We start from the raw sequence: 144,179 nt of genomic DNA, 5'->3' as shown, positions 1-144,179 counted from the left end.
AAGCAGTTTTGGAAGGTTTATAGGACCCAAACCAGCAACCATTAACTGCTTTAACTGCCACACCACCGAAGATCTACACCACGTATTCAATATATGCCCAAAATATCAACCCGCTCGGAAAATATTTATCAAAAACCAAAAGAGATTGGATCACCACACACATACTCAGAGTTACTTATGGACTCTAATAAAAATAAACAATCAGCATATAAAAATATAAATCAATTCATAGACTCAGCAGGACTTAGGAACAAAATATAATTACTATCCCCACAAAACCAATAGACCCAGTAACTAGCTAAATAAATTTAGAAGCCACCACATAAAAAACCATAACATATCATTCAATTTTATAAAAGTATTAATAAATAATTCACTTACGAAGCACCTATAAAAAACTAAGGAAACCGCAAAATCTGATGTCCTAGATGTCCTTAACGAACCGAGTAATCAGCTAGGATTCCTGTCCTAGATGTCCTTAACGAACCGTGTAATCGGCTAGGACTCCGGTCTCTTGCTAAATAAAGTACAAATAACATTCAATCTCTAAAAACATCAATTAATAAATAACTTAAAGAGGTAATATCTAAAAACTTATAAATAACATAACGTAGGTAACACACCTTAAACACCTTGACTAGTAATACCATAATAACCTTGAAAATCTCTCTTCATACATGATATCTACTAAGAACCTCTATAAACGGCATAGAACATCCCCCCTACTTTTAGAACATTTTGAAGAAGAAAAAAAAATCTCGAAAAAAAAACAAACAAAAAAAAAAACAAACAAACAGGCAAATGCAACAAGAAACCAGCGATGTAAAGCAAGCAGGACCGTTCCCGAGCTCTCCTTCCCACTAATGACAGCCAACCATTCAACTGTAGGGACCTTTATGGACCCACAGATTGAGGCCAAACTATCAGGGTTCCTTGAATCCATAAAAAGCCTGGGGGAGGTGGCACCATCCCCTTCCCCAGGAACAATTAGCAGGCTGCGGTGCAGTCAGAAAAAAGTGGCACATGCACAATTGTGCGAACGCTACTATAATTAAACTCAACAACAACAAAAAATGTCTATCGCGATATGATATCTCAAACGCAAGAATCGTTTATCTTCTGGAGTGTAGCCAGGCCAACCAAACACTGACCTTATAGATGACCTTGCAGTGTCCACAGTGACATATCTGAGTCTGGGCTCATGAGCGCGAATGGAAATTTTGAATTTTGAAGTCTTTGCCAGTGACCGGCAGAATTCTTCGTCGAATTTCTTCACAGATCGATTCTATGTCGTAGGCGCCCGAGGAAAGTTAGATCGTATGCCAGTTCGCGCCACCTTCTGCGTAACAAATGTGTTATTCGTGGGCAGAGCACCAAACGGTTGGGATCAGATATTGGGTCAATTAAAATACAATAGTAACGAGGCTAGGGTGATTTCAAGTGTGCGTGAGTCCGCAACTGTCACAGGTGCAGAAAAGTCACACTGAATTCCGGCTTTGAGGATGAGATGGTGATTATCGAGTTCATGCTCTGAACTGTATTGGCAACCACGTGCTGCATGGATTCATAGATTTCACGTAGCACACGAGCCGTCTCAATCGTTTCAGAAGTCATTATCGGTGTTACGTATTTCGTGGATATCTTCAACAAGTTCATGCATCATCGCACGGTACGTGTCTCTTTCCAGGTGATGATTAGCATGCACCTGCTGACATATCGATGTGGCTTCATTAATAACTTCGGTGGCATTGTTGCCTACACTATCTGATCCCACGAGAATTTTCAATCAATCCGCAAGGTCGTGAAGGTCGGAGAGTCCACCAAGACCCTCTCCTTTCTTTTCTTGATTTGCCGCTTTCAATTTGTGTACGTCTTGCTGGAGTGTGCGATACAGCTCTTTTTCTTTCGGTGTGAGTGCAGAAAATCTTTCATCAGGATGTTCTAGTACAGCTCTTATTTTTTCAGCTTTTCATTTTGTAGATTGGGTTAGGCTTGGAAGTTTAGATTGTTCGAACTTCCACGTAGTTTCTTCTTCCTTAGAGTGGAATTGAGGGACAGATTCAGATGCTTGTACCTGTTAAAGTTCTTTTTTTTTTTTGATGTTCAGGAATTGGTCGAGATATTCGCGACATACGACTTTGTCCTACCGCGTGTGGTGGTGGTACAAGAATTTGTAAAATGTATCTCCATAATGCTTCGCCTTCTTCAGTTTTTCCTTCTGTAAATGCAGTATGCGCTTGTTTAAAATAATCCCACTGAGCACCAGTAATTTGTTACTGTCCCCAAAACATTTTTTGCCACTCAACTTTTATGTCTTGAAGGCACGCTGATCATGTAGTACATTTGTGTTGGTCTCGTGAAAAGATGTGTGCGAGATTGACTTTATTCTCGAGCATCACATCGTTGCACACTAACAGATTGTTTTTGTTGGCATCCAAATCAACGATGATAGGGGCGTCGTAGATGGTGAAACATAAATCGATGGAAGTATTGTTGCCGCTTCTTAACGCTGTTTGAACATATTTGAGCACATTCTAACACGGCTGATCATCGGCCGATGGTGGTTTTGGGACGATATTCATGCATTCGGTGTACTTGCGGTCGGACTTGTTCACGATTGAGCACTGATACAGGGACAGCCACGACCCAAGCACAGACACAGTATCTGAGACCAACGGATAATGGCTGTGGGCCTTTTGAAAGTGCTATGGATATTCTAGGTTGACTGTGATCGTGCACATCCTTACGCAGATCAATTTGCGCAGGATTGATCAACTGAAATCCATCCACGGGTTCCATCCATACAGATTATAGCCATCGAGATACATATTGTTGCTGTGGGGGTAGACTCTATTGTTGTGTCATAGCTTTTTATATCAATGATGTTTATTTTAAAAATTACTAATTCCGACCTTAACATCTGAAGTGGAATCAGTCGTATTGCTGTGTTCTGTTTTCAAATTGGGTTGATTTATTTATTTAAATTATTATTCACTGGAATTACAAAATGCCCATGCATACGTCTTGGGCTTTGGAATTATAGTGATTAAATCATGGATAATTTGGATTATATTATTGCGATACATCAAAAGATTTGAAACATCGCCTCATTCCGGGCCATTGGCACATTAGCACATATGAGACTGCAGGCACAACAGCACATTCAAAAATATAATTTACTTGGAATACCACTTGAATTCAATTGGAATTGTACTCATCTGGGCTTGTGAGAGAACTTTTAGGACTATTTGGCATTTAATTCACAAGACTGTAAGTTCTTTTTAAATTTTCACAGTGTTTTCTAGTAAAATACATTTTTTGTTGAGATTTGCAAATCTTTTGGTTTTCTCTCTTTTCTGTTACTACGTTTAAGACCATAGAGTCGTAATAACATTGCAGTACCAAATGCAGCCAATGCAATAGGCATGACTCTGTCAACTGTTGCTCTTTCTATACCAAACTGCATAGAAACGGTTAATAGTTTCTTGAGTAGCGCTCCGTTCGGTGGCAAAAATGATTCGTTCCTTGAGAAAATTAAAATTGGCTTAATATAAATAAGCAGCATTGCGTTGCGTGGAATTATTGGTGTGTAATAAGCTGGATGCCGAAGAGTGCCGGAAAGATTACTTATTTTCTTCTTGAACATGCTGTTATGCTAGTTTTGGCGTAAACAGAAACCCCCAGCATAATTCGCGATGGTCATAACAAATGTGAATCTTGGGAAGGAAGATCGTCAACGTAGTTGAGGTCCTTCTTCGAAAGAACATCGATTTGTCTGAATTATAGGCTTTAGATATATTCCGCTACTTGAAACGTTAACTGTTTTAACTTTTTCCACTATTAGTACTTGCTTAATTAATGCTGAAGATTGGTTTTACTTTTTAAACCGCAATGTGTCATCTTAACATTCAAGCTCTGCATTGCATTAGCAGATCCTATAGTAGGACCGTCCACATGATACTCCTTGTTCTCGACATAAGTTTCTCTTTCCTTTTTTATTTTCTTTGCCTTGTCCTCTACAACTACAAATAGCATGTCAGCGTTGTGGAACACCAACAATAAATAATGTATCTTCATTAGTTGCAGGGTTTAACCCGTATTGTTCCCACGAGTCTTTGAATTTCTTTAAATTCCCATGTTATCCAACAAAACTATACTGTCACCTCCTACACCATTGTCCAATTTCACTTCAGAAGTCCTGAAATTAAGACTGTGTTTTCTTTGCTGGCATAACCTTTTCGTTCTGAAGTTAATTGCTCCATTAATTTTCAGCCTATCTTTAACAATAGAAACAGACCGTGTAACAGATGGGTATTTTATTTCAACGTGTGAACCTAAGATAGAAATTATTTTGATTATTGATGGAATCTATACTTGGACTACCGCCGTCTGTCTGACTATTCTATCCTTACGTAAGTGAACAAGTCCAGCCGGTCGGTTAATCTTTGTCACCAAATTCATTTCATTAGCTGATAACGATCTTTAGTATTGATCCGTGCCTTCTCACTGTAACACAACAACAGGACATTTTGTGTTCTTCTGGTCTTTAACAATAACCAGCATCATCTCACTGTAACACAACAACAGGACACTTTTGTGTTCTTCTGGTCTTTAACAACAACCAGCATCATTTCACTGTAACACAACAACAGGACAGTTTTGTGTTCTTCTGGTCTTTAACAATAACCAGCATCATCTCACTGTAACACAACAACAGGACACTTTTGTGTTCTTCTGGTCTTTAACAATAACCAGCATCATCTCACTGTAACACAACAACAGGACAGTTTTTGTGTTCTTCTGGTCTTTGGTATTAATCAGTACCATCTCCCTGTAACGCAACATAGTTTTGTGTTCTTCTTGTCCAGCATCGATCAATGATTTGTTTTCTTCTTTCCATTGAGTAAAATCCATACATGTAATTGTTCTCTTCTCACGAATCTGTCTTTGTCGATATGAGGTTTTGTTAACACTGTCAGTGCGACACTGTTCAATATTGATTAATTTTTTGTCAATTTGTTCACTCCATGTTTTAATAGCTATCAAACTATTATCGTCCACTATTTTACGTATTTAATTACAAACTCTGATTTGCTCAAACGTGTTCTAGCAGCTGCATACAATTTTTATACGGATATTATTGAGGTCTAAGCTGTTCTTATTATCACATCAATGTTATCTGTTTTTTTCTGTAACGATATTAAACGTACAAAACAATCACTTGCTTGTGTTTGTAATATCTTGTCGCCGTATATCTTTTATGTGTTATCTAATATTGAAAAGCGCTTAGAGCGTCTAAAGATTAGGCACTGTATTAAGTCCGCATTATCATTATTATTATTATTATTATTATTATTATTATTATTATTTTTATTATTATTATTATTATTATTATTATTAACCCTGGCCAAGTCATACCAAAGCCTTATAAAATATGGTACCAACAGCTGCCTCACTTGCCACTCAGCATTAAGAAGATAGTTTTAGGGCTGGTCGGCCTGGTGTCAGAATAATGTTACTGGGTGGGACATAATGCTACATGTCTGCAGCATGATGCCCGAGTGCTAGACATCACTATAAACTACAGCACACCAGACAGATAAATTGCACAACTAATTTTGGATTTAATGTATGCTTCTTCATAAACAAAATATTTTGAAAGAAGCGTAATATAAATAATTACCTATTGTTTGACAAACACTTCAAGTTTCTAAGTGAATGGATAATAATCACTTTCATCCAAATATTGTTTGGCTCAGAAGTTGTCTTTTAATATTTTAATACATTTGTCTTTACAAATAATGACTCATTACGTGATTTTTCTTCAGTGTTGTAAATGGAGACATAAACAGACTGATTAAACAAAGTTACTGGATTCATCGATTATAGTTTTTGTATCCGAATGTCTTTACAAATAAATCATTATATTAAATTGAATAACATTTTGATTATAGAATTGATATGTTGTATATGGAGATACTAGTTATAAAGATAAAATTGTATGTATGACTGATATATATATATATATATATATATATATATATATATATATATATATATATATATATATATATATATATATAGCGAGCCAAGCAATTGATCGATATAATCTACGTTCAAATTACTCTCGCGGAAACGGATAGTTTTCTTTATTGATTGAGGTGACGTTGGTAACAGTTTGAATTACACACGAAAATGAAAGTCAGATATGACCTTTACTGTTGTGTCGGTTACACTACCTTGCAAGTAAACATCAAAGGAAAATTAACCAGCAAAGGAGAGAAAAACTCTCACAGCATGTTTGGCGTTGAAAGGTTTTGATAGACCTAAGCTGCAAAAATGGATCGCACTTGTTTATCTAAGATCTAGAGGCATATTGGACAGAATGATAACATTAAAATAGGGTATGATCAAGAAGTCTCGTATGTACGGTATCATTATCATTGTTTGCCCGAGAAAAAAAATCAGTTTGAATGATTCCCCGTCTTTCCAAATGGGTACCTAACTGTCTTTCGGGTTTATATTTAACATCTGTCATTACATATACGTGATTGATTCTGAACAGCCACACGACGATGGTGTTGCGGAATGTAATGGTGGCGAGGTACTGAATCAGCTGGAAGGGCGTCGCAACATCGATGATGATTTTGTACCGCTTACTGATGAACATGTGCGTAACAACAGCGTTAACAGACTTTTATATGCGCTAAAATACAATCTACGCGAGTCCAAGATATAAATGACCTTTCTCTGATTTACCAATACCAACACGAGGTCAGCTAAGATTCGTCGCATTAGTACGCTATACATCCCGTCACTGACTACGCCGTCGGAATTCACCGACAAATCCACCGCTTTCAAATTATCAATCAGTGACATCAAATAAACATTGACTTGACTAGCCAAACCCCAACTCCAGCTTTATACTTACCAAAGATGCTATTGTCTGCATAAAACTTCTTAGACAAAAACAAGAACGATTGTTGGCGACACCAACCAGGAGCATACTTACTGAAATTCCAGGTAAATCTAATAGCGTACAAATAATCGACGAAAAAGATAAATACTCTCAAGAAAAAAATTCTACAATTGCATAAAAATTGTACCATCGAACGGAAGTACTTTGTTGGAAGTGTGTGTGCTTGTTGCCTGTCTAGCAATTGTACTTCGCGGTGACATTATTAGTAGGATAATTGCCATAGACCCACATGCAACCGACACATAAAGTAATCTAAACGGAAGAAGAGCTGTGAGATGAAATCAGCGAAAAGATCTTTGTGCCCGCGAAGGGTAAACACGCGTGTTTTGTTGTAGATGCAATATATGGCCTCGCCGTCTCAACCACGTTGGTCTTGGAGTTGCTGTAATTGCTACTACGGCAATTATCATAGCTACACGAATAGCAATAACTATATCGGTAGCAACTGTGCTTGGGCAGCATTGGTCAAATGAATTCGTTACGATTGCAACTTGTCTATTCGGAAATTCTCTTACCCTCTCCAAGCGGCCTCAGCACATTTACCAAACTAAACTCGGTATCTATCGAAGACATGCAACATCACCACAAGTGAGTTCCAGATCGTGTTGGTGGAAACTGAAACGTCCGAAGACCTTGTGCTCAAATACGTTAGAGGAGACAGAACCTGCGTCGGTAGTTTGGGAATCATAACTTCCCGCCGCATTATGTTGTATAACCTTTAAGACGGTGTAAAACTAATCTTTCCAGTATCTTCAACCAGTTTATATATATATATATATATATATATATATATATATATATATATATATATATATATATATATATATATATATATATATATATATATATATATATATAAACTGGTTAAAGATTCTGGAAAGATTAGTTTTACACCGTCTTAACGATGGTGAACGAATTGTAAATATCAATAATTTGTTTCAAAAATATATGCAAGGAACAGTATGCGTATAATTTAATATTGCAAGATACATTGACTGGTGATGAGGTTTTATTCAGACAAGTGCTTGTACTCAAAATCTCTGCTATTTATGAGCCATAAATATGTTACAGCATTTTCGTAAAATATATTTGATTGTTCCTTTATCAACAATTGCTTTAGTTTGATTTTACTTATGTCTCTATAGTGAAAACAGTTTGTCCGTTAAATGCTTCTGCACTATTAGTTGGTCGCCAGTGAATTGTCAAAAGCTGAAAATGGAATGACTAGTTTTCCAATTTTTCAATACTCATTTTTGATCGTGGACCCAGTATGATGTATCCAACTGTGAGAACATGTTTAACTACTTCATGGTAGACGGAGTTGATAATACTTTGTGTGTCACTCGCCTTTTCCTGTTGATATTTACTATTCTTTACCTGAAAAGACAAAACACTTTTGGGAGCGGATTATATGCAATGTCTTTAACACGTTCTTCTTTAGTTTTGTTGATTTGCATAGTTACTAAGGACTTGCTGTGCTCAGACTTTGCTCTGTCTTTTTTTTCTTCTCCAAATGAACAAGGTATCAATGACAGTTTCACCACCTAAAAAATTATTGCTTGTGCCGTTTGAACTGTATATGGAGTGGACAAAGTCAAATATCTATAATTGCTTTCATTTGGTGATGTTGTGGTTTGCATAGTTCTCAACGTTGTAGATACTTGTTGATCATTCATATTCGTTCAGTTTTGGCTTTTTAAATATGTTACCTTTTATTAAGCTGAATTCTACGTCCGAGTTTTGTTTGACTTTGCAAAGTACCCTTTTCAGTTTCGAAGCAATTCAAAGATTCAACTTCAACCGTAGCAATCAATTTATATTGGAATATAAAATTCGCAGGATATTTCCATCAGCAAGAGGCGGAATCTTGCAGGCAAAATACGAAACATTTGGTCAGACACGCAGCTGAAAATAATTTGCATCTTCAAGTGACTTTTTTTGAAGGCGGTTAACGTCGCTAAACCTGAATGTGTCAGTGAAAATGACCTTCATACAGACCATTTTATTCCATGTTGACTATTTTGACTATTCAGATAGTTAACAAAGTAAATGTTTTGTTCCGATGAAACACTAGATTCAGAGCTGTGTTCATTCTGGTTTGTACTATGAAACTTCTACTGTCAATACTTTAATTCTCTTGTAAGTCTTTTTTGGTACCACGACAAGGTCTGACCTGCATCCAACCTGCCCACTCCCACATTATGCCCTACGAACTCTATCGAAAGCGATAACTAATGGGGACAACATTTTCTCACTTGGAATGCGTCTTCTATTTACGGTCTTAGACGTTTTGAACGAGCCAGGTTCAAATACAAGTATTTTACCTTGTGTTTTTATGATTTTAACCTTTTTACCTGTAACTTGTATTATTTTGCTAAGTTGAACAATCTTACTTAGGACTATATAGCCGGCTTGTACTGAATTACTGTTAAACTGCATGCATTCATACATACATACATACATACATACCTATCTTCCTACCTTCCTACCTACCTACATACATACACTGACCCCACTTTAATCAAACTGAACGCAAATATGAGATTCGGCAGGAGTAAAATGAATAAAATCTAGCCCTAGCATAGTTCCTCGCCTAGCCTATTACCATACTAGCAGATACAACTCCATATAAAGTAATAACAAACAACATAACCAAGAACGTATGGTTTCAAGTATCCATCTTTCCTTTTGTTTTCTATTATCTGAGTCTCTGCCTCTCTCTCCTCTCTGTCTATCTGTCTCTTTACCTGTCTCGTTTTGTACACAATTGATCTATAGGACCGTCAGAAAAATCTATTTATTTTATCAATGGATTCAAAGTAATCTCTTCGTAATATTACTAATATAATTCAAAAATGATTCTTAAGATTATGCAATATTTTTTGTATGAAATCAGGCCCCGTTGGAAGCCACCGAAACATTTCCCAAATTGGTGAAGTACTTAACAACTGGATTGGTCAATGATGTTGAAAAAGTGCGAGCCTTGTTTATTTGGATGGGATCTCACCAACATCTCGCAACGGTATATTGGGAAGCTTCCGAAGATAGTCCAATAGGCTGCTGGCAGCTTCAAAGAATGGGACTTTTGTCATACAATGACTTTTTCATTCGTCTCTGCAGGTACGAAATCGATGTGAAGAAGTTTGAGCTCACCTGGCTGTAAGAGAGTCTACAGTATAGCCCTGCGTCTTTCACATTTCATCCGTGGTGCTTCCTTCAACAACAAATATATTGAACTTCTTCTTAAACACTAATGAACCATTTACAACCAAACTTGCTAGTCAGCATTTTGGAATAAAGGCCTTTCATCTTTGCACAAGCAAATGCCAAATTGCTATCAAATATGGCCACCGTTCATAAAACTATAATAACCATTAAACAAACTCTCAAAACCCGCTTCGAAGAAGTTAACAAAATCTGAGAGAAAGCAACTTGGCATAGAGGGCTTTCAAAGTTGTATAAATGATGCTGATCTACCATCAATATGGCCGCCTTACCTAAAAATTTAAAAACTTTAAACAACTTCTTAAAGTCGCTTCAACTGAATCAATTTGATATCAAGAATCCTAACCAAGAAGGGAAGAAATAATACCGATCCACCATCAAATATGGCTACTATTCCTAAAACAAAATGTAAAAATGTATCGGCTATATCACTCAGCAGAATTTGACCAAATTTGGCAAAAGTATTCTAGTACATAGGGCATTTATTCGTGCAAATGATGCTGAACCGCAATCAATAATGGTGGCTTAATTTGACTAAATTTCACAGAACGAATTTGGTATCAACGCCTTACACGGTGATGCAAATAATGCTGCTTCTTCCTTAAGTATGTCAGCCTTTACTTGAAAGAGAAAAATCTTTAACTGATTTCTTGTTCAAAAATATTTAACATTTGACATTGAATCCTTTCAACAATAGGCAAATAAAACTGATAAGGATACCAAAAATAGAAACAACTTAAATAATTTGCTCAGAGAGCATATACAGTCTAATGCGTTATAAGAAATTTCTCCAAAAAAATATCTTATTGATCCAGACTGTATGGCCAAATTCTCTTGCATTATGAGTATTAAACACATGTCAGAAAGATGAGGATTTTAGGTCTACTTGGGGATATTGTGTTTGTTGCCATGGATACTCATATTGCAGATTTTGATAAAAGTTTTTCTTTTGAATATTTATAAAGGTAACAACGGAGATAATGGCTAGTCGGCTAAAGACATACATCGTAATAGAGTCTGAATGACAACTTGCAGTATTGAAGCATTATATGTTAAATTAATAAATCACACTTTGTTTAAAAACAATCCTGATAAACTATTTTTTTACACTTTTAAGGAGTCATCAAAAATATACAAAAAATAAGCTAAGAGCGACTAACTTGGCCACATTTATTATCAATTCATCAGTGTCGCACTGCTTTTTCCCCCTTTCTGATGTAAATTGATCTTGCCTCTATTTTCAGGGAAGCTAGTCTGCCTTGTGTTGCAATAAGTGGTGTAGTGAAAGCAATGCATTATCAAGTAGGTATGCCGGATGACGAAATCAAACGTTTCCAGGGAGAGTGGGTGGCCGTTTATGTTGCCAAAGGATGGCGCTTGATAGTTCCAAGGTGGGCGTTTTCAGCGGTGGCAGGGTTTACCCAAGGAAATTGGATGGAAGTGGAACGCGACGGTAAAAAACACATTTCCCAGAGCTCTCAGAAGTTAACCATTGTCTACATGTTAATATATCATAGTAGATTTGAGAAAAAGATATAATGCATGCTTATAGGTATATACAGTAACTTATAAAAGAAAGAAACGCTCACAACATAGCCTAATAAAACAGCTGCGAACAATGACAGTCTCCCACTATTGCCACAACAAATTAAAAATATATTAATTCAGAAATATCTATTCAGATTGAAGGTTTGACAGAAATTTAAATTGAAAAAATGTAACTTTTCTCCAATATAATTGGAGAAACAAATAGCACGAATATAATTTTTTACTTGCTTTAAACATAATGCAGAACGGTTTCAACAAGGGTTTACGAAATATGCTCAAAATATTATTCTACCGCTCCGGTGTCCTAAGTGGTTAGAGCGACCGCCTGGGATGCGGGAGGTTGCTAGTTCGAACCCTGGCCGAGTCATACCATAAAAATGATACCAACAGCTGTCTCGCTTGCCACTCAGTAATGTGGGGTTAGTGTTAAGACTGGTCGGCCATTTATCAGGATGATGTGACTAGGTGGGACATATGGTACATGTCTACGGCATGATGCCCCAGTGCTAGACATCACTATAAACTGTCACACTGCAGACATCGTAGTGATATGACTAAAGTTGTTATACCTACGTTAAAAACCAGCATTATCATTCTCTATAATAACCAATCACCTAATGTTATAAGCCGTCAAAACACATAAAAATTGCATCTACTACTTCAAATCATTTTAAGTTACTACATCATATAATTTTATAATGTATTTTGCAGGAGAAGCAGTTTTTCAACTGGAAAAAAGCTTTGCAGGAGTACATGTCACTCATTTGAACGATGACTATTTTCTGACAGACCCAGATAGGCTAATTTTTGAGTGCTTTACCGAGGAACAAGAGTGGCAACTTATTAAGGAACCATGGTCCTTTGAGAAATTCGCTGATGTTCCGCTATGCCATGGTCAATATTTTGAACAAGGCATGAACATACTAGGAAACTTCTGCGGAAGACTGAAGAGCGTGAATGGAAAATGTGAGATAAAGTTGGAAGAAAAACCAGGGATTCTCTTCGGGTACAGGCTTTTCTATAATGTAAGAGAATCTGGAAAAGAATTGTCAAATGATCCAAAGCTTGACCGATATGTACTCTATAAGACAGAATCCGGAACCTTTTGGTTTGAGGTTCGTTTTCCTGCAGCTGGGGTATATAAGCTGCAGGTTTGCGGAGGCATATCACGAGAAACCCTCGATATGATTTGCGAATTCAGAATGACATGCAACGAACCAATGAAAAATTGCCGACCACTTCCAATTAATCCTTTGATTGGATTTGGACCAAACTCTACCACGAAGGAGGGGGGACTCAAAGCTGAATCACACACGCAAGCTGTGGTGAATTTCAGAAAAAAAGAAAGTACAACTATTACATTTAAAATTCTGAAGCCTGTCAATGTGCAGACCAGGCTCTTCCACAATGAAATCTCGAGCGAAGAGCTACAAAAATGCATCGACCAAAAACCTTGGGCAAATGGGAAGCAGATAAAGATAAAAGTATTGGTACCCAAAGTGGTGAATATGCCTTACAAATCAACACCAGTGACGAAGATCATCTTGCCTCTGATGCCTACGACAATGTTTGCAACTATCTACTACCCAACGAAAAAGAGGACACTGCACAACAGGTACCAGATGTTAATTTTGAAGCAACAATCTTATAATAATCTACACCTCATAAGAAATATGAAAAACGATAATCAAGATTGTTCAATCACTAGGCACAGCCGTGTCTATATGTGCTTCGTGGTTAACATTTTCGCAATACTGATCATTTGCCTTACAAGTTAACTAATAAATATAAAATTTTAATTATTAATAGGTTTTGACGGTCTGTATGTCCACAATAGTTTTTTTTTAAAAATTTGGACGATTATCTAAGTTTGTTTCGAAAAAGTAAAGACAATAGGTTTGCATCTATCCTGATCAGATACAGATGTAGTATATCATAGGCTTGCACTAAAAGATTAAAGTGAAGAATTTTTTTTAGACTAAACACCTTTATTCTTTCATACAGTTTGTAGGGAAAAGTTTATTTTTCTTTTAAATAAACAACCACACAATAGAAACCTATGATACCAATACTTTTCACCATGTCACTCTGCCTCCCTTTTCTGAATAGGTTAATCAAAGAATTCCATATTTCTACACGCAAAGTCTTGTTCTACTACTGTTTAAATTTCTTCCAACCTTGTCAAAGTATACCTTTTAAATCTCGTTTTTATATAAAAAATATTTGCATGTTTGTATCTTTGCTTCCAATATAATTTGGTCAGCAAAATCATTTATTATCATTGTCTGTAAAGATATATTGGACAAATATTAATACTGTTAGGTTAAAAATAAATACTGAACTTGCATTCTCAACAAATTTTAATATGCTACGATTTGTCGTACGTTCTTTACAGAAAGTGAAAGAGACGATGAGAGCAATGCGTGACGCAAAACAAAGAGTCGTGCAAATGGATCCAAAGAAAATTCAAGACATAGCAAAAGTCAAAGTTCCATCCAAAAAGCTCCATGGCATCATGATGGCTACCTTACTTATGATAGGAAAATGGGAAGGTTTCATCAAGGCAAGCACTATTTTCAAACTATATTTCCATTGGTGTTGATAGAAATATTACCATTGATTTTCTCACTCACCTCCAGTAAAAAATCGGCACAAATGAACTAACCCAATGTCTAATTTGATTACCATCATCGTGAAATTTTATTGTTATTTATTTGTTAACAACAGGAGTATAAAATGTGGAATGAATATAATTGTGTAATTTTAAATTTAGCACATTAATGACTTGTAATACACTTTCTCACGACTTTATTAATCACCTGCAAAACATTGTGTTGCTTGAATTAGCCAATTGTAACTCCTTAAGTTTACAGATATATCCAAGGAATAGTAGTATATATACTTTTTTCCTCATTTTCACGTTGTGTTATTTCTTTATCGGTAGCATATTCAATTTCGGGGTCTGGGCCTCTAAGTTGTTGTTGTTTTGGCAATTCTTGTTGAAGTGCGTGCAGTTCCATAAATTCTTCCAATCAAGTTTCACCTTCTTCAGTTCTTCACTTATAAATTCATTAAACGTTTCAACAAAATACGCCCATTAATCACCGGTACATTATTTCTTTCCAGTAAACTCCCTGAATACCATTTGAGGCCATTACCTTATCCATGTTTTTACCTTGTGCCTTTGATGGCATTGTTACCATGTATTCTTTCCAGCTGCTGGATCTGTGAAGAGCAACACGTATATCATTTGCGAAAACCGCCTGGTGAGCTGTTTCGTTAAAGTACCGAGGCTGTGTTGGCAACTGTGGCTTGCATTCGGGTGGCACATCTAGTATTCTAGCAACTGGCTCTCTCACATCTTTATTAAGCACACGGGTGCCTTTTGCAAGTACACCAATGTCGTCTCCAATTTCATCAATGTCTTCTTTGACTTCAGACGCCGCCGCTGGCAAGCGTGTAATAGTCTCGTGCAGTTGTTCTTGTTGTTTTGATATCCTTGGTACGTTTAGCTTATTTACGAACTGGACCCGGTTCTTCTTTTTTTTTCCCTTCAGCATTTCCACTTGTGCGATTGCACTTAGTGCCTTTCTAATATCATCAACTCGTTAGGCATTTTCCTTTGTTGGTTAATCAGCGGTGCAAATGTTTGTTGTTCAAAGTCCGCTGTGGAACGTGAAACCGGTATTTTTCAGGATGGATTTGACAACAGGATGTGGCACTCGTTGGGCTGCATGCGTGGTGACACCTCGACATTGGTTGATATTTTGAGTCGATGGACTTGCACCACCAGTTGAAGTTGTTAATTATTTAACGAAGTGATAACTCCCTACGGGGACTATAACCCCTGTTTTCTTCCACTATGCTGTTGCAGGCTCAGTTGACTGGCCCCATATGTGGTCATCTTATTATTTGACGTGTTTCCTCACACCAACCTTGCAAGCGCATATTGATTTCACATTAAAATACGTTTAATATTATATAAATGTATATTTATATTTACGGATGTTACACCGCCCGGCGTGAAGCTTATGTGGATTTGAGCAGGTTCGCCACCATACCGGATATGACTGAGTTTGCTAGTCATGTTGTTGCTGCAGTCGACCCAAGTGAGCTTGTTTTTTTCCAAGATCAAACTGGTCCTTGTCAAACTTTTAATGTTTACATTCAAGATATTATTGTCAAATTGAAAGGCGTTGTCGCAAACAACCTGGCTGAAATCATTGAAAATGGAGGAGTTAGAGACAGCGGCGTGTCAGTTATTTATATTTAAGAGTATATTGATGCAACAACAGAACAATACCCGGATGAACAGATCAAAAATGTGTCACCACACCACGTGTAATATGTTCAATTACAGCACAAACTGCTGACCAGCAAAGAAGAAGAAAAAACTGGTACTATGATACCAAACGTTCGAATTATTTTTGATAGCGTATAAGGTTTTGATAAACCTGAATCATATTTATTTATTAAATATGGTTATTATATTGCTGTCAAGTAACAACATTGATTAATAATAAGCCAGGTGAGCGAGTATTAGTAATACGTGACAAACCCGACACCGGTACTCCGAAATCTGTCATATGTATGGCATCAATATCGTTGATATCTAAAAATTAAATTAAGTTTCAGGCGTTTCCGTTTAAGATTAGATTGATCATTACGTGATGGATCCTGACTGCGATGATAAGTAATTTACCGACGGGGTGTTCGACCACTTGGCAGCAGAAGCTAAGATTGATGATAATTTTGTTCCACTTGTCCACAAATATCAGCGTCAGAGTGGAGGTACCAGACTGTCGTATACAGTGAAATATAACCTTGTCAAACACCAGATAGAAATTGACCGTGGAGAGCATCATGGCGTACGAATGCCAAATCAAGGTCAGCTTTGAATCATCGCAAATGCAAATGCCCAAACGTTTACTGTACCACCAGGTGTCAAACACTCAGAAATATTTCCGGAGCATATATGTATAGCGATTATGTTGAAATTGATGTAAGAAATATAGGTCTGAAACATTTCTTCATATTGGCAAACTCTTGAATTGCCTAAAATTAAAATTAATTTATTGATAAAAGCCAAACGTTGGTAATATATTATCAGTGATATGTTGTTCAACTGTTATTAACAAAGTCAAGTTTATATCGAATAAAACACTAAACTTTGATTTTTAAAAATAATAAATTTATATAATGAAATTTTGTCAGCCCCGCAAATATTTAATTGTTTATATCGTACAAATCCTTCATCTTCTTTGATTATATTAAAGGAATTTCTTGAAAAAATATAATTTTTAGACCCTGAGCCCTTAAAATAAGATACATAAAGATAACTTGTTTGTTAAATGTATTTTGTAGGACTGGCAGAAAGTCTGCAAAGTGCTGGAAATCAAAGGCAAGCAGTCTGTGCAAAGCCGTGACCAAAGATTTCGGGTTAAAACAGCTGACACAGAAGTGTGTACGAAAGCTAGATCTATCTGTGAGGATTACTTTGACCATGAAAATGCCAGTGATGATGCGGATGCACAAGATACATTTCGTGATTGGGTTAGTGTAGAGAATTTGCAATACCGCTTAAATCTAAATAAAGAAGGTCAGTAAAATTGCAAATTTAAGACAATACAATTACTTTCAAAGAACTTTAAGGGTTCGAAATAAAAATATATTTATTGATCCTGAATTAAGTGAGTACTAGATGTACTGCACGAAAAGCTTTAAACTCGAAGTATATATTCACTACATAGATCACTATCTGAAAACATGCAGACATATAAATGCAGAAATAAGTTGGTGAAATATACATACATGAATAAACACACACACACACAGACACACACACACACACACACATATATATATATATATATATATATATATATATATATATATATATATATATATATATATATATATATATATATATATATATATATATATATATATAATCACATTTAGTGAATCACTTTCAAAATGATTGTTAAAAATATTTCTGCTGATCCAAGATGATAAAAATGTCATATTTGCAAAACGCAAAAGCCATTAAGTTAATGTTGTCATACGATTTTGATTTGGAACAGGTTCAGAAGGCTGTGGTGGCAAAGGAGACAGTTTCAGAACTTCAGGACTACCTGCCACGGGAACAGATTATGACGACGATGTTTTCATTAGCTCAGATGAGGCCTGAGCATATTATACGACTTCTGTAACTTGTGTGATGCAATCATATTAAGACACAAATACACCAAATATATATATATATATATATATATATATATATATATATATATATATATATATATATATATATATATATATATATATATATATATATATATATATAAGTTTTACGATAAGGACTTTTAGCAGTACTTACATGTTCTTAGTAGGTTTATGAAATGTCAAAAGTGAAGGTTAGATGGAATATGACAATATTTTAACTTCCACGCTCTAACACCTCTCTGAAAGCATTGAATCGCACTGAAATTGACAAAAATGTCGATTTTGGATAGAAATGGATCATTGTATTTGCTATTGGATGTGGTGATCAATGGACCAGATCACAGTAAGTCGTCAAACTCTAACAATTATTACCAATTAAAAGATTTCAAACCGATTTTCACACTAAGATAAATGTTGAAGGTGAAGGGCGGGTACTCGAGACTAGGAAATGAGACACTGAAACTGAATCATGACTATTTTGCAAAGAAATAATATCAATGCCCACAAGTAATTGTTTTATGCTTTAATTTGAAATATTATATTATGCACCTGACTCTCTCTAGTATTCTATTATATTTTTTAGTTATTTTTTTATTTATTTTGTAGCGGTACTGTTTTTCTTACAAACGTTTTTAATTATGTGTCATGGTTAAACCTTCCATCCTGTTAAGACTAAGAAACATTCTGAATGGTTGATTTTTTTCACTTTTCGTATGAGTATAAAGCTTTGGAATTCGTAGAGGATACCAGTTCTTCTTCTTCTTCTTCTTCTTCAATCTCTATTTTACTGCCAACCCTTTTCTCGCTGACATTGCCTCGTGAATAAAACATTAATATTTGATTTTTGTGTAGGGACTTCTGTTCACCTTTCTCAGGATGAGACGTTCCTTTTAATAGACGTTGTGGTTATTCTGGAAGCCAATATCATTTCTCTTAACATATATGAAAGGTATCTTCAATTATTCTCTAGAGGATTTGTGGTGTAATATATGGATCAGCAAGGTCATTTCCTGTCTCGATCAACACATTTTTTAAGCCTTCGGTAACGCATGTTTGAGGCTCTGTTTGTTGACAAGCCAATTTTGGACGATCTCTTTTCCTAACAGTGTTTTTAAGAACATTCAGTATTTGGGAGAAAATATGTTTCAAGGTGGTGTCCACAGGACGGAAGACCGAGCTGATCATTGTCTTCGCTGTTGAGATCCATTTCCTTTAAAGTGGTTCTGCAATTAGTGCTAACGATGAAGGAGGGAAACCTATCACGTTCACATATAATCTGCTCATCCCAGTATCCTCTGTTCACTAGATAGTATTTTGTCGGTGCGAATATCAGTATAAAAGGAGATATCGGACAAAATATTCTATTCACCAAATGAAAAGTCACAGAGGAACTAAATTTTCGAAAACTATTTCCAGACTGAGTAACAATTAATGGAACGGAGGAGCAGATCGACATCGATGACAGAGTTCGGGGTAAATGTTTAAATCAGAACATTTTCCCCCATATTTGTTTTAATCTACGCTAAAGTCTGTGACGTTTTCGGAAGTTTAATATGAGGTAGTGTAATCCACACTATTTTACATTTTGTGTCTCCGCCAAAGTCCACATAGTTTCCGAATTTGGACACTAGTTTAGCATAAGCCGTAATTGTAACATCTTTCCTGATTTGTTGCAGTGTCTGCTAAAGTCGAAGACAAATACGTTTGGTAGAACTCTAGGGACTAGAATATGGAAGTAGTAAACTTACCAAAAAAGAGGAAATTGCGTGGACGTTTAACCAGAGCTAATTTATAGATATAGTCAAACCCATCAGTCGTCAATAAACACGACTCCGGATGAGGCAAACTGTTCAGACATTAGAGTACAAGTATGGATTGGTACATTCAGTTATTTGACAAAAATAGGTAATTTAATTGGAATTTCGAAATATAACAACATTTAGAGATATCAGCTTTCTAACTTTACCGCTTGACTTTAAACTAACCAAATATCTGTATTTTCTGAACTATCAGAGTGAGTGACCATATTATTTCCTCTTTTTGATTGGTTTAAATCATAACAATAACAAGCATGCTTTGTTTGGTTTAGTTTTTCACTGTCCGTCTACCTTACCGTCTAACTGTCTTTCCCAAATTAAATAATTATTTCAATGCAGTTAATTATTCTACAACTTGTAAGTTGTTAACTATTTAATAAACTTATTTGTTGAATTATCTGGGCTCCATTTTATAAATAATTTCAGATTTAGCTTTCTTTCTTTAGACTTTCATTGCATAACCCAATTTACATTACATTCACACTTAGTTATATTGACTCTACAGTCCACAAACATTTCCACATTATCACAGATAGTTTTCTGATATTCTTTTTTTTGTCTTCTGCTAAATCTTGTTTATATTCATATTAGTATACAAACATCAACATTTAAATCAGATTTCACAATATCAACTAGGATGTGGAGTTCTTGTTTCCACACACGGATCAGCTTGGTCAGTCTTTCCATAAAGTAACTAAACTAAAACAATTCCACCACGACAACGTTAAAGTGTATACTTATAAAATAAAAAGGGAATTAATAATCGTTAAAACGGTTGGAAGCCAGCAGAAAACATTATTCCATTGAAATAATGTCTCAATTATGCAATTCTCCCGCGGAGACGATTGAAACACAATCATAAAGTTGAGTTTGGAAAGATATTGATTGTCGAGGATGAAACCGATATGGGGAAACAGCGCAACAGATGATGAAGAAGTTGACAGATAAACGTAATGAGAATTTGTCTTGATCATGAACTCAGATGGAAAAAGAGAATACATTATAATACTTCACAAGATACAAAATGATACATATGAAAACACCATAAGACAACTACAATATTAGTTCAAAATAATGATTGAAATTCAAGTACAGATTTTAAAAAGTCAGAACACAGATCTTAATTCGAACAGTACCTTAAAAAAAGCTGAGAAACAAGTGCAATGCATAAACAATGTAAAATACTATGAACTGCTCTATGAGACTTTTTAAAAGTAAAACAAACGGTGATACAGATCACATAAATGTTGATAAAATCGTAAGAACGTTTAAACGATTTCAAATTTCACTAACTGGAGGTAAACTGCCATTCACACAAATACTTGATTTCTACAAAACACAAGTTTTACTATGAATAATTTTAACTCATCCAGAAAACCTTCAATCTGATAGATTTATCGCAACATTAAGAATAATTTTTGCACAATGTGCGCGAAATGAAACCCAGTGCACATTTCACTCTCTGTGTATATATACATTTTGAATATTGAGTATTCACTGATTTTTATTTTATAGGACTTGAATTAAATAACTAAACTAAATGGTGCAGTCATATTTAGTGGAGACTGAAGATAAGAAAGTAGAGTGGTACAAATAATAATAATAATAATAATAATGAGACTTTGTATAGCGCCTAACCTTTAGAAGCTCTAAGCGCATTACAACATTAGACAACACCTATAACAAAAAACATATATAATGATATGATTACAAAAAACAAACACCATGAAATTAGAAAACATAAAAACCATGCTGAAAATATTTAAGGTAGGAAACATCATTATTTCTTTAAGTTTGTTCTTGCAGTCGAAATAGGTGAGTTTTAAGAGCACTCTTGAATGGGATCACTGTGTCTTTGTGTCTAAGTTCAGTGGGCAATTCATTCCACGTTGCTGGGCCCTGGTATGCAAAAGAACGTTGTCCATATGACTTCGTTTTCATAGTGGGAATAATGAGTATACAATTGTCAGAAGAGGAGTATCTTGATTGTGTGTACACATGGGTGAGGTCGGATAGGTATGTTAGACTGGAGTCTGTCAGTGAAACGTAGCACAGAGAACAAATTTTGTGTTTGATTCTGGATCGAATGGATAACCAGTGTAGGGCACAGAGCAGCGGGAGGTGTGCTCTGATCGTAGTACTCTAAGGATGATCCGAGCAGCTGTGTTTTTAACTTTTTGAAGTTTCTGGAGTAGATATTGAGATGAACCAGACAGAACTGAGTTACAGTAGTTCAATCTTGAAAGTACTAACGAACACACAAGTGTTTTAGTGGCGTCAACTGAAAGATATTTACGAATGAAGCTGATGCGTCTCACCTCAAGATATGCAGCCTTGCATATTTTCATGACATGTTGGTGCAATGTAAGAGTACTGTCCAGAGTAACACCTAGGTTTCGTATTGACTGTGTGAATTTAATGCTGTTGATGCTGATATTTATTGCTTGAAGTAAAGAATGTGAATGAGAGAGTCTTTGTGTTGTGATCAGAATGACCTCAATTTTATCATCATTCATCTGCAGCTTATTACATATCATCCATGATTTCACATTAGAAATGCACTTCTCTACACCTTGGATAATAGCATCAACTTCAGTTGGGTGGCTAGATTTGTATATTTGGGTGTCGTCAGCGTACAATTGTTGAGACACTGGATGATGATCTATGACACTTGAGAGCGGCTAAGTGTATATAATGAAGAGAACAGGTCCACGAACAGACTCCTGTGGAACACCACAATATAGATCAACTTGGCTGGAGTGTATTCCATTTGTGCCCTGTTGACCAAGTAGAACTTGAACCACAGTAAGGCTGTATCATGAATGTCAAATACATGCTGGAGACGGTGAAGTAATATATCATGGACTATTGTGTCAAATGCTGACGACAAATCAAGGAGAGTGAGGACTGTAATCTTTACGCTATCCAAAGCAGAGAGAATGTCATTAACTACTTTTAGAAGAGTAGTTTCAGTACTGTGGCAAGGGCTATATGCAGATTGTACATTGCTAAAAAGACTTTTTGAATTCATATGAGATACAAGCTGGGATAGAACAACTTTTTCAAAGATTTTTTATATGAATGGGATATTAGAAGCTGGGCGGTAGTTCTTTAAATCGTTATGTCTAGTGTTGGTTTCTTCAGCAGAGGCTTTACAATGGCAGTTTTGAAAAATGATGGGAATTCCCTGGATGAGAGAGAGGTATTAATAACATCAATTAGTGAAGGCAATACTGGATCTAAGCACTCAAGCAGCAGTAATGTTGAAATTGGATCAAGTTCTCTTGACTTTGGTGCACTCTTCATCACGATTGTACGTACTAAATCCATAGAGACAGGTTCAAATGCTGCTAATGGTTGCCGCTGAAATTCTGTACCCCAACTGTATGGTGATAATGAGTCAATTGAAATTGTGTTGTCAAGCTTATCTCTAATGGTTTGTGCTTTGCCACGGAAGAAATTCGCAAACAGGTCCGGAAGGTCGACTGGAGAGAAGGTAGTTGGAAGTGGTGTACATTTGTTCCTTGACATTAGCTTGTTTGCATCTGCAGAGAAAAATATTAATAGAGGAAACGGAAAAAAGAAATACAAAATAGCAGATGTATAGAAACGTGATTGCACTGGTATTAAAATAGATGAAAATGAAAGGAATTACATGTGAATTGGAACTAGAAAAAGAACATAGAGGCTGAATGTGCTAGCACAAGTAAAACAGAAGTATATGTAAACACCAGCCAAGCTAAAACTTAACCATACATAGATGGATTTCAGATTTTAGAAGAAAAAGAAAATAATAAGTGCGGTACCTAACTCTTCTTCTGCAACTCAGTTCAGTGTTTTTTTAATGGTTAACGAACCACAACCAATTTAACGTATCAAATAAATGTATGTAAATATGGGCAATACTGGAATTATGCCAGTCAACAATACTCTCGACGCAACGCGTATGCAACTATATTTCTAACCTAGAAATGATAGTATTGAAAAATTGTGCATTACCATTGTATCCTGCTTTAAATGAAGTTGACATCGATGGCAGATTAGATTACAAAATACGGTTGAACTAAAAAACCAAATATTTTCAATTGGGCTATAGTCGTAACAATGTGCAAGCCACCTTAATTGGAAATAATACTTCTCCCCCAATATTGAACTGTCTTTCCCACCTTAAAACAAGACAATATTTGATGGTATCAGAATGATATCCCCGGTAATAATAAAGCAAAACCATCAGTTTGCAATACTATATTTGTATCGTGTTACCCTTTCCGCTTCCTATGCATGCTTAGTGGGCAGGACATTTGTGATCGTGGAAACGTAGAAAGCAGCGGTTTTAAAGCAAGAAGCATGCTCTAAAAGAAAACCTAAATAATTTACTTAAAATTATAACACTGCTCCATGGACAGCCTTGTTACCATGTCTGCGCAAATACACGAGACACTTTACTAGTTGGCTCAAAACAGATTTGTGCAAATTTCATTAGTTTTAGTGCCTAAAATTGGCAGTTCAAAGAGCACAGCTCTAAAAGCTTCATACCTTTTACTTTGCATTTGTTTCCGTTTTATTCACAATCTCCAAAACTAGTGAAATTAAGGTGGCATTCATTGTAAAAAGTCTTCAAATTGCTTTTAAAGAAGTCCAGACAAGGACTCTGTTTCTTAAAATAATATTATTTTTTAAGGATGCAATTTAATTGCCGTGATAATAACATACATTTTACTAATGTCGTCGATGGGATGCAAACCTTTCAATACACAATAATGTAATCTCTCTCTCTCTCTCTCTCTCTCGCTCGCTCGCTCGCTAGCTTGCGCGCGCACACACTGTTGCTGATATAGATTACTGTAGGAAAGTAAGCCAGACACTTTTGGCCGGTTTTAGCTCAGTTTCTCAGTAGACGCTGTTGCGATATCATATGTGCATTCAATTTTGTCAATTATTTTAACATCCACAAATTACAGTTTTGCAAAGAGACCATTTAATTATTATTTCGCGGTGAAAAATAAAGTAAACTTTGAAGGAAAATCCAGACCCCATCCGCAGTCATTTAAGTGTTTGGTGCTCTAACTTGATATGGAAAGATTTTGGATCATGTCCTGTGCATGTGAGAAATCAAAAGAATTTCCTGTTAGCACAAATCTTCAAATATGTATCCAGTCATAAGCATGAAGAAACAGAACTATTTCATCAGGACCAATTTCATAAATTGAAAAATAAACGCCATAAAAACTGTTCAGTGCAATATTTCACTCGTGTCCTCTTTGGTAAAGTACAAAATTTACTCTTGTATTCATCTTTTCAGGATAGCATTCAGAACATTTTATGGTCGGCCATCTTGAAAATTGAAATAATTATGGCACTTGATTGTTTACTAAAATATAGAAGGGTATGATTCCCTTATCCTTGCAATTAGACGATATTCTTCCACTCCTCTAGCTGAAGTAGATCACGTTGTCTATGATGTCATTTGCGAATCTTATATGCACATAGAAGATTCGCAAATGACTTTATCATAGACAACTTTTGATAACATTTTTTAGTATTGCCTTTTGAGAGGATCCGATCTCTTGAAAGCAATTTATCTCTCACGTGAAAGCATTTGTTTGCTCAATTAATGCTGGGGCGAAATAAATTTCCCCACCAGCACTCCCGTCCTCGAACACATTCCCCACCAACTTCCAACATTGATAGGGTGCTAGTCCGAAAGTAAACAACCTATAGACAGAAATAGGATGCATCTGAAAAGGGTTTCTGACCAAGCATTCTCATTATCGTAATGAGACTTATGAAACAGAAAGATTTTAAACGCCATCTGGTGCATATCAAATGGATTAAAAGAGTCCATAATGAATAAAGCATGGACTGAATTCAGATCAAGCAAAAACCAGGCTAAGCGTCATATGTGGTATAAATACAAGAGGAAAACAGTAAACAACTAAATATAAGGTTACGGGTTAAGGTTAGGGTTTGTGTACCAAAACCCACTAGCAGAAGTAGCCCTGATTTACATAGACAGTATTCGATATGGGGACAATACGGTGTACAGGTGATGTAGTGTTTAACACACTAGACATGTCACGTGCACATGAAAGATCGGGAAGCATACCTAAGAATAAAAGGTATATCATAAGCTTGGTCTGAACTATAAAAAGAAGACTAAGAATAAAATTTAATGTACAAAAATATGCAAATTATCTTCCAATCATAACTTATTATTTAAACACAAGGAGATACTGTACAAGTTGGGTTGGAAACTTATGGTCAATACTATTTTGCAGATGTAAGTCTTTAAGTGTACAGTCGTCTAAGTCATAAAAAATGTGTCGATTGCTCATACTTGTTTTATGGCCAAGAGCATAAAGATCAATAGAGTTTCTTACTTTGAAATGTTAAATGACACTTCATTTACATGAACACCTGTGAACGATGGTATGCAGTTATCTTGAATTGATATGTCAACATAACAGGACAGGAAGACAAACAGAGATTTTCAAATGAAGATAAAAGTAAGATTAAAATACAAAGAATAGAGGTAGAGTGGAATGACATGTATCCAAGGAGCGTTTAAAACTTGCTACCCAGCCGTATACGACCCGTTCGGGTTCAGGTTCATACATACAAGGACAAACCGTAACAATATACAGACGTTAGTCACCGATAGAAAATACCCGACCAGGTAAGTAAATACAGCTTTGAGACTCTATGCAAGGAGTAAGTAAAATGTTCATGATCATTTGTAACTGTTTTACACTTGCTAATTCATTCGATAAAAATATTTATAAAAATACTAATTCCACGGTCGAGAAAAGAGCACAGCGTTTATTTATAATGCATTTATTTAAAAATACTAATTCCACGGTCTGACTAAAGCACATCCTTTATAAATAATTCTTCTGTGATTTAGATGAGCGATGTAGTATATTGTTTACAAATCAAACATATTACGCGTACAATTGAAATGAACAGAGCTAACATAAGCAGGAGGGAAAAATTATTACCGAAAAGCAACCGTTCCTTTTTAATGTCAATTTACTTTGCTTAATCGTAAGAGAACTATATCAAAACTATACTGTGTTGGAATCATGTAATGTATGTTAAACGATGACTTAATCCTGGAAAAACTTAATGGTTTGTCATACAGCACACATACTGAAAATACTCAAGATGGGTTTGTCAAAATCATTAATTGTAATTCTTCACAATCGAATAATAATTAATCAGGTCAAATAATTTCATACCGGAATAAATCATTATATGATCTAAGTAAACTCTTGCAAAAGACGAATCCTCACAATATCGTGATGATGAGTTATTTAAAACTTTTTGAACGAGTCACTACGAGATATCAGTAATTGCAGGTAAGCAATAATTAGCCTACTACATTATGATGACAAGAAAAAATCGCAGTCCGTTTTGAATATATAAGTGGTGAATTTCGAAACTTTTACTTGGGGGTCAGGGTGACGGTTAACATGTTTGAAGCAGACAATTGTAGTTTATGTCATTGGGTCATTAGGATTCTAAGTGTTGTTGTCACTAATGGGTCTCTAAAATTAGGATGAAAAGTAGGACACAATTTAAACGGTTAGATTCCGATTAAATTCATATAATTCAATGTTAATGTCATCATGAAATGTCAGATTTACATAAAATTGTGTTTTTTATAAATAACGATTGAACCACCAGAAATACTCCTATATGGTAAGCTACCCACACACACCCAAAATCAGAAAACCCCAATAAAAAAATGTAAAAAAAAACCCAAACCAAACCAAACCAAACAGACAAAACAACAAAATTATTTATATCAATCGGCCCTTTCACAAATTTCACAGGCCACCGAAATATTGAATACAATGAATGAATTCTATTGAGGTTGCTACTTTTGAGAAAAGTAATTTCCTGATCATTATACAATTTTAATATCGTTATAATGAATACGATATTTGTGCTTAATGAATGTGCAATTTAAGCAGATAAAAATCTATAAATGTTGTGGGTACCAGTCAAATCGAGGGTGATGCTACTCCGTTAAAATTTGTGGGTACCAGACACATATAGGGCAGGTATTCTTTTTTCAAACAGAGTGAGGCAGGTTTAGCAAATAATAAAATACTGTAATATTTTAATAGTAATACATTTTTGTCAATGATCACTATATAATAAATAAAAGCCATATTTGTAAAATCTTTCTTAGGAATAGCATATACTTTTGTTGTATTTTTAGGCAACATCTCAATGTTAGATTTATAATAGACTTTAGTATTATCTACTACTCCTATTCGAGATAGGACTTTCTTTGACTTTATTCCTGTGACTTGATAACTAATGAACAATATTAATGTTATTGAATCGAACGAATCATGATATAGCCTATACAGCAAAATGGACTGGAGTTCAGCCTCTTGGGGTTTGTTTAGGATGAAACAGCAATCAAGTAAAATTCGTCATTTTCTGGAAAGTTCATTTGCATGAAAAATTCGTCATTTACTTCGGATAAAACTATTTCAAGAAGATTTTACTTATGTTACAGGCCGTGGAAATTAACTTCGATATTTACCGAGCCCGCTTTAAATTGCTTAATTCGGAACAACGTTGGAAATCCCTGCTCTAACTTCAAAGCTGTGGGACTTAAAGTACAGCTAAACCCCACCCCAATAGTCAGTTATCCGGAAGAGGGTCGCGTTTCGTTTCACTTCGGTAGGGTCGGCGACACTTAATACCGATGCTGTTATTTTATAATAATTTGTTTTCTCCAATCATTCATTTCATTCTCTCTGAATGTATTTCTTCCGGCATTTTGTTGTTCCCTCCGGTTTGTTTTATTTGTTATTTTAGTTCCGTAGCAATAATTATCTCCTCCTATGTTCTGTACTTAGGTAACGAGTTGTTTTCAAGTTAATTTTTGGTAACCTGTGTTGCATACTGACCATACAGAACATGAATAAGTCGTCACACAAGAGGGTCAATAGCAGTGTGGGAAACAGATCAACATTTCATTCCAATAGGCCAAGTGATAATTGTAAACAAAGTCATATGGATGCATCTCGAAAATGTCTGACCCAAATACAAGCCATATAGAGAACAAGCATTCACATTTTCCAATTAACCAGACGCGTGCAATATGACCACTCACCTAATTCATTTGGATAATGACTGTATTTTTTTCTCAGTAATTACCATAATATATGCCGATTGGTGATATTGTCACAAGCCAAGTGTCTTTACTTCACCGAGCGGTGTCAAACCCTGGATCGATTACCGCTAGAAGCCATAAGTTTACTCGAAATTTCCAAAGACTTCCATACAACTTCAGTTGTAAATTAAAAGGCCCGACGTGTCCGTTCTGTACATAAATTTTACTCTAATCAATGCAAGATCACAGATCTCACAACCTGCCAAATATATATCAGCCGCACATCTGCATGGTTTGTCTTCATCAGGTTTCCGTACCGCCAGCAGTTCACTCCGTAGAAACTATACAACTATCCTCTAACACATGGAACTATTTTAACTACGCCACCTTAGGTAAGTGAATCCACGGTTTCCTGGCACATTTCGCCATTACAACTACATCTCCTTTGCCACCATGGCGACATAAATGGTATCTACCGAGTCACTTCTTATTTATTCCTCTGTGTAATTTACCTGTTTCCTACAGTAAATAATGCCACTGCAGTCACACCACCAGTGCACAACACTAGATTTTAATAGGGAATGTGGTACGACAGGGTCACTCATTCTGTTTTCACCTGAATTCACTACTAGTGAAGCATGGCATCATGGAAACTCACTAACACTTCACTCCGTGACGTTTGCTCCTAGTGATTGGCTAATTATTTCGGGCTAAGGAATATTTCCATTGCACCGAATTCCAATAATCAGACAAGCAATACAAACAAATCAAATAATTCCTTAAAACTGGGCGCTATAACCAAATACGCATACTCCAAATGTATTACAATATGTTCTTTCTAACCTAGTGCTTAATGTGAATATAATATCCCTTTTGAACTTATAACGGAAGCACTGGATTTCATTCAATATATCGAAAAAAGAAGGAAATATATAAAGAGCATAAGTAGTGTAGGCATGTCTTAAATACCATAAACGGGAAATCAAAGGTAAACTAGTTTTCTATATAACGAATCATACAAAATGCATTCATGTTGAATATTTATTATTATACATTAGAGTATTTAGTGAGGAATCGAGTGCTGAAAATGTAGCTTTTATCTTCCTCAAGAGGAAAACGATCAGATTTAGACTAGATTCCCTTTTTTTTTACAAATGTATTCACAATGCCCATAATTTTAACATTGCAAGTTATATATCTAGGATTGTTTTGTTAAAACTTCTGTGTATGCAGATAAAACCTGATTGCATAGTTGTTACTCGCTTTTGTTTTATTCAATCTTTCGGTACTGTTACATTGCGAACAGGATAGCAAGGATTTGGCATGATTCCTCCCAATTTGGTAACACCATAACAAATATTTCAGCTCTTAAAGCATAACTGGAGTAATGTTTAATATTTGTTTTCTTGATCATTTCCGAAATAACTGAGATCAATTTGTAGATTCAAGACGACACAGAGAGCTATATTAATGCATTCATAGGTACACTTTTCCTGGAAAGTGTGAGGGATAACTTGGTACATTTCAGTTTATATTTACACAAATGATTTAATTTCTCCAAATCCGTCTATTGAATGAATAGAAAGATTATTTTCGAACTTATGGAGCAATATTTCGTCATAAGCATGAACTCCAGTGAGGCTATTAACATAAATTTGTGACATATAATTTAAATATTTAAATGTTACACATTTAAAAATTAAATAAAGTTGGTGTTTGCTATTATATCGATTTTTTGTGGAAATTGTATTCTAGCTAGTTCAAACATATCAAGGAAGCTTCAAGTTCTGATGTGAATGGCAAATGAGTCTTTGTGTTTTCACTTTACATCTTTCACCTTTCCCATTACACGACACTCTTATTAGAAGATAAATTGCACCCTGGAGATTCCTGAACATATGTAACCAAACTTCACATTTATGCCTCATAGTTGCTATGAAAAAAATACAATCTAAATAAGCAAATGAATTTTGTCATCTTCTCAGTTGATCACTATCATAGTTAAGCTAATCAGTTGTGTCTAACAATTTCAATAATACGGTTTATCTTTCCGGGAGATTTACTCACCAGTGAAGAATGTTACTTCTGTGTTGAATTATTCAATCCTAAACAGAAACTAAAATGTGCATTGAATTCAAGTCTCTAGACTTTTGCACAGGATGACACAGCAAACAGGTGTGATTCCGTCAGTACTGGAAACGTCACTTACACTAAACACTAAAATCATTTCATTTTGATGCACATATTTCCAGCAAATGCAGCATTACCTATCATGATTTTTGTGCATACATGTGTATACCATGAGTTCGATAGATTCTGGTGCTTCTCAATGTAGAACTAATGATCTGGATTTCTTTAACATTTATTTAGTAAAATTGAGAAAATAGATAACGAATTTAATTAATGTCGGAAGTGTCTTCAAAGTAAACTCCCGCTGTCCTAACATTGAGCAAAATGTGAAGGCTTTTCTATCCAGGCCTCCTTCGAATGCGTTTGAGCCTTCATATTATAAACAGCAAATTAAAACAATAATAATAATTAACGCTAAAGCATTTTACTGTATCACGAAGGCAGACTGATGCATGTGATAACAATTTACGCTCTATATTACGGTAAGGAGATTTTCAACAGGACCTTTTGCTATTTGAAAGTTACACAAGTATTCATAATATGCCTTTTTGAGTTTCGACACTAATTTGAGGACAAAAGTTCTCGTTTATTATACAACAATTGACATCATCTTTTGTATGCATATGATAGGATAATTCCATCCGAGAGTCAGAGTTTAGCGTCAAACACAGACATAATTCTGAACTTTGGGGGAAGTGTTCCTGTTCTGCCCTGCCCTATGCATATGGTTAATTATGTTAATCATTCATTGCTGATTAATTAGCGAAGACGAGGGTCAATGTCCTTGAAGTCTACTGTATACTGTTCATAATGTAAAGAAAATAACAAAAGAAAACAAAACAAACATCTTGTATAGGATCATCAGCCTTGTGGTTGCTTATTCTGGTGTCAGCGTTATCCTTATTGTTCTAAAATTACTTCCTGCTAATAAATAAGCATACTCATCTTTATTAGTAAGAACGCCATAGCTTCATAAGTAATAGATTAATCTGAAATGAAAACTTGGCCAGGCCTGATATGTTGTCAGGCGTAACAGTACATCATTTTTGTCAGTGTTTGCTTTTGTCCTTTCTTCTGCACCAGTGCCTCTGTGGAATTCTACAAACATTACATTTACCCTTGGCGATTGAATCTGCTCTTTTAACTATACGAGTCAAGGAAGCTAACCACTGGGCTACCACGTTAACTGACAGGAATATAAACGGACCACTCTTAAAGGATTTTATCTGACTCGTTTGGTGTCGGACAGAGTAATCCGCATTCTAACAAAAAGTTACCTCTGCATTATGACAATTTCGCTAAACAATCAATAGTGAAATCTTTATTCATTTTGAGATGATAACGGCTGAGAAAGAAGAGAAAAAGAAAAAAGAACCAAATACAAAATACCCGATATATTTCCTTATTTTTATAAAGCTTAATTAATATATTCATTGACAGTTAGAAAAGTACATACCTTGGGGAAGTAAACTCTTCTCCGAATGGAAGTATGCTTACGAATACACTAAGATATGGACTATCCTATGAACTATCAATTGATTTTAACTAGGGTCATAAAACATGTTGCTTACAGATTATATATTGCATAGGAGCACGTGTTATACATATAGTATCCGAGTCAATACAAACCACCTGGCCAATTTTTAGTTTTAGAACTTACCTAAATTAAAAGGAAGCTTGCCACGTAATAAGGATCATGCAACCTGTTGTTTACAGGAGCAGCAGGGAAGTTGAACAGACCTTCCGTTCCAGCCAAAATAAAGCTTCCTACGCGAACTTTCTCCGTAGAAGCCTCAGATTTCAAAAATAAAGCCTTCTACGAGAGCTAATTTTCATGCATTTCAGACCGGATGCATCGGTTGGTCGCGCCGGTGTGTTAGTAAATATAGCATCCGAGACAGGAAAAATAAATGAAGGAAATATTTTGTTGTTTTTTGTTGCATGGTTGGGCTGCTTTTTCATGAATAAATTTGATCAAGACCAATTCGATACCGACTTCGTGGATCATGAAGATTTATCGTGATGAAACCATGCGGCGTTGCCTGAGCGCGGCTGAATAAATTTTTAAACTTATTTATATCCATGTCGCCGTTGCACCAGGTCTGATGAATATTTCTCAGCGTGTGCGTGTCTACGCCATTGAACACCGATAAAATATTGCAATTGTCCCTAATCACCTTTGGAATCTGCGTATATCTCTGTGTTACGTAAATAACTTCGGTGTTCTTGTGTCTGCCACGCGAGAATATTCTAGCCGGGTTGGTCTGCTTGTCCAGCATAACATCGTCGAATACAACAAGATTATTAACATCGCCGTCCAAATTTTCCACGGATGGAGCTTCATTGATGTCTGTGATGAATTCGATTGTGCCTTCGTCGGTATTGTCGCTAAATTCCTTTAGCACTTGATAACAACGTTGATCGTCAACGGATGGTGCAACCAAATACAATTTGTCCCATTTTAGCCATCGCATGATCAAATTCAATAACAATTGTGTCTTTCCAGATCCTGACGGGCCGATGATTATCATTCTAATCGAATTCGGTAATACCGCGTGATGTTTTATTTGCTCGCGTCGTTTCGTGGCCGAAAAATCAATTACATTCATGTTACTAGAATACATGGATCTATATTGTGTTAAGTGTCGCACACACACAGCTACGATAAATCCAACCGAAATCGTTACACGTAACAACAGAAATGCGATCTCAGGAGAATGCGAAGTTTGCAAGACACGCAAGTTCAGATTTGTAAAAAAAAAACTAGAACCGGAGGAGACATTGCCGCCTCCATGAAAAATCTACCTGGGCTGCCCTGGGCGAAATATCCCGGAGAGAAGCATCTACCAGGGTACAATTATTGTGGACCCGGAACGAGGCTTGATATCAGACTCGACGATAATAACCAACCATTTCAGGGTGAAAATCCAGTAAACGCCATCGATGAAGCTTGTTATGATCACGATCTCGCATATCGCAGCGGAGATTTACAACAGAGGCATCTCGCTGATATCAAACTAATTCACGCACTAAACGCGATTCCTGATAAAAGTTTCAAAGAGAAATTGGCATCCTGGTTGATAAAAGGCGCGATGAAAGGCAAATTAGTATTCGGTGCTGGTAAATAATATGGAGCAAATATATTATTCTCCGCGAGGATTTTGGCGAGGAAAATCAGCAATTGCCAAACTTGCCAAAGCCGCTAAAGTAAAACAATCCGTCGCTGAATCGTGGCTATCGAAACAGGCAATCTGGCAAATATATCTCCCTCCGCCCAAGAAAATACCGTACGCGAGTTTCACCGTCAGCGTCCCCAATGAGGTCCATCAAGCGGATCTGATGTTTCTTCCTCACGATACCGTCGACGGAGTCACATATAAATATGTCCTGACAGTCGTTGATATCGCTAGTAGGTATAAAGAAGCCGAGCCATTATCGAATAAAACAGCAACGGAGATCGCTAAGGCGTTTAGCGAAATTTATTCCCGATCCCCGTTAACATGGCCGAATCTTCTCCAGGTTGATCCAGGTCGAGAATTTCTTGGCGCGGTTACTTCGTTGATGAAAAAAAATAATGTGAAAATCCGACGCGGTATTGTAGGTGTTCATCACAATCAAGCTATCGTCGAAAGATTCAATAAAACGCTCGCAGAACGATTATTCGGATACCAATACGCGCGTGAATTTATTCAGGATAATCGATCTCACGATTGGGTATCAAGATTGCCTCATGTAATTAACGCACTGAATAACGAAGTAACTCGAACGATAGCAATGAAACCCGCAATTGCAATTACAAAATCGAATATACCCCTAAAGCGAGATTCCACAATTCAACCTGTACTAGGTAGCGTCACAGTCAGATATTTGTATAAAGAAGGCGAGGCTGAAGGAGGAAGAAAAAGAGCAACCGACCCAACCTGGACCGTTACAACTCACAAAATATCTGCCGTGACAAGATCGTCAGGAAGACCAGCTATTTATATCCTAGATTCGTTAGCGCCACAACGCGGATTTACCAAAGAAGAATTACAAATAGTACCAGAAGATACTCAACTACCACCAGCGTCACTGAGGTAATTTACTCGAATTCGTCCTAGCTGGGATAATTTTCTTACTCTCGACACGGCTAAATATACCAAATTTGAAATTCTGTCATCGACGATCCAAACTTGTCCATCTACGGTCAATCCCTGTGACGAGTGTATCGTTGTTGCGTAGCCTAATTTCCACGGTGATTTTTCTGCATTTATCGCGTCATTAACGAGATTAATATCAACAAAGATAATATCATTTAGGACCAAGTTTTTTTCCCTTCCACATGGCAAAATAATATTAATATTTTGTCGTCGAGTATCAGTGGGCCTGTAGCATAACGGTACCTGCAGTGTTGGAAATTTCTCGCAATGCAGCTTGAATAACATTTCCTGAATAATATCACGAACAATTTTCCTACTAGCGACGATCAAATGATCGGGACGCCACAAATTTAGAAAGTCGTTCGTCGGAGTCTCGTCGATTATTCTTCTCATTACGTCACACTGAATCTTATTCGGCTGTAATCGAATCAATTTCTTAAATTCGGTCAACAAAATATCCGTCGATCTATAATCAGCGTCGATTTCCTCATAATAGTCAACGAAGTTTCTGAGCCATTCGTGAGGCGATTCACCATCGATAGGATCAGGTTGGCCATGATCTCCGCACATTATCACAGCGGTATTTTTCCCTTCCAGCCAAGCTAATATCGATTTTAATATATCTAAATTCACCGTGCAAATCTCATCAAATATTATGATCTTGTTGATATATTTATCGCCCATGCGTGCCGAGTCCCATGATCCACCGCTGTATTTGAAATAGCTATGGTACGTGCAAGAATTAACACCGCGCTGCTTTATTTCTCGCGCTAATCTATGTGTCGGAGTCAATACGATCATATCGGAGTTCGCAAATAAGTTTATTACTCGCGTTGTTTTACCGCTACCACCAGGCCCATTTAGGTAAACGAATTTGCTGCGTGAAATTGGGTCAAATGCAGATGCGGCTGCCGATATTTCCAAAATCGAAGATTTTTCAAATTTACCTTGATGAAATTCATCGCGATCTTCAACATCGGCGTCTTCACAATAATCTAGAATATCTTCGTTTTTTATCCTCCAAGTTCCCCAGGAGCTACCGTCGGTGATTAAATTTTCCAGCCTACATTGGTATTTTTTATCGATATAAAATGAATCCGTTGCGACTCTTACTGCGATATCAGAAAATTTATTTATCATCAAGAGTAAATTTATACTAACATAAGCGAGCATCGACGATCGCAAATGTGTATATTGTGCTGATTCTCCATCAAGGTAACTAATCACGGTACCTAACTTTGCTCCATCAATCATAATATTCTCTCTATTACAAAATATTCCTCGTGATACCGTATCGGCGATTATAAAATCCATCTTGGCGTCGTTGATAAATAATCTAGCGTGCCGGTGTTTGTGATCAACGGATCCACCTTGAGTAAATTTACCGATTATCTTTCTTCCTATATCTTTCGCGTTGTCACAGTCCGTCGGCAACCACACATCGGTCTGTTTCCTATACGATATAATCGCCTCACTCACCGTCAACGACACTAACATCGACGAATCTAGCATATATCTCAACAACACTGTAGGAACCCAACGACGCTGGGATAAATGCCTGCCGAACCAAATATAACAAATTTTATGTAAATTTTCAGCAAACTCGAACGACGTTACACAAGCGAATCCGGTCATGACAAAATCAGGCAACGGTCCGTTAATTGCTACCCTTGTCATTTCGCTGGTAGGATGGCCGAATTTAGCAAAATAATCGGCACAATCGCCATATCCAAGGAAACTTCCAGGATAACACGCGCTCATGTCAACGGAAATCATATCTTCGAAATCGTACTTGGTATTCCACAATCCGCCATGGCCGTATTCGATACAACTAAGTTGAATATCAGCGAGGTATTCATTCCTCGTAGGCTTCCATGAGTTTTTTTCTCTAGCGGCATGAGCGGCCACAAACGGAACTGTAAAGCAATTTGTCAGTAACTGATCGGGATTCGACGAATATTTCACCGCGAGATTTTTCATCGACTCGTGTAATATTTCATCCCTGTAAATATCACCGCATGGCAAAATAAACTGATCGTATCTTTCTTCACTCGAGAATAACCATATCGATATTGGATCAGATGCGTTTAATTTTTTGATAAATCTGAACATGGAATCGGAATTATTATTCTCCGCATCTGCCGTGGAAAATTCCGCAGATTTATTATCTGTGGGATAAAATTTAACAATACGATCCCGCGGAAATATCATTACCGACTGTGACCACGCATGTGAATTATGATCGACAATCTCGATTGGGGCTCCTCGGGATCTATACGGCGATGAATATAATATTTCTCCCGATAACGTTTTCACCGTGATCGGAAATTTAAGTTTTTTACTCAACGCAGCTACATCGTCCACCGATGCACCATCAGCGACGGTCTTCGCCCACGCGTTAATTTTATCCAACCTCAACTGGGTCAAACCAGATCCACGTCGAGCGTTTTTCATATGTTCGATAACACGCTCAGCCACGCAATTTTTCATCGGCGATTCTTTCATCGCAGGTAGATTTTTCACATCCGGATTATTATTTAGCCGATAAATTCCATAAACGACTGCACTAGATGGATATGCCCTAGCATAATAAGGACCATCGATTCCCAATAACAATCCGGGCTTAGAATTTTTATCGAGAATAACGTTTTTCTTACCGCCACGCACTGGATCTCGTTTATCGCGAATAATCCAAGTATCGTCGGGCATTTGTGCGATAAATTTTATTCCAAAGATAAATCGCTCTTCTTTGTGTTCGGTTTTTATGTACTCGATTATTTTCTTAGCTCGCTCCAGGTTCATTGTGGCATCGATGGAATTTGTTTTCCATGTCGACCAAGTGTGAACGGCTCCGTCATCGAAAAATTCTTTCTTCGCCAGATCAGCCTCAGGTATAATATATTCTGCCTCATCAAGATCAAATACATCCATGATTATATTTTAGACAAATGTTTAAATTATAATGAATCAATGCAAGTGGATACCAATCGGTTCAACAAAATTCTGTGACAAATCCTGCAGAGGCGATTATTGCGGCGCTCATATACACGCGTTTCGACGTGGTAGTAAAGGACCACAGCGATGTTTAGTTTGTCAAGTTGGCACGCGAGGAAAAACTCGATTGTGTTTGTCTTGTGGAGGAAAAAATTATCGGGAATTGCGTCGGTATTATGAAAAAAGATCCTCGTCCGTGATAACATGTGAAGAAGATTATATTAATCGATTTCAAGCTAATAACGATTTAGACAAATAGATTATCATATATGAATCCAGAATCAGTGATTCCAGAATCAACAATTCCAGAGGAAATGATTTCCAAGTTCAAATCTCATCCCACGATCAAGGGATACGAAGCGTCGTCCGATGGTATCGTTAGACATATTAGAACAAAAAAAAAAATGTTGGCAGTTTTAATAAATTTGGTTATTTATCGCATAATTTTAGTGGGATAAATTATTACAACCATAGATTTGTGTTCGAGTGTTTTCACGGACCAATAAAAGTCGGTCTTGTTATCGACCATATTGACGGAAATAGAGCCAACAACAAATTGTCCAATCTTCGAGCGGTAACTCAGAGTGAAAACTCTAAATTTGGTAATGGCGGCGGACGATCAGCTAAGGCGGTCAAATCGATAAATCGAGAAACAAACGAGGAAATTATATTTACATCGATGAGTGCCGCTGCAAAATATTTCGGTATTCATCCGAATTCCGTGCGACATGTGGCAGAAAAAATAACCAACGCAGCATTTTCCTACAAAATTGGTGTTTGGATCAAATTTTCTTATATTCCAATAATATCCGAAGAAAATTAATTAAATATTACAAATATAATATAAATGAACAAGGAGAATATAAACAATATCATCGAAGCTATCGAGGATCTGAAAAAAAAACATAAATTTATCCTCAGATTTGGACGCAGGTAAAATCCGGTCCGAATTTGAAACAATTGTTCAGGGGAAGCTCGAGTACAGGTACACGCTACCGTCCGAATACAAGTTCATAAAGAAAATCCAGATTGCGATGTACCAATCGCTTGCGACTGTCAGCGATGATCAAATCGAGGATTTCGTTAAATTATCGACGCTGGTAGAAAAAGTTAGGTCGAGTTTATCAGACGAGTATGAGTCAAGAAAAATTACCAGCTCGCGTGTCAGGCAGCTAAAAAAGCTGGTCGATGAAAGTAAAATTTGCGTCAAAGATTCTTAAGATTCTCAAAATTAGCGTCAAAGATTCTGAAGATTTTATCACAAAAAATAACAAAAATTTCTGATTTTTATTATTTTTTTTAATATTTTACTGAAATTGCACAATTTTCTTATTTCTGACTACCATTTACCCCAGCAAATTTGCTAAATTATATAAATTACTCAATTTGACGGGTATTTACCCCAGCAGATTCACGAAATTATATAAATTACTCAATTTGACGGGTATTTACCCCAGCAGATTCACGAAATTATATAAATTACTCGATTTGACGGGTATTTACCCCATAAAAAACATAAAATTACACAAATTTCTTAATTTCAAGAATCTCCGATTCTAATATTTATTAATTTTTTTTATTATTTACCGAAATAATTTATTTATTGAAATTGTGCAATTTTCTTAATTTTGACGGGTATTTACCCCATCAAAAACATAAAATTATATAAATTACTCAATTTGACGGGTATTTACCCCAACAGATTTACGAAATTATATAAATTACTCAATTTGACGGGTATTTACCACATCAAAATTAAGAAATTTACTAATTTTGAAAAATTTCCTGGTTTTTATTTATTTTTTTGGCCATTTTTCTTTGGCGGAAAGATTACGATCTCACCAACAAATTGATACTCAGTGTTTCTCCGCGTATATCAAGCAAATTTCCGTTTTGATCCGTCAGTTTGAAATTTATCTTCGATAATAATCGATTGTGGCATCGCAGGTAAAATGGATTTACTGGCTCTTTTATTATCAAAAAACCCGGAGATGCGCTAGGTGAAAACGAGTATAAGATAAATCCCTGCTGTGCCTGCTCTGACACAGACGAATCCACGTTGTAGCTACCTTCAACGACATCCGCGTGAAGATAAATCGCGATAACTTCCGTTATGTTAACGATACCTGGCGAGATATGCCGTCCACCTCCAGTTTGATCATTATTATGTTTGAGAATCGATTCTGATTGTATTTTTTTAGTCCACGCGGCATGTAATTTCGGAAATAAATCATCGATGGTATCAACGACGGATTTTCTCATTTTATCAACATCATAATCGGGAAATTTGAAATTTGGTAGCGTTTCCTCGGTTAATCCGAATACTGTCATGAATTTTTGTTTTTCTCCTGAATTTCTGATCAACTCGAATTTGCTAATAGGAAGAACATAATCGGCAATTGATATATCGTCGATTATCGCCCGAATGAACATACCATGATAATATTCAACATCATTCGCGAGTTGATTTAAAATCTTCACGCGTTCGATAATTTCGCTACATGAACCTGATTTATTTAAGATGCATTCATGAAAGGATTCCCGCAATAAATTTAATTGTAATTTATGTTCTTGAATAAATTCGTCGAGGGTTCTTCTTATCAAGATACCGTCTACGGGGGTTATTATCCTGTTAATATTGGTAGCGTCGAAGATTTTCACACCGGGGGAAATTTTAGGAAGAGACAACCACGAGAGAATTCTTTCGTCCCTAAAAGTAAAAGCGAACATCACCAAGTTAAATTTGTGGCTATTCATGAGATTGATGGCATTGTGGATTATAGGTTTATGTCTGATATCTCCGTACCATCCTTCGTCGATGGTAAAATCTGATTTTTTTGGCTCCGGTAGTTCTGGAGGAGCTTCTTCGTGCCAACCTGGAATAATAAAATCTGGTTTTTCTGGTTTTACCAGAGGTGTGATTTCGGGCCAACCTAGAACTGTCCTAATCGATGACTGGTAAATATCAACGATATATGGCGATTTTACCTCGATTATCGATGACAGCGTTGGTTCGTGTGCTAATATTTTTATTCCTGGATTAGCATCGCCGGTTATATTTGATATCCTACTGGTAAATTCCTTATCTAGTTGCTCAATTTCGTAACTGCCTGTTGGTATGCCAACGACGATCCAATCGGGAGTTCCATCGGGGCGGTTTTTATTGGCAAAAACAAGCGAATTATTCGATGATAATCTACCGAATGATTTCGACCTAACATTGGGCCAGCTGTTATAGACGCGTAACTGTGACAGCGCAATTTCCTTGACGCTAATTGGTATTGCAAAATCGATACTAAATTCTGGCCCGGTTGAGCATGCCAATATCAGCGTTGTTATCGGTGGTGTCGTGTTTGTCACGATTTGAGTTAGTTCCGACATTATTGATATTCATTTGTTCAATCTCAGAGTAGATATTTACCATCACGGAAAATTCGAGATCGGATATAACGCCGTCGTTGAGACTCTCAGAAAGCAGCGATGATAATTTCGAATACGCCTCGTTGACCTGGGATAGTTTACTCGTGTATAGAGACAATTTTCATTTGTGCATGAAGATATTTTTTTTGCGATAATATTGAGAACACCGGCTATTGTCGTTGTCGATGAGATTATTATCGTTGCTACGATCGGCGCGATTGTTGTTACCGCGGATAAGATTATACCTGCGCCGGCGATAATTGCGCTTACCGCGTACACGGCGACATCGATGGCAATTAATCTGCGTTGATATTTTTTTATTTTTACCTGATACTCGTCGAGGAGCTTTTTTAGCGAATCCTGCCATGAACGCGCCTGATTGTATCGGTAATCCGATGCGGTCATTTATTAGTTAGGTTATCTAACCAATTGCGTGGTATGTTCCGGATAAATATTCGATAATTACAACATAACCGGTTGGTTCTGTCGTGGTTCTATCTGGCGGTTCTAGTATAAATGTGTCCTCGATATTTGCAATCATCAAAATATTAAAAAATTCGTCATAGATGTGACCCAAGGATATTATCTTGAATCTTATCACGGAGAGAAAAAATATTCGATATACTCCATTAATTGACGCGGTAAAGCTAAATGTGTTATTCTCGGGTGTCCATATACCTTTGTGTGTTTTTAACACAAATGGTACATGGCAGGGAAGATTTTCTGTTTCTACCTCCGCTGGTATCGAAATACGCGCTAATTTTTTAAGATTCGCTGATGATATTTTTGTGTTAATATCGTTAATTTTTGTAGTTGCGTCGAGAAGTTTCGCACTTAAATCTCGAATTTCTCCGTCATACGACGATACATCAACCTTTTGAGGCGCCAAATCACGCGTCTTGGAAATTTCATCGTTGATTTTAGCAATATCCTCGTTGATTTTTCTCACATTCTCGCTGAGATCGTCGTGTGATGTTTTATCGACCTTTTGACGTGCCAAATCACGTATTATGGAAATTTCCTCGTTGATTTTGGCAATATCCTCGTTGATTTTTTTGTTTTCTCGCTAAGATCGTCGTGTAATGTTTTATCGCTTTTCTGACTCATTACGATATTTATTTCGGTAACATCGGCGAGAATATTAGTAATAGCTTCGCTGATTTTTTCTTACTCTAAGATCATCGTGCGATGCTTGATCGACTTTTTTCTTTGCTAGCTCGTTTGCGGTGGTGGAGATATTATCGACGGATGTTTTTATATCCTCGTCAATTTTTTTACTAAGTTTACCTAAGGTATCGTCGAGTTTTTTAAGGTCGTGATTTAGCCTGCTAAGTCTCTTTGTCAATCTGTCCTGAAGATCGTCGTGTAATGCTTTATCGGCCTTCAGAAGCAACATTGCTGATAATTCGCTATCTCTTCGTTCCACATCTGCGATATCGGCCTTCAGGGGCAACTTCGCTACAATATCGGCGATACCAGCGATGGATTTTGATACCGACTCTGATAAGCGAGTAAATTGATCAATACGATCGTTATATTCGTCTCGCTTGATTATATCTGTTATTTTCACGTTGCTGGTTTGTAATCTTCCTTCGCGGCTCTGAAAAACAGCAACTTAGCCAGGATCTACCTCTGACAGCGATAGAAGATTATTAATATCATCCCTGGTTGCGAATTTTGATAGATCGACGTCCGCTACTTCCTTCTTCCTGTAGAGAGATCTACCGTAAATATCAACCATGATATTTATCTACGGCGTATTTAAATACGATCCTATGATACGGGTCGGATGATTTTGAAATTGCGTCGAGGACATCAATTGATTCAGGACCGCATATCGGTGGATCCATTAACGTCTGCGTTGGAAGTGTCGAATACCAAATCGGAATATTTAACTTTGACACGTAATCGATAAATTCTTTTGGTGGAGCTAGTCCGTACGAGTCAAAATAAACAACTTCGCGAGGATTAATCGCGTAGGCGACCCAGTGTGTGCCAGGGCCGGTATTTGAATCGAGATTTATTATTCCTGTCTCGGTGGGGTTTGGTTTATCTGGTAATTGATCCCGCATCAATACGCCTCTGAAAATTTTTATTTTTTTATGCTTTGCTTCGCTGAATAAATCTAAATTTGAATAGGGCGCGCTAATCTTAGGCCGGATCCGTACGGGGGGCGTCTTAGATAAAGGCCGCTTCCCTTTTTTTTACCATATCGCCTTCCCATTACTTTGTGTACTAGTTTGTCGCCTACAGCTCCGGCCGCACCTAATCCTATCGCTTTTGCAATTGCCGGAAGAGCCCCGGATAATAATCCAGGAATAACAGCTAGGAAAGGGAAAATTCCGCCCGTTTTGACCATGTCTCTGATGGCACTCTATACTAAGATTCACATGAACGCCGGAATTCGCTGATTTGGCTTTGGTGAAACGTTCACGTTGATTTTTAGTTAGCGACAGTTTGTTAGGCCCACCCTGAATTTGATCATTTTTCAGGGTTAATTTCACACCGCATCGCTTTGCTGTTGCTGTTCGGAGTTTTTTCATCTGACCCGGGGTCAGAGTTACGCTGACGTGTTCGTATGGCATATTAATAATCGTTTAATCTAAATTTAGAAAATCTAGATTTTTGTCACATTTTCTCGACAGGAGCGTCGATGATTCTCATTCTGCCACTGATGCCTTCCAGGATCATTGTTCTATCGCTGAGAATAACTGCGATCGCTTTGTGATTAATTCCACCTGTGTTAATTCTGGCTTTGAAATGGATATCAACGACAGATTGCTTTACCAAATCGAGATGCTCCATGGAAAAGTAATAGATAGGATAAAATTTATTAAAATCTAGCTCTGATATTTGCAATCCGGTATCGATATTTTGATCACGACCCATGAAACTTAACAAGCGATGATACGCGCGGGCCGTAGAATAGTTGGCAAAATCAATCGATATTTCCTCCGATGGTTCTTGTTGCCCGTTTATTCTCAACGACACGTTTGTTGCTCCAATGTGATCAAATATCATGTGACTGTATAATTGATGATATCTACTAGTACGCAAAAAAGCGATAAAGATATGCCTAGGTGCAGAGGTACCCTGCTGCGATGCAATACGCCAGGTAAAATCACCATTAATATTGGTGTTTATGGAATCTGTTGTTGTTGTCAGCCATGACATGATAGATTTACCGCCTTGGTTCATAAATGATAATAATTTTTCTTCCTCGATTATTGATGGAGTTATCGCTGGCATCCACAAAGTAAATTTAAGTAATCTTACTATGCCGTTATTATCCGTGGCATCATTGGGACCTATCACGCCAGTAGGGTAATCGATAGCACCTTCTCGCCAGATAGCATCATCGCTATTCCCCTTTCTGACAAACGTAACGGTGTGTTTTGCTCCGTAGATAATTTTCCTGAAATGTCTGCAAAATCCGAATATATGGGATAACGGGATAGCACAAGAGAATCTTCTGTTACCTGGTGCTAGCATAGACATTCGCGTGGTAAATCCGAGATTATAATCAGGATAAGAGTTAATGATCATATCTTCGATAGCAGCGGGAGCAGCGGCGCGATCGTTGGGTTGTCTGACAAGGAACGGCCTATTTTCGGGACGATTAGTATTATCCTTGGCAAACATCATACTAGGGCCAGCTGATCTAGTAAAATCATCTGAGTATCTAGATAGGCCTATTATCGTCGTTGCTAAGTCAACATCATTAGTAATTGACTCAATCTCTCTTCCGTCGATCATATAAGTGGCGCTCTTGAATAATGCCATAATACCGTTGTTAACAAATCCGACTCTAAAATTTGCTCCATAATTGGTACCATCCGTTTTAACAACTTCCCCAACAACTTCGATATACGCCTCAGATGGGAGAAAATATCTTGTTGTATCGTGAACTTGAATTTCCAAGCGATTTCCAGTATTTGGTTCAACTGCGTCGTACGAGAAATACTGGAAATCTCACACGGATGTGTCTCTACCTACAGGCTCGTCCATGTCGAACACTTCGTTTGACACTTGTGCGAACATTTATTAATAAGAATTTCATCTAAAACGAAGACCGCTGCCCGATATGAAGCTTGTGTTCGCGACTTCCTGTGCTAGATTTGTGTTAGCAACTTCCTGTGCTAGCTCATTTATTTTTTTATTTGCTGCGTCATTTATGGCTTTACTAACCTCGGGGGGCATTTCGCTGGTGCTAGGTAATTTGACGGGCTGCTTTTTTTTACGCGTTAAATTTGATATTTTACCTCTGACAAAATCGAAGCCTTTAGTGGCCAAATTACCAATACCGGAAATGACAGTCTCGCCAATCTTTCCTATTGCCTTTGATGCGATTTGCTTAGCTGCGGGTCCTATTTTAGGGACTACTCGCGTAACGAAACTTTTAACGATGTCGCCGAGTCCATTGCCGTGAATATATTTGTATACAGGCAATCGAGAGTTAACTATGCGGACCTGTCTAGGTCTGCGCTGATGTTTGTGAACAATCATGTTATTTCAATTGCGTTGTTTTAATCGATGAGTTCGTCAACGAGTTCCTTGTAAATGTAAGAATCAATAACACCGCCGCGAAATAATCGCCGACAAATATCTGAGGCCTCGTTGATTATTTCACGAGAGTTATTTCCGGCTCGTTTTCCTCCGATTAATATTTCGAGGCGAGATACGTCGTTGACAACGCTGTCAGGGCAAATGGTATATCCGCTTCCTGTTTTTGGTACCGGCGTTGATGGCTCACTAAACCACGCCGACACTACATCTTCATCTTCTTGTTCTTCTTTTTGTTTTATTCTTTCTTCTTCTTCTTTTTCTTTCTCTCTTCGTTTTACTTTTTCTAAATATTCTATATATTTAGAATCTGTTTCGTGAGGGTGAGGCTTTGCTGCAAAATACACCCAATCGATCCATTTTAATTTGTCGATATCTTTTTCGTGAAGTCTTTTTATTAAATATTCGTTCCTTTTATCATAATTTGCGGCAATATCGACTAATTTATCCTCGTCTTTGAGTTTTTCAAGAGCATCTTTGGTAAAATAACTACTAATATGAAATTTAGGTTTTTCAACTTTGGATGTCGTTTCCGGTAATTTTTCTTTTACTTTAGGGGAAAATCCTGAAGATGTATCTATCTTTATTTTTCTCCTCTTAGGATCCTTTCTGTTACGCGCAGATATCCAAAATTGAATATACCTCGCCTCATTGGTGTCTATCCTGGGTAATCTAAATTTAGCCCGATATATCGTTTTATACCATTTATCTCGCCCATTAATTTTTTTTAGTCCCTCCTTCGTTAAATATTTTATTCCTCTATCGGTGAAAGAATCTTCCGCAAATTCACCAATTTCATTGATATCATCCTTTTTATCAAGTTCAATTCCTAACGCGGCCCAGCCTCCAGGGGTAAAATATTCCATTAATTTACCGATAGGATCTTTCTCCTCCTCTTCTGCTTCTTCCTCCTCTTTTTCCAATAATTCTTCTTCTTTTTGTAATAATTGTTCTTGCAACTCTCGTTCTTGTGCTTGTGCTTGCTGCAATTGTTCTTGCCGCGCTTGTGCTTGTGCTTGTGCTTGGCGAATTTGGTCCAGTCGATCTGGCACTATTCGAGTATGTTCCTCAATGTCTTTCACCATGGGAACAATTCCGCGTTTCCTGATATCCGGACCTTTTTCGTCACCATATGCGATTCGCTCGGCTGTTTCGGTAACTGGCTTTAACCATTTTGACGATATCTCGGTAATTCCATATTGCGTATCTTCGTAATCACGAACATTTTTCTTGAATAATTTTTTTACTGGAATAAGTTTCTTTAGTGCCGCTAATTGTTCTCGCGCTAATCTAGCAGAATGAGGCTCTCCAACTGTAATAGTTTTCGAACTCATATTATTTTCAAGTATATTATTTTAATGCGACGTAAAATTGGCCAAAGCAGCCCCACGTTGCAACAAAAAACAAAAAATTATTCCCAATAATTTATTTTTCCTGTCTCGGATGCTATATTTACTAACACACCGGCGCGACAAACCGATGCATCCGGTCTGAAATGCATGAAAATTAGCTCTCGTAGAAGGCTTTATTTTTTAAATCTGAGGCTTCTACGGAGAAAGTTCGCGTAGGAAGCTTTATTTTGGCTGGAACGGAAGGTCTGTTCAACTTCCCTGCTGCTTTACAGGTAATATATTGTATAGGTGTATACGTATTTGTTTGATTAAAACATCTTCTTGTTATTAATATAGTATTGTCGCCCCATGCACCGTTTTTACTTCTGAGTTTCACTGATTTATTCAGCGTTTCTGCTTCTTTTATTCTCGGGAATAACCATGGCATGGGGATATTCGTCCAGGATGTCATTAATGCGGGGACTAATTGACCAGGGGTGATTGACCCAAGCATAATTGAGGGGGGAGGGCAAATTGACCAGAGGGTGTAATGGTCCAAAAACCTCGATATAGGAGCAAGTGGAGAAGATAAAATAACGTTGGGCAAGAGGAAAAAGATGTGTCCCTGCTGTGTATTTAGGACAATGAAGCTAAGCATTTGTGTAGTCAGTCCAGTAAAATCCAGTCGTCCTATATGTCTTACTAAGCTGATAGTATTCGATCCTTCCTAATTTGTGTTTTTTTTATATTTGTAATTGTTTTTGGATGTTTGTTCACATCTAAAACGTAAACCCATTACCTTCGAGTGTGTATGTTGAAATAATGTGTGCTTGCACTATTTCCCGTGTTAGGTTTGGGTAGAAAATCTGCCTTTATTTATTTGTGTGACGTACATATTCCTTTATTCTTTTAACCTTTTCTAATGAGGATAAGTCTTTTGGGTCCGCGTGATTCCTTCTAACTTCTATATTCTATCCCCAACGTACTTATGTTTTCATTAACTATGGCAGCAGCAGAGAGGGTGAACAGACCAATGGTCGAAAAACGTCCAAATGTCGAAAATAAGCCTTCCTACGAACGATCGAAAAATAAAATAGCGTGGACAGATTTAAAAAAAGCGTGGACACTTTACTGAGAAAATCTCTCCGGAATTTGTCTAATTAATATTACTTTATTGTCGTTGGTGATTTTTTTCTAGTGTATTATGTACGCGCTTTACGCAATTACGTCTTAATTGAGGTCCCCACCCTCTCTGCTGCTATAATTAAATCATTATGTTGTATTAAAATAATGGTACATCCGGAATCTCATACTGCAAGGATAGCCCGAGAACGATTAGAAGCAATCAAAAAATTTCTTCCTGTCAGAGACTCATTCAGAGAAAACTTACGAGCGCAGCAACAATCACAAGTTGAGTACGAAGAAGACACTAAAAAGCTATTTAAACCCGTCACTGCAGCTACTAAGAAAGCTGCAGCGGCTGTTGAAAAAAAAAACATTATGGGGAGATATTAAGGAGGAAGATGAGAAGAGGAAAAAGTGTATTTTTCCAGTATTAGAATAAACTGCAGCGCAGACTGAAAAAATAGCAGGAAGAACCAAACAAACAAAAAAGATTTTACGAGATCTTCCAACTGATATAGCTGTGGCTCAGCCTCCACCCATTGGTGAGGAAATACTTGAAGGTATTGGAAAACTTCGTACTGAGATAGGTGATATGAAAGATCGTGAATTAATAAAACCAGAAGAAGAGGAAGATGATGAAAGGGAAATGATTATGCTGAGCAATAAATTTACCAAGGTGGGCATCAGATTCATAAGAGAAATTAGGGATATTAATACGTTATCAAAACTTGCAAAGATAAAAAAGAAGAATTTTTAAAGCCTGAATAATAGTTCAGCTCGTATTAGTAATCCCAAAATCTGGTATAAATGGATATATCGTATATATTACAATAAAGATAGAGTTTATTCTAATGATAGGGTATATAATGATTATCGCAGAAAAATAAACATGTATCTTGTAAAAAAAAGAATCAGAATTATCACAATCTCTTAGAAGAATAAGTGGGGAAGAAGAAGGAGCAACTGGAAGTGGTCTAAATATCCTGACACAGCCGGAAAATAATTTTGTTTGTCCCGATAATATCCTCAATGATGTGTCACGGTTAGAAGTTCTCATAGGGGGGAAAGGTGCCGGAAATAACTCACCAGAAATAACCAATGAAGCAGCTGATATTTGTTGGCGATTATTTCAAGGTGGTATCATGGATATCGGCGTTTACAGAAAACTTATCGATGAACTTGTTGATGATTACAGCGACTAGTTGTTAGATAAATGGTAAATAAAATAAGATGATAGTACACAATAATCATCGCAAATCCCTACAGGTCAGAGCGGTAAACTCACGATTACCAATCTATGGAGCTATTTACGGAGATGGACTTGGTGATGTTTTACGGGGATTATTTACAAGGATAGCTCCAAAAGTAGCACCTGTTGCAAAACAATTATCGATGAAAGCTATTGATATTGTAAGATAGACTAGCACGATTAATGCGACGAAGATCACAACCAGTAAAATTACCAAGTACTGAAATTATGCCCGCAGACGTAAGTAAAATAATACATCAAGCTGCAAATCAAAAACTGGCAGCGTTAGCAGATCAAGGACTCGGTGAACCAAGGAATAATATTTCAAGTTTGATATCAGGAAGTGGAACTTCCCGAAGTGGAATTTCCCGAACACGATGATTCTCGTGTTAGACGAAAATAATTATAATAAAATGTTCAAGCGCGTATCCGACGAAACATTTGATATGGAAGCACCTGTTAATAAAGATGAATCGGTACGTGATTATCAGTTTTATTCTTATGACGCACGAACACCAGATCAACGTGCAGGAAGAATTGAACTACAAGTTCATGACACAAGTAGATATTTTCTACCCGCTGAGGCTTTTATTGAGGTAGAAGGTGCAATTGTAAAAACAGATAATACTAATTACATAGATACAGTAAAAATTGGTTATGTCAACAATGGTATTATGACATTATTTGATAGCGCCACATATATGATCGATGGAAAAAATACTGAATCAATTCAGAAAGATGTCGACGTTGCTACAACAATAATAGGGTTGGCAAGATAGTCTGATGATTATACAAGATCAGCAGGTCCCACGATGATGTTTGTAAAATATAATTCTGATCGCCCCGATGATATTGCGTATATTAAGGACTCAATTAAAACCGGTGGTATTTTTCCACTTCTCGCGGCTATTCCAGCGTTAATAGCTGCTGCCGCTCCAGCCGTAGCAAAAGCAGCCGCATTAGGTGCTGTTGGAACAGCTGCTGGAATGGCTCTAAAGAAAGCAACAGGAAAGGGGTACAAAAAAGGGACGCGGCCTAAGAATACCGAGATCTCGTTGGGGAAGAGGTCTGAGGCTTCCAGGATTACTTCGTTAGATGCTGCAGCATCAAATTTTGATTTACTCGATGCTGCTAAACGATTAAAAATAAAACACTTCAGAGGTGTTTTTATGCGAGATCAATTACCGAAACAACCGAATGAATTCGAAACAGGTATCATTAATCTTAACTCGAATTCAGGACCCGGTACTCATCGGGTATCATACGCGGTTGGTCCACGTGGAATCGTTTATTTTGATTCATACGGGTTAGCTCCGCCGCGTGAGTTTATCAAGTATGTTGCACCACTTCATGGGCAAGTTTGGCATTCAACGCTATCAACACAAACAATGACAGATCCGCCAATATGCGGCCGTGAAGTAATTTATGTACTTAACTCTATATCAAAATCATCCAAACCGCCACATAAAGTCGTGAATGATTATACAAGCAACCAATTCGTTTTAAACAGATCTTAGATCTTAAATCTTATATAATGGTTGATATTTACGGAAGAAAATCTTCTTCACGCGTTAAGTAAAAGTCCGATGACATTGATCTGTCGAACTACGCGACTAAAGATGAACTCGCTGATATTATGAACCCATCTGGAATTGGCCCAGATGAGGTTGTTATTTTTCAAGATCGATATGGTATACTAAAAACCAACAATATCAAATGGAATGATACAGACGCAGCAACAAAACAAATACGTCGACGTCAACTACAACACCGTAGATGGTAAAGTATCCACGCTGCGGGCCGAGTATGACGTTCACGCAAACGCGTTCACAAATCTCCGTAGAAACTTTAGAAAAATTAATGAAACCGCAGAGGAATTTTTTGGCAATCTGTTGGTCGTTGACGTAAAACTCGTTGTATCAAGAACATCGACACGATCAAACAAACACAGCAAGACATCGTAGTGGGGATTCCTGAGATCGTTAATAAAACTAGTTTGATTAAAATTCCATCTGGAGTTACTCTGGGGTTACTCCCGGGCATATTACCAACATCATATACACAGTATCATCGGGATTCGCAACATGGTCGCAGCAAAATAAAACTATCAAATATACCGCAACAGTCACTGGCGTGTACAGGCTGCCTGTGTTCAGTGCTGAAAAATTTGAAACATTTACAACGTATCCATGGCGTCATTCAACTGATACGTTTCCCGGGGTTGTATCTGTTATATTAAATAGTGGAAGCGAAGAAATATTTATTCTGGAAGCAGCTGATAAGAAATTAACCGCAACATCTTACTGGTGGTGTCTAGAATTTGTAGCTGAAAAATCTCAATTGGTTACTGGTTAGAATATAATGAGTACCTCAATCGACGTTCAAAAATTTAGGTGTAATCAAGCGCGTGAATGACAGGCAGCGTTGAAAGATCGAGTCGAACAATACACGGTAAAAGTAAAGAAAGATCGACGACAACTAGTTATCGTTGACGTGATCGTTTATTCAGTATCCGCTGTTATTGCTGAAACCGGTGTGATATTATCAACAATGAAAATGATAGCACCAGTACCTGTAACTATTTGTATTTCAGCTACAACAACGATTGCATGTGTGCTCAATATCGTTGCAAAAAAAATATGTACTTGCACGAATGAAAATTTATCCTATTACATGATAAGATTACATACATCGACGGTCGCATACTCGATGTTATCTTCGTTGTTATTAGCGAGTCTCAGTGAAGGAATAATTTCTGATTTCGAGTTTACAGAGATGATTAAAATATATAACAGTGCTGTTAAAGGAACGAGTATTAATAATGACAGAATTACTCCAGCAGATCGTGACGAACACAACCCCGCACAAGATCACGATAATCTCGATTAATCCTGAATTTAGCATCAATTTTCCAACCGCGATTCGCGCAAATGAAATTGCACTAGCGCAATTACGAGTATACCATAGCTGGCCAAATATCAGATCGAAATCATTTAATGGTACACCAGCAAATAATTCTCTTGTATTTGTTAATAAGAATAAACCCGATGGAACACCTGACTGGGTTGTTGTTGGAATACCAACTGGTAATTATGAGATCGAACAAATCAATGAAGAATTTGCGCGTAGAATAAAATCAATAACCGGAAAAGATGCAAAAATATCGATTAACGTTGATGAGCCGACGCTATCTTCTGCAACCGAAATAAACTCGCCTGATTACGTCGTTGATATTTATCAGTCCACGATAAGATCCGTACTAGGATGGCTGGATGTTCCCCCAGTGCATGAAGGACCACCACAACGGAAACGGTTTAACAGATAAAAGACGTAAAATAAAAAACACGTGGGGAGAAGCAGTTAAAGATACCGGGGCGTCTATCAAAGATGTCACTGAGTTAGGAAAAAAATTAAAATTCCCAATAACCGTAGCGACGATAACAAGAGAGATTTTGTATGAATCAACATATAAATCAAAAGGACCTTCGATCAAAATTATTGATCATAACGCACACGCGTGGACTAGCGCAGTAACAGTGTTTCACGAAATCGAACAGTGAAATTTTATGATGATAATATGTTTGATTTTATTAACGAGAAAAGTAAAAACGATCCTGTGTCATTGTGGTTATTTACGAGCTCAGATGATGAAACATATGATCAATTTGTGCGACCTAACGGTCAAATATATCGTAAAGAATCCCTTCATGAAGAAATGAAAAATCTTGCTCAAAAATATTCAGAAAACATTGATGACTTGCTCAGCAATTGTTTTACTGTTCCATCTGTTGCAGCTCATGTTGCTAGAGAAAAAAATTCGTGGAAACCAACCCGAAATGAATTTCTTTCGGATATACAATCAAGTTGTGTCGAGTATGGCCACGGCGGATTGTGGAATACCAAATATAATTACAACGATATGATATCTGTTGATATGGTTGCGTGTTATCCAGGAAGTTTTCTCGTATACGGGGATTGTTCTAAGTATTTTGCAAGATTCGGTCATCCAACACATGAAACGACGCGAGTATCGATAAATGGACCATTGCCAGATTTTGATCTAACTGGATTTGCTTGTGTTGAATCATTCGAGTTTGCTATGGATCTTCATACAATATGTTATATTTGGTTTGGTAGACATTTCTCAGAAAAACGCTGGGCACCAATAGTTTTATGACGATATATGCTCGATTGTGCGATATTGGTATCGTTGGTGGTTAGTGAGGCAATTATATCATATAAGAAACAAACCGAGGTTTGGTTACCACTGGGGGAAAATATCAGTCTCGATGAGGTCATTAAAGAATTTAGAGAAAAATGTCCTGATGCTTTCGATTATGATATCATCAAAGAAGCTCCTTAAATCCTCGAGATTAAAGTCAATAATAGCGATACAACAGGAAAGGATCTTGGAAGAAAAATAATAGGAAAGTTTACTCAAGGTGGAGTATATCATCATAAACAACGTCATGAACGATTAATACTAGATGATACCGAATACGATTTTATAGTTGCTGATGCAGCAGCGAGAAATATATTTATAAACCGCGAAGATGTTTATTTATCAAATGAAACACGATTAGGTACGATTGTAAGCTATATGGATGGAGAATCGCCTCAGTATACGCATTTAAGATCATCGATATTGGCCTACGTGAGCATAAACTTGCTATCTATGATAAATAATTTTCCTGATACCGCAGTTAGGTTTGCAACGGATTCGTTCTACATCGATAATAAATATGCAACGTTGTTGGATGATTTTACGGACGACGATGCACCGTGGCGTTCATGGAGAATAAAGAAAGAAAATATACTTGATTATTCAGAATCAGCAGATGTTACGATCAAAGATGATTAAAATAAAAATCAACGATCAAATATATCATCGACAACTTCGTTGTTACCATCGGTATATGATCCAATAGCTAGATATAAAACGATATATATAAACGGACCGGGGTGTTCTGGTAAAACCACTCGAGCGATCGAATTATTTCAGAACTCATATATGATCGTGCTGGCACCAACACATAGACTCGCGCGAGAAATGAAACAACGAGGAGTACAATCATGTACTTATCACAGCTTCTTCCGATGGAAGCGTGATACATGGACATCTTTAAGAATGGGTGAGAAATACATTCCAAGGATCATCATTTGGGATGAAATATGCACGGTGCCGTTCGAAACATTAAAAACATTTCTAGATTGGTTGTTAACAAGAAATACTGCTGTAATAATGTGCGGCGATCATGATCAACCACCACCGTTTGTTGGACCATCTCCACATGGATGGCTAAAGAACTTTGTCGATTATTACGAAGAAATGAATGATGATCATAGAGCACTTGATGCAGAATTAAAACAGTTAAAAAAATTAATCAGACTACAACCGAATGAAATTCAGTGTGAAGTAATGCGTGGAATAATTTCATAAACACCCATGAACGACTTTTTGCGCGCGTGGCGACCAAATGATCTAATAGTTGCAAGTAGAAAGATAGTTCGTGACACACTTCAACGGGAATTGTTTCAGTTGCATAAAGAAAAATATCCAACATTGCCAGTTCCGTTATGTTATACGGAACGCGACGACAAAATATTGACGTTGATATACCAGGACAGTCAAGGAAACAGAATCTTGTGCTGAATGATATTGTCGCAGTTGATGTTGATGTTGTTGAAGATGCTCTACGTGCTGATAAATCCCCGTGGACGCTTGGATACGCAATGACGATTCATTCATTTCAGGGATTAACTATTACTGATACAGTTGTTTGGATTTTTTGATGATCACATCGAATAATCAAACTTAGTTTATCTCGCAGTGTCTCGAATTAGACAAATATCTCAGTTGAGACGAATCGTCATGGACTCGTCAGTGACTAATGGCAATGATATAATAAGAAAAAATTAGCTGGTTATAAACAATCTGATAAAAAAAATAAGCGCGATTTTGATCTCGACGTTGAATATATCAGCACATTGAAACAACAACACGATAATCATTGTGCAAGTTGTAATTGTATAATGTTATGGCGGTATCTGAAAAATGATCCAAGACAATTTACCGTAGACAGAAAAAATAACAGTCGCGGTCATAAACGAGAAAATATCATGTTGACCTGTCTTGAATGTAATCGACGTAGAGGCGCTGGTGCTAGTTAAGTGATCGTGGTGGTAATTGTGTATCATCGGGAATTACTTGTAATTGTTCACGTACAAATCCACGTTGAGGAGCAGTTGAATCCAGCCAGTAGATTGCAGGTCTACCTGAGGATCTTATTACGGTGGATATCTTATGTGTGGTAACACTCCAAATAGGATCAGTCGCTCTTTTTTTACCTCCTTCAAGTTCACCGGGCTCATATAAATACCTGACAGTGATATTACCTAATACTGGCTGTGCTGAAAGATCAAGTCGTTGTGTAGGTATATACATTTTTTTGTAATTGCATTAATAGGTTTCATGTTGGTTGTTCGAGTTGTTTCATTATTTAACGCGGCTATCACACTTGGTAATCGTGCAACCCATTCACGAGATCTCGTATCCTGAATAAATTCCTTCGCGTATTGATATCCCAATAACCGCTCAGCGAGTGTTCAATTAAATCGTTCAACAATTGCCTGATCACGATGAATCGCAGTATGTCCTCTTCGTATTTTGGTATTATGTTGTTTCATCACCGATGATACTGGACCAAGAAATTCCTTGCCAGGATCAGCCTGTAGCAGCTGTGGCCATCGTAGACCACCTCGTTGATAAATTCGTTCAAACGCATCGGCTACTTCAGATGCTGTTTTCATTCATAGCGGTTCTGCATCTTTATATCTACTTGCAACATCAACAAAGGTTACCGCGTACTTGTATGTTTTTCTACGTACAGTATCATGTGGTAAAAACAGAATATCAGCTTGATGAACTTCATTAGGAACACTAACATCGAAATGTGCAAAGTGAATTTGCTTAGGTGGTGGGAGGTAAATTTGCCATATTGCCTGTTTGGATAACCATTTTTTAGCAGTAGAATGTTTAACTGCTGCTGCATCAGCGAGTTTACTAATTGCTGCTTTACCTTTCCAGTATCCTCTTGGAGAATAATAAATCGATTCCATTTTATATATTACCAGCCCCTAGCGCCAATTTACCTTTCATCGCGGATCTTACTAACCAATTTGCTAATTTTTCTTTGCTATTTTTATTTTTTTTTATAGAATTTAGCGCATGAATTAATTTCACATTTGCAATATGCCTATGTTGTAGATCATTGCTTTTATACGCAACATCATGAGCATGACATGCTTTATCAATAGCGTTTATTGGTTCCTCGCCTGGTTTTGGTTGATCCTGATTATTAAGCCTGATATCGAGTCGAGTACCAGGACCGCAATAATTATATCCTGGTAGATGTTTTTCTCCTGGGTATTTGGCCCACGGAGTTCCCGGTAATTTTCCTAATTTTGCTGCAATATCACCCCCGTATTGCTTTTCTTTTTACTTGACTTTGGCTTTGACTTTGACTTTGGTTTTGACTTTGGTTTTGGTTTTGGTTTTTCACCTGACTGCGCGGAGATAAATTTGAATTTCTTTGTACCACACCGCGTACACTTACCCGTAACCGCTGATCTATTATTTTTGTGGTAATAGTTGTTACTGTATCCGTCGGGGTACGCGTCCTGCACTTCACACAATATAAATCCATAGATATTTTATACAGCATGGATATAATTGATTTCTCAGCGACAAGAAAACGAGAACCTGTCAAGCACCATCCTGCGTTACCAAATTACATCAGAATGATAATAATAGGACCATTTGGAAGTGGAAAGACACAGTTGTTACTTAATCTTATAATGAGATGGTTAAAGTGGGATAAAGTGTATTTGGTAGCCCCGTCAGTTGATGATCAGCGATGTTATGATGTGCTCAAGGATTTTAATGAAAACGCGCGTATACTGGATGACGATGTTATCAAGTTTATAACCGATATTGATGAAGCACCATCAGTTGATTCCATAGACGGATTTATTAATAATTTGGTTGTATACGATGATGTGATGTTGGACAAACAATCAAATCCAGCTAGAATATTTTCTCGAGGTAGACATAAAAACACTGATGTCATTTATGTTACTCAACGATACACACAAATACCAAAAGTGATCAGAGATAACTGTAATATTTTAGTTGTGTTTAATGGAGTTGATATACACACGATTATAAATATTCATCAAACTTGGTGCAGCGGTGACATGGATATAATTAAATTTAAAAACTTCTTTTCACGAGCGCAAGCTACTCCACGTGGATTTATAACAATAGCACTACATGATCCCAGAACAAGATATCGTGTAGGTCTTGATAAAATATTTGGATAAATTAATAGCAGCAGAGAGGGTTGGGACCTCGATTAAGACGTAATTGCGTAAAGCGCGTGCATAATAAACTAGAAAAAATCACCAGCGACAATGTCGACGCTTTTTTGTTTTTCGATCGTTCGTAGGAAGGCTTATTTTCAACATTTGAACGCTTTTCGACTATTGGTCTGTTCACCCTCTCTGCTGCTATGGGTATTAAGTTTTGAGTGTTAACTACAACGGCGTGTCGGATAGTACATGTGGGGTCTTGGATAACTGTATGCGGTTAGCAAATACCGAGGTATTAGTCACTAAATGTGCGTGTTGGATATTACTTTTACTTTAAATATTGCATTTCCCTTTGTCCCTTTACATTTTTCAGCATGGAAATGAAAGTGGCAAATTTTCATTTTGCCCAATATTGCAAACTCGAATGGCATTATAAACGTTAATTATAAGCCTATTTTTCATAACTTTAGATATGTTTAATTCGATTTAAATTGGTGCAGTTCCGTAGACGTCGATGAGTGCCTATTTTTGGCCAAAGACGTTGAACTGACGTACTGATCGAACCGCTCTATTAAACGTATGGTATGTATTCTCCTTTGGATCCATAAAGTTCCAAAGAAATTGTTTATGCAGTCTGACTCACATATGTCTTAAAGTTATACTATCTTAAATGTGCTTCTTTAGAATTATAGCTCTTTGCGATTTAAAACAGAATCACAGTTAAGATTTCCATCAGATTTTATCTTGTGCATCATGAAAATAATTTTTTATGGTATAATCATATCTTTAGAAGTTCTTAAACGGGAAATACATGGATCTTTATCTTCAATGAAGATCTGCGAGTAAATATGCTGTTTTATTTTTATGCGATATGCTGTTACAATTTATTGATACAAATTTTACAGCCTGTGACATTGGCTCGAAATATACACAAAACAAGAGATGTAGCTTCACTTTAGCAGTCTACAGGTGCTTGCTAAATGTTTGTCACCTTACTGATCCGTATTGTTATGCTTACAGACCTCTACAGAAATTTAGAAATGTCATTTAATAATAATAATAATAATAATAATAATAATAACAACAACAACAACAATGATAATAACAGATTAAACATTGTAAATTTGTCATAATCATTTCTCAGCACTCTCCTGCACAATTGTCATGATAGACAGGGCATGTCGAGCAAACGATCTGCAGCTCACTTATTAACTGCCAGACTTCACCTTTACCTTTGTGCGGATATTGCCATTAGAATCATGTTAAAATGGGAATCAACAGCCTTTCCAGGATGAATGTAAGATGGTTTAAGTTTTACAACAACGAGGCATGTGATGTGCATACTTCATTTCAGGCGCATTTGTTGGTGTGATTTGTTTTGTGCCTTGTGGTATCGAAATTGAGAAACAAAATTGTTACTTGAAATAATTTTTGTTTGAGTGAAAGAATCGATGTAACACCATGGTACCATCGACATATGTAACGTACTTCAAGTAATCCAAAATCTGAGAAAAGCAAATATTTATCAGCAAAGAATATTATGATGCCGAATACTTGTAACTAAGTTCATGATTCGTCAACCCCAGTCCCGGATTTCGCATATGAAACACATTCGAAGGGGCTTATTCATTTTTACAAAGATTCAAGACGCAACACTTTATTAAAAAGCTATTTTATTGCAATTTTAGGAGATGGAAGAGACAAGCAGAAGGAACATGCCTGAAGTGCGGCCACCGCCAAATCGAAAGAAAGACATTTTTGACCCGGTGAAAATGCTCAAAGTGGATGACAGGGCAAAGGAGGTGCATGATTGCTAATTTAGCTAACTGCATAAGAACCATTAGTCCCAAAAAGAGAAACATTCTTGAATGTAACTGTCTCACGAAGTGTTATGACTTTAAATTTAGCTAAAGTGGTAATAAAGTTGAAGCTGCATGTGTCAGTCGGAGGGGGAAGGAGCGAGGGCAGGTGACGTGCTAAATCATCCTAATGTAAACGATTTGTACTGGTTTTAGGTTAAAAGAAGTTCTGATGCACGATAGTTTCTTTCTAGACCATTTTCCTTAGGGCTCATTGTTTCAGCCTAGTTTATTTTGTGGGAATTTCTGTCGGTAAAAGACGTTTCATAGCACAGAAAGCCTTACATAATATGTCTTATATAATGAATATGTGTTTGTATTCAGCATAGTCAGGTTGTTAATGAAGAAAACATTCTGGTAACAGTATATTTAATATTGTTATTGAAAGTCACCCATATCACTGTTTTTAGGTACAGAACTGTGGTTCAAATCGCAAAATGTATTGGCTAAAACAGAGGAAGGCTAGTCAGGCAACGAAATAATAAAATATTCATTTATCGATGAGATAAGGGTAGTTTTCTCTTGCCTAGAACGTTTGTTTCTCTGTACGAAAATCAAGTACATATATAGATCATGCAATCTTTTGGAATTTTATTACTAAATTATGCTAATCTGATAATCTGACAACATAAACGCAGTTTATTTATTTTATTTTTCAATTATATTTTTTATTAGTATTTACCTATCATTTGTATTTTTTTCCTGTCAGTAAAACATGCAATAATATTTGTTTACTCTTGCTTATTGTATTTAGTATTATTGGACATAAGTTGTGATTTCCCCTGAAACAGATGATGATTATCTCTAAAGGTTGGAAAACTGTTTTGAAATTAAGCTGTTACAAATTATCCAGGAACATACATACATACATACATACATACATACATACATACATACATACATACATACATACATACATCTTACATACATACATACATACATACATCAGTACCGTCCGCGATGGCCTTGAAATCTTTTCTAAGACATGCGTAAGTAAGAAGATATAAATAGATGCACAAATAATAAAGCCAGCAATTGAAGATTTGATACGTTCATGCTTGTCACTGTCACATATTGAGCTTTACATCAGATGAGTAAAGAAACAGAGAAAAATTATATTTACCACTGTTAAATCACATATAGCATGTTCCCAGATTCTCGTGCACAAACTATTATCAACTTCCTGACACATGTAGACCAGATTGCTCAGGCATCTTGATGCCGCAAACTCGTCAACCATTCCAGACAGTATACTGTAAAATTTAGAGAGCGAAGTCTGACACAGGACGAATCACCCAGTGCGTCAGATTTAAATATGTGTTTTAAAAGTTTGCTTTAGGAAAGAAGTTGAAAAACAAAGAGTTAACAATAACGATGCTGGTGATTCTGATACATTGGTTCTGATATTAAAGTTAAGCTGAGAGATGAAAAGAGTAGCATGCTTTCAAAGTAAGTAAAACTGAATCCGAGAAAAAGAACGATAATAAGAATAAATGTATTAATTAAGGTCACAAAAGGCTCTTGTAAGTGGGATAAATGCCTCATTTACTTTGTAGCAGAAGGAATAATCGGAGTAGCATCAGGCCTTAAAGATGCAATCCGTGTAGGGTTAATAATAAACAGCAACGAATAACATATTCTTTCATGCATCTATCTTTATTTCTCTCTGCTAATCGCAGAGACTGCGCCTTACTCCCATCTTTCCTACAACACTAATTAACAAGAAAATTAGAAAAATCTATTACATCTGTTTTTTGATAGATTTTGCACTGGAACTTATGTAACTTAATACTGACTTTTAGGCTGACGCAATCTTTTTATATGAAACCAGGCCCCGTTGGAAGTCGCCAGAACATTCCCCGGGTTGGTGAGGTACTTGACGGCTGGATTAATCAGTGATGTTCAGAAAGTGCGAGCTTTGTTTATGTGGATGGGATACCACCAACACCTCGCAAAGGTCAATGAAGACGCTTCTGAAGATAGTCCGATCAGTTGCTGGGAGCTTATGTCCTATAATGATATTTTTATTCGACTCTGCAAGTATGAAATCAATATGAATCAAACGTTTTAGTTCACCTGGTCCTAAACATTAACCATGTGAGCACATGATGTAACGCAGTGTCCATACTTCGTTAATGTATCCGTCAACAAATTACATTTGCAACTTAAACAGCTGAAAAATTCGTTTAAGTTTGGTAAGCAGCTTTATTTCAGCATAATGCCTTTTAAGTTGCATAATACCAATCGGATAATAAATACAGTTACTTAAAATACAAAACATTTAAACGCAATATCAAAAACCGCTCAGCAGACATTACACAAATTCGACAGAAGGGTTTCAAATTTGTACAAATAAAACCGATCCACCATCAAATATTATCACCGTTACTAAAACTGATAATGGGGAAAACAGTTTAAGTGACCTCTCAAGTACCAATCAACATATTTTTCATAAATTTTGACAGAGAGCTTTCTGATATATTGGACGATTATGTTCACACAAATGATGCTGATTAGACACTAAATATGGCTGCCGTTACTAACAACTAAAAATACATTAAACGACTTCTCAAAACGTGTTCAACAGAATCTGAGAAACTTTGTGAGAACTAATCCTAATACAACACCTTTTGAGTTTGGAGAAATGATGCCGATCCATTAATAAATATGACCTCTTTAACAAAAGTTTAAAAACGCAATAGTTAAAGAAAACCTGTATTTGACAGAAAACATAATGACATATTGACATAGCAAATTTATACACACATGTCTGTCCACCACCAGATATGAACGCCGTTATTAGAAGTAGATAAACCTTTGAAAAGATTGTTCTTAAAACGTCTTTAATATTTTCGAACCAGGTTTGAAAAATCTCGTTTTGGTCTGAAGGCCTTTTAAATTTATAAAAATGATGCAGATTCAACATAAAATATGGCTGCCATTACTACATCTGTAAAATTCATTAAACGACTTCGTTTCGAAAACCACTCAGTAGAGTTTTATAATTCGATGGAAATCATTTAGGCATAATGGCCTTTAATTATGTACAAATGATTCCAATCCTTCAAAGAATAGGACGGCTATAACAAAAAATGGAAACACATACAAATCGTCTAAAGAGAATTTGACAATCTTGGACAAAAGCGTCCAAACTGTGCGCCCTTTCAACAAAAGGTAAATAATGCATATATCTTATTAAATATGGAGGATGATAGCAAAAATAGAGAAACTTTGAAACCATTGTTTTCTTAAGATATGCAATGAACAGCAGAAGAAAGCAAAGTTCTTCCGAAGTCTCCTATTGATCCAGATTTCCTGGCTATCATCTCTTGCATTTTGCTATTATGCAGATGTCAGCTAGGTGGGAAACCTCAGGCCCAAATAGTCCTGTTTTCGTGTGTTGCTTTAGATCGTCAGAGAGTACATTTAATATAATTATTTCGTTCGAATATTTTAAGAGTAAAGGAAAACTATAACGGGATTGTGAGAGGCAGAGAAAGAGAGAGAGACTTTATATAGAGACGGACACATTTTCTGATTCCTATTGATAGCATAGAGTATTGAAGGTTTTTTTTATTAATTTGTTTCATTAATATTTTTTAAGTGTTTTGAGGAAATTTTGCCAATTTCTCGAATCATCAAAACTATGAAGAAAATAAATCTACGAGCAACTAACTTAGTGACAGTCTTTGTCAACTCATGGCTGTCGCATCTGAGCAGTTTTCTCTAATTCTGAGATAAATATAATATTGCTTCTTCTTTCAGGGAAGCAAATCTGCCTTGTGTTGTCATACGTGGTTTCGTCAAAGCAATGCGTTATGAAGTAGGTATGCCGGATGAAGAAATAAAACATTTCCAGGGAGAGTGGGTGGCCGTTTATGTTGCCAAAGGATGGCGCTTGATAGTTCCGCAATGGGCGTTTTCGGCTGTGGCAGGATTTACACAAGGAAATTGGATGGAGGTGGAACGTGACGGTAAAATCAACTTAGTCTAAGCTCTAAGAAGTAAGCAATATATTTACAGGTTATTAAATCAAGATACATTCATTAAAACGGAAATTATGAATATGTGCTGTACACAGCAAAAAAGAAGACACAAAATCGCAGGGTAGGAAATAATAACATGGTGAATTTATTGCGAACAATGAGTTTTACACTATCGCTTGACACATTTATGATGGGGAATTCAGAACATCTATTCACATAGAATGCAATGTTAATACGTTTGACGAAATTGTAAAGGTTAAAAGAGTTAGCGGGAATTTCATCGCGTATTTGTGCAAAATATAGTTTGAGGAAAACATAACCGACGAATATTTGCCCTTGCATTAAACGTGATATAGAATGGCTTCACATATAGTAGTTTTTATGCGTCTACCAAATCATTTAGGCAAGGGTTTGCAAAAAATAATCAAATTCATTAGCGGTCAAACTGCATTAAACTCATGAAACAATGTAATATGTTATTAAATAAATAGACCATATTTAAAATGCCTTTTCTATTTCTAGGTGAAGCAGTTTTCGAACGTGAAGGAAGCTTTGCTGGAGTAGAAATAACACAGTTAAATGACTATTACTTTTTGACAGACCCAGATCATCTCATTTTCGATTGCTTTCCCAAGGAACAAGAGTGGCAACTTCTTAAGGAACCATGGTCCTTCAAGAAATTTGCTGATGTTCCACTGTGCTATTTTCAATATTTTGAACAAGGAATGAACATATTGGGAAACTTCAGCGGAAGACTGAAGAGTGTGAATGGAAAATGTGAGATAAGGTTGGAAGGAAACCCAAGGATGTTTCTCGGGTACAAACTTTTCTACAACGAAAAGGAATCTGGAAAAGAATTGTCAAAGGATACAAAGCTTGACCGATATGTACTCTATAAGACAGAATCCGGAACCTTTGGATTTGAGATGCGTTTTGCTGAAACTGGAGTATATAAGTTACAGGTTCGCGGTGGCACAACAAAAGGAAATATTGAAGAGCTTTGTGAATTTAGAATACTATGCGATGAAACCATGAAAAATTGCCAACCACTTCCAATTAATCCTTCAATTGGATTTGGACCCAACTCTACCACAAAGGATGGGGGACTCCAGGCTGAATCACACATGCAAGCTGTTGTGAATTTCCGTAAAGAAAACGGTACAACGATTACATTTAAAATTCTGAAGCCTGTAAAGGTGCAGACCAGACTCTTCCATAATGAAATCTCGAGCGACGAGCTACAAAAATGTATCGACCAACAACCCTTGGCAAAGGAGAAACAAATAAAGATAAAGGTATTGCTTCCAAAGAGTGGGGAATATGGCTTACAAATCAACACTAGTGAAGATCACCTTGCCTCAGATGACTACAACAACGTTTGTAACTACCTTCTCACCAACGACAAGGAGGACACTGCACAACAGGTACCATGTAGTAATTGATGAACTACAATAATGCAAAGATCTACTCTTCATAAGAAATACTAGGAACGATACCAAAGCTTGTTCAGTCAAAAAATAAACCGGTGTCCGTACGTGCTTCAGGGTTTACATGTTCGCCATATAGATCGTATAGCTGACAGTTAACTAATACAAATGAACTGTACTTATTAAAGCCATTGTCGGTCTTTATGCTGTTACTACGTTCTTTTTAATGTGCACCTATACCATAACTTTTATTAAAATGAGGGGGCCCTGAGTGGCCGAGTGGTCTAAAGCGCTCTCCGTTACGGATCACTGCCATCTCACCTCTGTCTGCGTGGGTTCGAGTCCAAGGCTCGGCTAACGTTGGTACGTGGGAAAGCCTGCCGGTAGCTTCTCGTGGGTCGGTGGTTCTTCCCTGGGTTTTCCAGGGTTCTTCCTCCACCAGTTATACTGGCAGCCATGTATAGCCTATCTTGTACTGAAAAAATGGCGTTAAACCCTAGAACAACAACAACAACAAAATTAAAATGAAGTACAGACCGCATGTTACATACTACTTGATCAGACGCAGATGCAATTTATAAATATATTAAACGGAAGAGATATTACTACGTTCAACCATTTCGTTAGTACAGTTCTGATGGGTTGCTTCATGTTTCTCTAGAAAGGAAAGTCGTACAAGGGAAAATGATGCAACCAGCACTTATCACCATATGTTGCTAGCTCCTTTATCTCAAAGAAGTAAATCAATGAATTCCAGTTGATCTGAAGCAATGTATTTATCTGTCACTCTCTAAATCTCCATCAACTATGTCCAAATAATGTTTTGTTGTATTTTTCTAGTTTCTGGAGAAAACGATTTTATTTATTATCCAATAGAGATATGTCAGTGGCAATTGTGTTTAGTGCGACGACCGTGTTTTTTTGTTGTAATGGTTTTTGACAGTTTGTGCCATGTCCCCAAACATTTTGGGGACAAACAGTGCATTAGATACTTGTCGTAAAAAATGTGCTTGATCAGTATTTACCTATTAGGACTGGAAAATGACAATTATAGTTTCATTGTCAGGTACTTTCAGTCTACATTGATTCGTCGCAAATTCTTTCCAGGAAGTTAAAAAGAAGATGAGAGCATTGCGTGATGCCAAACAAAGAGTCGTGCAAATGGATCCAAAGAAAATTGAAGACATAGCAAAAGTAAAAGTTCCATCCAAAAAACTCCATGACATCATGATGGCTACCTTACTTATGATAGGAAAATGGGAAGGTTTCATCAAGGCAAGCACTATATTCAAACTATATTTCCATTGGTGCTGATAGAAATATTACCATTGATTTTCACACTCATCTCCAGTCAAGATTTGGCACAAAACTACTAACCCAATGTTGATTAACACAATGGTTATCCCATATTTATTTATTTGCTAACCACAGGAGTATATAGAGTGGATTGATCTGAATTGTCCAATTTTAAATTAGTACATTAATAACTAACAATGCACATTCTCACGGTTTATTAGTTATCGGCAGAAGTTTGTGTTGCTCTAATTAGTTAGTTGTAGGTCCTTAAGTTATCAGCGACACAAGTTAACCGTCAATGTGAATATGCCTTATTGCCGTCTTTATATTATGTACTCTTCTCTTATTTATACCTTGAGTGTATAGATTGTAATTGATGATGCTCATAATAATATATTTTCTTGCCAGTAAAGACTGCATGAACAAAGCCAGTGCATAATATTCTTACCATCAAGGCCTTATCTTATAGATGATAATAGGTTTGTATAAAGTGAATTAAACTTAATTTCAGCACATTAATTTCTTGCTGTGTACTCCCTATGGCTTATTAGTCACTGACACAAGTTTATGTTGCTCGGATTAGCTAAGCGTAGTTCCTTAATATCATGGTCTTCTGCTTAGTTTGCATTCCTCTTTAATATTTTCTTCTTGCGCAATTTTTCTTATCCAATATAATAATAGGAATAGTTTGAAGTTTCTCTACGATTTAAAGTTCTAAAATATTTATTCGCGTTGATATAGACTGTTATTAAGAATTATTTACAAACAAATTTTGAATGTTTGTATGAAAATCTTCATGAGAATAGTTATAATAATGCTAATAATACTAAAGCTAATAATAATAATAATAATAATAATGAATTATTATTATTATTATTATTATTATTATTATTATTATTATTATTATTAACTTATCTAACGTGACTTTATTTTATATGGTACATCTCATCTTCTGTACTTTCATCAAAAGCAATTTTTATCGACTATGATTTTGCAGACCACGAATACCTAATTAAAATGGATTGATGATGAGCCAGTTCAGGGATAGGTCAAAGTAAAGAGCTCTTTCTATACATTTTTTTTTCAGGACTGGACGAAAGTCTGCAAAACGCTAGAAATTACAGGAAAGCATTCTGTTCAGGGCCGTGTGAAAAGTTTTCGTGTGAAAAATGCTGACATAGAAATGTGTAAGAAAGCTAGATCTATCTGTGGGGACTACTTTGATGACGAAAATGCCAGTGATGATGCAGATGCGAAAGATATATTCTGTGACTGGGTTAGTATAGAGCATTCGTGTTAATGGTTTACTTCTAGCGTACAAATCATATAAGTAACATTACAATTGTTAAGCGCAAGACTGTGACTTTAAAAAACGAACTGAAAATGTCAACATTTTGAACAAATCATATCAAGTTTAAATTTTGTCAGTTACTCTCCAAATTGTTGGTAAACAAAAGTTCGACTGATCAACAGCAAGTATGATAACCCCACCCACCAGTATTATAGGCAGTCAAGATAGGTAAAATTGGTCAGTAGGATTACAAGAGAAATGAACATAGGCGGCCATCTTATTATATCTTGCATGGGTAAAAGAGAAATTTAATGTTAGTCTGTGTGATTATTATTGTGGATCGGTAGAGGTACAAGGGAAATGTTGTTAGTAGCTTAAATGGTAATGAGAGTAGTAATGTTAGAAATGATCATTGGTGTATCATTAATATATTCCTATAGGTACTAGCGGAATTTAACATTAATCTATAGGACTTACATTGTGGGTATGTATGGGTACAGGATTAAAATAATTTTAAAAAGTCACATGAGATTTCATTCTGAATCTACGCATTTGGTTTACAAAAATGACACCAAGGATACAATGGGAATGGTAATGTTATTGAAAAAACCGTACCTGTTAACCAATATGCTGTCTGACTGACCCACTTATCTACTCGCTTACTCATTAATACCTACACATACTAACCAATACGTCGTTTTGACTGACCAGCACCTTCACTTGCTCGCGCAAAAAGGGAAGGATATGAAAGAAAATGGATTTAAGAGAAGTGAAACCACTTTTAAGCAAAAGCAAATAAATTTTCCCAACTATCTCGTATAACTTCCGTATAATTTCCTTATAAACAAAGCTGCCAGACATGACGCCATCATAATCAATTAACCTTGGTAGTGAAATGTTAGGAGATGCGAGTTTAGGAATATACACAAACCATACACCCAAAGATGCCAGTTTGCTTTCACACAGATTACAACAGAGTGGAGAGGGATTTAAGTTTTAATTGTGAAAGACATACCAAAATTTAAACAAAGAGAAAGATAAGTAAATATTGGTAATATTGGAGAAGTGTTTATATTTCTGAAAGACCTGAGTGGCCATGAAGGGCTCATTGGTAATAACAATGGAAAGGGTTGTTTATTGCTTGTATTTTATGTTTGTTTCGGCTACATCTGCTTTAAGTGGCAATATTTCATGGACCGCTATTCCTGCTTATTAGGCTCTTCTGAACTTTGATCCTGCGTTTGTAGCACTTTTCCTCTTTTTTCGTGTCCTCTTCCTTTTGTCCTCATCCCCAACCCTCTTTATATATTTCTCCTCCTCCATCACCTCTCTTATTAATTACATAGATGTTGTAATCTATTTCTTTCTTTCGTCCTAGCAGTTGCAATCATTTTCTTTCTTAAGTTGACCTGGTGTAAGAGGTTTTGTACCCTTTCATAACATCGGCCACTTTACCACTTTATAGTGCTATGCCATCTTGAACAATTGACGATCAATGCCACAGAAGACGCAAACGCTCTCTATATATATATATACTGATAGACAATTACTCAAGACAATATTTATGGTGAAGGATTTTAAAGTGTTTTTTAAGATAAAGACTCAATAATATACACAAATAAAACAGAGAATTTTGGCAATAGTTTGTATAGTATCCACGATTCTGAGATAACTGAATGACCCTGAAAAGGGCTATTTTTCTAGTCACACTTTCTGTAAGTGGTCACACCTCTCTGCAGGTGCTCTTCAGGTTAGAAATCCTTTGTTTTCTACGCCAAGGGTCAGCACAGATGGAGAGGGAAACCTTAGCTGATTAGCGTCACTTTCCAAATCCCATTTGTCATGGGGGGGGGGGGGCTCCAGATCTTCATGGTGTCCCCATATATTTTCTCTCTTTCCACTTGGTCCTGTCAAATTGGTGACATCGAGGTTTATATAGCTGATTTGAAATGGTCCCCTCCTCTTGATAGTTCTCTTGCTGGGAAGCAATTTGGTATATCCTCCACTTGGTCTAAACAGTCCCGAACATAATCAAAATTAACTTAGATCTCTCTTAGTCTTCCAGTTACACATCATTTTTCTTCTGCACAAGATCGACGATGAATGGAAATAGTTGAGAATCCGAAGTGAAAGAAAACACCTCCCTTATAAATTCAGAGAGAGAGAGAGAGAGAGAGAGAGAGAGAGAGAGAGAGAGAGAGAGAGGCGGGGAGGAAGAGAACCATAACATATATTTTATCAAGTCAATCATCAATTTTAACCATCGATATTATTTAATAAACCGCTTTAACTCGATTATGAACTAATGAAGAACACTGCCTAAAGCCGGTCATTAACATGTACTAACAAATACCAAAATGCAGAAAATGCAGAAAATGTTAAATATGAAATTATTTCCAAGGTTAACAACGTTGTGAAGTAAGATTGGACATGCAATTGCCTGGTACAGGGTGAATTGTTTTAACCATGATGAACCAAGGATTTCTGTTTTCGTACAGTTTCCAGAGAAACCGCGTCCAAACCAAGTCAGTATGCTCTATGGGGAATCCAAAGGTAGTTAGGAAATGGTCACTCAAGCCTTTATAACACTCTTTCAAGATCTTCTGTTCTGGGATAATTGTCTATTCTTATTGTTACACTTCCAGCTCTTTCTTATTGACTGATCATCAAACATTTGTAGTGTTGTGCTTGACTAGAATGATAAATTTGACAACCAAAACCAAAGGAGACAAAGTGTTATTCTTATGCTAGACATCATGACTGTTCTTTTCCCTTCTTATTCTCCACTCAGTGTCTGTTACCGTTGTAGTTTATTATCTGGATGGAAAACAACATGCTAATGCCAATGACGTCTGTAATCACTTCTTTCAGATATTTATTTCAGAAGTATTGACAAATTTGGCATACAATATAACGTTCAATTTTAATTCAAGTGCAAGTGCAAACTGAAGTTCCATTCATAGTTGATCTGTATTTATAGATTATATATGTTCCTCCTCGGCATTACCTTTATCTGGAGGGAACTAAAAACTCCACAAATCACACCCTTCTGCATAATCTTCATTAGTATCGTTGGTTTCAAATTCTCGTGTTGCTTCAAAAAGAGTCAAATTAGAGCTCGTGAATTTCACTGGAAATATTGGGCTCAAAGTGTCTGATGCACAACATCTGACCGTCCCGGGTGTCGTCTATATTCGACACGTTGAAGTGTTGGAAGTATAAATGATTTTTCATTCATAGTTCCGTTGAGAGCAACATTCCTGACGATGCAAATGAACCCACGTTTAATCAGCTGATTTTGGAAGACATAACTTGATTGATGTCGTTTCCGATTTTAGGTAAGACATACTCATATTGTAATTAGAATCTGACTTGTTAATTTTGTATTCGTAAGAAACGGGCATTAAATTGAACACGGTACTAATTCTCTTCAGTCTCAGACGTACATACACATCATTCACTAAATATCTTTCTTGCAACCACATGTGTAAATGTAAACTATGCATCATTTCCAAACATCGCATCGCATTTTTATATCCTTTTGGTTTTCGTTAAATTTAACATTATTAAGAGCACCAGAAGCGCTAATCAAGTCGTTTTTGAAGGCCTAAAATGAGTTAGGTTTCTACAACACTGATGCATCGAGTTGTGTGTACTTGGCTTCTTTTCCGTACGTTAAGAAATGTTTCGATCTAAGCTCGATACGAGAAAGTGTCCATGATACTTATAACATGGTTTTATTCAAGTACAAATCAATTTCGCTGAACAAAGAATGCACACAGATGTTCAGGGAACTATTATGACATCAGCACTTAGATTGGTTTGTCCGTTGTAAGAACTTTGACTTTATGAATAAGAAACAAATAACAAGATCGATATAATTTTCGGTTGGTCATTTGATTTCAAACTCGATATGATCTGAATTGGTGTAAGATGAAACAGTTGAAATTCTGTCCACTGGGATTCTTGCATAGACATCATCGTTGGTGTCATGTCAAATAGATCGATTTCAACATATGCAATGATATTATCTCGTGCCACCCATGTAATTAGTATGTGATATTTATGATCCACAGCTACAGACAGCTGGTAAAAGAAGGATAGGTATAGTTAACTCCATACCGCCTGCCTAAGGATCCATCAAAAACATTCATATCCTGCAGAACCGTTAGGCCATAACGTTTGGTCCCTCTCGTGGAAGAAAACAGTATCGTACCCCAGTCTGCGTCGCCATTACCATTGACGCAATATCCTAGTTACGCTCTCAACTGATTACGAATGAACCCTGTAACACCCTAAATTATAATCCATGAGCCAAATGATACACGAGACAAGTAAAAGTGCGAATACAATGAAATAAATTATGCATTCGTGCACACAAAATAACTTTGATGCGTATTAAATTATTTCAACACAACAAATGTGCGAAATCGTTATTATAATAAGAACGTGTGTACATGAATCGGTCTCCAACAAGAATATTCGCATTGGATTATAAAACGCGAACTTTTCTGACTATTTAATGCGTACGACATATGAGTTCTGTTGTAAAATGTCTTATATTCTATCTGATAGTATGGCTTTATTGACATAAGTATAACAGAGAATAAGAAAATAATAGTATTCATTTATACATACCACTACAGCTGAATATTGCTTCCATAAATGCCACTGTTTCATGTCGAGACTCATCTGTGATACTTAGAAATTTAACATCATAAGTAAAATGATCGTGGTCAAAATCTGCAGCAATAGACCTCACGGTAAACAATTTTCTCGTTGTCGACGCTTTGTGCATGCACATTGAAAGAACAGAAATCAGTAATCGAAATTGCACAGGCTTATTATATACACAATATATAAACCATACAAATTTGTCAGAAAAGATGATTTGTGTTTCATAAACACGTTGTACATACGATATTCACTATGCTTGCTGTTTTTGTAGTTCTTGGGAGAATGAAATCGGAGAAGGTACTTAACGGCGTGTTAGTGTCATTTACCTTTTGTACTCCTTTTCATGATCGATGTCTTGTGAAGCTGCAATTCAATAATCGAATATATATCCGTGTCTATATTTCTTGGATCATTTTGGGATTTAATTCGCAATATCGGAAGTTCTTTTTTCTCATTTTCACTTTGTATTCTATGGAAATAAATTATATGTTAAATTTCGCAAAGCTTGTTGTCTTCACTCTTTTCTGTTACTTATTTTAAGAGCATATACTCGTAACAACGTGCATATTGTCCAAATCGCTGTTTCCATATTTTATAAAAAAGCACACTTTTAGTGACAGTAAAACAACACTCACCGTATTTATGATTTCTTAAGGTACAGTTTGAATGATTTGTTTTCGCATCGGAGGACAGTATTTGCTGATAGGACATCGCAGTGACTTGATAATCAATACTGTGAAGCCTGTTTTCCATTCCTGATTGACATCTTTCGAAGTCGATGATGGTGTGAACATTAAGAGGAAGACATTTTTATTCAGAGGAACAAAAGTGAGTCTTGTCCGGCGTTTATATCGTCTCGTCTGATTGTCAAGGAGCAGTATCGACGTGTCTGTACGCACTACTGAATGACGAGGCGTTTGTCCATTCAGTGTATTTTGTAACATATCTGTTCTGTCTTGCACTTCATTCTTAGGGACTGCCACATTTTGTCTGCTGGAGAAGCAACTGGTGCAGCAAGATGACCACGTCAACAGAGAATTACAAGTCTATTTAGAGATGGGTTGTCATTGGATGAGGATATACTTGTCTTAAATGAGCTTTGGCTGACATCATGAGTAGCCGATGAGTAGACGATAAGGGGATTATAGTCAAAGACATCATTAGTACGTATTCAATCTGGCAGTAGTACCTCTCATTCTTGAAGGAGGTTTCATTCTCTTTGCGGGGAGTCTTCATTGGACAAGATGATCAGTGTGAACCCTGTACAAGTCTTATTGTTTTTGTTTCTTAGATTGGTTTTGTTTTTTAACCAACGGTATAATAACCCATTATCCAAGTGAATGAAAAATTACACCGCCTGGAGATACAATTCCACTTGATTTGAAGATGATTTGCCTTTTGATTTTAATGTGGTGTTTTGAAGCAACCAATTGTGTTAAAGTTACTTTATGTTGTTGTTTTCTTCAAAAGTAACGTGGTGTTTATTTGGAATGTCACTCCATCCTAATAACAATTGTCGTGCTGTCAAAGGAAACCCTCGTAGCAGTTATTTGGAACTGTTTTCCAACAGATGTTAATGTGTTATGTTTAATACGGTTACATGAAAGGAGTGAATAGTATTTTGATAGGCTTTATTACACTTTGAGTGAAGCGAGCAAGGCAACTTTTAAGTGACTGGACCTACTTCATGACACCATTAGTGAAACGAACTGATACAAGATTTCAAGTAGTCGTGACAGGCAGGTTCTACATCGAGCATTTTGGTTTAGTTTTGTGGTGTTACAAGGTGGTAACGATATATATATATATATATATATATATATATATATATATATATATATATATATATATATATATATATATATATATATATATATATATATATATATATATATATATATATATATATGTGTGTGTGTGTGTGTGTGTGTGTGTGTGTGTGTACGTGTGTGTGCGTGTGGGTGGGTGTGTGTAGTGGAGGAAGACGAATGATAGCACCCATAAAGAACCACTGAAAGTAGGGAAACTACTGCCAGGCTGTCTCACATATCCACGTTGGTGAAACCGAAACTAGAACTCAAGCGAACAGAGGTAGGATGTGTAAGTTATCTGTAAAGTCAAGCACCTCTCGACTCAAGTCAGACACGATCTCATTATTTTCGCGAGGAATCCATTGTACAAACGTAAAGTATTCTTAGAGTAACATGTAAGCAGATTGTCAAATTTTGTAGAATAAAAGGATAAGCTGTTGAAGACGATGGGACAAAAGGTATTTGTGTTTGACAGCACATTTGAGAAGTTGGGGAACGCCTGTCCCACTGGGTTCAGATATAAACATTCTATAATGATAGTGAAGATACAGAGCTACCCAATTTGCTCAATCTGACATTTGTTAAATCACTTTGAGAATGAAAGCTGCAACCTTATCTCTCGAGTCGTTTGACAACTCTAAAACAGTCACCAGGAACGTAAAACATTTTATACTTGTTTGAAATTTTAATGCTACAAAAAATTCCATTTATGAAAAGCTAAGGTTTTTCTTTTTTTATTCATAAGTCATAAATCTTTGGCATAGTCAGCAACATTTTGTTTTCGAATGTTAACTCCAAGACTTAAATGGTGTCACCGATATTTGCCAAAGTAATTTGATGTAACATGGTCGACGTAAGTCGTGGCATGGTAAGTCTTATAGCGTTTTCACAGATGAATCCTAACATGCATTGGCACAAAATCTTTCTTGCATCCTATGACACACCCTTTTCAATAAGTTTTTATATAACATTCGATTGCAAATGCTTATTTATTTTATGGTGTGTTTGTGTCACACGTGTCCTTTTCAAAGTCGATATGGTGAACGTCTGCCAACGCTCCGGTCGTAGTCGCATGGCGTCTGGTAAAGGTGTGATCGTTTGATGACGATACAAATTTGATTTGATACGTCTCAGTCCCTATATATAAGTACCACCTAACTGAGAGAAAACACTGATTCAGCTTCAGTCTCTGAAGATGGACGAAGCACAATAAGTCCTGCTACTGTCATTCAAAAAATACAATTGCAACAAGACTTCTGTGGAAACTCCATTCTAAAGGTTAAGATACCTGATATGTCTTTCAGTAGAAAGTACACTGGAATATGGAACGTCTAAAACGTCCAATAAAAGAAATCTCAAAGACATGAGTAACTAGATACAGTTAAAGTTAAAAGAAAGTGATAATGCCTATTATAAATGTCAAGGAAAAGAGCATTTTTTTAAGAGCATCTCAAAATGTGAGAAAAGAAATGAGAACGGGCAAGATTCTAGAAGAAAAAGAGCCCGTTCCAGCTAAATGAATTCTGACACAAAACAAGTAAAAGAAACAGCAAAATAAGAAAAGGATTTTTAGTGAAGACATCCAAAAATGAAGAGAAAAAAAACGGAAAAGAAGGACCTTTGTGGTGTTTTTTAATATACATTTTATATTGTGATCTTGATTCAACGAAAATGTAACGAAAACGCAAGTGCATCAATATATTGTTGGTTTTTCTCCTTCAGTATGTATAAGGTATTCCAAGATAGACACATACATTTTATACTGGACTAAGTTTTTTTATTATTATTTTGGAAATTATCTGATTAGTATCTCTTTCTGAGATATGCGTGTGCTTGTCAGGGGCTGTTAGGTTTTAAAGAAATAAAAAGCGTGAAAACATCAGCTGTAGCTGCACTTAAAGCTTTCCCACGTCTACGTACAAATGATGCTGCTGATGTAATGGTATAAGTGATTGTTGCCACTGTTGGTGTCTCAGTGGCGACCATTCACGGAGTTATGGAGGGGTTAGAACTCTTCAAGTGTGAAAGTCTAGTGTTATTAGGCTTTGCTAAAGCAGCTTCATATATTTCTTTCAGATGTTTTAAAGCCAAAATGACTTGCAACAAACTGGCTGTCTGATTCCACTCCCTTTCTTCTATTCACTTTTCAAACTTTTCATCTTTTCTCGTTGCTTTCTCCCATCCTCTTCATCTTGTCGTTTTTAAACAAATAGAAGTTATTCTTTTGGACGTTGTACATGTCTCAAACTCGGTTGGCAATGACTCAGAAGGAGGTGAACGTGTGATCTTTAATAATTCATACGACGTTACGATATCTCTATAATCAAAATCTAAATTCAGGGCATTCTCCTCTGGAACAATGCTCGCTAGCATATTTAGTTACGAGCCCCATCGATACTTCTTAGGGCTAACCTGTTCTTTTAGAAACATATGTATACTACTCAACCACTGCATATATTTATATTTGTTTCTAATGTTTTGAATGTCTTTCACAACCAAAATGTAAACCTCCTCTCCTATCTTTTATTTTGTGTGTAATATTACATACAAATACTTGTATGCATAGTGTATGCATATTCCTACCCGTTTCTTTCATTGTTTTTAAACTGCTACGGTTAAAGGGATAACAAGGGTATGGTCGGAAAGTTATATTTTGGATAGGTTTAGTAAAGGAACTTTTAGTTTTATTTACAATGGGTTTCCCTTCTAGTTACATCCTGCCTCTGCGTGAGTATGTGTAGGTGTTGGTCAGCATATTGGTTAGTAATTATGGTTATTGGTTAATAGCGTTGGTTTGTAGATGGGTTGATGCTGGTATCTCAGACATCATGTTGGTTAGTAAGTATAGGTTGTGGTCAAATATCAATTGTACATATGGTGTCATTTTGGTGGAAAAGGTCACAAACAGTATATGTAGAAAGGGAAATCTCGTGTTAATGTTTTATGTTACCATATCCTTTATCCCCATATGGACCTATAGCGTGAATCTTATGGTTAAACTTATGGACATTTTCAACATTTTCATTTAGCCGATGGACATTTTTAAAATTACGTTTTGCCATCTACTTATATCGACCCACAATACTAATTTTAAATTCCCTTATACACATTCCAATCCTATGTGATGGACTAATGTTAAATTATCTTATACACATTCCAATCCTAAACCATTATGGCAGTTTAATGCTAATTGTTAAATGAATATTCACCCAAGAAAGAAAACATTACCACCGCCAGCTTCAGATGGATTATTTACACTGCAGAATTATTTTTCTTTTGGAATAGATTCAGAAAGCTGTGGTCGCAAAGGAGATCGTTACAGAACTAGAGGACTACCTCCCCCCGGGAACAGATTATGACGACGATATTTTCATTAGTTCAGATGAGGCTTGAACAATTTGAACATTATATATATATATATATATATATATATATATATATATATATATATATATATATATATATATATATATATATATATATATATATATATATATCTGCGTGTGTTTGCACAAACCCCCGATCTTGACTATTAACCCCTGCCATAGGATAAATGGTATTATTATATCAATGTCGTTATGCAAGTTTTACTACAAGAATCATCAACAATAATTGCAACATTGCAACATTTTCTTCACAGGTGTAGGAATGCTTAAATGTCAAGATGACACAAACGTCTATTTACATGCTCTAAGATCTGTTTCAAATATTCAATAACCTTTAATCTTCACATAAAAATCGTTTTGGGGATAGGATGTAATCGTTATGTATGGGTATTGGAATCAAATGACAAGACTATAATAGGTCCCTATGCCCATATATATGAGATAAAAACATCACCAGCTACTTATAGCTGGTTTATCAGAGTCATGAAGGTATTAACTTTTCAGGGTACACTTGAATAATTGATGAGTCTACAGTTGAATGATAAATGAATCTACACTTTAATGATTAAGGAGTCCACATCTGAATGATTAATGAATCTTCATCTGAATGATATATGAATCTTCGTTTGAATGATTAAGGAGTCTATATCTGAATGCTTAAGGAATCTTCACTTGAATGATTAAGGAATCTACATCTGAATGATTAATGAATCTTTATCTGAATGATTAAGGAGTCTACATCTGAATGATTAAGGTGTTTACATTTGAATGATATATGAATCTACGCTTGAATGATTAAGGACTCTACATCTGAATGATACATGTATCTTCGTTTGAATGATTAAGAAGTCTACATCTGAATGATTAATGAATCTACGTCTGAATGATTAAGGACTCTACATCTGAATGATTAATGAATCTGCACTTTAATGATTAAGGAGTCTACATCTGAATTATTAATGAATCTTCACCTTTTCTATGGGACACTGTTAAAATCCCTACATATTATGGTCAACACCTAAAGATGCATATTGTAACTATTTTTGGGGTGCTTTCGTTGCATTTGTAAGAGTTATTGCCCTCTTTGGACATACATCTGGATTGTGTATGACATAATTGTGTGAATTAGATTCTTGTAGGTTGTAGTGGATTGCTGTAACTTTATTGTTTACTGTTCACTTTTAGACAATATTCTTGTGCACCAGTTTTCACGTTCACATATTTTTACAAGAACTAAGCCATTTGTATTACTATAGTCTCATATCAATCATTTGGTAGGGTGAAATGCAAGAGAGACGATATTTTCAACATATTTCATTTTAGGTACGTTTTTGATTAACGTATTTCTTTTTCTCTTTTTTTCCCTTTCTAGTTGCCGGTGTAGGTTTGGACCCGTAAGGCACACTTTCAGAAAACCCCACATAGATACGTGTTCTGTTCTTGTCAAGTTAGGACCCTATTTTGTATTAGGACGACAATATGATTATCAGCCACTCACCATGTTAGTCTAAACAAAATACGAAAACAAATTTGTTGAAGCAACAGCGCCTATTTCATTATTGATTACCTGTCGAGGACCTATTATTGAATCATCATCGTCGTCATACAAAATAGGGTTGCCTGAGGAACGCCCCATTACAGACAACTATTGCTGTTTTTACTATATTTTTTTTTCACAAAAAAATTAGAGTGCTTTGCACTCCAATATACCTAATATTCACATACAATTTACTGTGATAACCAATCCCAGAAATCCACTTTCCTAAAGTCAGCATTATACATTTTATATCCTAACGCAAATGTATTGATCCCATCAAAGCAGGTCAACACGTCTGACTGTTAAATGCATATGCGCTATTGATAACTCGCTGAGATATACAGGTAATACAAAAATCCATAATTATATATTTCACAACACACGCTCTAAAGAGTACCTGCTACATTAAAAATAAAAATAAAATGCTAGAATACTTGATAAAATAATTATACAATCTAAATGCGTGTGTATGTTTAATGTCTGTTTGATATAGTTATATATTTAAATGTGATCTGTATATCTGTAAAAGTTCAGTGTCCGTGTGGTTAAGGCGTACAGACAGACAAACGTTCGAAATGACGTATACTAGGTCATCAATTGTATAATATCTGAAACATCGACAAACCTGGGTAAGGACCTCTAGCGCTAATAATTACGGAAATACGAGTACTTGTTTGTGGTAAATTCAGGATAAAGTGTAAATTGCCGAGAAGTACTAACATGACCACTTATTATATCATACAGCGTAGTCCGTGTTGAATTATCATTTGATCCTTAGAATCGAAAGCTATCAATATTTCTGAGATTAGCATTTAGTCGACCTCGTAATTCAAATTTCCATATTGCAACAGCCGCTGGGCACTGTATTTTTAACCGCGAGTTTCATGTTTCTCCATCTGTGTTCCACTCAGATAGAGGACTGTTAAACGCAAACGCATAACGTGGATTATTTTCAAAATAATATCCTCAGGATGAAACAAAACCCGATCAGCGAGATGTGGAATATGGCCAACCTATTTTAGCTCGCTTGGTAGTATACCTATCGATTGCGATTGGGTAACCCTATCCACGTGCTGTTTTTTTTACAAAATCGAATGCAAAAAGAGGTACATACGTAGAAGTTATCTTATTAGCAGCCATATCGATCGCACCTGTAACTGTGCCTCCGGAATTTTTAAAATAAGCGGCATCTGCAGTAGTAATTGTAATAGCTATTGCTGCACCTATCTCAGCGTCCACTTATTCTTTACTTGTAAGTATTCGTTATTTTATTCGAGCCCATGTTTAACAAACGTATCACCGGATTTTGCTAATCGTGATGCAATATTCCTTGCTCTCATAACGTCGACGTAATTTGTATTTGTTAAATTTGATATTGCTGATGGAATTACCGTAGCTGTTATCTTGTTCGATGACATGTATGGATTTCTCACCATAGTGTCGCCAGATTTTATCACAAATTTGTCCTTGACAAACTTTACATTTGTTATAAAATCGTTACTTGCCAAATTTGTGTTATCGAGCTGAGTATTAAATATTAATTTTCCACCCATATCTAAATTTCCTGCCTTTATCCCACCAGATAGTGGCAACTTGTTATTATTAACCACACTAAGCTGTGCAAAACGTACGACTTATGAGTTATTTATGTTAGCCGGGGGTATTCTGTTTGAAAATTTACGATTTTTTGTCGACGCAAGTTGATATTTCCGGTCATCTTTCCACCTTACAATGATAACTTGCTATTGTTGACCGCACTAACTTGGTGCAAAGCTTACAGTCTGTAAATTATCTGCATTGATTGACGGATATACTGTTTCAAGGTCTAGCACCTGACATAATTAAGTTACCTGTCAATGTATCTATAAATTGTTTATTTAGATAGTGTGTTAAATTTGCGCCAGCCGTGGTGATTGTAATTACTTTTCCTTCTGTTGAGCTGTCAAATAACGTACCAAATTTTGTGCAATATTACCACGTGAATTTTTTTTTATGAATACCTGGTATGGAATGAGCATAATCAGCTTCGGCACGGAGTGCTTAATCAAACGTCAACATAACCACGACCTACCGGACTGCCATTATCTGACAGTAGGACGAACTGGATCGAGCAAAACTAATCTTCTCAGTATCTATTACTATACGACATGTTCAATTACGATCGCATTTATATTTACACGATCAATCCACAGCAACATAAATACGATTGCTTAGCGATCACAATGAAAAACTGAAAAATGAACTTGGCGCAGGCATGATACTTTCATCATAAAACAACCTGAAGATTTAATTCTTGTCGACAAACTTAAAATGATTGTCTTTGATGACATTCCGCTAAGCAATGCAGAGATGGATAAGATACAATCTTATTTTTCATTATCGCGCAACAGAAAATGTAATGCAGTCTACTTGGTAAAGTTTTTTTAACGTACATCAATTTGTCAGGCAAAATACAGGTTGTTTTATACCATTCGCCGGACTAGACAATATTGAGGTACAAAATATAACCCGAGAACAGTGAGGTGGTTTACTAAAATATAAATTTACTGAGCTTTATGATAACGCTACTGGTATTGGCAGACACAACTTTTTTTGTTTGATAAAATAGCAAGAGTTTGAAATCGTATGTTCCGATGTGGAATATACAGGTTTCTGGACTGTGAAAATTAATCAAACAGATACTTATAAAAATGTATGGGAAACGAATAGAAGTTCTAAAATAATTGTTGCAACAAGGGCCGCGTACATGAAAAAACTCGAACAGGAACGAAGAGGACAACAGCAAACTGTATAAGAAAATGCTAGACTTTTTAAACTAGTGACCGAAGGTGTACCTGGCAAGCAACCAGATATTTCTGCGGCATCGCCGGAAGATCCTAAAAGGTTATCCAAGAAAGGACTGCGAAGTATTCTTGAAGAATGACAAAAGACAGTTATTGAAAAAATAGGAAACACTAGTGCGCAGCAAGAAGCGCTAAAAAAAATTATATATCTGAATCAATACAGCGTCAGGAAGTATTATCATGGGAAACAAAAGGCATTTACCGACATCGTTATCACAAAAATGTCATAACTGCATCAAATTAGGTTTTATAGAAAAGCTGCAATGTCAACAGACTATTACAGCACTTTTTTGAAAGGTTATTTATCTAGAGAACAATATGACGTTTGTCAAGTTTTATTGATAAGCTGAAAAATATTCAAATTATTAGATTACAAGCTGAAAAATATATCGACAAAGCAGAAACCAAAGAAAAATTTTAAAATTCGTACAATAAAATGCGCGCTAGACTTTTTGCTGGCGTTATGTTTTATACCGCTGACAAATATAGACCCAGAAAATTTCCATACGAATGGACATTTTATCGGCTAGTTGAGGACACTGATAAAAGGCGTGATAAATGTATTACCGAGGAAAAACCTGAAAAGAAAACAGCTTGTGGTCTTGGAATTAAAATCTTTATCTCCAGGCTAAAATAGTTGGCCTGTTGATGGTATTAATAGATCAAATGAAGTCGGACATACGAGTAAACAAATCGACAACGAAATTGTTGAAATTTGAGATAATCTCATATCAAACTGTTATCTAACATCCGACGAATATTATATATTACACAACGATCTTACCATCGCAATTTGATTCGCGGCGAATTAACTGACAACAGTTCAAGTTTATCTATCAGATAAAATAAGAATGTTATCAACTGCATAGCTGCGTGATTCATCACATACTATGGCGGACACTGCAAACTTTTCTGTTATTTACAATCCACCAATCGAGCTGGACTCAGTAACGCAATATGAAATATGTTTATTTTCTGCTACTGCTTGGCACGCTATGGCAAATATCAGAACAAACGTGAATGACGATTTTACATTTCAATCGATCAAGGCAGATTCGACTTGGATATCTGTCAAATTCCGCAAGGCCCTTGTAACGCTACAGATCTAAATAAAACATTAAAGTTATTGATTACAACTAAAGTTGAATCCGCATCAGACAATTTTGAGCTTATTCCAAACTATAGCACACTAGTTGCCAGAATTACTTTGAGAAACAATTTTCTTGTTGATTTCAGTACCGTCAATAGCATCGGGCCTTTGTTAGGTTTTGCTCGATAACGTTACGGTTCTGAATCGCAAAGTGCTTCAATTTCATAAGAGGGTGAGTCTCCAGTGGATATAACAAAAATAAATTCGAATTTAGTGAACTGATCAATTGCCAATGGATCATATTCAGCAAGGACAAACTATTGATTCTTTTAGCCCAGATGTACCACCTAGATTGCTAATGCAAGTAAATCCAAGACAGATAATCCACTATCCTGTTAGTGTTGAAAATTAAATATCTTCTATCACGATGAAACTGAATGATCACTCTAGCCGAGCAGCTAAATCTCAATAAAGAAATTGTAGCATATTACCTGCACTTGAAGTCAGTTAACTAATCACAGCTATGCTGACCGGGTTAAATTTTATCAGGCAGTTTTGTATATAAAAAAATGAAACAGCGAAAAATTTATCACAGATATATCGTAGGAGATTTCTTTGGAAATATATTCTTTAAAATAATTGAGAATGTACCTGGAGTTGCAAATACAATAGCACCTATCACGTTTAACGCATCAACAGCTTTTGCAACAGGAACCTCTTCTGCGGCAGATGCAGCTGTTAGACAGAACATTGTTGATACAATTAAGGGCGGACCACCCAGTAGACCTATCGCAAGCGATAGGGATATAAAAAAAGTAATTTCCAAAATATTACCAAGATCAGTAACTACTGCGTCGTTGATAAAAACTGATAGCCCGCCAGGCGAATAAATGATCAGAAAATTGTTAACTAAAACACCACCTCGTAGACACTGGAGATGGAGATGTTTCTTCAAACGAGTTTATTTATCACGGTAAAATTCCAGATACAAATAATGCTGGTGATAATTAAGTTTTTTGTTAGATATTTTCTTAAATGCTGGTGAGATTGGAATCACTGCACCAGCCGCAGATGCAGCTGAAGCTGTTGTATGAATCTCGTCGGCTGCCGTGTGTAATATTCTTGGAATCACTCGACCTGGAACCGCAGATGATTGAACTGCAATGTTACTAATCGTACACAAAATAATAAAGAGGGCTTAGTCTTACAACGAAGGTTAAGTTAAACGAAGAAAAGTTACAAAAAAGCTCAAATCAAATAACAATGATGCTTCCACTTAGCACAATATTCGGATTTTGCAGAGACTGCAATAAGGTATTTCTTGGTATCAAACATACACTTATACTTGACTGAGCTAATCAAAACGATTCTCAGATGAGAACTGCCGCCGCTAATGCTGGTGCTGCTGCTGGTCCTTTTGATGCTGCTAATAATTTTCAGTTTATTATTTCACGATTGACCTTGTGGATGCCACGTGTCGTTCCGTCGATTGATAATTCCATATAACCTGAGACGATGTTAACAGTATTAACAAAAAGTGCATTTTATGCAGAACAAAGTTTATCAAACTGCAATACCAGATTCGATCAATAATTCTTTGCGGATAACAACAGCACCAAGCGAGCAGTTACCAAGTCATGTATTCATTATGTTTCAAAGACAGGACAGATGTGAAGGTCAGCTTCAAAACATTTGTATATTTGATAGTCCCGATGTTAGTCGAATATTTGTCAGAATAAATTCCAAGCAGTATCCAGAATGAGTGATCGAATGTAATTTGCAGCATTAGCTGACATAGACCTATCTCGATATTTCATGTAACTGAATGCTATGAAATAGTATCAGGATACTGACAGTGGATCTCACATTTCATTCTAAGAGTTTTGAACAGTTTATCCAATATTTAATTTTTGCCGTCAGTAAACATAGCAAACATGCTATTGGATCAAAGTGTGATGTTGAAGTTATATGGACACTTGGACAGAATCCAGGAGCTTTTGCGTATGATACATACGCGCTAATTGCTTGATATATTCTACCAAAGGAAGAATGAATGTACAGGTCTAATTACCTCGTAAGAGAGAGCGGTATAACTTTATGAGACAAGCGCTGGAATGTATTGATGTTCTAGCAAGATAATGACTACCAAGTACTAGGTCCTCTGCACTTGAAATACATAGCAAAGCGAGCGGAATGTATTGATCCACTACTAAGCGGGGGTATGAGTGCGGTACAATTTTATAAGAAAAAAATACAAAAATTAAAATACATTATACATTATACATTAAGCGAATTTATCGCCGGGACAAGTTAAAAAATTAACACAAGCTATTATTAAGCGTCAGTATGTTTCGTTAAAGATTGATTTCACAACACCGAGTGCTGGCGTTCAGCCAGCAAATCTGATTCTAACACAGCAGCAACTCAATAAAATGCGACTGCAGAAATCTTTTATTTTAAGTTTATCAGCAACTCAAGTTACTGCAATGTCCAGATCGCAAGCGATCCGGGGAGGATTTTTGGAACCTGTACTGACAACTATTGGAACAGAAGATACAAACGAAACCATGGAAACAACTAGAAAAATAGACTAATGCGGAAACGTATCTGTGCTACCTCTGGCAAGAAAAAGACCATGATTCTCAAACGTGATTCACCAATACCTGGAGGAATGTCAAAATGTATGATGTTAATTTAGTCGAAGATTAAATTATAACAAAAATGTAAAGTTGTTGTTGTTGTTGTAGGGTTTAACGCCATTTTTCAGCACACGATTGGCTATACATGGCGGTCAGTATTAATGGTGGAGGAAGAACCCAGGAAAACCCCGGAAAGAACCACCGACCCACGAGAAGCTACTGGCAAGCTTTCTCACATATCCACATTAGTCGAATCAGAGACTCGAACCCACGCAGACAGAGGTGAGATGGCAGTGATCCGTAACGAAGAGCGCTTTAGACCACTCGGCCACTCGGGGCCCCCAAAATGTAAAGCAAATTGTGTGAATGTAAAGCTGACTACGATCTCTGTATAGAGCAAAATAAAAAAGTAACCTATTGTCAGTGTTGTAATCAACGAGCTGTGATCGGATCCAACTTAGATAAGTTAATTTTTAAATTACCGAAACCTAGTAAAGGATGGACACTGACTTTCCACTTGTATATAGGGTCTTGGAATCCGCTCGATAGACAACTTGATGAAAATGACAATCCGTTAAAAGGTGAAGAACCGTATAACCAGGTCGATGAAATTGCAATGGGTCATTACATATGTTACCGTGACAACGAAAACGATGAATCGTTCCGACCGTATAATGCTTGATGAGCTATAATATGAAACCAAAAGGAATTAAAGAGCAAATTTTTGACAGTAAACAAGTACAAAAAGTATCATTGGAGCGAAATATAAACTCAGGCCTGTAAAAAATGTACGTTATGACAACGGAGTGCAGAGCGGTCTCGCACATGAACTTCACAAGCCTAAGAAAGTTCATCGCGGAAGGGTTGTTGTAAATTTAGTTGATAGCATATGGGAAATAGGTCTAGCTGATATGTCGAATATAGCTAAGTACAATGTCAACAAAAATATCCGATGAATGTACTTGATATTTTTAGTAAATACGTGATTAGTGGGCCTGTGTCAGATTAAACAGAAAAACTGTTACTAACGCGTTGAATGAGATCATAATCAACACGGAAAGAAAGCTTAATAAAGTATGGACCGATCACGGAACGGAGTTTTTAATAAGCAATTCGAGCAGTTTCTGGAAAATAACACCACCAAATACATTAGCGGAAATTAATAGAAAAGTGTCAAAGTAAAGGTGACTTAATCGTACGCTAAATGAAAAGATGTACAAGCAACTCACAGCTAACAATTACTATTAGGCATGTTGATGATCTGTCAAAGATTGTATCGGATTACAATGACATTAAACATAAAACACTTGGAATGTAGCCCAACGAAATAGTTATTAATCCAGTACTGGCGAACTAGAATATGTACCGAAGACACATATTTAAAATCGATGATAGAGTTAGAATTTCACTAGTGAAATTTTTTTAAAAAGGATTCACTTCCAATGGGTCCTTAGGAAGTATTCGGTGTGGTTAATATTTTAACGACAATAACTGTTACGTATAAGCTGAAAAATTCAGCGGGAGAAGAAATTATTGGAAGTTTCTGCGAACAGGTACTACAAAAATCATATCAGGATATATTCATCAGCGAGTGATAGCAAGAAAATGTAAGAGAAGTTTGGTTACATGGAGAGGTTACGGAGACAGTTTTACTAGCTGGATACCAGCTAGTGAAATAAAAGTTATTTAATCGCGTGATGCATAGCACCCAACGATCCAATCGAATCACAGTAAATCTTTTCGTATTTCAAAAAAGCAGAAACTTACATTTCACTGGCGAGAATAATGGAGACAGTAAAATTAAACTATTTAATCACTTTAGCGAGGTTATATTTAACACTGTAACGCGGTTTTGCTGCGATATACACTTATTCATCTTGATGTACTATACCTGACTCATCTGCAAATTTATCCGCGTTAACAGGGAACAATTACGTTTATAGATCAAGTTTAGAGTGCCAGTACGACAAGTGTAAACAACTCTGATTCTTCGAATCCTGATGCGCTGCAGTATTTAGATTTCTAGAAATCCAATGATGTTTTACATGATTGTTAATATTGGAATTCGAAGAATTCTGATGCGCTGCAGTATTTTGATGCTGATGCTCTGTATAACGATCGATGTCACAGTAAAACCCAGATAGTCATTTCGCGAACAAGAAATTTGTTTGAGGCATCTTATACATAACACCTTTCTCGAAATTACTGTAATAAAATGCCGTACAAAATAACAAGAATCGGTAGAGCTAAAATCATAAATATGAACTTCTTATTCGACGCTGTCAGGCTGTTTATAAGTAATCAAAAAAAAATTATTTGAATTTTATCGTTGAATACGATCCTTACTCGGCGTTTGATGTGTTGCTGACAGATTCTGAGGTATCAGAAATTGAGAAATATATTTTTAAAAATATTTGTTTGATACGATAGAGACACAATCATGAAATGGGATCACTGCTGTTTGGAAGAGGCTGTAAGAAATATATTCCACGGCGATGTTATCTTCGTAGCTCGCTTTGAAGTAGAACGAGAAAGAAAAGAAAAATTTGATCTTCCTCAGCAGCATACAAATCGATCATATACATCGACATGGAAAGAGCCTAGCCTTACACGACAAGGAAAACTTAAATAAATATGTGTGAATTTCTGCTTTACAAATAGCGACGTCGTGAACATTTTAAAAAGCAAGTGATTTGCATTGAAAGATAATTTTATGTCCTGTTCGTTTTGACGTGGCAGATTTTGTAATGCCATCTGCGATACCTTGTATTGATGCTGCACAAATGTTAAAATATTTTGATGCTGCATATATTAATGAAAATGTTGTTTCTTCAGCTGTGACGGAGTTAGTTGCTATAATAAGTTTAGTAGGCTGCTTAAAATTAATCTTACCTCCCTTACCTCGTCGTACGTTTTCTTTCTGTGAAACAATGACAAGAGTCTGAAGTTGGTTATGGGTCTTAATTCCGTTTCTGTGATCAACAACTAAGCCATTAGGTATCAAATCATGAAACACTTCGTAGATAAATCTATGAAATCTGTAACAAACTTTATTAGTATCAGTGCATAGGATTACAATTTGCAGATATCCAAAGATATAAATAATTCTGGTAATTTTCTTTGCTGTTAATGTCTGATAATTTCTATGTCGTTGGCCTCGTACAGATCATAAACTGGATGAAGTTGAAACTAGTCTTGGAATGACACGTTGGCGATGTTGTTGACCGTAAATCTCCAATTTACCTGATAGACTCGTATCCCCGTTGGAATGTCATCACAAAACAACGAATAAATAAAGTCCTTGATGAACATCTCTGTATATTTATCAACGTTCTCCGATTTCACTTTTATCCTATAGCCAGCTCGAGTTCTAATCCAAAACGATGCTTTAGGTTTAAGATTAATCACCACTCCAAGCTTATTTGCAGCATAACAGTTGTATACTAAGCATAATTCTATTCATCTTATAATAATAGCAATTTTGTTTCTTTAATTGAAAGTTTCGTATCGTACTATTAGATAAATGTAAAATAGTAGATATAGTAATGTTGACATTTGCCGATATCACAAAGAGAAGTTTATTCTAGACAGAAAGATATAAACCTAGAAATGTCGCAACTGCATTTGCCGGGTTGGATAACAGCTGGATATTTGATCATAAGCGTTTGCTAGCAAATTTCTGCCAAACATTAAATCCGAGCTTTCCACGCAATAGGGTCTAAAGATTATAGTTCAGTTTCTCATTCAGTTTTCTAAGCTAAATCTCTCTCTAAGGTCCCAACAGCAAGCTCAGGATAGGATCATAGATCAGACGCCGACGTCAGAGCAGTTTGCTACTAAGCAACGTAGTAAGGAACTTGTCGATCCTTATACTACATCTAGATCTCGTCGAATTTTAACTGGAACCGATATAATGTCGTTGTCATATGAAATATTTCGGGAAATATGGACGAAAATCAAAGTTTACACAGCATCAGGATCGGGCGAGAAATTTGATAAAATAATAGAAATACTAGCTCACACTATGAAATATAATTCAATGAGAGATGGTTAGTATGCTGGGAAGAAAAATTAATAAAACCTCGAAATGTTATATTAATGTCAGGAACGGTTTTGACGATAGCAAATGTTTCCAATGTGCACTATTATCAGCTTTTATTTTCTGCACGAGATCATCCTTATCGAGTATCAAATTATACTGACCATGTTAACTTTTTAAAGCTTTAGTGGGATTGTGTTTCCTGTTTCTGAAATGTAAATTCCGAAATTTGAAAAGCAAAACAAACTCCTTTTATCAGGATGTATTAAAGTATTTGGTGTCGATGATGAACAAAATATATATTCCAGATATATCAACGATTGAGCATCACAACAACATTACAGTTGTTGTTTTAAGAAATTGATTACGCGCGGATCAAGAAATTTAACGGGCTAGTCGGAGGTCAGTATAACAAGGATACGAAAAAGAAATATTTCCGTTTCAAGTTCTTGTATGCATGCCGATCTCGACAGGTTATCGATAGACATCTCAAATATTGCTCTAAAGTACAGCGATTATCTATGCCTGGAGAAGATGAAAAATTATTATAATTTACAAATTACACAAGATGAAAGTGTCTTTTATAATACATTCAGATTTCGATTCTATTTTGGTTCCAGCGCTAGGAGTAAAATATAACCCTGATAAATCTTCGACACGAAAACTCCAACAACATATTCCTTGCGGAGTAGCGTATAAAGTCGTCTTTGCTGGTAATAGATCTTCATCAAAATCAAAAAATTTCATAGAGGTAAAGATCATGCTGTATGGTTGTTAAAAAATCTGATCAAAGATATTGATGTCATCATGATGTTACTCGACAAAAAAGAAATGAAACAACTAGCAGTAAAACAAAAAGCTGAATATACTTCAGTAGAAATATGTCATATTTGTGAACAAGCGAGTTTGCCTCAAGATCGTGTAAAAGATCACTGTCACATTAATGGAAAGTATCGGGGTTTAGCACATGATACATGTAATTTAAACGATACCGCACCGGATTTCGTCCCTGTTGTCTTTATCAGTTTCAGACGATATGATTCTCATATCATCGTTGAAGCGTTCGGCAATAAAGATATAATAAACGGTCTGAAAATTAAAAGCAACGATATTATAAAGTGAATCTCAAATAACACTGAAAATTACATGTCAGTGACACTAGGCAAGATACAATTTGTTGATAGTCTGCAGTTTATGGCAGCATCGCTAGACGAGCTTGTACAAGGCTGGGGTAAGTTTGATAATTTGACTGAACATTTTGGCAGCAAGCCGGACTTGCTGAGCTTGTTAACAAGGAAAGTAATTTTTCCTTTTGAGTATCTGAACGATTGGAGCAGATGTAATGAAACGTGTTTACCTGATGACAATAAGTTTTATTCTCGATCTTGATGGTGTTATTAATGATGATTATGCCTATGCTTCATCAATATGGGACCCGTTTGGCTGCAAAAACTTCAGTGTCATGATTTGTATCTTATCACAGATGTGTTGATGCTCCCAGATATTTTTGAAAGCGCTGATAACTACGGACTCGACCCAGCTTGGTACTATACGGCACCGGACTAAGTTGGGATGCATTACTGAAACTAGAACTATTAACATACCCAGATATGTTATGTTTCATCGAGCGGGGATTCCGACGCAGAATAAGCGTATAACAAAACAAAATTGCTAATAATAAATATCTACCCGACTATGATAGTACAGCGCCACCTGGACGCCAACAACATTATGATGTTCCATGTCAAAGTATATGCCAGTCGGTTGGTTTAGGCGAATCAATGAAAAGCAGTTTTTAAAAAATGAAATTGATAAAATCGTGACAGCTGGATGTGAGAATCCTGATGTCAGTTATTTTGTTGAAGTCGATCTTGTATATCCTGTTGAGCTTCATGATGCGCATAATGATTATCCAATTTGTCCAGAATCAATGCTGATTTATTACAGTTTTATCTGATGATCAGAGAAATTATTCGCAGGGTAAATCTATTTCAAACGATTCTGTTGTTTATAAACTAGTTCCTAATCTGCTTGACAAACGGAGATACATTTTACACTATAAAAATCTTAAGCAAGCACTTGATCACAAACTTGTTCTAAGAAAAGTTCATCGTGTTCTAAAAATGAATCAGTGGCCTGATGCAGAGCTGCTATTTACAGATACTGATTCGCTTATGTACAAGATACAATCTGATGATATTTACAATGAATTTTACGATAAGCGAGAAATGTTTGATCTATCAGATCATCCAAAAAACAGCGGATTTCAGTGTAATAAAACAAGAAAACACCACGGATTTCAGTGTAATAAAACAAGAAAACACCACGGATTTCAGTGCAATAAAACAAGAAAACACCAGGTACGTTTAAAAATGAGGCAATACTTACTCTATCATTTAGTTTATCGGATTGCTTAGTAAAATGTACTGTCTAGAACTAGCTGATAATAAAGTTACAAAAGAGCAAACGACATCCCAAACAACTTAGTCTGTAAGATAATAGGATTTGATAATTATAAAGCTGCGTTATACGGATTTTCTGGTTATGTTGAGATAATGGTAATAAGGTCAAATTGACATAAGATTAAGGCTAATTTTATCTTAAAATCTGGTCTCTGTAATTTTGATGATAAAATATAAGGCTCTGATGGGATCAATACATTTGCGTTAGGATATAAAACGTTTGATAGTGTTGATTTTAGTAAGGTGAATTTCTTTAGATTGGTTATTATACTAAAACGCTAGCGATTCGTGCAAAGCACTCTAATTTTGTGTGATAAAAATATAATAAAATCCGTAGTAGTTGTCTGTAAGATGCGTTTTTCAGGAAACACTATTTTGTATGACAACGATGATGATTCAATGATAGGTCCTCGACATGTCATCAATAATGCAACCAATGTTGTTGCCTAAACAAAGCTGTTTTCTTATTTTGTTTAGACTAACATGGGGGGTCAGGTAGTGATAATCATGCTGTCATCCTAATACAAAATAGGGTTTTGGTTAAGAAACCCCCTTATAGTCAACTACTCACATATGTTTATGCAAATAAGGTATTTGAGAAAGTTCAAAACACTCTCTACAACAATTAACGCGTGAATTATTCTACAAAACTTCATCGGAACTAAGAAAGACATCAGATTCGTAGTCAGTGTCTTTTGGCAAATAGCTCCCGTATGTATCCACTGCTTCTTTTGCGGCCACTGCACTCTGTACCTGTAAAACGGAGTTAAGGATTGAGTAACAATGCAGCGACAGGAAAAGTTTTATTTTTATTTCGCTTATCTCAGATATGATCTATCATTTATATATCTGTGCCTTTTGTGTGACTACATATATGAGTTGTATGCACGTGTGGGTAAGTAAAACCTATTCTTAATAAAAGTTAATTAATTAATTTAACGCAAAAGTTATAAAATATATCTCAGCAAATGAGTAAGGCCTAAAATAATACAAACATATATATATATATATATATATATATATATATATATATATATATATATATATATATATATATATATATATATATATATATATATATATATATATATATATATATATACCCAGTCGCAGAATGTCCCTGCGCCATGGTTTATCATTCGAGCACTCTCTACCGTGTGATCTTTCGTTAGGACCAAAGCGGCCTTGCACATATTTTTTCTCAGCGTCTTGATTTTGAAACTTGAAATGCGACTGGTCACAGATTCATTCCCAGACTTCTGAAGTAGTTTTCGGACATATTCCCAATCCTTAAAAAGATAATATGCAAATGATGGTGACAGAAATAGTTTCGTACTATACATTCTCACTGTTGTGGAGAACGTTAGTGTCATGGTTGTATTTGTCTGGAATTGAACTTGGTTTCCGCCCGCAGTAATGAATATAGATAAAGGGACACCAAAATGGACGCGTCAGATATTTTACTTCTGAACTGTGAATTTTTCGTTGGCCCTCCGATTTTTTTTTTTGATTTTTTTTTTTTTGTCTTATTGAATTTTTGTTTTTGGCACATGCAATTATTTGCAAGTAATTTTCCATGTTATCGGAAGTTTTAATTTGTCAGTGGAAACTTTACCGTTGTCACTGTTAACTTTCGCACGTGTGGTGTAATGATGGGTTCAACTTTTTTCTTTACTGGTAAGATTTATTCTATTTGAGTACAATTCGTAGTTGATAACTGTTTTATGTCAGGTGTTACGCTTCATTTAAAGTTTGCAAACACTTTCATTTGTTGTATGTATTACTTTGACCATCTATGGTTGTGTAATATATACTGTGAGACTGTAAATTTAAGCTTGTCGTATATTATCTTATATTTGAACTCTACAAATTGTAACGCGTAATACGCTGCCGTACATTCATTAACGACAACTGTATGAGCTTCGTTTCTTTTTCCTTCTTACGTAACATCATGTTCATATTGTGAACGTTCATTTGTCGCTAGTAAAATTTTTTCGTTCGTCACGTTTTAAATAGTTTGTAGGAGAGTAACTTTTATCTTTTCTATCGTCATAAATTATTATTATTATTATTATTATTATTATTATTATTATTATTATTATTCCTTCTTCTATTTAAATTATCTTTTATTTTATGCTTTTTTATATTTCTAGCTTTGATTAAACTCATTTGGCAAAGGAATGAAATGTATTTTGTTCTTTTTGTGAGTGCCTTAGTAAATACACTAACCAAAAGGGAAGGCAAATGGAATAAACCTGTTTGAACTGCTACAGTGCTAAATGACTCTAATTTCCAAATAGAAATTAATACTGTATCTTACTATTTCGTGATATCTTAGGTAACGGTTAAACTAAATTATATATTCTTCCATGCTGACCTTTACTCTCGCTTCCCATTCTCCAAGAAGCACAAAAGTGGCCATCATGACATCATTTACAACATTCCCTGGGTTCCGTACGCCTCTGATTTTAATTATTTCCGTCTGTTCCATTCGCAACACTTCCTGAGTCGAAGTCTTCAAGGCGCTTATATGTTTTTTTATTTCCTGTTCATAAAACATAAATAGACATGAGAAAGAGAGAGAGAGAGGTCGTAAAAGTAAGGTAATGTCCACTCTAGAACTCCTATACCATCGTATTGTCTCATGTTCTGGTCAACATAAATAATTACAATTATTCTAAATTTCTTAAGCGGACTCTCTCTCTCTCTCTCTCTCTCTCTCCCTACCTACCTACCCACCCACCCACCCACCTACTTATATACATATCTATAAATTTATCTGTCCTCCTATCTCTATCTATCGGTACGTCTCTTTTTCATCTCTCTGTCTCTATAGAATAAAGGCATATTGTCCTAATTCTTGCTAAACTGCCTTATGAAGATCCTAGAATACGGATTTAGTTTGTATCCGGATTTTTTTCCACTGACCTAATTAAGAGATCATATGTGCAGAATAAATAACATTTTATTTAAAAACTGATTAGAAAAATTATTTTTCTTTTCAATAATTATTAATACAAAATTAGTCATTAGCTGAAGATTTATGCGGAAAAGCCTTATGAAAGGGAAAATAAAATCTTATACTGTTTTATATTTATATCTCAATATTTCCATTTTATCCATGACATTTTTATTTCAAGAAAAGAATATTTTCAATGTACGTTGGATCTTACTATCAGGGAAAAGCAGGTATTACCTCTGAAACAGTTGATTCTTGAATACAATGTATGAATTACAAGCTCATATGGTACCTTGAATGCATTTTCTTCTTTGTCGTTGGACAAAAGATAGTTACAGGCGTTTCCAAAATCATCTGAGGTGAACTCATGTTCACCATCTTTTGTATTAATCTGCAACGCGTATTCACCACCTTTTGGTACTGCTACCTTAATTCTGACCTCATTCTCAAATATTTTCTTGTCAATATATGTTTGGAGTTCGGTGCAGGAATATTCTATATGATGAAGTCTTGCCTCAACCGTCACCTGTCTGAGTAAGTGGAACGAAACGACGGTCTCCTGCTGACGTCTAACATCCACTTTTGCACAGGTGTGAGATACTGCCTTCAGTCCTGCTCTTTCTGTATCTATGCAAGGTCCAAAGCCTATAGCTGGGTTAAGTGGCAGAGGCTTGCAGTTTTCTTTTACCTCCGTGCATGTCATTTTAAACTGACAAAGTGGCTGATGTGTCGATCCTATTCCGCCTCCAAGTATCACAAGTTTGTATACTCCGGTCTCCGCGAATCGGATTTGAAAATGCCAACAGTCGGATTCTCTCATTACCAAGATATATCGCGTTAGCTGTAAATCCTTGGATATTTTCTTCCCAGATTCTTTGTGGTTGAAATAGAGCTTGTAAGTAAAGTAAGTGTCTTTCTTTCCTTGAACTATGACATCACACTCTCCGCCACTACTTGTCAAACTTCCGCAAAAACCACTCTTAATATTGATTTCTTGTCTGTGGTATTCTTGGTCGCAAAAAGGTATCTCGGCAAATTTTTCAAATGTCCAGGGCTCTGGAATAAGTTGCCACTTCTCGTCGTCGGGATAAGCGAAATGGACGAATTCAACTGGATTTGTCAAAAAATAATACTCATCCAGCTGTGTAATCTGGAATCCCGCAGACGCGACTTCTTCTTTTCGAACAGCTTTCCCTGCAACGAAGAAAAATGAAGAAAAAAAACAGCTGACTAAACTTTACATCCTAATCTAATTATCAAAACTATTTGAATAACCTTATGAGCCCAGTCAATGATCAGATACATTGAGTGGAAAATCTATAAATATACATATTTTGAAGAAAGACCAATCTTACCATGGAAATGGGAATGTCAACACTTTGCCATTATAAGACAATTATTATTGAAGCTGTCGAAGTACAGATTGTAGATTTATGGAATGTTTTCCCTATTCCGCCCAAGTGGAATGGGATTTTTCTATTAATCTTAACAAATGGCCCAGAATTCATTGCCAGAAACAAGGCGTCCCATTTATAGGAATTTAATGGAAGCGTTATGTCCTACCCAAGATAAATATGTATGGGTGGCTAATATTTGCCCATTTTCGGATCCGTAAAAAATTTCCATTCAGAGATAGTGCATATTCATAATCAGCACTGTACCAAACACAAAATAATTTTTTGAGATTTGAACCTCTTTTGAAAGACTATACGATGGAACATAGAGGACTATAATCTATTAATACATATAATAATAATAATAATAATAATAATAATAATAATAATAATAATAATAATAAAAATACTAATAATAAAAATAATAATGATAATAATGTTGATAATGACTTTATTTTAAGAAGCTCATTTGGTCAACTGACAATCTTCCATGCGACCATCTACAATGACATTTGTGCACACACACACACACACACACACACACACACACACACACACACACACATATATATATATATATATATATATATATATATATATATATATATATATATATATATATATATATAGAGAGAGAGAGAGAGAGAGAGAGAGAGAGAGAGAGAGAGAGAGAGAGAGAGAGAGAGAGAGAGATAATATGATAATATGTGTGGGGGTTGGGTGGGGGTGTTTTCTAAAAGTCAGTAAGCAGTTTATATCCTTAGAATACAAAGCGAAATTTAAATTATTGCGAATTAAATATCAAGCAGTCTAAAACGTTATATTACCATTCAAAATTAATAAAGTAATGAATAAATTACTAATTAAATTTAAATGGTGTTCCAAATAATACCAAACGCTGAATGTGTGGATGTGCCTATAGTCACGAATGTGGTATGTGCCAATTACCTGCGGTGTAATGATGTATAAAACGTCTTCCTTTTAATCAATAGGATTCATTACAATTCCAAATTAATGTTTCTGTCTAAGAATATTACTGAGGAGTACTTTGTATTTCCAGTGAATAAAACGTTTAATAAATAATTCATCCAAATCAAATACTGAACATAAGAATACAGATGATTCTGCTTCAAGATCTTACAGCAAGAATGAGTAAGTGCTAGATAAGCAATATTATTAAGCCCTCTTCGTGACATAGCTGACAATAAGTATTTTCTGGAAATACTATGAAGTACTGGACTTTTCCATTATATAACATTCCAGCTTGTTTACAGGATATTATATGTTACTAACATTAAAATAAAGAACATGGTAAATAAAATGTACTTGACTCAGACCAAGATAATGATCCTAATATTTAACCCACACTCATAAAAAAAATATTAACTATGTATGATTTAATTACCCAAGATTAACGTTTCTGGAGAGGTAGAAATTAACTTTAGTCAAGTCCAAATACAATTATAAATAACATCGTGGATAAATAAACGAATAAATACTAAGTTATAGTTATGTACACAAAGTAAATTCGATACTCTTTCAACTTTGAACAAATGTTAATAGTTTTCATTGATTTACAGATTAATATTCACTGTCACAGTAATCTACTTGCAGCAGAGTTCATCTGCTATTAGTCTCTTATTGTATTTCCAACAGGATATATGTGACGTGTTAAACATTTACTTACATGTGTTTCTTTTTTTTTTCAAAAGTGCTAAGAACTCCACATTTAATTTTTTCTTGTATCTGGAATGTATCAGTTGTTATATATTTCTCGACATATATTCGAGGATCGAACTTCAAAATAAGGGAGTTTTGGTGGGGTCACTGAAAAATGTCAAAAGTATGACATAAATAACGACTTCATAGAGTTGCCGCGTTGACTGTCAAATAACAGAAGATGTGCTTGAAAAATGAGAAAATAAACGAGTCTCTCAATTATCTTAGCTAATTCTCTTCAGCTGTTCCCCATGTCCTTGAATTCCGTACCGCAGGACAACATCAAATTTACGGAATGTATGTATGTATGTATGTATGTATGTATGTATGTATGTATGTATGCATATCTCAATGAATACAACAGCAGACACATGCTGGGACACACCATTTAACTTTCGATGCCTTGAAGCCTCTACGTTGTCTTCCCTACCATTGGAGATAACAAACCTGTATCCTCCACAAGGATTAGATTTCCTTTACAAGCTCCTGTCACTGCGGAGAATGACCAGAGTGGAAAGACAAGCCGCCATCCACCAGCTACGTACACAGAGTTCCAGCTGTTCCTCATCGTCTTTAACTCTGTTTTCTCCATTCCTACCTCATACATAACGCTTTTGGCGAAACCTGTTACAGTCTCACATGGTATTCTTGCTTCCCTATGACAGATAAAGATATCTTGAAAAATAATGTTATTTTTATTCTTGTTCTGTGTGTTGTATGCACTGCTACAGCATGTATGTATATATGTATGTATGTATGTATGTATGTATGTATGTATGTATGTATGTATGTATGTATGTATGCCACACAAATAAAAACACTTTCTTTGTTTCGCAAATCGTGAAGGTCATATGCTATGTTGTTATGTTGTCCATAAGCTGGTGAAAACCAAAATATCAAGGGGAAACACCGATCACGAATGGCAAACAGACCAGCTTTTGTCTCGCCCCCACACATGGGAGGAATGACGATATTGTTTATTCCGAAATCATGCAATGTAGACGTGAGTAAGCAAAGATAGTTTTATGATATCAGAAATAAGTGTACTTGAGCCAATCCGTCATGAATAAATTACTTGCCAGTTGGCATTGTTACAAAGTAATCGAAACCGTGATCGAATTTTGCGTAAAGTTTTGTTAGCCTAAATGTCATTTTACATAACACAAACTATTGTATGCCGCTTGATGGATTCCGCAAAATTTTAACCTGTCATCTGAGAAGATAAACCGAAAGCAACTGTAGAAAGAAATTGAATCCACAGGTTGTTGTCTCTGTACCAGTGTGAACTCGCGGACGATTCCGTTGAAACTTTTGTTGAATGCACCAAGCAATTTCCAAATCTGCGCAGGAAAGCTCAAATATGATGTCCACTGACGAAACCTGCAGTTGTACCTGCAGTTGGAAATGCCAGTGCTGGATCGTCCTTTACGAGCAGGTAACAATGGATCTGCGAACTGCCATAGAACCAATTTGGAAATTTCTTTTTTTTCAAGTTGATAAACAAATCAATGTTCTGGAAAACCATAAAAATAATCTGCGAAATTTAATCCTCATTGAGCTTACAGAAACTTCTAGGTCTATTATTGGTCTGGCGGTCAATTCAAGTAAGATATTCTAAGATAGATTTGTTGCCGTACATAGCAAAAATCTAAGCTAAAGTTGAAGAAAAGAACATTTATGTTGACGCGCCCGTGTTGGATATTTAAAAGCAGCTCTCATAAAATAAGATTAAAACAAGGTAAAGGAGTAACATGAAGATGCTGTATACGGATACGGACTAGTTAGTGATGCTCATAAACACCACTGACGCCTACATGAACCTTGGAAATATTCGACACCAGCGAGTATCCGAAGGACTATCCACTGTTAGTAACGTCATCAAGAAAGTTGTAGGAAATTTAAAGACATGTGTGTGGGAAGCCCGTCGACTAATTCGTCAGATAGCCACCCAAAATGTAATCGATTATGTTTATGTCCTGTGGAGTTGGAAGCTCCAAGAACATTAAACAAGAAAAAGGAGTCCCACTTGTAGTCGTACAAAGGATTTCCAACACAACATGTACATAGCAGGCATCATTCGTTCGCGGAAACATCGAATGGGTATGTACCGTTACACCAATACAAATACAATACTCCAATACAAATTTGTCCCCATTCGGCACCAAACGATTGATTTTTCCCGACGCAGTCACCACTTACGCTTGCGTACGCTGATAACGTTTGGTGTCGGTAATTGTGTATGCAAGGAATGACTTTCATTTCTTCCTGCACTAATGCTCTACTACATCAACTTCATCCACTTGCTGCTCATACGGGGTCAGTAACACGACGTTGTCCGCATTGCAGTGACGACTGGATATCTCTCTCATTGCAGGTTAATAAATCTGCCACAACGCTTGTTTGGATAGCCACAACCGTGCGACCCATAGGGTGTGACTGTAAAATATCGACACCAGTTTTGAGTCCAAGTTTGCTTTATATAAGCTTTGTCTACATGTTCAATCACGGTTGCCATACCTTCTTTGATGATCAGTCTGGTGATTCATACTCCGACAGCTGGTCCCACGATCGCGATCAAGTCATGGATGAGGTCAAAGACGGTAGCAATTCTGAACACCGATATATTTTGATGTTGTGTACGCCAGACAATGTTTGTAACTTACAGCATCAATGCTGTTTACAAGCTCTTCTCCGGGCTTCGGTCGGTCATTTGAATCAAGTAGTAGATCCAGACGAGGTTCCGGCCCGCACAAATTGTATTCAGGTATGCACAAATATAATTACTCCACGGTATTATTTTGGAACACATGTGCGATCACGGCATTTTCTGGTGGACCTGGAAGGTCCAACGAAAGTAAACTTCTTGTTTCACCCTGGAAACAAGCAACAAGCTCCAAGTATGATTACGGCTCGAGTATTACGTGTTTGAACTCAAGTTGGATTTGGTATGGTGATTTATATACAGCAACTGGTATTCAACATATCATATTCGTGTTGGAGAAAAGATTTCTCCATGCTGGAATAGAACCGTCGAAGTACTGGTCGGAGTTTCATAACTGCGTTCGCGTACAGATACGAAAAAGCCCAAGTGTTGCTAAACCAGATAATGCGATAGTTAGTGAGGGATCGTCTTTACATGATTGCGACATCGGAATACGATCAGCCTTGTTAGTATGCAGTCAGGGATCTCGATGACATTCTTGAGTCGCCGGCCATCCAGTCGTTTCTTCGTCTGATGAATTCATCATCTCTGACGACCTTGACCCGGGTGCTAATAATCTACTATGATATGAAGCTTCACCAGCAAGATAATCATGCAAGAACATTTCCTAAACGCGGCACAGAAACACACAGTGCCAATGTAATCCTGGACAACTTTGACATGTTGACGATATCTCGTGCGGATTAGGCGCACGGCTTGAAAACGTTCATTGGACCTGGTGTGCCGTCAACCACTTGTGATTTGAGTCTCGGGAATATGTATACGCGGATAACCCGGGACCCGAATAGTTTTATCAAGATTGACGTGACCGTGACCTCAGGGGATATATCGAGTTGGTTTTGACAAATGAATTAAGACCAGGAGATGTAAATAACGACAAAAACAGTGAAAACTGTCAGCGATATCACGAGGACAAATGCCACAAAGATGCCAGGATCGACTGAAACTTCTCGACAGTCACAAACGTTTTCATGAACATATCAACGATGTGTTTCAGTTGCGCAAATCCGAATAGATACATGTAGCAGCAAACACTGGGCAAACGTTTTATCCGCTGATGAAGGAAATCGTGAGCGCAACCGACGCGATCATAACAGGAGGAAAATAACCTTGTCCGATTGTAACAATTGACTAAGCCGTCTAACTCTTTTTTTTTAGAGCAGATGGAATGATTCCAAGAAGTTATAGACTCAACCAGAGGAAACATCAAGGGCATTCGAATTGGTGTGGTCATGGAGAATTACTTGCGGAGTGGCCACAGATGTCACCTCCCGAGTACGCGTCATTGATGCAAAAATCGCCAAAACAATTACTTAATGAGAAAGGTCGCAGTATATTTTGGAAAGTCCCTTGCGTACCGCAGTTATGAGACCCATTGACTGGAACGTTCTCATGGAGCGTGTACCAGACGAGTCATATTATTGAACCATGGACCACGTATGGCCCAAATGGGTAATCAGGGAGCTTACTGGATAATCACGAATCGACAGTCTCACATGCAAACTCCATCAACGCACGATGACTTCAATTGAAGGTGGAGACTTTAACGAAGGTGCCTTAAAACGAGAAAACGGCGTGAATCATCCACCTCTTTGAACATAAGTGAAATACTAGTGAAATTACCCAACGCCTACTCCTGTTTGATGCAGCTCTCACGTGTGTCGATAGCGGTGGAATCAAACGGCAGACACAAATGCATACTATCCGGCAGAAGCACTTCGCTAATGCTGGAATTATGAACATGAACACGAGTCCACCTGAACTTGAAACCCTTTACACAATTCCAAACACGTTGAAAAAACAACTTTAAAAAGTTTACAAACTGAAACCATCACCTGTGGGAGATTTATTGTTGTTGTTGTTTTTAAAGGATATAACGTCATTTTTAGCAAATGACAGGCTATATATGGCGGCCATTATTAATCGTGGAGGGAGGACCAGGGGAAACCCCGGAAAGAACCACCTACCCATGAGAAGCTACTGGCAAGCTTTATCACATACCCACAATGGCCGTGCCTGAGACTAGAATCCACGCAGAGGTGAGATTTCAATTATCCGTAACGGTGAACGCTTTAGACCACTCGGCGACTCGGGGCCCCACCTGTGGGAGAAGGTCTTGTTGAACTGTCTTTCAGCACGCATGACCAGCAACAGGTCAGTGAACTTGTGGATCCACTGGAAACGCCTATCATGTAAATTGACGCCGTTAACAGCGTGCTAGAAGTCATCCAAGAGACCACATCGAGTTGTCAGCGGTCTCCCAATGACCACATCAGAAGCGCGGCAATGTTTACAACACTATTGACGAGCTATGAACGTATGCATGCAAAAACAATACCAAACATGAGCCACATGATTTTAATTTCGTCAACGAAAGCACCAATGCACGTAGTTTTTCCAACGCCGATCACCGCACACTCGAGGTCGCACAAATATTAATGTGCGTTTATAGCAGTTCGCCTAATGTCCGTTTCCGGCCGTTTGCTATTTTCACCCGAATAATTCGCTCTTGTTCTCAGAGAACGATTTCGTCACCAAGAATGGTATCGAACTTTCCAATGAGCGTATAAGATTCAATAATGAATGAGATCCGACAGACCACTTCGTTAGTGATCTTTCATGATTACGTAATCTGCATTCGCATGCAATGGCCCATACTTAGCTCTGCGATCACGATTAAATCTCTACACTATGTGGTTGATGTGGTGCAGTCATCGCTGAAAATAGTTATTGGTTGCCCTTAAGAAATTAATGAGAGACCAACCAATTTTTCGTGCAGGACCAGACGGTACCAGTTAAAAGTTCGTGCCAGACTTTGTCAGTATTATATGGCTGACCAAGGGTATCTAATATGTGAAACCTCAGCGGCAACTGCCGTTCAGGTTCATTTAAGGACCGCGTCTTATGGTTAAATATTGTTTGTGTTCGAGATTTATCGACGATTGTGCAAGATGCTTTGATTCAAATATGATGCTCATCAAAATATCTAACACTCATGCTGATCATATCATGCATAACGAACGTCAATTTGCCTAGTGAGCCTCATTGAGCACGCAGTCCACAGGTATGCCTGCCACACGTTGCTTTGGCGGTGCTGCTATACTATACCCGAACCTGAAGTTTAACGGTGGATTTGCAACGCTACAAGGCCAGATTAATTTTCGCTAGGAATGTTCATGCACGATTTAACCTGCACATATATTTAGATTTGGGGAAACTCTCGTAATGTTATTTTTGGTGACAAACATTCATACACGTCAACACAGAAGGGCAACGCCAAAAATGCAATTTGGCATGCTGATGTGTCTATGAAGGGAAAGTTGAGTTATTGAAACTTGCGTTTTGGATTCCCACCAATGTGTCCGTCACTGGCGACAGCAATACCTTTGCTTTCCTTATGGAGTCTGGCAGAACATCAACGTTTTGATACATCGTGATGAGCATAGGCTCTTACCAAAGTCGAGTCTGAGGATAATTCTCATTGTTAAAAAAAAGGTACGCACCAAGGTGTAATCGCACACATTACGTGTGCATGGCATTTCAAATCAAGGACAATCAGAGAACCGAACTGAGAAGATCGTTGATATCTCAACTACTAATTTGACTGAATCTTGCTGAGGTTTAACGGCCACCAAGAATCTACCTAAAACATTTTGTTCAAATTAAAAACCCAATCAAATCTCTTGTATTATCTGATATTAAAATACCTGGACCGAGACAAAACATTGGCATACGCTTGTACATTTCCATGAAAGCCTTCTTAACGTTTTACCCGATTTATTACTTTTCTCTACAAACATCTAGACTTGGTCAAGTACTACAAAATTCGTCTTGATTTTCACAAGCTCGACATTGAACAGCACACTTTAAACTAATGTCATATCATTAAGTCCAGTTTGGTCTTAGCAAACTAAAGAACATAACAAGATACGAGTGTGGGATCACATTGAAAGTTTATCCGACAATCAGCTCAAGGCGACCAACCAAAAGAACACCTCTTTAACATTAAATTTGTCCAAGTCAGAGGCGACGCTAATACAAAAGAGAGGCGGAATATTGCTATTCTCTGCAGTTATTCAAGCATGTTGTCGGCTGCGTTAGGGGCCGTCGGAACCTCATTCAGCATGGCTATGAGAAATTCGCATTGTGGACGTATACGGACTACGGGAAGAGGAAAAGATCTTCAGCTATCCTTGGAAACTTCGGGACGCGGTCTTCGACTGTGGATACGTCATTCGTGACTAATTTTTATTTAGCCGTTATGACAAAATCAGTCAGGCGCCTCCGAGGGAGTCTTCATGCGGGATGAACTTGTGGTGATTGTTTGACGTACGTGGGAAACCGGCATCGTCAAAATGGATGCGGAAACAATAGTTGAAACTCACTGTGTTTCATATCTGGTGACACCTGAACATCTTTTGCAGTTTTACTTGCACTGTCACGTGAAGTGTTTGTCTATTTGCATGAACGTTGTCGAGGCATTGGTTCTCCGCAGTTGTGTTATTTTACCTAGATTCTCATATGGACAGCCAAATATGTGGACATCTCGCCGTTGGAGCGCCACGTACACTCTAGCGTTCACCGGCACCACAAGGGCTAGTCTACGTTATATTGTCATTTTGAAACAAAGTTTTAGTTATAGAAATTGTCTGTTGAAATTACAAGATGCAAAAGCTAAGCGACACAACGCGCAGTCTATGCTCATCTGACCTATTTGACAATAAAGTAACCGAATTGTTGCTGCCATCGACCCAAAAGAGTTTGTGATTTTTCAAGACAAAATTGGAATTATGCAAGTGTTCAACGTGGACATCAATGATGTTGTTTTGAAGCGGCGGGGAGACATTACGTAAAACTAGACCGAGATGAATGAGAATCAGGGAATCGTAGACTCTGGCAAGTCGCTTGCGTTTATCAAAATATGCATCAAGGTTACGAATACTGAGAGTAAGCAATATGCGGGTAAAAAAATAGCCCAGGTGTTATCAACGCTAAGTAACTTAATATACCGTGGTTAGAATTATATTAGCCAGCGAAGCAGAGGAGAAACCAGACGGCATAGCAAATGTTCGACTTGACTGAGCTGCTGACTCTGATATCATTGATGCACCTAAATAATAAAACTTAAAGACGTGCGAATCAGGATCGTATTTATTCATCTTAACCGGGGAAAAACACACGGATTGTGTGCAATGAAAGTGTTGATAAACACTAAATCATGGTAATGGTTATTCCATATCGTAGGTCTTCGCCCAGTTGTTTGAGAAACTTTCGCATATGCATTATCATTGTCGTTGGTCGACGCCAATGGAATTTAACTGGAAGGACTCAGTGTCTTTTTGTAACGTGATTAACCATCTTTGGTGTTTGTATTTAGGATTTATCAATATATATACGTGATGGATTCTCAGCAGCCGCTCGATGATGATGTTGCAAAATTTACCGACAGTGTGTTTGATCAGCTGGGAGATGGTGCCCACCCGCTGTTGTGCTGCTTGTCGACGAATATCTGGTGTTGCTGGAATTGCGACCACGGCAACGATGATTGGCACTCCAATTAGAATTATTGCCAGAGTTGTATCGATAGCAACGTTTGGTTCAGGCGGCTCTGTCAAATTCATTTCATTACGTTTGTATCAAATAATACTCGTTTATCTCCGAATTCTCGCAGCAACGCAATTCAGTACTAAAATCTACTAAATGACCACTGAAGATAAAGCCATTACCAATGTGGATTTCGACATGGTGTTGACAGAAATGGAAAATGTCCGATTTGAAACCGGAGCACTAGCGTGGAGACAGAACTGAAACACGCAATTAAAATGGGTAAGGTCATGGGCTAACGAAGAGGTGGACACAGAATAGTAAAAAGTAATCTCAAACAACTATTATGCTACTATTGGTAGAGATCGGTAACAGTGGATATACATGTGCACACATCGAGGATTTTCAGACGTGTAGTTGACAGATAAAATGCCACTGTATGCAGATCAGACACATATTAGGCTGCTGTCGTATACTCATTTTAAAAATTTGTGCATTGCTTTAAAGATTTAGCATGAACAATATAAATCAATATATATTTGGACTGAAGAAATCCGAGAAATTGTGACTGTTATACTCTATTAAGCATTACTTGTATGGAAGGAAATTATTATTATTATTATTATTATTATTATTACCACTACTACTACTAATGCTATTAGTATTATCCTTCTTCTTCTTCTTCTTCTTCTTCTTCTTCTTATTATTATTATTATTATTATTAAATTTCATTGTTGTAGCTGTTGCTGAGTAATATAACTGATGTTTTAGTGGGTACTGACACCTCAGATAAGACGTTCTGGATTTTATAATTACAATTTCTGGAGAAATTTCTCATAGAATGAACTATAATAAATTTTATGAATTACCAGCACAGTCGTGCGAAGAAAGACGACATATTTTCATCCTTATTGTTCACACGCTTCATGAATCCTAGTGGTGTATTTGTATCAATGTCTCCCATGCTGTAGTCCTGCTTGGAGACAGGATGGGTCCCCATCCACATGTATATGGCTCTCAATCTCTCCAAATCAGTTTTCAGCCCATCGGTAAGGTGTTGCATCAGGGCATCATAGGAGTTGACACATTCGTGCGGTACCTGCTCATTACAACAATGTCATATACATTTTTAACACGTGTCTTATTAAAGCCTGGCATTTTGAAATATCACAGGAAGATATATCTCATAATAAATAACATAATCAGTCATTAACAAAGAACTTAACTTCTACAGATGAAAGTTATAATGCAGACATGTGACTTATATCGCTATATGAACTTTAATATGTCTGAATGGGGGAGATTGTTTTCTTCCCCAATTCAGTCCAGTCATTTCCAATACAGTGATCAGGTCTGTGTTCGAGATTTTATTGTATGCTCGAGTACGTGTTGTGTGTTAACATTGTTTGCCTTGGAGAAGGTGGCCTAGTGGTTAAAGCGTCTGCCTCGGATGCGGTAGGTCGTGGGTTCGATCCCCGGCCGAGTCATACCAAAGACTTACAAAAATGTTACTAACAGTTGCCTTGCTTTACGCTCAACATTAAGAGGTTAGTGTTAGGACTGGTCGGCCTGGTGTCAGGATAATGTGAATGGGTGGGTCATCATGCTACATGTCTGCGGCATGATGTCCCAGTGCTAGACATCACTATAAACTGCCACACTGCAGACATCGTACCGATATGACTGGAAATGTTTTAAAACTACGTTAAAAATACACACACACACACACACACACACACTCACACACTCATTACTACTTTCAGTTCTTAATACCTGTCTTGCCTTTTCATCTATTTCCTTGAACTTTTGCGGGTCAAATATTTCTTCCTTACGCTTGGTTGCCGGCCTTACTGAAGGAAAGTTGATCTGTGCTTTTAACCTGGAAACCTATTATAGAAACACGACTATTCATTTGATTATTTTAATGAGGGAATGCTAAGTGTTGAAAAACATGTATACTCCAGTGCGGACACTGCAGACCCCACACAGACTAGAAAAATCGTAGTACTGCAGTAATGGCATGAAAATATAATCGTGTCATCCATTTTATGAATATATATACCAAATTTCATGTGTCTACCTCACGTGATTTGTCTTAAACTTAGTTCATAAGTTTATAAATTGTAAAAATAAACTTCGTTCAAATTTTTAGATGATGTAATGTATAACATTGATAGGGTAAATCGGTATTTCGTTTTGGACTGTTATAACAATTGAGGTATGAATTATTAGGGATTATAAAACTAATAACATGTCTTTCTATATGGCTGTGCTGTAGTTATTGTTGTTGTACCAAACACCATAAAGAATATGACTGAGCTCTGAATTTATTATAAATATATGCAAATAGTTGTTTACTGATGTCGCCACGACAATGACAATCTAATATATATATATATATATATATATATATATATATATATATATATATATATATATATATATATAATGGGATTGGTGATCCAACGGGAATTAACTTTAGCCCATGTATTTACATTTTGCGTCATTTTGGGGGTCAAGCGAAAATTCTGTGTTGAAAAGATCCATAGTTTAGCAATGAGGGTTATTGCTAGCATTGCTAGAAGTGACTGACCTCAATGGATTGTCTGTTTGGACAGTAATTGAAAAGAAGCTGCTGGGTCTTAGAGGTCTTTGTTTAGATAGTATATGTTATGTGTTGTACTTTTCACCCAATACAAACTTTTGACTCTATAAACATAATATTATCCCCATATTAGGCCTATGGGCTCTTGCTGGAACCGCCATATTTACAAACTTTTAAATTTTTAAACTATTTATATGCACAGTACTATGACAATCTCGTACACTAAGTGCAACAATTTCACGTCATTTATTTTCATTAGGATGTCATCAGAAGATATGAAATTGTGATGGTTCTTATGATCATTCAATGGCATTAGTATCAATTATTCTTTTATTTCTGCATCCCTTCCACAACCTGGTTGCACTAACTTTGCAATCTTATAATTATTCATGTTCAGATTTCTGTTTATCCGGTTGTAGACAATATCGTGATGAACGTATTCATCCAGTTCAGTTGAAATAGCTATAAATTCACTCGGCTCTGCATACATAGTAGCATCCAATTCTTTTTCACTAGTATCAGTTAACGTCCTAACATTGTATAACGCACATTTAACATAAATTTGTTCACGACATTCTTTATAAAAATGCAAAGAGGCAACATGCTGTTAAGCATGAAAGCTTGTTGATGCATTAAGTATTAAATATAGACTGTGAAATTCTGCCAGTGATGTATAGTCGGTTTAAGTATTGTACTAATTATATCATATTAATTTTTTTTAATGGGAAATTAATTCACAGATTCATTGTTACGAATAATTTTGATGAAGGAGTTAGTGTATTAAACGACTAGAATTCTACTTTCTGTACCAGTGAGAACGAAATATAGGAACATCTCTTCTGTGAACGTCATATAGCTTTAAATATCTGATACCATTTTGGTTAAATATTTGGCAGCTTGTTTCCCAAGTATTGTATATTTGTATAGAAATACGTTTAGGAAGTGAACACAAGGACATTTTGTGTAATTTCTTCCTTATTTTTGATTAATATTTATACATGCATAGCCAATATGAAAAATGAAACACCCATCCTTGAGTCTATACGTATAATCGAAGTGCATTTGGAACAATGAAAAGGACACTGCTAATTGAAATAAAAAGCTGACTAATTTCGGCAATCATGTACTATGTAACTTGTACAAGAATCCTTTTTATTTTTGCTATTTTTGTTTTTAAATTTATGAATCATTTGATAACAAACATGAACAAAACACTGTACTATCGCAAACGTCTACATAACTCTGTGTATCTAAATTATATATTTAAAGATATTGCGTTCTATATGCATCTATGCGTTTGCGTGCATATTGTTTCCTTTTCTTTTTATGTACGACATATTTGTTGTCCCTAGATTATCGGATGACATGTAATGTTTGATTCTAAGGTGGCATCTGGATGATATTTCCAGACTCAGATGTCGACCTGTCAGGAGGATAAAAAAGTAACATCGACACAGGTTTGAAAAAGAAAAATTATTAGTACCATTTAGGAGTCGAGAATCTGCATTCAGAGAAAAACTTGTTACTCGGGCAGGCTTTTAAAGGGATAAAGTAATTTTGATTTGAATATAAATGAAAGTATGAACTAAGCAGACTAAAAAAGAAGTTGATATCCCTGTTAAAAAAGACGCCTCTGAAGAAGAATTAAATGCAGAAAAAAACATGTAAAACTCGTCAAAAGAACACATAAATATTAAAGGGTAATATTAACTATTGGCTTCATTAAAAATTTTAATGATAAAAGAGAGCACGCATATTAGCAATGACGGAAACAATCTCCTCCCACATATAAAAAATAAATAAAAATTTTGTTTTATAAAAAAGACAAAGACATAACAACCACTAAAACAATAAATATTCCAAGATTAGTTTCTTCTAGAAAAGAAAACTCATTTTGAACTCCTGTAGCATCACCAGAGCAAGGAAAAACCAAATGATATAAATATTATTATCAAGATCAATAATCAGACATACAAATACGCAAAGGAACAAAACCCTCAAAAGTAATTAAAAATCGCAATGTCAAGATAACCTTCTAAAACGTAACTAAAGACAAGATGAGTGCATAATAGAAACACACACCTATATATTTATGCCACATGCAATACAAATAACGTAAATATTAAAGCTTTTTTTTTTATAAAGAAATTTGATATAAAAACTCTGTTGGTATTTCAAAATGTGATCCGTCAATGGCGCATGTATCAATAGTTCTACAACAGTAGGCTATCGCTTCTTTACTATCTAAATCGGTGATAAATTTCTACTGATTTACCAATAACGGAGTAATGAAATAAACAAGGAAAGAAATAATCAACTATAAACGCGCTGTCTTCTTGGATTAGACATGCTACACAATGTTATATAAAACCATCCGGCTCCCCCCTCTCTCTCTCTCTCTCTCTCTCGTGTATAAGGGACAACATACGTGCCAATCTATGAAATGAGAGACAAAAAATAATTGAGCTGATCAACACTTTCATACTGAAATTAACGCCAAGTAACCTGCAAAAGGTCAGGCGCAACACCAAAAGCAACTCATCCTTCTGGCTTATCTGGAGTTTCGAGAAAACTATTTTAATATAAAATGCGTACATTGAATCTGGATTAAGTTTAAACCAACACCAGTGAAATTAAAATAAATAATATAAAGACTATATAGAAACCATTATCAAGGCTCATATAGCATGCTGCTAGCGAATAGGCAAACCAAAAAAAATTAATAACAAAATTGTAAACAATGCAAATAAATATACAAAGCAATGATGATTTCAAAGCTTATAACTAAAGACACAAAAAAAAAAAAAAAATAATGAAACAGAACTAATTGCAAAATATCTAGCATGTTCATTTGCAATATATTGCTACAAAATGATGGTGAAATAATCAGTATAAAAATAAAAGATACAAAATCTTATTTAAAAGCTTATGAAAAGTTTTCACTATGTAACATACGTTATCGATATGTTTCTCAAACAACCAGCAGAAATAATAAGGTGTGATTAGGATTAAAACAATTTCAGGAGAAAAACAAACACTTCCATATCTTTAAAAAAGTAATTAAAGAATAATAAAGTATGTGTCATATAAGTGGGAAATATAAGAGCACAGTATGAAATGTAACTTAAAATGAAAATATTCCATTGACAAATTACATTCCTGGCTTGTTTTATAATATGCGCTGTTATAATAATAAAAATGTATAATTTACAAAATGTAACAATTTATGACTTGTTCTACTGGACAGCTTAAATTCATTGATAGTGTACAGTTTATTACGGGCTGATTTGACATTATAAGTAAATTCTGGAAAGAAGGTTATTTGAAAAAAGAACTAAAAGGTTGAAAGAAAGGGGTATATTATTATTCGTCCTTATTACAAAGGATCGGTGTTTACTCAAATGAATATAAAAACAGCTTCTAAAAAGTTACAGAAAAAAATTACCCGTGAATGTTCTTGATTCAAAGCTAAGAAACTAAAACATATCTGCTCATGATTATGCACGTGGTAAATTGATTTGGAACAATTTGCCTGTAAAATGTAAGAGATTAGCAGGAGTATTATTTAGAACTGATGTAGCATCGTTGCCGACATGTTAAAGAGCAAAACAACAATGTAATTAGTATGAATTCAATTTATATACACTAATAGATAATGCTGTCTCAAGCGAGTCAATGAAAAATGTAAAGAAATAGAACAAATATGCAATTATGCAGAATAGAATAAACAATAAAAAATAAAAATAAACTACACTTTTCGTCAAGCCATCATTTTCTGAGCAAACATTATTCAATAAAGATTAAGTTGTTATAACTATTGTTAACATGTCAAACTAAGCAACAGAATGAAGCAAACCCCAAGAAGTTTAGTAAAAGGAACAAGTACCATAAATTTGGAAGATGAAATTTTAATAGACATTTACAATAGTGTTAATTAAATCCCAAAGAATCGTTAAAGTTCCATTATTACTCCAAACTTATCAATTGTTCCAATAGTGTTCCGAATGAATTCCAGTCTTGAATGTGCTGATGTGCTAACAGTCATGACAAATTACAATGATATTATCCAGATTGCATTTGAATGAATTCGCAATAATCGCAAAGTAATTCCAATGAATTATTTAAATAAGTAAATTATCTAAATACAACTAAAACTGATTCCACAAAGGATGAATAATTTTGATGTTAATAACCTTATATCAGAAACCAAGATACAATAAAATGACTTGGATGTGGGTCATTTACATTGCAATTTTCATCAAGTTCGAAAACAAGTCAAGTCTGTTAACCTAACTTTTAGGCACCGACCTGACAGAAATCAAGTACACCATATAATTTTCATAGAAGAAAACCAATGTCCTGAATTCAAATCTAACAACGAATATTGTTTACAAATGGCCATTATCTTCAATATAATCTACACTCATGGCCAAATGTTAACTATTTAATATGTTGCTTACAAATGACCCTTAAAATCTACAATCATGGCCAAAAGTTAAACACACAAGAAAGGTATACATGCTATAGAAATACATAACACTATAATAAAAAAAAACATTTAAGGCACCAATTTATACTTGCAGTGATATACTTGTTTAATCAAAAATATTAATGTATAATGTTTATGATAATGATTTAAAAGTAAACATAATGACAAATTTAAATTGTTATACGCTGATACAAACTCATTAAAAGTGGAAATATTTACAGGTGATGTCTATGAATATATGAAACAGATAGGCAGGCTCCATTATTTGCTCCAGAACCGGGCTTTTAACTACTCCCATTCGAGTATCATTAATAGGTTTTACATAATTTTGCAAAGAATGCTTCTGCCAAGACAGTGTCCATAAAGTTATGCTACATCTAGTAACAAGCAAGGTACAACTCAACAAGTATTCAATTTTCTAAAACATATATTTATTTCCCTAAAACATAAAGTCACACAAAGTGAAAGAACTAAGAATAACATTCAGTGTATGAATTCATTGAATATCCTAAATTGTACTATCAATTTCACACTAATTCGGAAACTGTTCAACACTATTTTGGTTCAGGTTCTAATGTGTTTATGGGCTAAAGTGCTAGCACCACTGAAGAACCACAGTTCTAAATCCAAAGGATTTTACTTCAAGATAATTCCGTGAAAGTAGAATATTACTGAAGTCCTTGAAGGTTCAAATAATCAAACATAATTAGTTAAATATTCAAGTCCTTGGACAAAATCACATAATCTGACAGGTATTTACAGTTTAAATTAGATGTTTCACCTTGCTATTCCAACGAACAATAATTAATAAATATCGGCTTCCTTTCTTTCTTTCTTAAAATCTGGCATAAACTGTAGAAGAACATACATGGTCCTTCTATTCGCTTATATAGTCCACATATGCGCACCAAATCAACTAACTCTGAATCACTAAAAGGATTCTCGAACAATACTTAACAGTCATAATCTGACCGTCTCATTTTACTGTCCACATGTTTTATTTTTGAGAAGACTTCTGAATAGTTTTTGATTACCAACAATTATGACCTTAATAATACCTCTAATGGACATTTACACTTCTGGTTTAAATTACCCAAATGACCTAAATAAAACTATATTATAAATTTAATACTTGATACAGATCTCCGTAACAGTAGAAACTATAAAATAATTGACAAATATTTGCATTAAACTAAAAAATATAATCAGATTATCTATATGTTAGTGCTAATAAGTCTACCACATTTCATTGGCATAGCTCAAAATGGGTTTGCTTAGTTGTACTAAGAATGCTTTTGTCAAAAAGTCTAAGTCACGATAGTTTAAAATTTGTAAATAAATACATACAAAATTAAGTTACCAATTACTCTAATTACCTGAAATACTAATGAAAGCATCAACTCAAGACCACGAAAAAGTGTAAAAATATCATGAAACTAAGTCCAACTTTAACAGTCGCAGTGACGTGCGGATACACAGCAGAAAATACATGCGTAACCTTGTGCTATCGCGTTAGGAACATAATAAATCACAATGTTCGACCTTAGTTTTATGAAGCTTCACATCAGTTGGAAACAAAAGTTTTATCAATATGTATGTTACTCTTGTAATAATGGGTTTTCCTCCAAACAAAATCGTGAATATAAACAACACTAAAACTTAATTCCATTGAGCTAGATAGGTTACTATACAGATGGAAGGATCAACAGATAAACTAAATCTATTCGAGAACTTCAGTCCATAAGACATATCTGATATAAAAAAATATGATATCACAGGATAATATTAGATATATATGAATCATTGCATATAACATAATACAAATTTACTCTAAAGCTGCATACCCTATCTCCTTCGCTTTCTTCTTTAGCCGTTCCTGCCAACTTCTTAGACACATGAATAGGCCGTGCCGCAGGTAAATTGTTCTGCAAAAAAATTAATAATGATTTCATTAAAGACGCACGTAATCACAATCAAGTTATATTAATTCACACTGTATATGTACAGAATATGTATAGCACTCACAGACACATGGTCAGTAAATACTAATGACATCTTTGAAGATGATCCGCAATGGGAAAAGGGATGGTATATTTCTGAGAGTCTTTGCATAAGGTCTATATATACTATTAAATAAATCATCAGTTTACGTTTGCTTTTATGATAACAATGAAATGAATAAAATAACCTTAAAATTTGAAATACTGACAGAATTATTGTACAGTGTTTAAATGTGTATTATTACAAGCTTTGCGATGTCCTGCCGAGCTAACGTTAGGTGCTACAAATGATAATTGTGAAAGACATAATAAAATTTTCAGCGAGGAAAGGTTTTCAAATTTAAAAAAGTCCTAAATGATTTGATATTAAAAGTAAAGGTTATGTGACAATGTTTTTTTTTTAAATGTGATATATCTTAAATATAAATACAGGTATACATTAACTGCATTTGATGATTAACACATGGGGACTCTGTTTCCTCGCGGCAAGCGTGGCTGTCACACTAACTGGTCATTTACACACAAACATATATGATTGGACAAGTAATGAATAATTCAATAGTGTCACGCGTCCCTTGAAAAGTTTTGAAAATATTATTTCTCGCTTCATGGTACCTCAGTTACTCGCTGTATGTTTTTATTCGCGTTCTGCATAAACTATTCTCTGCGTTAATATCAATCACAGTGAACTATGTATCTTATTTCATTTTTTATGGTTTGGCATCATTTTGCACAATATTTGAAAATCTTTATACATGAAATATATAACATTCGAAAACAATGTATCACACAGGGCTAAATCCATTAAATCCATTGTACACTTTTATGACTTGATTTACTCATGGACACAGACATTATACTGCTTACATGATGGACCCAAAAAGCGCTGACACAAATCCAAACATAATTGACTTTACATCGAATATGTCTTTAATCCCTAATACCTCACCTACAGCGATGATTTCAGAATTAATGAAAAAACAAGTAGTACACAACATTACCAATTAATTTTCTTTTAATTTAATTTAATACAGTACATTGGTTCACTCGTCATTAGCACGTTAACATATTATGGGTATTAGATACAAATTTATTGTACTGAAACCCAGTTTTTCACATGCAAACCAATACATATTTTTGATAGTTACACTTTAAAATCTAACTACACAGATTCTGCAAATAGGGTCTCATTTTGTGATATGACTTTGTGAAATAATCAACTAAACTGGACGGTATGATCACAACATATGGCTGTTGGAATTCGAAAGTACATATGATAGTAAACGAAGTGGATTAGACAAATCCATATACTCATTTCCTGCGAAAACTGCTGTCTGACAATATCTTTATCAGATGACAGTAGATTTAAAGCAAATGAAATAGCACTGATATGAAACCATTTGATTTGACCAACGGCATAGCAGGGGATTTATTCAGAAAAATACTTCATTGATTGTGGACCAGAAAACATACAAATGAAATACATTACGTTGCATGCTGTTTGGTGGCGACGGAAGCTTTTTACTTCCTGGCGTGCTCACATGGTTATAAAAATATGTGGTGACGTATGATACAAAAATAATTTATAGATTATTAATTAATCAGTGACTGCCCAGCAAGAAAGTTTACAGGATAACATGGAGGATAAAGTGGGTAAATACATATAGAGAAGGACTATGATGACGACATTTCTATTGTTAGGCCCTCCAATGATATCAGATTATATGCCGTTCAAATGACGTATGCCAATTTAGAAATGCCCCCGAAACAACACTGACTTTGAGGATTGTTTAAAATGAACGTTTTTTTAATTTATATTCGTATATGATGATAATAATGCTTGCCGGAGATGCTATTGTTTACCTTTTGATGCTGGTTGCTAGCATTTAAACATGCCAACTGCTAGGTTTACACACGTAACGTGTTAAACTAGAAAAAATTGTTATGCACTCCCAAGGAACTGACTTAAAACACTACAAGTAATGCCAGGCAATATTGCTGCTTTCTTGCATCTAATCCAAATAAATAATTGTCCAAATGAGTTATGCTCTTTTTTATATTCTTAACCAAAGCATCACCTTTGCCTTTTGAAACAATAACAACACCTCCTCCGCTACCACCTTCTAACTAGATCTTTTGCAACATTTACACAGAGCAGGTCTTGATTCTGACAAATATATTGCAGTGTTTATTTAAACAATTGTAACTGCCTTTTCTTTTCAAAGCAGCTTTCTCCCAGTGGAAGTATAATTTTTGCAATTTTCCAATTTTTTTTCATGTTGAACTTGTACTTATTTTCAATCTTAATAAACATATTTCTCTCTATTTATAAACGCCATGATTCGTAGTCCAGTGTATTCTGTAATGTAGTTTTATCACGATCAATGAGTTCGCGTTAATCTCTCTTTCAGGAGGTTTTATCTAAACTGTTCTTCATGACATCTGAGTTCTATTTTAACAGCTTCTAATTTTGAGGCTGCAATTTCTTTGTCTTCTTCTGGGGTCAATAATCTTCCAATATTTTGCATATCTTTCTAAACTTTGGCTTTATACCAACCAAATCTACATCACTATTTTCGCTAGTATTTATGTTCATTCCCTATGTACAACAGTCAAGTTTTGCAGGTGTAATTAACAACATCATTGGATTTCGATGTTCGTTTAATGTATAGCCCACCCTTACTACACTAGACATATCTACTGCATATCTGCATACAATCTGATTAGACTTTATAACTAGAATTTCTGAACAGTTCTAAAAATACTGGACATCATATGTAGATTGATTTCCGGCATTCATCAGAACAACCTTGCCTTCAATGTGCAAAACCAGAGTCATCAGCTTATGTTGTAACTTTTGCACTGAAACGTATCTTCTTTCTCTTGAGCAGGACTTTCTATTCTTGAATGTGAAAACTTTAGCTCACATTCAGTGTTGAGTTATGAAAATAGCTGACAAAGATAGAACAATGTGTAGAAAGTCTAACAGAAAGACCCGTGACAATCTCAACTAGAAAAAGAATTGGAACAGAAATAGAATTAACGTCTTTTCAACAAAAATTGACAAATACAAACATAATACTGTATATAGCGGATTCAAATCGAATATACAAACCGGTAAAATCTGACTAAGAAGTAGCTCTAAAATAGCATGGACCAAAAACAAATAAAAAGCGCAATTTTAACCTTGGAAAACATTATAGATGCTAAAATTTAAACCTAATTGTTAGAAGCACTAATGTGCAGCGTCATATCAATAGCTAGCAGAATTCTACCGAATAAAAACTTGGACATCTTGCAATATGAATCAATATATGCCATTATATAACAGCATATGAAATTATATACTTCACTTGACTTTTGCCATTTTAGCTAGTCTTGTCTCTGTCTGCGCCGAGTGTTAATTTAATAACATTTAAACATATTAATTAAGGCAGAACAAAAATGAATCTAAAAATACTGCATTTATCCGAATTAAATTTTTTATCGGTTGCTTTGATATTGATGCCCTTTTCATTTTGTGACACTTTATGCATTGGTTGCAATTAAAAGGTAAGCCCATTCCATACAAGAATACTTATAGATCAGACGTCTCTAATACCCAATGTTCCGACATGCATCAGCATTTCGCTGTTTTATGTCCATCTCCAACAGATAAATTAAACCGATAATAGTCTTGATAGGAAAAACAGTACCCTGCTGCAAGTTATTCGTGTGTGCGTTGAGTCCTACAGGACAGGTATGGAAAAATGGGAACCAGCCTGGAAATGGGTGAACCTGCGTTCAACAAGATGTTGTTGTTGTTGTAGGGTTTAACGCCATTTTTCAGCACAAGATAGGCTATACATGGTGGCCAGTATCAATGGTGGAGGAAGAGCTCGGAAAAACTGCGGAAAGAACCACCGAACCAAGAGAAGCTACTGGCAAGATTTCTCACGCACCCACTTTGGCCGAGCCCGAGACTCGAACCCACGCAGACAGAGGTAAGACGGCAGTGATCCGTAACGGTGAGCGCTTTAGACCACTCGGCGCGTACAATAAGTGTTCACATATAGCTAGCAAGTGGAAATATATCAGAGAAATCTATTAGCAGAGGTACTGATGATTTTTCAGTAATTAAACATGTAAATATGCGTTTTTGTGGAACCATTCGTTTTTTCAGTTTCTTTGTGTACATGCGGGTTAAGATGAGTTCTTGGGGTTGACGATGTGTAAAATATACTAACGAGAGAGAGAGAGAGAGAGAGAGAGAGAGAGAGAGAGAGAGAGAGAGAGAGAGATGTTATCTGCAGATTACCATTATAATTATTCTTCTAATATCCTAGAAACGATATCATCTCTCTCGTACAACCATTCGTGGATTGAAATTATTCCGATTAAGTATATCTGTTTAAGACTGTTTGATATAATGTAGCGTTGTTAGTAGTTGTAATATTTGTCATCAGTCCCGCCCACCTCCATTTGCATTTGTAAATCTTTCAAAACATGTTTGCAAAAATCCGTCAATATCGCTAACTTCGACATTGTAGCTGAACCCACATAAGCATTTGGAGTGACCTGAACCGAATGGTACTGTATATTGTATCTATATATTCTATTTTTTTAAGAACAATGCAAGTTTTTGCTACCCCTAGTTGAGTGTACGCATATTTATTTTTTGGGTGGGGGAATGTTTGGGGGGATGGGGTTGGGGGGTTTCTTCACAAAGGTAAAACCTGGTGGCCCTATTGGTCAAAGATAAAGAATAAGGAAGTACAAATCGAGTTGAATTGACATAGTAGAAATATTAATTACAGACAACACCACACCTAAGACCTCTACTGCATACAAAACGTTAGAACTAGTTTATTACCTGCTGATTAGATATGTCTACAAAACTTAATAACGTGTTTAACCTACTCTTGACAAGGTAATTTGCAATGCCCACTATTCCACCAAAGCTGCACGGTAAATCGTCGGCGATTTCACAACAAATTGCAACCGTACAAATGAATTCAAACATTACACAAGCTGCAGTCAAACTGTATCTGATTAAGCGATCCTATTTGTGAAAGCCACTGTACCAATAAGTACATAAGTTAGTTTGATTGATATAATTATGTAGTTTTATATCCCATGATTTATTATTTAAACTGAATTAATCGACTTTTTCTTAACATTACTTTGACCCTGAAAGGCATGCTGTAAACATGTAACTGTGCAAATACAAGCCTGTTTTGACGAAAATCTTACATTGTCATCGCACTTAGAATGAATAAGGAAGAGTTTGTTCAGAAATTTCAGATATGTTAAGGCATTTCAAGACATTCTTTAATACACAACAGAACCAACAAAAAAAAAAAAACAACAAAAAAAATTGCAGCATTTTCTCTCATTTTTAGTCCGAGAAAGACGCAGACAGCGTTCTAGTAAGAGAGCAAGAATAGTTTGATATCTAAGGGGGATGAGGGTGGGGAATAGGTTCGGGTGGGAATGGGTTGTGGTAGGGTAAGGGTAGTAGAACGTACTCACATGGAGAAACTTAGGCATATCAAGTCATATAACTTGCTTTCAAATCAAAACATTTAAAAAAAAGTTTCAAATACAAATACTTTTTGAAACAAAACTATTGATTTTGCGTATGTTTATAAATCAAAAGCGAATTTACCAGATGTAGCGACAAGGGCTGTGTAGGGTCAACATATGTTATGGAGATATACAAAACATAGACACATACGAATAACACGGACTTTGTTTATATTAACAGATTTAACGTTACCGATGTTATCGCTATCAGCCTAAATAAATGAAAAGATCTACCAAACCCCTCTACGTACGTTTCCGGTCATTTTAACTGGAACAAAAGACGCGGGCGCGCATGTGTGTGTGTGTGTGTGTGTGTGTGTAAATATAGAGGGAGGGAGAGACTTATTCAATACCATATATTTCCTCTTCTCAGTTTCTTTCTCTTATCTTTCTTTCCTTGAATTTAAGCAGATCTTTCGAAAGTTAGAATACTAGGTATGGTTATATTATGAAGGTCGTAGCTTTCTCCAGGCTATGGCATATCGATCTTTGTTTCACATTAAATTTCTTATATGAGAAAATCAACATCATCATACGATTTTTGAATTTAAGAACACTATACAATTATTGACATTCTGACTTAATTTATTTGTTCTTCTCAAGTGCATTGAACATGTATTTGCTAAGTGCGTTCAGGGGGGTACTGGACGTAATTATCTGTTAAGTTAATCAGTTCAGGGAGGAAATGTTACAGCTAGCTTTTATATATAGCAGTAGGAACTTTGTTACCGCCAAGATCTCACCATCGACTACGACATTGGTAAGAGATTAATTGAAGGGAAAATCCGGTTTGAATAATAAAATGTATTCAGTGGGTAGAGTTCACTCCTTTACTCAATTTGCGAAATGTGAGCACAATTGGTCCACCAGTTTAGAAGGAATAAGCCTTTAATTTCCCAACACCGTATGTTCACCGTGTCCTCGTAGAGAGCGCTGCATTTGTTTAGCATAATTGGCAGTGTCTGTTTTGAGGAGTTAGCACATCGATATCTAATCAAATCAACACGATGTTTTGTATTGTGTTGTGTGTGTGTGTGTGTGAGAGAGAGAGAGAGAGAGAGAGAGAGAGAGGACGTGTGTATGGGCTGTCCTCGCTTTTTCTCGTATTACAAGAGATGGCAGTGCTTGTTTCATCATGATCAGTGAGCGCTGACATGAGCTCAGCTAGGGAAACGAATCTGGTCTGCCTTACCGTGTTCATCAGAAGAATCTCTTACGAGTCCTTGAAAATAATGTACGGGTGATCTCAGTAACAGCCTTTTACTGCATTACATACTACAGGTTGCCGTAGTAGATGATGGTTATATCATGATTTTAGATTTAAAAAATGACAACGGATGGTTGCCTTGGACGGTAGATTACAGGACTTTGACATTGGACGACAAATGATATATACTGACATTTTAAAGAAAAAATGCTCTTGCAGTTACCACCTTTGCTTTTTTTTAAGGTGACAAGAGCTACATTACTTTAATGCAACCTCTTCAGACAAGAGTTTCCGCCCCTGAAAGACGATCACACTAACAACCGGGTGCGATCCAAAATACTTCATTGCTGTTTAGGGAGCAGAAGATTAGCAGGGCCAACACTTCGAGTCTGGATTTTGGTACAACTTTTATTTGTTTCGCATGCATATGGCCGCATACTACATGCCACCTGCGAAAAATTGGCATATTTATATTGCATATATCACCGTTTAAATTAAATGTGATAATTGACAGAATTATGTATATGTCATGGCTTGGAGAGAACATCCTGCCTAAGATCTGTGTAACACAAATGAAAACAGATACTTTAGACATATATTATCATAAAAATCCTACCACGAATCCTAACATTCTGGTCATTCGTCAAACTTGAACAAACGTTTGTTCCAAAAGTAGTGACCTACTTTTGTATCATTATGCACATAAAGCAAGTCAAATTGGGCTCATTTGATATGGAGGAGACATGCAGTGGATATATAGTTGTGTTGATGCCATATACGTTTGTTGTTGCTAAAAGCAGAACGTTCACAGAAATAGTTAGCCTTTCGAATTTCGGTGCGTCATGAATTGCACAGAAAAACGTATCCCAGAAAATTTAAACATATCTTGAAATCTGGCGTACCTGCTCGCTCTGCTAGAACTTTTGCCACAGGATACAACGCAGACAGCAACGCCTACTTAAAACATTTTTTGTTATTCTGTTCTGTACGCCAATAAAATTATGGCTGACTTGGATTTTATCGGTAGCTCCAAATAAGATCAACTACACAGTGGACTGTATTTTGACGTGCTCACTACGCATCTTGATACACCAACCAAAATCCATCCAAAACCCTCTTATTGAAAGTCATCCATCTTGTCTCTGAGCGAGCTGAAAACAAATTTAAGATCAGATGTTTTCATGTCAAATGATCATGGTAGCCTCTGTTTCTGTATTATCTAATTTAGTGAACACTACATTGACGCCAACAGAAATTTTAAACCACGATGCAAACGCAAGCTCATTAAAATATTTTTTTTCTTATATTTTATTATACTATTGTCGTAAGATAAAATAAAATTTATTTAACATCGTCATGATTTAAAACAATAATTAAACAAAAGCGCTGATGATCTCTTTACTGACAATTAAACTATCATATGACACGAGCTTGCTCGTAAGCATAGTAAATGCCTTGTTATAACCCTCCCCTCCACATGAACAAACCTCATGTTTGTACCCATTATATATAATATGCAGTGTTTTTCTTTTAATGGACTATTATTATATGCTCCTTGTTTCTCCGTTAACTTTACATTGTCAGAATCGTTCAATATGTTACGATAGTGAACTCCCGCGCAACTTCAATTTGCACTCACAAACAAACTACTTTCTATTGTAAACAAACAATGGACGCAGACGCTAGCACTTTTGATTTGTAAACAAATCATGTACACTCGCATAGTAGGCGTTTTACGTTTTGGTTGATTAAATTTGTTTCTGAATGAAGTAAAGCAGATGTTTCGTTGACTGCCACATACCAGCTGCTTTGACACATTCCGCATTAACTTTTTTGATACAATGTTTCGGATTTAGGCTAGCTATATAGTAGAAGCCAGAAAGGGTCCTTACAAATAACATACAAGTGACAAGGCATAAACGGTCTTATTTAGCTAGTAATAAGAATGGCAAAAAAAGTACTTACAGTTTTACATCCTGAATTTCCTCAAAATGTACTTTCTTAGTTCTGCAAATCCGAATTGCATGAGCCATGTCATAGGTTCTCAATCTTGATTACACATTTCGAAAGTGTACTGTAATTTCGAATATAAGAGTAATTAAATCCTCCTTAATGCACTCAAAATGAAATAAGCATTATTAAATTCCATAGCGTCGTTTTGATAGTTGCATTTAAAAGACTTCATATTTTCCCACATTATGATTTCAAACATTCAATGACAGAAACAGAAACACATTTGCAGATGTCAACAGTTTCTCCTTCGCTTCTTCAATCCGATGTATTTCATGTGGAATTGTCACATATAAATCCAGTCCATAATCATGAAACTTTGTAGAATCGACAAAAAATACCAAAATCTATTCATTCCAGATCAAATGGAAAAGTTGTCACAAAGCGCATTCAGTCACAACATGACTCCCAATTTCAATTTTAACTTATATGATCTTTCCAAATTCTGCGACGCCGTCTCTATCTACATCAGTCTCCTATAGCAAGACTCCAATAGTCTCTGCAGTTGCGCGTGCTGCTTTCTTAATATCTTTGGCGAGCTTAGCTATTTTACGAATTGGACCTGCTTGTTCTTCTATTACCGTTAGTACCACCACTTTGCAAATGGTTGTTCAAAGCCCGCTATAAGATCTTCTCGTGCAGTCTGTCTCGACTGTAACATGTCTTTGACACCTTTGCGCCCTTCTATGACATTACGAATCAGTTCCTGTTATTCATGAGTTTCTTTTACAGCCTCTGTTTTAGTACTCATTCGTGACATCATTGGCTGACATACACATTTCTTATGAGCATCATGGCTGTTAAATTATTGTGTGAACCTGCACATGTTTGCTTTGGTTTACCTGTCAACTCAATAGCGAGAACGCAATGCAGATCCTTAGTAACCACATCAACCACATCAAGAAATGTATCCCGCAAGAAGTCAGCGGTCCAACCAGTCCAATGAATGTTTGCAAGACCATGAGTGTCAATGCCACGAAATATCAACAATATATTAGAGCTGTCAGGGATCACTTTAGGCACGCGTGGTATCGTTGAGTTAAATAGACCGCATCGGTGTTTTGTGTCCACTTCGTGAAAATATTCTAGCGGAATTGATTCAATGTTAGCATCACATCTTCGTACACAACAAAATTATCTTCACATGAATCAATATCATCAGTGGTAGAAAATAAATCAACTTTAGGGCACTCACGGACAATTTGCTTCTCAACGCTTTCTTAAAGTCTTTGAGGTCATCCTGACAGAGTTGATCATCAGCTGACGTTGCAACCACGTACAACGATCCCATGTTAATCATATCAAAATCATATCCAAAAACAGTTGAGTTTTTCCTGATCCAGCTGGAACAGTTGTGAATGTCAGTGCTGAATTGGAATAATCGAATTGGTTCGATTGGTACTACGGTATAGTGGTTAAATGCTGCTCGTGCAGAGAAATATCAGTCGCGTTGAATTTCGTTGTAGGTGATGTCAAAGAATAATACAATTGTTGTATGTAACACAATCATGTCTTCATACCGTGTGCGATGTCGAATGAAACCTCGTAGTGCAAATCCAACTCGAATCCAAACAAGTAATGGTAGATGCACAGTCAAGGAATTGGAGTTAGATGTAATATGTTTATTTGTTTCAAAAACAGTCGTCGGTGATGATGTCGCTGCTGCATAAACGAAATTACCATGAACATCATGGAGTAAATATCCTGATAAAATCTTATACCTGGACACAGTGAATACCTGGTACTCGGCTTGATATAGGACTTGATTCTAACAACCATCCAAAGCCTGGTGAATCGTCCTGATGCTGCTTTTTGTTACTGACATGACGTAGTTTATACAATAGCAAATGATATTCGTGAACGTCAACGTACCAATATAGATATCATTATATGCCATTAAACCATCACTGGGAGAATGAATCGTAAGATAGACCCTCGTAGGGATTATGAAAGCCACGACTGCAACAAGTTGTGTAGAAGTCCATATGTGAAAGTGGTAATTCCATTGGGAAATATCCATCCCTTAGTATTAAGTGGTAACAGACATACCTTGGGACATCAGTAGTCACGCATGCGATGTTTCTTTCACCTAATCATATTTGTTGTATGTGTGAATTGACATCACTTTCGAAGACATTCCACATACATATCATGCATGACGTCCTTTTGCACAGTAACCCCTGAAACTCATTTCGCCTTGTTAATGTTTTTTGTTCCAACTGCAGTCGAGTACAAAATAGAGACCCACATATTCTTCGACTGGTTTACCCAAGCATTCGTCTTTGAATATGCCAACAATTTTTAAATGGTGTCATTAAACAATGGTTGCGATGTCGCATATGTGCCTTGTGCGATATCTGAATAAACATCGTCTGTGGTAATATACATCAGTCGGAGTCGGTAAACATAATCTTGAAACGATAATGGTATTTTATCGTACAAAAAAACTCATAAATGAGCAGCTTCGACAAGTCAAGTATTGACGAGACAACAAAGATAGGTGTTGTCAACTTAAGTTTTGCTTTTTTGCAATGAACGGTAATAAGTCCACCATCAAATATTTTTCAAACCCCTGATATGCAATAAGCCTTCGAAGCTTGTCTTTTTCACTATCATGAGCATGGCCGACTCAAATTAGATTTCTTAAATTCGCCGTTCTTGTACTATATGCAAAACTGTTCAGGAGCTTGAAGAAATCTTTTTCAAAGTCTTTTGTGGCCCTTGTGAGCAAACCTGTGTTCATTTGAATGGAGTATAACTGTTTGTGAAATCAAGCCATTCGATGGACTTTACTTAAATGCGCTTTAAATCGCATGTACAATACGAGATTTGGTACGTGTACTACTTAACTGTTTTTATCCTGGGGTTGGGGACAAGCTTAGTGCATTCAGTAAAATTACGTCCTGATTCATCCACGATTGTACACTTATGACAATCACTCATGAGTACTGATAATGCTTCCGTTGCTAAAGTCTTTATAGGCGTGATGGATTTCTTCAGGGTATTATAAATCAAATTAAAATAAAAATCCATAGTCGGTATTACTATTGCAAACATTTAAGTGTTTTGTAAAATACATGATGTCAGTGTCTGGGATAGAGGGGTTATACCCGTCTATGTCTGTATTGCGTGCGCGCGCATAACGACGATATGCTATTGATATTCCATCATGAAGTGAGCACTCGATAAACAGATAAATATCAATATCAGTCAACATTTCCAACTTGATTCTTGTTTTTGATAAACATGCATCGATTGGCTATTCCTGTCTCGTAAATAATGCACGTGATCGAGCTTATAATGCCTCAAACACATCGGTGCACATCCACAGGTCATGAGTAAGCCGTGACGTCAAGTTATTAACATCATGTGTGGCAGAAGCCGTGACGTAAAGTTATAAACATCATGTGTGGCAGACTCAAGTGGAACATGCCTGACAAGGTGGATTAGAGAAGATTGTTTCTTATTTCAGCGATGGTTATGATTTGGAAATCCACAGCTCGAGTACATATATTATGATTGTCTATGGCATGCATGTCACACGTCACATCCCAGCCTTGAACAAGCTTGACAACGGAAAATGTGTACATAAGAACTCACTGGCGACGCCGGAGTAGTGTTTTTCAAGGCTACACAGAGGTGAAAATGAGGGAAAACAACTATGATCGACTTCTACAAACAAACCAATGATTCCAACAAATCATCAAAAACAACTATGCTGTGGGCATCGATCTATGAACCTTCGTGATTATTTGTTTTGAAGATGACACAAAGTAGTGACAAGCTTCATGCACGACGCAGACGAATCTCAAGAACAAATATATTTGTACTCATTTTACTCTTGGGTCTGTAAATATTTCAGTGTCCAACCCGTCACCTTCAAAATTTGTACAAAACACATCAACGTTGAGCACATTCTCTAATAGGAAAGTTTGATAAAAATGTCCTTTTCTTCCACCGACGAACTTGCACTCTCTCGTGCTGCCTCGTCAATGCAACGGAAAACTGATGTTTTCGTTATATCATACGTGTGCTGAAACCTGTTATCAACACAAACCCTGTCCTTGCTATATTCAAGAGCGTTCGTTGTCAGCAATGTGGGTGATCATGGAATTGTTCCAGACTCGTTCGTTTATATCACTCGTTAAAAATATTCGAAATTTTTCCTTCTACAGAATAATATTATATGCCAGCCTAAGACAGTTTTACTCGATCTGTCAACGGCATTCCGAAATTGAAGATGATATTCGTCCTGATGTCACGCAGAGAAACAAAAGGTCAGTTCAAGCAATGCTCCCAAATTCATGGAAAACATGTAATCGGAAAACCTTTAGGTGAACTAATGAGGACGAACATTTGTTAATCCCATGCTATGTTGTTTCTCAAAAGGGCACGCTCTGCAGGCAATTGTGCCGAAGACAAATATTGTATGGATTTAAACCGATACTTTCAATTAATCAACGATGAAAGAAAGCCCATCAAACACACCAAAAGTGAATAATAAAAATATTCAGATAGACCAACTTACAGAGCTTTCAACAGTGCCAAATATGTGTAGACGGGAGAAGGATATATCGAACGTTGTTTCTGTTAATGCGTGAAATTCCACGAATGCAACTTAATGATAACAGAGTACCATATACATATCAAATGAACTATGTGGATAGTAGTGAAGGGGGACACTTTACGTACAATGGAAATTAGCATTACAGACCCCCTTGGGACACTTTACGTACAATGGAAATTTAACATGGCGAAAAATCGTGGGACACTTTACGTACAAGGGGAATTAACATGGGAATAAATCGTGGGAACATATACGTACAAGGGGAATTTAACATGGGAATAAATCGTGGGATACTATACGTACAAGGGGAATTTAACATGGGATTTTTTTAAAAAATTTTTAAAAGGGGTAGGCAATTCAAAGACTATCTCTTTTCGAGAAATATGGCTGGCCCTGAAAAGGGCCTTTGGGTTTTCTTCTTCTTCTTCTACTTCTAATTTCTCCTTTTCCTCCACCAACTTCTTATTTTATCTCCAACACTCTTTCTCTTCTTTTTTTTCTCCTCCTCTTCTTCTTTCTTCTCTTCTTTCTTCCTCTTCTCATTTTCTTCTTCTTTTTCAATTTTTTCGTTCCATGTTCTTATTCTTATCTTTTCCTCTTCATCCTCCTTCTCCTCCTTTATTTCCTTCATCACACCACTAATCATGTCCTTTGCTTTTCTTAAGTTGTTAATTTCCATTTTTACTCTATGCGGACTATAAGAATAGTGGTCTTCAACGAGTCGTACGAGCATTTGTTCTATCATGCCCAAATTGTCAAGGACGTCTTGCAATGATTGAAACTTATCCAGGTGGTTTGAAGCCATCTTCTATGTAGAATGGTTTGAACGACGAATACTGTGGGTTCTTATACTTAAAGCGCGTACGTGAAGGAAAACATCCCCCTAAAAACATACAATGGATCTTACCTAGATCATGACCAAACAACGCGCGGACGTGAAGGAAAACATCCCCCTACTTTTTCATTTCATATAATATAACCCAAACTATACTCTTCACATTTGCTAAGAAACAATAAAGAAACCCATAATCGACTATTCTCACAAACATACCTTTACTCTTACTAACACTAACACACAAACACATACTCTCACATTTTTATAAAAGAGTTAGTGTTTATATTCACACTACTCTACCTACACATTGGCAAATTGATGGTTATTTCTTTTCTTGAGTATTGGGTAGCCCTGAAAAGGGCTGTTTTTTTTAAACTTCAGAGACCCCTGGTTAATGGTGGCACCTTCCGGGTCTGGCACCACAGACACAACGTCTACTCCAATCATTAGTCCAATTCACATGACTTGTTTGAAGAGCAGACGGTGGGTGAGTGGCTTCACTATCCCACTCCTCCGTTTGCGGAATAGTGAACACTTCTTCTTCCCTCTGTCTTCTTTGTCTTTGTCTTTGTTGTGATTGTGGTTCAGCTCTCTTTCTTTCATTCTCTTCTTTCATTTTTCTCTCCTTCTCCTCCTGTTCTATTCTCACTTCTTCCACAAGGGCCTCCGCAGTCAGCTCGTTCAGTAGGTATCTGGCATACTCCAGATGCATCTGAAGTTCCATCAATTTAGTCAGTCTTCTGCTCATTTTTACTGTTGATCAATCAACAAGGGTAGCTGGACTGCCGAACGAGTTTCAATTTATACTGAAAGCGCGGACGTGATGGAAAACATCCCCTAATAACATAAAATTGATCTTACCTAGATCATGAACAAAAAATAAAACAACAACGCGCGGACCTAAAAGAAACACTCACTCACTTTTTTATGCTACCCATCACTATTTTAAAATTTTTATAAATCACTTCAATAGACTATCCACATACGCAAAGCAATCCAATCTAACCCAAAATATATACCTTTAACAGCCAAAAAAACTAACATCATTTTAATCTACTATCCACACCAACCTATTTTATCACTTACAAACACAAACACACAAACTCATACCCTCACATTTTTTAAGAAAGAGTTAGTGTTTATTTTCACACTACTCTACCTACACACATTGGCAAATCGATCGTTATTTCTTTTCTAGAGTATTGGGTAGCCCTGAAAAGGGCTGTTTTTTGTTTTGCTATGGCATTCTTTTTTTTAGTTTCTAAGAATGCGATGTCCTCTGAGGATAGACTTTCTGGCGATAGGTCTGCTTCTTCGGAAAGAGAAGAAGAATTCTTTGGTGTCGATACGACAATCGACAAAGCCTCTGTCAGCTTCAGGTTGTTGCTGCTGCTGTTGTTGTTGCTCCTGTTGCTGCTGTCTCTGAAGTCTGTACTTCTCTGTCCATTCTTCTTTCTCCTTGTTCATTTCTTCTCTGAAGAGCTCTTCTATCAGGTCTTCAGTGATTTTTAACATTCTCACATTCTCTATTTCTTCTGGCTTCGGTATCAGACTGTGTCTGACCCTATGCAAATTCACGTAGGCTTCGTTGAGCTTAGCTAGTTTGGAGCACATCTTCTTAGGAGGATGAGTCGACAATGGATGGCTAGACTGGGAACAACCCGGTTCTTAAAGTTAAAGCGCGGACGTGAAGGAAAACATCCCACACACGGTTTTCGAGCCGCAACGTTCATGAGAGGGATAGTAAGAAATGAAAGAGCATCAATCCAACATTCTTATAGCTAAACAAAAGACAAAGGCATTTTTTTCTAAACACAACATTTTTTATTAAAAAATCACTTAACACTAAACAACAACATTTTTAACAATAATCCAACACTATAACATCAAACAATTTTTTTCAAATCACAAACATTTTTTCTTCAAATACAATCTACTTTAAACAAGGCTTACAACGTTGTGAATGAAATTGTGATTTCCACTGTTGGAAATCATTAGGCCATTGATGGACACTACGTTTCCTAGCTTGAGACAAAAGATAAGCATAATGGTCACAAAACCATCGATCTACTTTCACATCGTTTCTAGCAGAAGAACGAGGATCGAAATGAGTCACTAAATGTTCTAAGGAATAGCCCAGGCTGCGATGATGCAGAAAATACATACAGTACTGTCCACACACCAAGGAATCTGTGCCTTGTAATTTCACGTTATTGAATCGGGTGGTTTGAGCATTTCTTCTCATAAAGTCGATGATATCGTCTTCCAAAGGGGGCAATCCATACGAATCGAAATATTCCGCACATCCTTCTTGAGGAAAGTAGACGGCTACCCAGTGGGTTCCTGGGAGATGACTGTCGTCCGTGTTGATCACGTAAGCTTGATGGTCTTTAGGTTTGCGATGAGGGAGTTCATCTTTAGCACAGACGACGGGATTCCAAGAAGACGTATACGAACTGTGGTTCAAAAGGTAATAAAGTTCCCAGGTATCCATTGTTTTGTGTTTGTTTTCTTCTTCACAGGTAATAATAAGTCGTCAATTCGATCCTGACTTTTTGCTTGAAAATGTCTGACGAATAAACGGTTATTCGTTCTGTTTCCTCACTCTGATTCAGGAGAGCTTCGATACGATGGATCTCTTGAGTGGTTAATGCTGGACAAGAATGTTCACGCAAGTCTTTATACCACTGGTGCAACACGTCTTTGTTCGAGATGAGGCTCCAAGCTTCGTCCAGATACTCGTCCAATTTTTCTTCTTGACTCAACATCAGGCATTTATCGTGTTGAATTTGACTGGGATGATCGTTTTGACATCCATAACAATTTTTCTTGATCAATTCCGTCATTTTGTCGACCAAGTGTTTGGCAAAACAGGAGACTAAATGGGCTTCTTGTTCTGGCCATCTCGACTTCATCATGATATCTTTTTCGTCTTTGTCTTGAGATTCTTCTCCTTCCACGGTCTCCTTACATTCCATCTCCAAAGTTTCTCCACTAGGTAAAGAGGGATAACAGTCTTCCATGGCTTTCTAATAATCTAGAATGACTTCTCTCAAACTGTTGATTTCTATGGTATTATCGAATTCTGCATACAGGATGACGTTCACTGTCGCTGGTAGAGGATTTACAAACTGAAGTTCCACACGAATCTGGCCAGATTTTATAGGGTGGAAATGTCCCTCGTCGCTGCCTTGGTCTGGAGTGAAATCGAAAGCCCACAAAGCATAGCCTCCTGCATAATCGTCATACTCAATGCCGTGACTGGTGTTGGTTCCTAACTGACCGGTGGCTTCGTACAGGGACAAGTACGATCTCAAGTAATTTTTGTTCTTGTCACTAAAGTCAGGTTCGAAAGGTCGGGTACACAAGGTCTTGCCATCACGACTGACTTCGATTTTCTTCACTAAAAAGTGTTGAAAGTTGAAAGGATTTTCTTTGAAGGCTCCGTTGAAGGCTGAATTCGTGACCATACCAAGGATCAAACGTTTGGGTAACTGTCCTTGGAACAGATGATCTTCGGTTATGGATTGAAGGTTAGCGGGAATGGTGAACGTTTTCACTTCCACACGTCGGATGGGATACTTGGCAGTCGTTCTGCTCAACGTTTGACTGATGTCGTTACCCACTTTGGGTAACACTTCCACGCGTCGTACGTAGAGTTTGGCCTCCTGGATTATGCTTTTAGGAGCCTTAGTAGGATCAGCAGCTATCAAATGGAAAGCGGCACTGCTGCGATTCAGTCTCAAGCGGACATTCACCCCGTTCAGCAAATATTTCTCTTGCAACCACATGTCCAAATGCAAACGATCCATCAGTTCTAAACACTTCTTCTCTAAGATTTTGCTTTCTCTTGCCTCAAAGCCGGAATTGCTTCCATCTGTTTTGTCGAACTTGCCCGCTTCGTCAGCTACCCACAGCACGCAGGCATTGAGATGACTATCCTTGGCATCTATTCCGTACGTCAAGAGATTTTCCAAGTAGGCACGGTAAAGGTATGTATCCATGCTGCTGCTGACTAGTTTGTTATTCAAGTACAAATCCACTGAGCTGAACAAGGAATGCATGAAATTGTTGACGGGAGCTATTTCGTCAGCGTCATCTACTCCACTATCATCTTTTTCTAGAACTTGGACTTTCAAGTACAAGTAACTGCTATTCAGATCGATGTAATCTTCGGGCTGCCCCTTGATTTCAAACTCGATGGGAGCGGAATCGGTCAGTGAGGAGATGGGATTAAATTCCACCCATTGGGATTCTTGCATGGTCATCATGGTGGGGGGCATGCAAACAGATCCAGTTCCGTCTTGGAACAGGCGCAAGACTCTCGGTGCATCATTTTGTTTTGTTTTTCAATAATCGAAAACGTCTAAGTCTCGAACGGTTCTTCTTTTCTTGGCCTTTCTCGCTTGAAGTCTGGTGAAAGGGTGTTTTCTTCTTCGTCGTCTCTTTCTGCCTTGTCCTTGCTGAATGCTTGACTCGGTAGCGTGCAGGGCATTTATAGGTGTGTCTCGTCGGCCCAAAATGTCTTTGCCCGTTTGCAGCAAGACATTTTTACCTGCCCTCATGAAGGCTTCTTTAGGGTTTTGTTTGTCGATGATGACATTTTGGAGAAATTCTTTGCCTTGTGTCAGTGCCGCATCTTTCAAGGCGTGCAATCCGCGTGTCACCATCGGTTTCAACACTGGGGCCACCGAACGAAAGGCCGATTTTAACATGTCTCCTAAACCGTGTCCTCGCTGTCGAGCCACCCCTTGGTACACTGGATACATGACTTACGAGTCGTGAGAGAACCGTTTTCGAAAATGGAGTTTCACCGTGACTTTTCCTTTGGTGAATGGAATATTTTGTCCCAAATCTCCTTTTATAGTAATGTTGACCGTGTCCAAATACGACTTGCTGACAGGCAAATAGTGAGGATGGACAAATTCGCGGTGGACGTGGTAAGTGTTTCCACCTTCCTCGTCAGCGTTCGTGGCATAATCCACTTTGAAAGGAATGACACGCAGTAACGGTACGGAGGTGTGTCCCACCACGTTGTATTCCACCACATCGGAATACACAAAGATCAAATTCAGTCCTTGGTTCAGTTCTACCGGGAAACGAAAATACCTGGCAAAAATATCGTTGTCGGAAATGACTGGCAATTCGTTTTTCTTCATCATGGCCATTCTCATCTCCGTGTCACCGCCCAATATGTCAAACAATTCAGGACAAAATAAGAAAGATATGAATTTTTTGGTCCCCTCAGAAAATTTCATCAGAAAGCGACGAGCTATTTTGTGGTATTCCAGGGTGACACTTTTTTGGACATTACTCAAAGCTTTATGGAACACGCCATTAAACCTGGAGGCTATGGCGCTGACCAAATGATGACCACTGAAATAATAGCCTGGGAGAATGGACAAGTTGTAGGTCCACGTTTTAAGTTTGTCATCATAGGTTCTATTGGTAGATGTGCCAATTTTATCCAACTCCACTTGCAATTGTTGGTCATGAACTTCCACCTTAAACCAATTTTGCTGGGCAATGATATTGTGGACTTGGGTTGGGTGAATCATTTCCACTAAAGCCACTTCCCAATGGGCTTCGTGATCTAACGGGATGGCTTGAGGTAATTTGGCTGTGTAACAGCACAACGTGTTGTTGGGAAACACCTCCATGGAACTGTCACTGGGTAAGGTTAAGTAAAATTGGTTTTGGTGACTCATAATTCTAGAGTTCTGTGGCTGTCCGAGGGGTTAGTGGATGTCAGAGGCGTGTCTCCGCCCAAAATGGGGTTCTGGTTGTGGTTGTTGTTGTTGGAGTGGTGACTGGCACTGGCACTGGACACAACGTTCCCGTTCGAGGAGAATTTCAGGGAGGGATTGGGAAGTAGGTAACCGATGCAACTGCTCAATAAAATGGTCCACAAATGTTTGTCTCCTTGTTGCAAACTCAAATTGGCAATGGCTGCCCCGATGACACAATACACCACGAAGATTTGGCAGAAAAAGACGATTTGCGTTTTAGGCACACGTTCTCCGCACCACACCCACAAGGGTTGTTTTTGTAAATCTTGCACAGAAGAACTAGGGGAAGAAGGACTGGTCGACGTAGCTGCGTCTGATGTGTGAAAGGGCATGATGGTCACTTCTTCTTTTTATAGTCGATGACTTGCGAAGCGTCGATCCAAGAATCGAAACTGGGTGGATATCCTTTCCAACGTACTTTGACTTCTTTGACACGTCGTTTGCCCACTTTACGGGTTCTGCGTTCGAGAATGCTTTCGATGTCGTACACGTCGTCTTCTTTTTTGGTGACACGTTGTAACTCGGGCAAATAAAACGTTCCTTTGAGTACTTCTCCGTTCATGTCTTCCAATTTATAGACGGCAGGATGACGGCCATGTACTCGTCCAGTGACGCGAAACAGTTCGGTCGTCCAGTTAGGTAAGTAACCTTTGTCGAAAGTGCGTTTGGTTTTGCCAATGCGCACCCAATCTCCTACGGTCAACTCTCCACTTTTCTTGGGGACAGCCCTCGTCGGGGACGTACCGAACAGGCGCTCGAACACCAGCACTTCGTTGTCGGGAGTCACGTCTTGCGGGGCACGTCCGATGCTTCGATGGTAAGATTGGTTGTACGCTTGCGCCAGGTGCGGTAAGATGTCGATGTACTTCAGAGTGTGGTGATGCGTAAAATATTTCCACATGCGTTCTTTCAAAGTGCGTTGAAAACGTTCCACGATGCTGGCTTTGGTTTCGGGATTCTCGGTGGTAAAAAAATGAATGTCACGTTTCTTTAATTCTTTTTGGAAAGCTTGGTTCAGAAATTCGGTGCCTTTGTCCGTTTGCCATCGAAGAGGGCGACGACCGCTTTGTTTCAACACCCGTTGCAGGGCTCGCACTAACTCGCTGCTGGATTTGGAAGTCAAGGGTACGACTCAGGCAAATTTGGAAAAGACGTCGATGACACAAAACAAATATTTGTAACCACGATTGTAGCTGGCCAAATGAGAGACATCGGCTAAATCGGCTTGCCATTGATGATCGATGCCTTCCACTCGGGTGCGACTTCTGGCAAACTTGCGTCGAATGGGTTTGTGTAAAGTGTAGGTAGCTTGTTCTTGTAACCATCGCTGCACTTGAGGTAAACGGAGACTTTTCAGTCGCGTTTTGGCAGCACGATACAATTTTTGAACTCCTGCGTAACCTGCAGGATGGGAGGGATCGTAGTAAATGCTAGCTAAGACTTTTTCCATTTTTTTGTGTTGATTGGTGTGTTAATAAGGCACCCACTCTTGGAAGAGGCTACTCTTTTTCTCTTGGGGTATTTTCTTGGATTGCAAGGCTTTGCGTGTGCGGCCAGCAATAGGTGTCGAAGAGGAGGAGGATGTCTGAGCAGGGGATATCGGTTCTTGTTTCACTTCTGTCTTCACTTCTGTCTTCACTTTCTTTTTCTCTTGTGAGGAAGAAGGGGTGGCCATCATCTTTTTAATCCATCCAATTCTGGAGGTAGGTGGTGTTGTTAACTTGCGTACTTTTTCTGGTGGAGTTTGAAACCCTTCTTCTTCTTCTTCTTTTCCTTTTTCTGTCTTGGTCACGGGTACTGGTGGTACTGGTGATGGTGCTGGACTTTTCATCAAGGTCTTAAAATCTTTCAGAGTGGGTAGAGCTGTTTCGTCTAAAGCTTTCTGGTGAAAGAGTTGCAGTCGTTGCAAGAGTTGACCGTACTTTTGCGATTTTTCTGTTTCGGACAAATCTTGGCGATCCAGCAAGGATTGCAATTCGTGTTGTAACTGGGACATCTCGCTCAAATTGGGATTGGGAGGTAAATGCGGGGTGCGTTGTTCTTGCCACCGATGGTATTCCATCCATCGTTTGTAAGGCACTTAAGCTAGTTTTCGTCCTTCCATGGGGTTGTCAGGGGTGAATTCTGAGATCTTGGGACTTCCGAAGGCCTTTTTATCTTGCTCCCACCAGTCCTCCCAACATAGTTCCCAAGACTCCTTTCAGTATGGGGCCTAACAAGAGAGGTAAAATGCCTCCACGTTGGACCAACATCTTCTTTTTTTGACGAATGGGAATTTTCTTTTGAACCATTTTCCGAAGAACGTGACGATGTTTGCCTAAGCATTGTTTCTGGTGTTTGGACAAAGGGATCGTGCCTTTCAAAACGTTCAAACAACATTCGCACACGGTATCGATGACCTCTCTGGAGGCCGTTTGAATGAGTTTTTTTCGTAGGGGTGGAGAAGCTTTGGACAGGACAGATAACAGGTCCCCATGTTTGGCTAAACGTGGTGGTAGTCCTTTCCTTTTCTTTCCTTGGGGTTTTCTGGAGGGTGACATCTTTGAGTCTTTAGAAGCACCTAAAAAACACTGATACCCTACTCGGTCACAGGAATTTTTTATACTGGAACGCGTCGCCACTGATTGTCTTTACGTTTTATCAGTTTGAGGACAGGCATGACACGTCGTGCAGGGGTACGTAACGGACTAAATCGAGCCAGTTCTTGCTTGGACAAATCCAGTAAACTTTGTAACATGCCCGATCTTTCTTGAACTTTGATTTTGGGAGAAGGTACTTTGTGAGCAGCAGCCACTGCCGCTAAATTGGAAGGTCCTGCCACTGGGGAAGTTCTTTTGGGGGTCATCAACGGAGAAGTTCTTGGTGTAATCAACGTCTCCAAGTACTCTTCAGTTCCTGGTGACATCAACGGAGAAGTGGACAAACGTGAGGCTGCCGGAGACGCTGTGGCAGGTCGTGGCTTGCGAGTGTAAGGTTGCGTCCTGGCCGAAGTGCCTCTCTTGCGACTAGTTTTCTTCTGTGGACTTTTCTTTTTTTGAGGACTTTTTCTCTGTTTCTTTTTCTGGGGGCTTCTTTTCTTTTTCCGGGGTGATGGTGGTGGTGTCTGGTAAGAGGAGGGTCCCGCCACTGGAGAAGTTCTTCTTGGGGACTTGGTCTTTTTCTTTTTCTTCTTGGGGCTTCGTTGGACTTTTGTCTTAGGGATAACTTTGGGGGCATTAGGATCCCATCTTAAGAGTGAGCGAATGATGACCCCTCCTAGAGTACCGCTCCCTCCAGGTTTCAAAATGATTTGTTTTTTGGTTTGAGTGTCGATGCGGGGATCGGCCAGTTGGACCAAAGCGACTTTGTTTCGATCGAAAAAGCGTTGGGTTTGATGATGAATCTGAATGATTCCTTGGAGTAATTGACGTGCCGTCACCGTGAACCATCGTAAGACTTCTTTGAGACTAGCTTCTAAGACACGAGCTCGTGTTTGTGGATCTTTTTCTCGGCTGATACCATACAAGGCACGAATCAATTTGACGGGAAGATGCGACTGAAGGGACGTCAAGTTCACACTGTGTGAGACAGACGAAAAAGGGTCTGAGGTTTTTATAGATTTTTTCATGGGGAGTGAAATGAAGTCGAGGACGGAGACGTGTACAGGACAGGCCCTCCGTCTTGGCACCAGTGGTGAAACAAGTGGGTACGAAATCGCAAATCCTCGGGGGTCGTAGGTTTCAAATCGACGAGCAAATAGGCGTTTGGAGTTTGAGTGGCATCGTCGTACGCCTGAGTCAGCCAAGGCGTTCCTAACTGTTTGGCTAAGACTTGCACTTGCGATTTATCTCGAGGGCTTTTAAACAAGACCACGTAATGCGCATTGAGACTGATGGTGCGATGGGCTTTACTTTGTTGAAACAAATTTTGGGTGATGTAAACGACACTGGCATTACGGTGATGCCCTTTGCGCGTAAACCACAATTTAATTTCTTCTTCGTCTTCTCCTAACATGTCGTCGAAAATGACCAAATGGGTTAGACGGGAGTCAGAGACGATGCCATCGTCTTCTTTAGGAATGCCTTCCACAAACACGATGGAATCGCCTTGACTTTCACGCAAGAGGTTGTACGCCGATTGCCACTCTTTGTAACACCACACGATCCGTTGAGGGGGCCGATCGATCAAATGATGTTTATGTTCGATCAAACGTTTGACGAATTCGGTTTTGCCTGAACCGCTAGGTCCAGCAATGAGCATGTTAAAGGGATGGCGAAGATACAAAGCCTCCCAACTGGCACGATCTAAGTGTTCGTCGATGACTTTGACAGTAGAGGAAGAGGGAGCAGAGACAGCAGAGGTAGCCATGGTATGAGAAATGTCACTTGTGACACGAAAAAACAAACAAGACAAGAGTTTATATACTTTTTCAGAACACGTTTATTGAATGTTTTTTTTCAAACATGAATAGGAAAGACAAAAATACATAAAAGCCAAAGGCTTAAGTACAAGAATAAAAGGCACATGATAACGATGAATGTGGAATAAACACAAGTGTCTGTACAACAACCACATGTTTTGGGTAATGTTCTAACCAGTTCAACAGGGGGTAAGGTCACACAAGTGTCCTCCCGAAAGGGTCTTTCAGGCCTGTCCACGACAGTCCTGTCTTGGGTGACGGGTTCTTCTGGCACCGTCACTAACACGGGTTGAAAAGTAACTTTTTTCCTTGAACAACTCTCGTGCATACTGGGCCACTTCTTGGGTCCAAGCCTCAAAATCCCATTCTTTCCAGGCACGGACATCTGTCCAATGGGGATGTAAGTCACAAGCTACACACACATCGTCATACACGTCTTGGGTAGCTAAAAGTTGACGAATCTTTTTTTCCCGTAGAGGTCGAGAAGTATCCAGATGAAAACGCAAGGCTTTGAGCAAAAGGAGTTTTTCGTGACCATTTAAGGCCATGGAGGTGGTAAATACTGATCGTAAAGAGTCCACAAAGAATCGGCTGGTAAACGAAATCCCAGAAAACAAGTCACTAAGACACACACCACTTGTCGTCCCAAATTGAATGGATAAAGTTCTTGTAATAATTGATGGTAATGATCCACGGTTTGAATATGGTCATTGAGTTCCTTCCACGGAATCTGTTGGATGACATGTGACATAAACCGTGGCATGGCAGCCTGTTTTTATATTCTCTCTTTTTTTTGATGCAATAGACGTACTTTCTAGCCAGAGATCTTCGTTCTCCAGTAGGGAATCTAAAACTTGCATACTGTAACCGAAACGTCAGAGTTCGTTTAGAAGTTTCGTCTTCCGCTAAGTAAATTCCACGTAAAATATGTTGGTAATCCTTTAACTTGTCTTCCTCAATGTATTGCTGTAGGTGAATCTCGAAGTAACCATAATCATGAACATGTCGATCATTAGCGACCTCAAAGTTTTGAACAATGTCTGACCATTGAAAGAATTTCTGACGAATCAGTTCTCTTATACCATTCAGGTACCAGTGGTTAAAGATCTGGTGACGTAACGGATGCAATTGTTCTTTACGTTTCACTTGTATTTTCACCAGCTCTCGGTAAATGCGTTCTCTCAACTCCACAGGCAAAGCACGAATGTTCTCTTGTAAAGTATCCATGAATAGGTCATACTAAATCCTCTTTGGTCTAACACAAGAAATGTACTCTTTGTACAAACATGGTTTCACTTCAGTGTCGAATTTAAATCGTTGAGTCACTAATCTACACATTACAATTCGTTCAGAAGTTTCCTCTTTCACCAAGTTGACATTGTGTGAAAGATGTTGGTAATTCGTTAACTCTTCCTCTGGAATTCGATGCAGTACGTTTACAATGATGTAACTACAATCGTCCATACCAAACCAATCCTTTTTAAAACTAGAGGATCGTTGATCAATGTCTGTCCAATGGAACACTTTCAATTGAATCAGTCCTTGTATAGCCTTCAGGTACCAGTGGTTCAAACACCGGTGACGTATCGGATGCAATTGTTCTTTACGTTTTACTTGTATTTTGACCAGTTCTCGATAAATGCGTTCTCTCAACTCCACAGGCAAAGCACGAATGTTCTCTTGTAAAGTATCCATGAACAGATTATTATGGTAAAAAGTTTCTTCAATGTCTTGGTCCCACTAAAGGTAAGTAATGACAATTCGGTGACCATCGAGCATGTTCTACGTAGGCCGAATCTTGCGGTTCCCAGTGGTGAAGTGACACACCGCAACTGAAGCACTTGACTTTATCTCCTTCGCCCAAGTAGAAAAATCCGGCTCTGGCTAATTCTTCGGGGGTCGGTCCTCCCAGATACTTTGGCCATTTTCCTTTGAACGATTGAAGACGATTTTCAAAGTCACAGTATTCCGACAAACGCACAGGAAACGAATATTCGTTTTTCACAGGTTCGTTTCGATGAGGGTTGGGTGACAGGAACAGGAGTTTGCTCAGGACTGGATGACATCCGTAGGGGGGTAGACGTGAAGGTCGACATTCCCCTTTAAACCCGGTAAAATGTCTAAGAGGACGAGCGGCATCGCTCTCGCATCCCTCAGGTTTGACACGCACAGCATCACTTTCCATGACAGGGGCAGTGAGAACAAAGTTCCCATGATGCTTTACGGCATCGCTCAGGTCACAACGTACAGCATCGGTCCCATCGCAAGGCTCACAATCGCACTCGTCTGCAAACTCCGTTACGCAATTACAATGGTAACCACATGGACAATCGCAGTTTCCTTCCGGACATTTTCCGTCGCAATGCCTGGGTCTTATCCATCCAATATTAGTCACACTAGAGGAAGATACAACTTTTTTACAATCCCCAAACTGGAACGATGTCTTTTTCAAAGTATTCATCTTGTTCGCTCGGTCTTGGTAGTCACAATGAACTATCGATCTTGACCATAGCCCCCTTTTTATACTAGTCTCAATGCAGTCTCCAGCTTGTACATCTTTCCTTTTTGACGTTTTTTATGTCTTGTTTCGGAAGGTACCGTCTCTAAGGTACCGTCAACATTGTACCGTAGTGTAATGGGTGGAAAGGCCATAAAAAGGTAAGGGCAGTGCGGAGACCATCGAGTATGTTCCAGAATAGCTGAATCTTTATAGATACATAGATCCATTCGTAACTTCAGTCCGCAAGCGAAACACTGTACCTCGTATCCCAATCCTGACTCAGGTCCCAAGTAGACAAATCCTGTTCTAGCTAAAACATGCGAAGAAGGTAATCCTTCCCTATCCGTAGGCCATTTCTGAAACGTGTCCAATCGACGGGCACAATCACAATAGTCAGGTAAGAAGACTGGAAAATGGTAGGGTTTGAACTTGGAGTTCTCATCGGGTTTCTCACTCGATTCTTGCTGTGGCGAAGTCATCTTTCTGGTGGGTGACTATCCTATTACAACCAATGTTTTATACCAACGTGTCCATACGGTAAAGTAAAGTGGTTGGGTAGTCGCACTCGCTTCTGGTACACGATCTGATAGACTTTTTCCAAAGGTCGACTGACGATGTGGTGAGTGGGTAAACGTACAATCTTGTTCGGTTGGTAAGTGGTCACTTTAAAGTTTCCATCCTCTCCCGATTGCAAGGCTTCTTTCAATACCCCAAAATTGACCACTCGACTGGTACGATAATTCAGAGTCAGTCCTTTCACTTTGCACGTGGTGTGCACTTCTCCTTGTTTGTCACGGTATTCGTAGCCGTAATTTTTGGGACCGCCACTGACAAAACTTAGAATCTTGTCGTCGGGATGCTCGTCTGTCCAGGCTCCTAAACGGTCTCCTTCGATGTTAGGGTGATGTTGAATCGGGTGATGAATGTAAATGCAACTGTCCGTGTCAAAGTACAGGACGCGTTCTTCTAACAGTTCTAAAGCTTCGTACAATTTTAAGCGAGCATGAGCTGTCACGTAAGCCGCAATGATGACATTTCCAAAAGGGTCGTCTTGTACAAAGTCCAGATCTTCTTCGTAATTGACCAAGATCAAATTCTCTCGAACGACGTCCACGTGTTTCATGTATTTGGTTTTGTCGTGAATCATCTGGAAGTAGCGGGAAGGTTCTGTCAAATATTCCGTCTTGGGTAAACACGGTCGTTGTGCCATTTTACCCCACAAGCAATTTAACATCACTTTGGCAAACGATCGCCTACCTTCGTTTTTCTCGATGTGGTCTA

The 144,179-nt window shown here is 36.9% G+C and overlaps 3 protein-coding genes across 3 annotated transcripts; 2 read left to right on the top strand and 1 right to left on the bottom strand.

The window, feature by feature from the left end:
- The first annotated feature begins 6,195 nt into the window (after positions 1-6,195).
- On the top strand, positions 6,196-17,994 carry LOC149801987 (uncharacterized). The gene is made up of 6 exons (XM_089956877.1): positions 6,196-6,246; positions 7,549-7,651; positions 12,464-13,236; positions 14,148-14,315; positions 17,117-17,305; positions 17,836-17,994. Exons 1-6 carry the CDS (start codon positions 6,196-6,198, stop codon positions 17,962-17,964), a joined length of 1,413 nt encoding a protein of 470 aa, XP_089813003.1. The 3' UTR covers positions 17,965-17,994.
- An 8,353-nt stretch (positions 17,995-26,347) lies between these two features.
- On the top strand, positions 26,348-80,269 carry LOC149801986 (hillarin-like). The gene is made up of 8 exons (XM_089956385.1): positions 26,348-26,470; positions 59,940-60,053; positions 61,942-62,150; positions 63,876-64,084; positions 64,619-65,520; positions 66,631-66,798; positions 67,907-68,095; positions 77,884-80,269. Exons 2-8 carry the CDS (start codon positions 59,943-59,945, stop codon positions 77,989-77,991), a joined length of 1,896 nt encoding a protein of 631 aa, XP_089812511.1. The 5' UTR covers positions 26,348-26,470; positions 59,940-59,942; the 3' UTR covers positions 77,992-80,269.
- Positions 80,270-89,183: 8,914 nt separating this feature from the next.
- On the bottom strand, positions 89,184-120,550 carry LOC149801985 (hillarin-like). Its single transcript, XM_089956876.1, has 9 exons — positions 120,482-120,550; positions 115,871-115,951; positions 108,706-108,819; positions 107,802-108,031; positions 99,114-99,322; positions 95,846-96,747; positions 94,972-95,139; positions 93,698-93,883; positions 89,184-93,347 (listed from the first exon to the last, which is right to left on the bottom strand). The coding sequence occupies exons 1-9, from the start codon at positions 120,548-120,550 to the stop codon at positions 93,237-93,239; spliced, it is 2,070 nt and encodes a 689-aa protein (XP_089813002.1). The 3' UTR covers positions 89,184-93,236.
- Positions 120,551-144,179: the final 23,629 nt, after the last annotated feature.

Source organism: Sinohyriopsis cumingii, chromosome 4 (assembly GCF_028554795.1).
Source record: "Sinohyriopsis cumingii isolate HCF-2022 chromosome 4, ASM2855479v2, whole genome shotgun sequence".
Lineage (NCBI taxonomy): Eukaryota > Metazoa > Mollusca > Bivalvia > Unionida > Unionidae > Sinohyriopsis > Sinohyriopsis cumingii.
Note: the sequence above shows the minus strand (reverse complement) of the source record. Positions and strands in the feature narration are given on the sequence as shown.

Coding starts and splice junctions, on each gene's coding strand:
- LOC149801987 (XM_089956877.1), top strand. CDS start 6,196: ATGAAAGTCAGATATGACCTTTACTGTTGTGTCGGTTACACTACCTTG. Junction 13,237..14,147: donor GGAAGCAGATAAAGATAAAA/GTATTGGTACCC, acceptor CGTTCTTTACAG/AAAGTGAAAGAGACGATGAG. Junction 17,306..17,835: donor AAGATACATTTCGTGATTGG/GTTAGTGTAGAG, acceptor GATTTGGAACAG/GTTCAGAAGGCTGTGGTGGC.
- LOC149801986 (XM_089956385.1), top strand. CDS start 59,943: ATGGAAGAGACAAGCAGAAGGAACATGCCTGAAGTGCGGCCACCGCCA. Junction 60,054..61,941: donor TGGATGACAGGGCAAAGGAG/GTGCATGATTGC, acceptor ATATGAAACCAG/GCCCCGTTGGAAGTCGCCAG. Junction 68,096..77,883: donor AAGATATATTCTGTGACTGG/GTTAGTATAGAG, acceptor CTTTTGGAATAG/ATTCAGAAAGCTGTGGTCGC.
- LOC149801985 (XM_089956876.1), bottom strand. CDS start 120,550: ATGTCGAAGTTAGCGATATTGACGGATTTTTGCAAACATGTTTTGAAA. Junction 99,323..107,801: donor TTCTTCGCACGACTGTGCTG/GTAATTCATAAA, acceptor TATCTGTCATAG/GGAAGCAAGAATACCATGTG. Junction 96,748..99,113: donor AATCCTTGTGGAGGATACAG/GTTTGTTATCTC, acceptor TCTTCGTTGCAG/GGAAAGCTGTTCGAAAAGAA.